Genomic DNA, 144,179 nt, shown 5'->3' on the forward strand with positions numbered 1-144,179 from the left:
AAAAAATGCTAATATGAAGAAATAAAATCAACTGCGTAATCAATATCTATTACATGAGCATATTCTCATGCGCCATGCTTGACATTACTCACTTCTTTTTTCTCAGCAGTTTTTTTTTTTTTTCGAAATATTCCAAATGCTTCATGTATATTCCAGATTGGAACATCCAACTGGGATGTTACATCCTCCTGGTCGAACAGGAGAAATTCTGTAAACTGGAAAATACCAGTTGGAAGAATTTCTTTTCTTCTTTTCCCTCTTCCGCACAAGTCTACAGAAGCTCTGATTTGATGGAACTGCATGTCTTACTTTCAATGACATTAGTCCAGTTACCATCGGTGGTCCACTGGTATACCAATTGCCTGGTATTGACCATCTATTCAGCATGAAATGCCTGTGTCTTTTCACTCGTAATCTTTGACCATGAAGCTTGGAGAGTGCATACTGATTCCTAACTTTCCACCTTTTCTTTCGTTTTCCTGAACTCATCACTCTATTCCTTTGACTTCTCCGCTTCACACAAAATTCTGTCATGTGAGATCGAAATCTCTTCCCAGAGCATGCTACGCCACTGAATCGCTTTTGTTTTCCTTTTACTAATGGATTACACCCTTCATAACCTACGTGTTCCTGCCGAGTATCAAGTTCCACATGTGATATACCTATATGACTCACATCGTGTTCGTTGTTTGTCATCATTTGATGTCCCGTCTCATGATTTGTTGAACACACTGTCTTATCAAAACACCTTACATCACTCTTTTCTATCAACCCTACAGTTTTCTTTATGTTCACACGGGATTTTATTGGTAGGTGGTATCCGCCACTGAAACCACAATATTGCTTCCCTTCGGACATATCAGAGTTTACCTTTTTCGTCTGTTTCACCGAATTGAGGGATCTGAAATGCGGAACTCGTATCTCACCCTTTCCTCTCTCTCGTAGTAAATCGTTATCTGATGTGTTGCTAATCTGTTTCATTTGTACCGTAAATACCGAATTAAGAGGTACAGAAGAGATGGAACCATCATTTCCCATTTGCGATTCACCATTTGATCCTGTTATTTCAATTTCCTTTTCCAGCCTATTATCCTGCATACACTCTATATAACAAAATCTGTCCACCCGACTACACGATAGCGAACCTGAATCAACCTCAAATACTGATCTACTACTTAGAATCCGACCTTTAGAACTCACTGATGAACGAAAATACTCCTCACTGTTATCTCTCGTGTCAGTTCCCTTTGACATCATCATTGATATGCAAACTGAAATAGAAATCGTCCCAGGATATTCCGCATCGAAACAAGTCGAAACACAATTCCATTTATCGATCTCCATTCCAGTTTTCATATCCCCAACATTTGCAGGAGTTCGAAAACATTCCTTCACGCTCGAAATTCTTTCAATGTTCGCGCACTCTATATTAGATCGCTCACTGAGTTGATCCACCTCACTTTGTGATAGATTGTCTACAGGTTGATTCACGAATGCAAACTGTGACCTTTCATGGTTGTAATTATTGCAGTTTGAATTCGTGTGCTGGCCAAAAATCCGATTGTTGAAATTAAATACACCTAGTCTATCGTTAGCTCCTTTGTAACATACCTCTGTATTATCCTGAAGGACTTTTACGCAAACTTGAGACTCGCATGTATCGTCATTTACAATACTATGATTTACATTAGAAACACTAGACATTAAAGACATGTTTCCAAATACATCTTGGTTTTTGTCCTTGTCTGGTGGTTCACAAACCACACCTCTGGTATTTAATAAACATTCAACAAGTTTCGCGAAATTTCCATCCTTATCATACTCGCTTACACATCTATCACGCTCATTCTGATTGATGTCCACTGAAAGACACACAGCATTGTCTTTGCACAAGAACCTACATTCCTCACTTCTATTATCATACTTAATTCCAGTTATTGTTACTATATTTACATCTCTTGAACCTTCACTACTGTTAACAACTAAAACATCATCTGCCACTATAGATTGCAGTGCAATATTCTTTTGAATGTTTACTACCACACCATTACCTTTGATAACTCTACGTACGCGCACCATGTTTCTTAATCTTCTGCTACACTTTTAGTTCCCAGACTACCATCTCAAATATATTCCACATACAATCACGAATACCCTCGGGATTTTGGCAATTTGTATCACAACTTCCTAATAGGCTGCTTGCTATGAGAACGGTTACGTGCTCATGGAAACCATATCCTAAGGCTGAGTCGCCAATTTTTACTTTTAAAAAAAAAAGTTAATAAATAAATAAATAAATAAAGTAAAGTAAAATGAATGAATGAATTAATTGTTGTAATTGACTATTGTGTTTTGTACGATGTTCCCTTTCCTTGAGATTACATGCTATGTTGAATGTATCACTGACTAGTGACGCCGAACCTACTGGGCCCGTATGGGCTCGTCATCAACAGTCACTGATACACTCACCAAGCCAATCATCTACGGAAAATAGAACTCAAATCCGGCCCGAAATATAAAGCTTCCAAACTCTCTTCCATCTCGACTCACAGTCCGATATCCAGGCCTGCAGTTCATCATTCACATCCCATCCGGAAATAGGTTGTGAACCACGACTACAGACACAGGACACCGACCTACGAGTGGAGCTGGCAATGAGCACAATGAAGATCTTAATGTCTGTGAAAGCCCTATCTGAATCTTAAAAAAAAAAAAAAAAAAACAACTTAAGAAGAACTCATAAGTTCAGATTTTTTTTTTTCTCCGAAGCTCCCGGAGGATGTTACCTTATGCTCAGCATAACGTAACATGGCCCGGTGCTTTTGAGCACCTTGTATATTGGAAGGGAAATTTTAAAATTTTATTTAGAATGTAAGAGAAACTTTTATTTTATAGTAGGAAAACCGTAGGTCGAAGATTTTGTGTAATTTTAGTAAAACAAATCGTTTCAATGGATATTATATGAAGATTACATGATTATTAATTATAGGTTGTATATTTTACGCATTTATCCAAGAATATATCATTATTTTAGACAAATAAGTGTATATTCCAGCTTTTTCAATGGTTTTCAGTTTATTTCTATTCATATTTCGGCATAGGGAATCTTCTCAAGAAAGCTAAAAATTTTATTTCGTAAAATCTTCTTCAAAATTCCAAATTAAGAAAGTCAGCCATAATTTCTTCTTGGTGCATCTCTTTGTTTCGAAGTAAATTATTTGATTGGATAATCCACAATCACAGCTGCGGCTGAGATTTCGGTTTTCTTTGATCTTCGCACAGAAGCCTATCATCCGATAGTTACGTCACGATTATCTTCCAATTAGGGATCATCTTCATGTAATTCTTTGTCTTACGGCGTCAGCCATTTCAGGAGACAGACGTGCAGTGTTTAGCGTCTGCAGAAATTGTGGAATAATTTGTGGTTACGTTAAACTGTGATAAATTCTTCGTTTTGGCGAATATTGGAAATTGTCAGCAGAGATAAACGTGCTGTGTTTGGTGTTTTCAACAAAATTATTAATCCAGTAATATTCCAATTGTGAAGTGATTTCGTATTTCATAAGGGATACTAGCATGGTAGATGTCTGGTGTTACGGAATGAGCTCCTTGGCAAATTTTACGCTCTCGGTCAGCCAGAGAACATAGGAGAATCCAGAGGAGACGGTGACGGAGAGGAAACATTGAGTCGTTGTGCAGGCATCGAGGAAGAAGAAGTCAAGCGACGCTCGATGGGTTTTTCCGTATAGGTGCTGCAGGAGTTGATATCCTAAACTGTTTTGAGACCACAATTTAAGAGTTTCCCAGAAAACTCAAGTGGAGAAGGCGTCAGGAATTTTTTTTATTATATCAGTTCAGTCTCTGTTTAAGAAGCGGATCCGAGTAAGTAAGAACCAGTGAAAGTGAAACTCACTCCAGGTATTTGGCATCTTTAACTTTTCCTTGTCTCGAGAAAACAGATATGTGTGAATATATTTTCTGGTGTACGTGTAAAATCCATAATATGAAGTGTTAAGTGCGTAAAGTTTCCCTCAACGCCGCACACATACAGATTCGGGCAATGTGACATCGTGATTTCATTCGATGGGGGGGGGGGGGGAAAGAAAGCTAGAATCTCAGCACAGAGCGATTGTCGTAACCTCAAGAAAATGTGTGTACCACACACACATTTTCCCCCAGTGAAGAAAAGATGTTTTAGATTCCCCAAAAATCTTGAAAGTATTCATTTTCGGTAACACTGCTCGAAATTAAGTTTTATTTATTTTGGCATGTTTTCTTTGGTTTTGAAACAAAATGATTCTAAACGTTGATTTCTTGTAAATAAGTGTCAGATTCACGGCTACTGTTAAGTGCAAGGGTACATGAATTTTGCGTACCGGTAACTGAAAACTTTCGGCAATAGGCTAAACCTTCGTAATGTTTTAAATCTGATACCCATCAAGTTTAGAAATTTCAGTTTTTTTAATAATTACTAGTAAATACCTTTTCCTTTTTTTTTAAGAAACTCAATATATTCAGAGCGACACTAATGCAAGTAACCACTGCGTCTTCGGTATGAATGTGGTAGCGAAACAGAAACAAAATATAAATGCAAAATAAGGATGGTGCTTTATGAAATATATGTGTGATTTTTTTTTATATATATATGCTTGTTTAGGTTAAGTTAGTATAGTTAGAATAGGGATTTAGGTTTAAGTATGGCAATATGTAAGTGAATGTTTACCTGTGCTAGATTGTTTAGTGGGTCCGAGCTGTAAGAGAGGTCGCGAAGAGCGTAAATCCTCTATGCCGGCCACAATCTCTATGCACAGAGAAGTTTAAGCACCAAAGTATATATATAAACAAAAGTGAAAGTAGCTAACCACAACAGTAGGCAGTGAAGTATTATTTTCAGTAGTGTATTGTATTTATATTGTGTCCTTTTATTTGTTTTTGCGTGTCGATTCAATGTAAATGTTCTGGAAGGCAAGAATATTAAATGAATGTTAAAGAATATGAATATTTTGGGAATATGAGCAAAAGTAAAGAATGTTTTGGCTCTGAAAGATATAGAAATCGATCATATTTCTTAGATGGGTATGTCAGTTTAATGTAAAGATTTTCCTGTTATCGAATATTTTGTCCAACACTACATTCATGAATATTTTAAAGAATAAAACTTACTAGCCGTGAAAACATCTTTCTTTTCGAATAAAAAAATCTAATTATCTTGTAATGTTAAGAAGTGATAGAAATATGGAGTTGATGTTTTTGGTATGCATGCGAAGCATGATCAAAGCAAAGAGCAGTACATACAGAATAAGTTTACTGGGGAAATGAAATAGCTGTGAAATTCAGGGAAGAGACTTTCCTTAGTGTGACCGAGTTGAAAACAACCGAATCTGTATAAAATTTCTCATTTTTATCAGTTTCTATCAAAATCTTAGTTTGGACTTTTTTTTTTTTAAGTTACAAAATTCTGTTTCGAGATATTTTTTTTTTTTTTTTAATTCAGATAGGGCTTTCACAGACAACATTAAGATCTTCATTGTGCTCATTGCCAGCTCCACTCGTAGGTCGGTGTCCTGTGTCTGTAGTCGTGGTTCACAACCTATTTCCGGATGGGATGTGAATGATGAACTGCAGGCCTGGATATCGGACTGTGAGTCGAGATGGAAGAGAGTTTGGAAGCTTTATATTTCGGGCCGGATTTGAGTTCTATTTTCCGTAGATGATTGGCTTGGTGAGTGTATCAGTGACTGTTGATGACGAGCCCATACGGGCCCAGTAGGTTCGGCGTCACTAGTCAGTGATACATTCAACATAGCATGTAATCTCAAGGAAAGGGAACATCGTACAAAACACAATAGTCAATTACAACAATTAATTCATTCATTCATTTTACTTTACTTTATTTATTTATTTATTTATTAACTTTTTTTTTAAAAGTTAAAAAGTACAGTAGTACGTACTATAAATGACAAAACAACCTTTGTATAGAGGAATTGTTTATTACAATGTACTAAAATTTACAATAAACGATTTTTTACATACATACAGTACCATACAAAACTTATCTTTTCAATAAGTCAGTGATTGTTTTCTGGGACATATTTTGGCTCTCTTTGATGTTGCCATACACAATACACGATGACAGACGGCTGAGCCCGAAGATTTGAATCTTAGTGGTTCAGCAACTCCCAATATGACCACACACCATCCCTTACAACAACTGTAATCTGCATTTTTAACAGCCTCGGTTAATCTAGAGTCTTGGTTAACCGAGACTCGGATAATCGTGAGTCTACTGTATCTTAAAAACGAAAGACTGTAGGTCGAAAAATGACCTGAAGTTTACTTGATTCCTTTGTCAACTGTGGGCGCCAAATGTCCAATGCGCTACGAGGAATATAACCCAATGACCAATATCGAAGCACGCCTTCCTGTACAAATTGCAAACGCTAATGAAAAAAGAGGGTTTATTTGAAAGACTGCTTTTGTTCTTTCGAGCAGCAACAAGAGTGGTGAACGTTTTCTTACGGTGAAGAAAACCATTTGTGTGTGTTTGTGTCTACAGTATAAATACTATGTTTAGGGCCATGCTTTAAACACATTACTCTAACTACACTCATAAATCTTTGGAAACATATCAAAACTGACGTGATAGTCATTAGTTGGGAATGATACGAAACGCATGATTCAAACTTGATTACCACTTCGATGTGTCCTATGACCAATGTCCTTCACATATCTAGGTAGAAGTTTGTTCAATATACAGCAAACTTTCATTAAATATGCAGTAGACTTTAAATTTCCTTTCCCACATCAGTATTATTGCATGTATCGAACTTTGAAAAACACTATTCGATAAATCACTTACAGCGACAAAATATAGACACAATGAATTATATATTTTGTCTTTGAAACATTAGTATACAAAATGTACTAGTAATGTTTGCTACGATGTAAATTTATTTCCTTAATGATTTCACGTTTTATTTCTGTTGTAGATAACATGCAAAATTATTCCATGTGAACCGTTATCACGCTAATAGGCGTGTTTTGGAAAAGGTGTGGTGATTGCTTTTTCTCATCTATCTTAACTTCATCACGAAAGGGAGAATAAATTTGTTAAGAATGATGTTAGACCTTGTTTTAAACCTCGGTTCTTATTCATTATCAACAGACTCTCTATCTAGCGTGACATTCGTATTACAAAGTTGTTTTAATTTTCGTGTTAGATTGTAGGGCTTATTTTTTATAATAGCCTAGTTATTCAATATACATATTAGGCACTTACTCTAGCTTTACACATTAATGAGTTCATATACAATAAAACAATATCCTGTATTTTAAGTATTTCGCTACAGTGTTATCAGAATAATAGAAAACAATTACTTAAATTCGAAACTAGGCACTTTACATATTAGATGAAAATTCATGACAAGAGCTTATTGTTTTAGCATGTTTAGTGAACCTGAAAACCCAAACAATAAAGTAAATGATTTTAGTTAGATAGCTAACATAGAACGAGTAGTAAAACTTCCTTTAAGAAGAAAGCAGTTAGAGAGAGTTTATTATTATTATTATTATTATTATTATTATTATTATTATTATTATTATTATTATTATTATTATTATTATTATTATTTAAATATTATTATTATTATTAGTAGTAGTAGTAGTAGTAGTAATAGTAGTAGTAGTAGTATATTCAACACCCCGAGAAACATTTACTTGTGTCTTGACGAGTACATGATATAGTGAAATTTAGGAGTAACTTGGAAATTAGTTGACAACCTGAAACCTAGCACAATCAAACACATCTCAATTGACCAATCTAATATTTTCATATTCACTGGCAGTATTAAGAAGTGTAAATATTATCATCTCCAGCCAATGTACTCCGTTTATTCCAGTTTTAAAGACATTGCAACATTTATACCTAAAAGAATCACTTACGTATACTGTCATGCAATTAAAACAAATTGATAACTTGTTTTTCTCAATGATACTATCACATTTCTCTACTATAAAGCAATTCGCCCTTCTTGCTGGTTTAGCAAAGTTTTGTTATAAGTACAGACTACATTTACAATATAGCTAATCAACAGCATCACCATTTACATCTCTATTTCTTAAATTAACCTATAACGTGCTTCTTCAATACACAGCGTTCTAAATAGAATTAGAGGATTGGTTTTATAAAAAATTGAAAAAGTCTAAATCCTAAGTTTGATTATCCATAAATCGAGAACCAAAGGCGTACACACAATAATATTTCATAAGCATACTACGCTCCTCAAGGTCTAACAACATACAACGTTTAACCCTGATCAGGTGATTTCCGTTATCCGATATGTCCATAAAGGGAACCAAAAAAGTTCTGTCGCTTTTTGTGAAAGTCTGTGTTCAATTGGCCCTCACATCGTGAGTTGACTGTGAATGAAGATAAGGCGAAGGTCAGTCGTTGGTGTGGGTGCATCCAACATACTAGCTGGTTGTGACAATTCAGGTACACAGTGAACTTTTGTAAAGACAGAGTGAACATGGGATCTCAACAGAGCGACATATGCTGTACAAGTTCAAACTGGGGTCAAACACCGCTGCAGCGGGCCGGAAGATATTCCACTTTTTGGTGAGGGTGTCGTGACTACGCGGATAGTGCAGCGGTGATTTTAACAAGTTTAAGGACGGTGACGAAACATTCAAAGACGCACCACGTGCCGGAAGATCATCACTTGTACAAATGAAGATCTTCAGCAGCAATTTAGGCGAACAGTGGCCAGACATGTCAGGAACTGGGACTACAATTCAGTTTCAGTTGAGAAACCATTCGGCAGCACCTCTATCAACTTGGGAAGCACTACAAGTTGGGTCGCTGGGTCTCATATAATTTGATTCCGGGCCAGAAGGCAACGCTTGAGACCCCTATGTTTCTGTGCTGTCTCATCTGAGGAAATAGCCATTTGTGGACAGAGTGTTGACATGTGAGGAGAAGTGGATCCTGTGCGAAGCTCCACAGCGCCGTCATCAGTGATTAGCATTCCATGAACCGATTCCAAAACAGCCAAAAATAGCACTGCATGAGAAGGTTCTCCTGTGTATTTGGTGGACTGCTCGGGGCATCGTGCAACGAGAACTGCTACCGCTGGTCAGAGCATCAATGCAACTGTCTGTTGTCAGCGGTTGAGACGTGTTCAAGAAAAACTCAAAACTCTGGAACCAGTACTTCTGAATCGCAAACGGGTCCTCCTGTTACTGGGCAATGCCAAGCCCCTCGTGGCTAGGATGACCTGGGACACCATTCTACGCCTTGTATGGGAAACAGTATGCATCCGCCATACTCCCCGGTTATTGCACCGTCCCATTATCACCTGTTCCATTCCTTGGCCAATCACTTTAGAGGACGCCAGTTCAAATCCCTGGTAGGAATGCAAAAGGCACTTGACACCTTCTTCGCTTCACGGCCCACCAAGTTCTACCGCTATGGAATCCATGGCCTTCCAGAGTGTTAGGAAAAGGTCGTAGATGACATATCGATGTTCGAAGGTGGTGGTGAAAAAGTAACAGAACTTTCTTGGTTACCTTTATATATAGTGTTCGTATTATTTTAAAGAATCCAATAAAGGGCTAAAATAGACTTTTAATTGCACTCAGGGATATTCCGAATGCGTAAAACAATAAGAAAATACCTCATCATCAAATGTTTCTGTGTTATTGCTGTACTATCACCAAATCGTTTTTACTAAAGACGAAAACAGTAACATTTTAACTACGGGGATTTCAAATGCAGTAAACAGAATAGTTATGCTAATGATAACCTAATCTACATATATTAATTTCACAATAACAATAGCTTATCACAAATATTCAAAAAGTATTGTGTCTGAAAGCAATATTTCAAGGTAAAGTTAAATAAACGCAGAAAGCAAAGAGGGTATAGTAAAATGTTGACAGAATAACTACGTAAATTATTTGAAACAAAGGTTTCGCAAAATTCCCACATATTATTATGAATTATTAAATATACAGAATCTAAAATATATTGATTTGGTAACTTTACTGCCTTCCTCAAGGTCGATTAGAGAAAGATCTCGAAATGGGGTATAGTTACGAGTCTCGGTAATCGTAAACTTATAAATCTTACGATCAATGTTGATGTTACTAAATGACCCTCTGAAGCCAACGTAAGATATCTGAAACGATGATTTGGGTATTCCATACAGAGTTAGCTGGTATTTCAAGCAATAGTACCTTTATTTGTAGATAATGTTATATCATTAGTGATACATACTGTCACAGTCAATTTCATAGCACCAGCATTACGTAGATCAGTTCCATACACTAGCTCGCTGCTGTCTATAGCAGACGTCAACTGTAACTCGAGAAAACTAAGTTTAAAAGAAGATAGGAAAAGATTCGCGAAATAGATTGTCATTGGTCTTGTAATGTAATGTATTTTTGTCAGCCTCTTTCAAAACATGCATTACGTCACTCGCTTGTTCTTACCATGTACACAAATGTTCTGGTGTTTCTGTAGTTGACAAAATAGTCCTTTCCAATCGCAATCAATGCTTTTACAAATAAAAATAGTCGTTCTTTCATCACATGTTTCCTAGTCGTGTTGTACGGGAAATCTTTGCCACAGAACTGACCGTTTTGAAGAATTTAACCGATAAACTGCTTTAAGACCAAATTTCTAAATACTTTTTTTTAAAAATGTAAATTACAAACTGGGCATTGAACACTTTCATATTTATAGTTTATGAGTGCTTGAGACAAATTATGCAGCATAAAATTGAATTCAATTTTTCTGTAAATATCAAATCATGATATACGGTATCATCAGTCTTTTGTTTCTTGCTATTAGGTTCCCCTTCATCATCTTATTCATCATCATAATAATAATGATTATCTTTATATAGCTTCAGTAAAATTCGATTTGCGTTAAAGAACTGTGGCTCTCCGTCCTGTATTATTGTACTTCAAAAATATTTTAAAGTTGTGTCTACTACGAAATCGTTTAAATCGATAATTTGAAATACTTCATTTAAGGAAACTTATTATCATAACAACGTGAAATTTCTATAGTAGCAGAAAGTTCAGTATATAATAGTAGTATTACAATTAACAAATTGTTGCCTTTGTGTAAATTTGTACTCGCGTCAAAGAATTAACAGAACCCATATGGGATTTAAGAAAATATGTGGCTGGGAATATCATTGATAAAGGTCAACTTCATAACTAAACAAAATATCCGTTCAACTGAATAATTAGATCCCTGAGATTAGTCATTGAAACAATTATGAAAAGTTGGAATGTGCTACGTGCGATAATTCTTGAAATATCCACTACCAAATGTTATATAGCTTTAGGTACTGAGAGATTCAGACCGGTCCTGATGATAGAGATTCCCTTTACATATGAAAATTTCAAGTTTGGATATCAGTAAAATGAATATAACACTTCTCTGTTGTTATAATTGTACAGATGCACCACTGCGTCTCTTAATTATACATAAAGATTCTAGTCACTCATGACACAAGAAACCTAGATGTTTATTGCAGGCGAAGCCGAAGTTACCCAGCGGATCCTTGTCACTAACAACCTAATTTAATTCAATTACCATTTTTATACCTCGAGATTCTTGGCGGTCAGCCTTATATTATTTTCCCATCTTCGTCTCTTTGCATTCAGCGGTCTCTTTTCTATAACTGTCTATCTGATGTGAATTCATATGCGATAACACATTATGAGCAGCTTCTACTGAATATGACAAAAAACATTTTTCCAATTTTAACGTCCCACAGTTATCCTCTTTATGCTGAAAGAAGTGGATGATTAATGGAAGTGATTTTTGTTTTCGTTTTCGAAAAGCAGAGGAACGATGATGATTTGTAAAACGAAGTAGTGGATAGAGAAGATCTGTTCCGGATTTACGCATAAGTTACATAAACTACAGCTTAGGGCTCCACTCTCTTGAGGATCCCCTAAAAAGTTCAAGACAAAAACACAGGATATACGTTTTTCAAAAAGCAAGATAAAGAACAAATAAAACCTTTGTTTGTGTGAACTCTTATATTGTAAGTAATGGACCTGCTCGCTATTATCGGTAATATACTTCTTCTTAATTGTATTTAAATCGACATTAATTTAATAAATAAATATTTCTTCAAGTGCAAATGGCTCTACACACCTATTAGGTTCATAAATTACTATATTGCATATATTCAGCTCAAAAAAGAAAAAAACAGCGACAGTATATCATTGACGACAGGGCTGTGCCTCGTTAGTTTCATTCGTGTCTTCCTGCTTGGAATATTTCGGATTTCTAAACGCCAAAGTTTAAGATTATGGCAGCAATAAGATGAAAATAACGTAAAACATCTTTAAAATAGTCGATATCTTCCGGTTACGTATCGTACTTCAAATTTATGGAAATTGACTAAAATTAACATTATTCTTTAATTTCTTAATATGACTTGAAAGTCTGCGACCAACACACTATAGATTGTGGTATTTATTTTATGGTTCAATAACAGTTAATGTTAAATCAATTAAAATAACGTTAATATATTAATGTTTACCTTTCATAACGTGTTCGAATAGTAGGAATTTTCAAAAGTTTTCGCAAGTTTCATCGTGCTGCTCTTCGTCCATTTTGTTATAAGTAGACAAACCAAAACACACCACGCAGAAGTAGTTGAAGAGCAAGTTCCATCCACACACTATCCAACCAACCATCCAAAGTAGAGGTATAATATTTGCATTATATTTTACTTTTATCTACACCAAATTGACGAATCTAGTGGTTCACTGTACTTCTACGGTTTCTTTCCAATATAAACAAGTTTGAAATTTGACTTTTGAGAGAAATTAACCGATCTTCATAGCAGAAGACCAGTTGTATTCATCTTTATCTTCTTGTCCAGATTCTTTAATGGATGCCTTGCTAACAGTTTGACTCTTTTTTTAGACTGCCTGGGTGTGATATGGGAATTTTGTGGAAGGGGAGGCAAAGTGGATATATGAGGCAAAGTGAATAACGCCATGCATGGATAGGATGAGATCTTACCTTTGTTATCATGTTTGAGAATTATAGTAACTACGTCGTCCGTATGCTGTAGACAGTCTTTTGTCTCATGTTGTAGTGTGGGGCAAAGAGAATAATTTTAGAAGGGACAAAGCGAATAGCGATTCACTTTGCCCCAAGTATAATGCAGTACTGTTTTAGAACATTTGTTTGACACTAAATGTGGTATTGACTGTACGTATACGTTGCAACATAGCTAAACTGAATATTGAAATTCATATTAAGGAATTTGTTCCGTTAACAATCTACGAACAAAAGCATAGTTGTAGTAATAGTAGGAGGGATGATGGTAGTCGTAGTAGAGTAGCATCAGTAGTTGTAGTAGTAAGCTGGGTTAGATAGGAGTTTAGTTAAATAATTGCAGCGGCTATTAACGCAACTTATCCTATATTAAACTATGTAATTGTATAACACTGTTAAGAAACTATTAATTTCATTTTACATCTTTTAAAATGATATTAATTAACTTCAGTTCTTTGTTTCTCTACTTTTTGCCTATTTCCATTAAATCAATTTACTTTAAATGTTCCATATGTTCAGTATTAATGACTACAGTAGCGTACGGTGAAATTTTGTTCAGGGAGGGGGATTGAGAAAAAGTATGTACTGCTTAGCCAATGAGTGACCTATAGTGTATGACAGCATATTAAATACAGACATACATAATATGATCTGATATATTTCGGGGTGGAGACACGACTCGAGAACCGCCTATACCGACGCCCATGGATACAATATATTTTCAATTCAGACACAAGCATTACACTATTTTAATAAAATGTGACTTGCCAGTTAAAATTTGGAACTATTTTTTATCCACACACACTTAACCGGTTTGCTTCAATTTACAGACATTAAATATAGAGCCATGCATTAATATACCTTCAGTTTTCAATACCAGAGTTACACAGTAAAAATTTGTGTGGTTACTTTAATAAAATTATGGTATTGCATTTTGAACCTGTTCAACTCCACCGATTTGCTTCAATTTTTACACACACATATTCAGTATCTATCGATGACTACATTCTTTGTTGTCAACTCAGAAATTAAAGTCCAAAAATTACTAAACTTTAGTTAATTTTCTCACTTTTACATGTATTCAATTCTATCCAAATATAAAGTGACTTATTTATAACTGTGTCTTTCCAGATGGTTCGCAATTATCGACGAAAAACTACGCAAGCAAACTGGTCTGATTAAATGATGAGGAATGCCATTAAAGAGGCCAGGGAGTCGTCTATTCGATCAGCGTCCTCCAAATATAATATCCCATTCGCGACCTTGTATTGACATGTAAAATCAGGTAGCACTTCAAATAAATTAGGAGGATTTCGTACGGTATTTTCTGAAGAATTAGAAAATTCTTTACTGGAATACATTCTTAAAGTTGATCAAGTGTTCTTTGGTCTAACGATGTCAGATTTATCCCAGTTAGCGTATGAATTAGCTGACAGAAACAAGCTACAATATCCTTTTAAGGCGCCTAAAGCTGGGAAAGCTTGAGTTAAAGGATTTCTTGAGAGACATCCTCCATTGTCTCTCCGCGTTCCACAATCTACCAGCATTGCTCGAGCTCGAGGTTTCACCTGGGAATCTGTCAACAGATTTTACACATTGTTAATGAACTTACTGGAAAAACACAATTTCAACCCGGCAAACATCTACAATGTCGATAAGACAGGCATTAGAACATCATCATCGAAGCCTCCAAAAGTGATAAGTGCCAAAGGAAAGCGACAGGTAGGTAGTATTAGTTCTAATGAGAAGGATCAATTAGTTACAGCCATTTGTTATTGCAGTGCTTCTGGAAATTTTCTAACACCTGGTCTAATATTTTCTCGCAAGCGTCTTCCTGAAAAAAATTGGATGGTGCTACTACGGGAACAGCCGGGTGGTGTTCAGATAGCAGTTGGACAACGAAGGAGATCTTTGTGCTGTGTTTAAAACATTTTGTTTCACACACTAGGCCAACGAAAGAAAATCCAGTTTTGATTTTACTTGATAATCATGAATCACATATTTCTTTAGAAGTCATAGAATATGCAAAACAAAACTTTGTGGTTATGCTGTCCTTTCCTCCCCACACCACACACAAGTTACAACCCTTAGATCATTCCATGCTTGGACCTCTGAGCACTTATTTTGAAATTGACGTTGACCTGTGGCAGAAGGGGCATCCAGGTAGGGCTATTATTCAGTACGAAATAGCCTCATTGTTTGGGAATGCTTATATGCGTTCATGCACATTGAAGAATGCAGTAAGCGGCTTTCAAGTTACCGCTATGATGCCCTTGAACCCTACAGTATTTGGAGACGATGATTTTGCGCCATCTGAAGCTTCAGGAATGCCTCCCATTACTGACATTGCAGAAGAGGATGACTTCACTACGATTACATCTACAGAAAACCTAGACAATACGACAAATAATGCTCAGGAGGTTGGTAGTATGAATAGTTCTCCAATTCTACCATGTGATATTCGTCCACTGCCTCAAACTGTCGTAACAAAAGTTGTCAGCAGAAGCTCGAGTTCTCTACGTGCAGAGGAACTCAAAAGTACCCCTGTCAAGAAATCTTTTAAACAGAAGAGTGAGAAGAAGTGAAGCAAGTCTACTAGGTCTACCGAACCAAGTACTAGTGCACCTTCCATAAAGGAACTACAAGGGAAAAGTAGGGAATGTACCAATCAAGTATCTCCTGCAAGAAGAAATGTTTTTGCTGCGGCTATAGATCTACCAAGTACATCTGGAATTACAAAGAAAAAAAAACATTCAAAATCATCAGAAGGAGAAGATAGTTACCAATACAAGTTCTGTCATGAATATTATTCAGATCCACCTATTGAAGACTGTGTTCAGTGTTCTATTTGTCTGTCATGATTTCACGAAAACTACATTGATTATGAGGGACAAGACATTTACATTTCTGATCTGTGCAAACCAAGCGTGTGATGTAATATTATTTTCAGCCCTAAGCCCTATTATTGTTTTCTTCAATCTCGTTGCTATTACGTAGATTGTACTCACTAGGATTACTATAGATTGAAAGAAACTAGGTACTAGATGCCTACTGGATAAGAAAGAAGACTTCTATGGACTTGTGCTTTTCAAACATATTTAGGGATCATGTGTATGCAGGCTTAGTCTAGACTTGATTCTATATTTAATTGTGTTAGGCTAATACTCACAAAATGTTAAACATTTTAATCTTCTGGTATGTAAAGCAGCTCATTTAGGTATCATTCTCTTATTATCTTAGACTGTGTATATACATATTGTTCTTCTATACAATTTCTGTTTTGCATATCTGTATTAAATCCTGACTTTTAATGTATGAGTTTTTGCTTATTCACTTTCCTCCACTATCATGATCCGCTTTGCCCGACCGGTGAGGCAAAGTGAATAAATTGCAGTAGTTCAGCAATTAAGTAATATCATTTATGTATATGCAGTTCTCGTTACTACTGTATTGTTATTTGAAAATTTATTAATCATAAAATATTTCCTCAAAACTTCGTAGTCTTAATTTTAATTGCCACTTGAGGCCCTTGAAGTTAAGTGGTCCGCTTTGTCCTCCTTTCCTCTAGATTGTGGTATTTATTTTATGGTTCAATAATAGTTAATGTTAAATCAATTAAAATAACGTTAATATATTAATGTTTACCTTTCATAACGTGTTCGAATAGTAGGAATTTTCAAAATTTTTCGCAAGTTTCACCGTGCTGATCTTCGTCCATTTTGTCATAAGTAGACAAACCAAAACAAAGACCTCCGCACGGCAGCGCTGATCGCGATCAAACGCTGGTCCAGACGCCGTTGGCAGAAGACCCGCCACCCCCAATACAAAACATTGTGGAATGCGATGACGAAACGGGTGAAGAACCGCCTCCAGCGACAGACCTACGCCGCCTGGGATGAGAAACTTCGAGCCATAGAAGCACCGTCGCGGGACTTTTGGCAACTTCTCAAGACAGTGTCACGCCCACCGGGACCTCCACGCACCCAACCACTCAGAGGTCAGCACGGACTTGTATACAACCCAGCGGATCAAGCAACCGTTCTTGCCGACCACCTGCAAGAAACGTTCCGGCTAAACCCCACTCCACCTGATCCCCCCACGGAAGCAGCAGTACAGGAAAGCCTCCGAACCCTGCAACAAGAGTACGAGTTTCCGCCAACAGCTCTGACGACACCGAGGGAACTGACAAAAATCATCAAACGGCTTCACAGCAGCAAGGCAGCAGGCTCTGACGCCATACCAACGCTCGCCCTGAAACGTGCACCTAGAAAGGCAGTGGTACTCCTGACACGAATCACCAACGGGATCATGAGGACTGGCCACTTCCCGTCATCATGGAAGGAAGCTCGTGTCATCATGATTCCCAAGGCCACGGGTCACAGGACAGAGCCGAAGAACTACAGGCCCATCAGTCTCCTCTCCCACCTCGGGAAGATAGTAGAAAGAGTCGTACACAGGAGAATGTTGGACCATGCAGAGCAGAACAACCTCATCCCGAAACATCAGTTCGGATTCAGACCGGACCACAGCACCACCCACCAGCTGGTCCGAGTTGTGGACAAGATCACATTACAGTATAATGAAGGAGGTCACACCCTGGGTCTTTTTCTGGACATTGAGAAAGCTTTTGACAGGGTGTGGCACGACGGACTTGTCCACAAACTGCTCCAGGCAGGACTCCCTCAATATCAGGTGAAACTCATACAGAGCTACCTACAAGATCGCAGCTTCAAGGTTTTCCGAGAAGGGCATCTCACGGAGAGCAGACCGATCCAGGCAGGAGTACCACAGGGATCTTGCCTTTCTCCACTTCTGTATTCACTCTACACGGCTGACATCCCGACGGACCATGGCACCTTTCTTGCTACCTACGCGGACGACACAGCTGTCTTCGCGCAGAACCGCAACGTCAGATATGTCGAAAGGGCAATGCAACGCCACATCACGAAACTGGAAGAGTGGACACACAAGTGGAAAATCAAAGTCAATCCAAACAAAACCACACTGGTCGATTTCACTTGGGCACACAGGGTCAGAGCCTACAACCTGATGATGCACGGCAACATACTCCAAGTCTCCAACGAAGCCAAGTACCTCGGAGTCATCCTGGACCACCGGCTGACCTTCCGACGCCACCTGTCAGACACAGCAACCAAAGCAACACGAAGACTCGGCGCACTGATGGCAATCCTGCTTAGTGCCAGCTTCTCACATGAAGCAAGGAGGAACATCTACACCACTTGCCTACGACCGATCCTACTATACGCACACCCGGCCTGGGAGCACGCTGCACCTTCTCATCACAAACAACTACAGATCGTCCAGAACAAAGCGGCAAGAGCTATCACTCGACACGAAATCGGCACAACAACCGCCCAAACACACGAGGACCTGGAACTCCCATTCCTTCAAGAAGTCAGGGAACAGCTCTCCGCCAGATTCTGGGCAACAGTCCACAATCACGCCAACGACGACATTGCAGCCATAGGAACAATCGCCCCCCGAAGAGCAGCATTTCGAATGCCACGACCTCCGTAGGAATGTGTTAGCCTACAACGCCACCAAGAAGGGCTCGCGACAGTCGCAGCCCCAAAAGCACAAATAGGAAGAAGAAACACAAGCCAAAAGAACACTCAACATGGAAGGCAAGAGCAAAAGCTCGAAACTTAGAAAACTAAAACCCGCCAAGAACAACTCAACTCAACTCAACTCAACCACGCGGAAGTAGTTGAAGAGCAAGTTCCATCCACACACTATCCAACCAACCATCCAAAGTAGAGGTATAATATTTGCATTATATTTATTTTTTATCTACACCAAATTGACGAATCTAGTGGTTCACTGTACTTCTACGGTTTCTTTCCAATATAAACAAGTTTGAAATTTGACTTTCGAGAGAAATTAACCGATCTTCATAGCAGAAGACCAGTTGTATTCATCTTTATCTTCTTGTCCAGATTCTTTAATGGAGGCCTTGCTAACAAGTTTGACACATTTTTAGACTGCCTGGGTGTGATATGGGAATTTTGTGAGGCCATGAAGGCCTTGTGTCGGAATTAATAATTGATTTAATATAATTATCACACCCTTTCTGTAACATTGGGGGAGGATGCAACTTACAAGTATTTCGGTAAATAAGTTCAGTGTTCCTACAGGTATATTATCTTACTTTTAAAATTCTTTTATGTTCAAACTCTTCATTATGTTCTGTAGCAACAATTTACATAGGCAATAGTACATTTTCAGGAGTACAAAAGACACAATGAGCTTAATTACTGTGTTCCAAACTTGAAGTAGGTCGTCACATAAATACTGCGATGTTTGAGTTTCTAGATAAACATGTTCAGGACAGTCAGTAAAAGATTCTCTCTTGAGTTGAGTTGATTTTGAGTTTAACGTCCCGTTCAGCCGCGAGGCTATATGAGACGTGGACCTACTGATTAACGTGGAATCCGAACCACATGAGCTCCCGCCGGGAATCGAACCCGGGTCTCCTACGCCATAGGCGCGTATGCTAACAGCTTAGCCACGAAGGAGCTCTAAGATTCTTTCTTCTTGATGTCGAACCACACATATGTTTTCAAGTTGAAGACATATATATGTTTCAAATTTTCAAAAGGATTTGGCAAATTTGTGTACAACCTAAGCATTCTATTGGTCGCAGTTACCCATCTAGAATGTGGCAGAGAGTCAGGATCTCGAATTCGCTGGACAATGTTCCAACTTTATTGCTTTGGACATGACTAATAAATACTGCTGGTCTTTGCTCAGCATATTCCTGTTTATTTATTTATTTATTTATTTAACAAGCACCATATACAGCTCAGAGGCCATTTTATACTGGATATCTAACAACAACAACAACAACAATAGAAAGGATTTGGGAAGGTGTCGGCCAGGGCGTGTTTAGTAGGTACCATCCCGGCATTTGCCTGGTAGAACTGAGGAAAACCCTGGAAAACTCCAGTCAGGATGGTCGACAGAGGGATTCGAACCCGCTACCTCCCGAATGAGAAGCCAACGCTCTACTACTTCTGGAATCAAACAATCGACAGATTCATACTTGACCATAAAGAGATTTTTGTATCCAGCAACCTCAAAATATTATTTTGGTTCTGTGGTACCACCATCTATCCGCCGAAAGGAAGTTTGCAGCAGTGCATTAGACAACGCTCTAGTTGCAATTCTAGCTGACGTATCACGGCATTCTTTTAAGCCGTGTTAGTAACAGTGCCATCAACACCAGATTAATGGTAGCTTTCCAAGCGATATTTAAAATTCTGACAGATGACAAATAATACTTCGTGTTATGTTAACTGTCAAGGTGGAGGACGGAGAAATAAGATCAATGTAAACTGATCCATTATTTTTTAATCAAAGAATAATGTTCTTCTTTTATTTTCTTCCCGAAAACTTTTGCGTTCACTCTTTCGTCAAACAAACTATCGTCATTACGCGTACATTTCGAAATAGTCCTGACACGACACTGTTTCTCTTCTGATTTTACATTTGCCAACCAAATGGGAAGAATCGGTCGGTTGTTATTCTTATGCCTTGCAGTATACTTGAAGTTATGACAGATGTCTTGCGATCGGACAATGCAAATCGATCACAGTTTACCGCTTGCGCATAGTTTAACACTGTCTCGTGATCTACACTGTTATCAAGGTACGCTAAGTTTTAACTGAAATCTACGCCGTTATGAGAAACGTTTCTGATTAATTTTTCTCAAAATTGAGACTTTAAACTTGTTCATATTGAAAAAACTGTGGAAGTAACAGTGGACCACCGAATCAACAAATTTGTTGTAAATTGTGCTAAAATGCAATGCAAATACTCGTAATACACCTCTACTTGGGATGGTTGGTTAGATGGGGTGTGGATGGAATTCGACGTTCAGCTAGGCTTATTTCATCGTAGTGAATTCTGGAGCATTTTGCTCTGACAAAACGGGCGAAGAGCTGCACTAAGAAACTTGCAAAAATTTAGAAAATTCTTCTTTCTCAAACACGTTGTGAGACTGAAAAACTTTAAAATATTAATGATGTATTAATTTCTTTTCTCTTTTAAGTTTTACGTACCACGGTTATGCCGGCTAGACTAAAAGAGGTGGTGATGATGAGAATGGAGATGGTGGAATGAAGAAAGTGGGAGGAAACGGGGAAATCCATAGAAAACCCACCATATGATGCTTGTCCACCACAAAATTCCTTGACGCGAGCTGGGACAGGAGCAAAGACCTCATGACCTGAGGTGAACGATCTGCCACTGAGTCACTGCGGACCCTATTTTTAAATTTATATGACATTACTAAACCATGAAATGGACATTACAACCTATAGTGTTCGACCTTAGAATTTCGTTTTGCGTAGTTTTCTTCTTATAAGAAGAAGCAACTCTTCCACACTATAACATTTTACAAAAATAATTTTATTTTTTCACGATTCATCCTCTTACGTACGTATATTTCTTGAATTTTTTAAACCCATGAAGCAAGCAGGACCAAACCAATATTCAAATCATAGAGAAGATTTACTACTTTTCTTTTTAATTTTTGAAATTTCTCAAATTTAAGGGGTGAATTAATGTATCCTTCCAAAATTTAATAAAGTATATAATATACTCATGCTCTATGGAAGACAATGGACTAACTGTACTCATCGATGTAATTGTATAAAGCAATAAAGCATCATCAATGAGAATGAATTACGTTATCTTCTACGTGATAACACGTATTGATCACGTATATGTTAATCAATTTTTTACCCATTGAGAAAGATCAGCAGGACTACCCAACTTACAGAAATAATATTTACGTCCCAGAAAACATTTACCAATATCGTTTCTTTTTTAGAGTTTTCAAATTTAAGGAGTGGGCCTATGCATCCCTCTCAAAATACTGAAGAGGTTTATCATTGTACCCATGTCCCATTAGAGAAAAATCGATCTCTGTACTGAACTATATACAAACATAACGTGATCAAACCACCAAAGAGAATAAGAATGGTTTAAAACCTCCCAATTTTGAATTTTTGAAAATGCTTATCTAGAAAAGGAAGCGATATGAATCAATCAAGCTTTCAGAAGTACACAGCTGGGCCATATACTACCATACCAAACTTTAGTTTTAGTAATTTCCAAAATTTTAAAGATGTGCTATGCATCTTTCCCAAAATTTTAGGATTGAGCCAAGATACTCCTGCAAAAATGAAGAGGACATTGACTCTTATAATATCATACCATATAATATGGTCACTAGATTTCTCTCAGCCAATTACAGCCGACTTTGTTAAAATCATGCACAAAGGTATAGTACTATTAGCATTCTCAGGAAATCACCCTGTATTGGCGAAATTTTCATGTGAAACAATTAAACGTGTAACATATTTTCATTTTGGTTTCTCTACACTTTAATTCATTTTGTCTGAGATAAGTACATTGTCAACATGAAATTGAAAGATAACCGTAAAAGGAAAAATCTATATTTGGTGATAATGGTTTTGGACTATGTAAATCATTTGTAGCCATTATCGTTTGACAACAGAAACAATGTGAGATAAGCTATCGTATCTCTTTCATCTTCGACGCTTTTGTTTAACACGATGGTGCTTTGAGTATCAGTTCCACTGTGTTTACAACAACAGCGAGAAACACAGGAATTGGGAACGAGGGACCGTGATGATAAATGTAAGCTTGTAGCTTTGTTGTGTTTAGGATGATTACTTGAAGTTCAGTTCCAATGTACATCTAGTTAATCGTTTTCTATGCCTCAGGACAGGTAACATACATACCTAATACTAGACATATATGTATGTATGTATGAAATATAGGTCATACGGATTGCTCCATCTGCATATGTCTAATTATATAGAATCGAAACATTGATGCAAGGCAATCCAATTACGGTAATGTAAATAGTATGACAACATACTTGGAGTTGGCAAATACTTTTTTTTTATTCCTGTTTAGCTTTTGTAGATGCAGGTTATAAAGCAGTTTAAGCAAACAACGACACTGAGTGTCTGGTAAGTTATCTTGAATACAGGAGTGCCCACAGGTGAGTTTTCGGATTCAGGTCCCGCCCATAAGATAATTTAAAGGGACATAATTTTTCATTTAAAAAATAATAAATCAAATTAGAGATTTGTAAATTTAAGGGACAGAATGATAGATTTTCGGGGCAAGAATAGAAAATTGTGAGGTGGTACCTATGCTTGAATACGTCTTGGACTTAATTCCAAAACTACTCCTCTCGTAGCTACAACAATTTCTAAAGAAGCTAAGGCCAAGACCTGCATATCGGTGTTATGAATGTTTTCCTATTTCATTTCACGTATAGTGGAACCACGAAATAACAGACATAAATGAAACATGATTATTTGTCTGTAAATGATATGTGTCTGTTACAGGGGTTTTTACAAATTTAGATTACTCATAGTTCATCTGGTAATTGTATGCAGCTATAGTATATACTACGTAAATTCGTGTCTAAAAGTTGTTCCAAATGTCGCTAGAAATGATATAAATAAGTAAAAAAATACTCTCTTTCTTGTGAGAAAATGGAGAACTAAAGAAAACACACGTTCACAAAAGAAAATCAAGAAATGGTTTAAAAACAAGAAAGTTATAACTAAACAAAAAGACATCTCAGAAATTGTCAATGCTAAATTTTGAGTTCTCGTATCATATGCGTGGCAAATATGCAGCAAAATTTACAAATAGAGAGGAAATTTCTTATTTTATTAGAAATACAACATAAATCTCTCATTGTTTCAGTTATAATCCTAGGTATTGCACATTTTACACGTAAACAAACGACTAAATAGAAATAATCCACACAATATGCGTAGCAGTTATTTATTTTCTGCCAGTGAATTCTTTATATGGATTTATCAAGTGAACAAATTTTAATTCAGCTTTCAAGTTCCATAATATCCCATAACCTACACTGTTATTTTTTCTTTTAAAAAAGAAGCTTGTTTCTGACAATTCGTTAAACAATAATCTTTTGTTTCAAAAATGCTTTTTGATATTATCCTCTTCATTCTAGTCTATTTGAATATTTGAAAATAATTCAGAATTACTCGTACGTCTTTAAAAATGTAGAAACTATCGTGAAGTTTATAAAAAGAAGAAACTTCATTTCTAATCATTGTAATACTCGGAAAGGGAAACTTTTCAATATTTGAAACTTTAATTAACATATGACCATATTTTAATGAAACATTACTAAAATAAAACATTTACTCTGAATACTCTTTGAAAGTTATGTGTAGAAAATGGATATAAATAATGAACGTAAATTATTAGTTGTCAATTAAAATCATAGTAGGAATAGTTATCAACTCAAGTAGAAAATTCAGCCTTTGCTCCATGAAAATAATAAATATGTTACAAAACCAATTACAGAAAAGTAAGTTGATAACATTTACAGAGCGAGTGTTAGTTAGTGATTAGTTTTGGTGCTTCGTAATTACGAATTCCTATGTTCGAATTTTATCCCAAGCATTCTGCTAGTTCTACCAGATGAATGCCTGGATACTTTAATATACGAACCTTGCTGCTTTGTTCTTAAATTTTCAGTGTAAATTATTGCTTGTAAATTATTGCTTTGTTCTTAGTTTTTCAGTGTAAATTATTGCTTTGTTCTTAAATTTTCAGTGTAAATTATATATATGAACACCACTGTATATAGTGTTATATATTAAGAACATTGAAGTATTTATGGTGTTACAATATTAGAATTCCGTTTATCTTAAGAGAAGCCCAGTGTAGAACTCTTACCTCTGGTGCGTGAGATCCCTTGTTCGATCCTCTGTCAAGTAAGTTTGTGGTGGACAACATTTTTTCTGTGGTTTCCTCGGCTTACTCCCGTGTCCTCCCAGAACTCATTTCGCCAATTTTTCCATCCTCATTTTATTATCCTTAATCGTCCGTCTTCCTTAGCCTAAACGGAATAATCGAGGGACGTTAAAATAAAATATATCATTTCATTTCGTTTTCCATTGCATCTAACTACTTTCTGGCACTCGAAATTGCATCACAAGCTGTGAATAAAAAGTAAAACGTACTTTGTGCTTTAAAGTAAGAGAGTTCATCGGTTTTTACCTGACAACGTTTACTCCGAGAAAACAAATCTAGCATTCCACCAAAACACTTTGAAGTAGCACAGTTAGTTCAAGGACATTATTCACTAGTTCAAGGAGAAGTAGGTTCTGCAAGACCAATCGTTTCTAGCAAAACAGTGAAAGAAGATAGACCTTCGTTCGTAGTCCAAATAAAGTCAATATATCTTCAGAACTATGAGCTTAGAATCCCGCAGACAACTGGTTGGATAATTTTGATGATGATGACAACTGCTATTATGATAGAAAAATCTCTTAATCTTTCATATTTTACGACTAAATGAAGATTTTAGTTTTCTAATCTCACCCAAGATACAATTGAGGAACTTTTCTGTTTTGTTTTTTTCTTTTTAGACAAGATTATTTTCATTTTAGTGTGACAGTTAATTGTCACGATGTCCCGGTACAGGGCACGGAAACTCCTCACGCCGGTTTCTGATGTCAACCGAATTCCACAAAAAAGAACATTTTCTGTCCAATCTCAAAAACAAAGATGGACGGAATCTTTCTCTTTGATTAGGCAACAGTAACGGGTGTGTTTTATCTGAATATATTACGGTTGTATTTACTTCTACAGTCGCAGATGGATTCTGGTAACTTCAGTTTTCTGGTGAATAGGGTTACTCACATTGCCATTTATAATTGAGTCGCTACAGGAACCGTGAACTCCCACAACGCTGGGCAGAATGAGGTACGGAGGATGACTTTGTGTTGTTTACATTTTCCGTAAAGTTCCTGACCTTACGATTTGTGGTTTCTTCCTTCCTGTGAAACATATTAAAGAGGATGTTTACCTTTCACTTCTCCTTCAGTACTAAATGAACTGAAGGACTGCGCTGCATGTGTTGTCATGACCATAATAATGTAATAACATGTGCAAACTGAACTTAGACTACCGCATAAGTGTGCCACGTAACCAAAATTTGAAACACTTTTTTGTAATTATTTATTTATTGTTCTAAATTTAATGCACTCATTCTTTGATTTAACGGACTTCGGAAGCAACTTACAAAATCTGTAGCTGCCGTCTGCCGATTCAGTCTGAAAGTCCCGCTTTTAAACTACACACATTGAATTTACTGTATTACTGTTTACGTTTACAGCATACTATGTATTTTATACTGCCAAATAGGCGGTGTACTTGATTAAAATAATGCACTATAATTTTTCTCTTTCTTTAGTAAAATGGTTGTAGGTATTAACCATTCCAGACATAGTGTCGGGATTTACGGACACCGGGCAGAATTGAAGTACTATTACTACCTTTTAGTTCGTTAAAAAGAAAGACGAATATACCTTAAAAGTCACAAATTATTAAAATCTAATAAGTTATCCAAACTAACCCTGCATTGAAAGTAAGTTAACTTTTTGTATCATGTAACCAAACGCCATTGAGACGATTTTTGAATTCTTCTATACGAAACTAGATATTTGAGTCTCATGAAGCAGGCAGTAAATTTCAATTTCCAAGCAAAACTTTCCCAATTCCTAATGCAAGTTGTTTCATAACATCTGGTAACAGAACATTCGTGCAATTGACCGAGAAGATAAATTTTACTTCTGGCTAGTTGAAATAGCATTTCTATAGCTAAACTTCATCACTAATTTATTTCTTTGCCTCTTATCTCTCTCTCTCAAATAATATATATATATATATATATATATATATATATATATATATATATATATATATATATATATATACATTTTGATTGTCCTACTACTAAGTTTTGGGAAAGACACTTCCTAGGTATTGTTTCACTTGCATTCCTTTAATTAGAGAATTAAATGAACCTGATGGATCCCCATAGTAATTTCCAAAACAGATTCTTCAGTACAGGCACTTCATCCAACAGGTGAACTATGAAACTCTGCTCATGAATTTCTCTCAGAAAAACAGTTATTTTACGTTTACACTTATGATGCATCAATGAACTCTTTACATTATTGTACTCAGTATAGTTTGTCTTTCTTTATCATGCATCTTACTCTCTATGTGTTTACCGTATTCGAACTATGGAAATATATATAACCGAATCCTCTCGTGCAAAAGAAGTACCTGTATTAGAAAATATGTTTGTTAGTTAGGAACGATCGTAACGTTGCAAGTCGGAGAACTTTGCTAATAGTGCCTACATACTGTGCGTTTTTTCCGCTTGAAGTCATAAGCACAGCGCATTAATGGTAAGTGCTGCAGGGGAAGCCCAAAGGAACAATATGGTGGTTAGGGTAGGTTAAAAGTAATTTAGGGCGGCGTAGGAAAACAGGAAAATTTTAACTAGTGTAAAATGCACTAAACCAAACAGGAAAGAATGAATTTAATGATTCAAATGCATGTAGAAAATATGCCATTAAGAATGACACTTGCATATAACTTGAAGAGAACATCAGGAAAATTTCTTGAAGAGGGCGTCGGAGATATGTGCTCCTTCTCGGCATACACATACGAGCATGTTTTGGGAAATTCGCTGGAATGCTCAGTGTATTACGTTTTGAGGAACGCCAGTGAGTCCCTCTTTAACTCTGAACGATGTTTGCAGGACATGCACTATACTTTTTGATTTCTAGATGTCCTCATAGATTTTTCACAGAGAGAAATCGCACACACTGAGTTCAGGGGATCTCGGAGGCCATAAAATGTCACTGTTCTTACACAGCAAACACCCATTCCGCATAACTTCAATACTTCATTGTTTCTAAATGACAAAGTCTTCTTAATATTATCGTTCCCTAACAAATGCCTGTCATACAGTGTTGCTAATTCTAGACTCAAAATTTCCCGTTTCCCTGCATCGCCCTGTAGAAGAACTATGATATATACAGAATATAAATTGTCTATCTTAACTAAAATTAAAGTAATGAATTAATACGGTTTAACGTTCTTTATTTTTTCACTCTATTGATAGTTAATCCATACAGTGAGTAATGTCTCACTGAAATTATATTCGTTAAAATATATATCGGAATTGCATTTCGAGAAAACAGGGGTCCAAGCTGACCTGATGGCCAACTGCAATATCATTTGCCGATACTGTCCGCTGCAAGCGGAAAATAAATGCACAGTACTATGTATTACCATTTTTAACTGACTTAAAATAAGGAGGACGTTTTCAATTCAACTCGTTCATCCCTATATTCAGGGTGTTTCAAAACAACACCGACCACGTTCGGAAAGTGATTCCTGACACCAAGATAAGCCAAAAAGTATAGACCATCCTGGCTGCACAAATGCCTCCTTTCGGAGTTATAGGCTGCCAAAAACATGAAAAAATGAATTTTAAAGGTCCATACCTCCAAAACTATGGGACCTACCGTAGTCGGATCAAGACTTTACTTAGGAACTAGTATGTGCCCTATCCAAATATCCAAGTTTCAGAATCCTTTGGTACTTCCGCAAAATTTTTTATGGAGGTAGTTGGAGAGTACTTCAAATTATATGCCAGTAGCCAAACTCCCTCTATAAAAACTGTTATGGAAGCACCTCAGGATTCTGAAACACGCATTTTTGGATAGGACACATAATAGTTTCTAAGTGAAGTCTTTACCTGACTACGGTAGGTCCCATAGTTTTGGAGCTATGAACCTTTAAAATCAATTTTTTCATTTTTTCGGCAGCCTATAACTCTGAAAGGAAGCATTTGTGTGGTCTATATTTTTTGTCTTATCTTGGTGTCAGGAGTCACCTCCCAAACGTTGTCCGTGTTGTTTTGAAACATCCTGTATATGTTGTGGTATATTCATTCATTGCTACGACAGATTCAGTGATTTTCATATTTGTTTGTTGTTTGAAAGGATGTGCCTTAACCATGCTCCCATATAAATTTCATAAGGATATAATGAAAATGTTTGGAAGTAGGCCACGGAAACCTCAACAGGTGAAGTGTGAAAACTCTAATTAACCGATTTCAATGTGTTTATGTTCACGCATAACTTTGAAACAAGTATATCAACTTTGAATGTTCTCTCTTGTTCCTGTATAAATTTCCCGTAATATTTTTCCAATGGTCCCGTATAAATTTCAAAAGGATACAATAATAATGTTTGGAACTACACTATGGAATTTCTTAATGACTAATGCTGCTAATATCTAATTGTGTGTATGGTCACGCCTAACTTTAACATAGGTGATTCAAATTTCTTAATTTATTTCTCAGGAAGTCTCAGGGGGGCGTTTACCGGTACATGTAAAAGTAGTAGAAAATGACCGATATTAGTGTCAAATCTATAGTTTTTGCGGTCGCTGAAATTAATGGTGAAACTCCGATCGCATTAAATCCCAAAGTCACGCTATTCGGCTCCGGGCTGGGGGGTCACGGGGGGGGGGGTGAGATACCACGACATATAAAGGTAATCAAAGGCAATCAAGATATTAGTGTCAAATCTATAGTTTTTGCGGTCGCTGAAATCAATGGTGACACTTCCATTAGCGAAGACTTGCAAATTTAGTTACAATTGTATGCGGGCGGGAGTCAACGGGGGCGGGGATACCAAGACATGAAAAAAATAGCCCAAAATGACCGACATTAGTATCAAATCAATAGTTTTCGCGGTCGCTGAGAATACTCTCACAGGCGTTGACTTCCAAATACAGCCCCCGTGCGAAGCATGGGTATATTCAACTAGTTTATAATAAAAATTGGCGTCTCTGGCAAGCCAAACAAATTAATGCCTAATACAAATATAAAAACAATTTGGATGGTAAAAGTTTTTAAGTCATTTTTTGCATTTCAATATTAAGAATACATATAGACCTACATTTTTTTAAATGATAACAATATATTACTTAATTTACCTTTTGGTATATGAATTAAGCTCTCTCTCAACTCGCAACTTCAATCCGATAGAAAAGAACTATCCTCGGTAATGTGTTCTGTACAATACTGTCTGATAACAGTACATCGTTTCTAGTGATGAGCAAATGCAAGACCAAGACCAAGACCGGGATGGTCTTGGTCTTGCATCCAGTCTTGGTCTTGGTCTTGCATTGGAACACTTGGTCTTGGTCTTGCACATCCAGTCTTGGTCTTGGTCTTGGTCTTGCTTGCAAGAGTCTTGCAAGTTTTGTTTTCAAAAGACCTTATACCTTTCATAGGTAAATTTTACTCTGAACATAAGGGATAATAAATTCTACAATGTGCCAGTACTAACAGAAACACAATGTATGTTTCTAAATGTAACATAGTTTACCTTTGTGTAAATATGGCGATAGTGTACGATGACTTATTTTTTTAATGGGTGTCCACGTGTCACTACTTACAAGATAAATCACAATGTTTCCTAATCTTTTTACATTTTTTAACAGATCCAACACTCCACTGGTTCCCAAACTGGGGAGTCTACCCCTGAGACACATGAACGAAAATCAAGACGTTACAGATTATTGAGATACCATGTACTGGAAAATTATTTTTACACTCTAAAGGAGTCAGATTTTTTTTCAACCACGATTAGCTAATTCTTGTATTAAACAAACTTCCAATTAAATATTGAGATTTTGTTTTACTGATTCCACTATGTACTCTATGGGGCAGAAACATGGACATTACGCAAAAGCGATGAAAAAATTGAAGACTTTCGAAACGTGAGTATGGAGAAAAAAGGAGAGAATTAGCTGTGTTGAACGGAAAACGAATGAGAAGGTGTTAGAAATATTAGCAACAGGGAAAAAAAAAGAAGAATTTTAGATATTGATAAGAGGAGAAAGAGGAACTAGTTGGGATATTGGATGAGGACGTGCTAGAGGGTATGATGGAAGGAAAGAGAGGGAAGGAACGAAAGAGACTGTAGTTGAAGGAAGGTACAGTATTAAAACAGAAAATTACTACCTTAAGACGAAGAAACAGCTGAGGACCACCGTACATCGAAGTTTCTCAGTTATAGCAAGTAACCTGCCAATAATGACAGAATAGCTATGATAATGATTATGTTTAGGAATATTCACCAAAAAAGAGAGACAAATTAAAATAATAGTTATTATAATCAAAACTCTTAATATTTTAGAATAATTTGAGTGAAAACTGAAAACGACTCAACTGTCTATGTCTTTAGTGTAAACTCAATTTATATAAATACTTTTGACCTATATTAGAAATACAAGATAACGACATCAAACTCCAAGTTATTTGAAATAACTGTACAAAATCAGCCTCATTTGTGAATATGGATTACTAGCATCAATTACCCACTTCGTTGGGTTAAATTTAAAATAAAAATAATAATATATTTCGTTAGTCAGTCACTTTTTACTATTACTAAAGCGCTCTCTGATATCGGTTATTTTCAATAAATTTATATATCTCCTCCTCCCCCATGTTGCAAGGCACGGAATCGGATGTGTCACTGTTAATCTCAATAACCTTGAAAACCATGGATACAACATTGATAATAATGGTCATTTTCGATAATTTTTAAATATCTCCTTCCTCCCCCTTCCCAGGTGGTGGTGCTGAATTTGCATTTAAAGGGGATCGGAACTATCACTCTTCACCTTAGCGACTAAAAAAATGTATGGATTCGACACTAATATTTGGTCATTTTTTGATCATTTTTATGTATCCCACCCCCCAAGTTACGGGCTGAATTTGGTCGCAAACGGTATCTGAAGTGTCAGTATTCACTCAGCGATCTCGAAGACTACCAATTCGACACTAAAGTTCGTCATTTTCGATCATTTTATATACCTCCCCTCCCCTCCGCCAAGCTATGGGGCTGAATTTGGATTTAAACAGCACCGAAAGTTTCACTATTTATCTCAGCGACCAGCAAAACTATAGATTCCACTCTAATATCGGATATTTTCGATCATTTTTAAATATCACTCCCCTCCCCCTCCGTTAAGCTGTACCGTCAAAGTGATATAACACAAACCAATTTCAGGTTTGAATCTCATCTATGTTAAAAATGTGATCGAGATTGGTTGGGTGATTCAAGAGTTATTAAGTTTTATATATTTTTGTTCACTTCTACTCCCCTCCTCTTCCTCTAAGTTCTACCGTCAAAGTAATATGACAAAAAAAAAAAAAAAAAAAAAAAAAACACCCACTGTCCGAACCTTACCTATGTTGAAAATTTGATTAAGATTGATTGGGTGGTTCAAGAGCTATTAAGTCACAAACTTAGTCACTTTTATTTTTATTTATATTGATTTTTGTGTATCACCCCTCCTCATCCTCCCATACGTTGCTCCATCAAACTGAACTGACGAATAACATTCCAGGCTTGAACCTCATCTATGTTAAAAATTTGATTGAGATTAATCGCTTAGTTCAAGAGTTATTACATTTTATTTATTATTTTATAACTTCCTCCTCCACTCCCCTAAGTTTTATCGTCAAAGTGAAATGATAAAATCACTCCCTGGCCCAAACCTCTTCTGTGTTGAAAATTTGGTCGAGATCGAGCGGGTGGTTCAAGAGATTAGGAGTCACAAACATAGTCACTTTGAATTTTATAATATAGATTTACTGTTGTAGTATAATGTTATATCGCCCAATCCTCGGTGTGCCGTATACCTAAGGAGGCTAAAAGTTATATTGATAAACAATCATTCAACGTATAAGCATCCGCCCATGAAATCAAACTTGCGGTCATACGCACTAAATTTTTTGTCAATAACATGAAAATGTTATTTCGATATTAATTTTATGAGTACACATTAAAATTTTCCAACGTATGCTTGAGTCTCGGAGCCAAGGTCATAACCTCTCACCGGAGGCCGGAGTCTCGGTACCTTTGGTGTACGGAATTACCGATGTTCAATACTACATTTCTCTTTAGTTTTGAAAGAAGAACACCACCAATATGCTTTGAAATGACTAGTTTAACGTTCCACGTTTATGCACCAAGGCTAAAGGAGACAGTGATGATGAGAAATGACTAAAATGGTGAAATAAAGAAAGTCTGAGAAAACGGAAAAACCGTGAGAAAACTCACACACACGGTGTTTGTTCACTAAAATAGCTCACATGACACAAGATGACACCTGTGTCCCTTGAAAACAAGCAATATCTACAGAAAACGCGAACAACCAACTCAGAAAACGACATGCTGTAGCTATATGCTACAAGGGCAGATTGACTTACACGGATTGCATAAACTAATAGGAACACATTCACTCCAGCGGCATTTTTACTGAAGCCAAGAATTTCAAGTGAAATATGTAATTTTTCCCTTCTTTTTTACATTCTATAAAAGAATTCATGTACTACCGGTACTTGTGCAAGACTCTTGCGCAAGAGTCTTAGTCTTGGTCTTGGTCTTGCAGGTATGGTCTTGGTCTTGGTCTTGCTCTTGCACCCCTTGGTCTTGGTCTTTGTCTTGCATCGGGATTCCTGGTCTTGGTCTTAGTCTTGGTCTTGCAAGGGAATTCCTGCTCTTGGTCTTGGTCTTGGTCTTGCACGCAAGACTCTTGCGCTCATCACTAATCGTTTCACACTTTATACATATACTAGCCTTTGGCTAGCTGGGGGCTCCGCCCCCCAGATCCCAATGTATGCTCGGATTACGGCCTCACACCTTTTCAACTCAAAATCCTCTCGAATTTTAAGTTTTTTTTTCCCTATTTAAACTATCTAAATGATAAGATTTTGTACCCACCAAAAAAACTCCCATTTAAATAGAAAGGGAATTTCATCCCCCTTTAGACCTCTTAAAAACTAAAAATATTCACTTTTGGCAATTTTCCTGTTGGTTAGTCCCGAAGGCTACAATCATACCAAATTTCATCATTCTAATCCTGCCGGAAGTGCCTAAATATTTTGGGGTGTAGAAGAAGCCCCATATAAATAGCATGGGAAAGATTTTTCAGTTCCTCACAAAACCGCTGTAAAGTTGGATATTTTTATTTTCACTTAGGTAACGCGAATGAAAACGTACAAGCATACCGAATTTTAAGTTTTTATTCCAATTTCAAGTACCTAAAATATGATATTATATTAAGACTATTCATGGCTTTGGATTGATTATTTTAACAAAATAGACACTGACCAAAGCTTAAATCCACTTTATTTTAAATTATAATTTGTAACTGTTTCGGATATCTAGCATATCCTTCTTCAGACATTATCTAAAATAAATGACATATATATAAATATTGTTATGACAAAGTTTAAATTCTTTAACCGTCATATATATAGTCATTGTTATGAAAAAGTTTAAATTCTTTTAAGAGACATATATATAATTGTTGTACTTTTTTTTTAGATTTTCTTCAGTTTATTTTTCGATTAATGATTATATACCAAAAGTCCTACTATATGCTCCTTTCTTGATATTCTATAAAATCTATTATACTTTTTTATTTTTATTTATTTATTTACTTATTTTTTCTATTTACTGAGGCCTTCAGCCAATTCCATAAGTCTTCGTGTTCACTTTCCAATTAATCACGTTCCTTCATTTTTGGTTTTTATAAGGGCCTTCTTTTTTTTAATTTTCTTTTTCTCTATGCTATTCAAACTTCCTTGCCATAATTCATTAATAGGTAAGCCCCCTGTCCAGTTCGTCAGTTTATCTCTTCCTACCTTCTTTATCCAATCTGCTTCTTTCCACTTCCTTATTATCATTCTTTTCTCCATCTCCATCGCAGTCCTCACACCATACCCTGTAGATGACTCCTTCTTCCTCTTCATCAATCTTTTTAGTCCCTTTTCTATTCTTCTTCTTAATTGATCTTAATAAAGTTTCTCCACTCTTTCTATAAGTCTTGACCCCTCCTTTCTTCAATAATTTCTTCAGTTTCTCCGTTTCTTCGCCCATACTTTTATGCGATATGTCATATATAGGAGAGACTGGAAAGAGAGTGAAAGAAAGGATAAAACAACATGAAGATGATGTTAGGAGGAAGAAAGATACCAATGCCATATACAAACATGTTAAGGAGACGAATCACGGAATTAATTGGGATAAGACGGAAGTATTGGAGATGGAGAAAAGAATGATAATAAAGAAGTGGAAAGAAGCAGATTGGATAAAGAAGGTAGGAAGAGATAAACTGATGAACTGGACAGGGGACTTACCTATTAATGAATTATGGCAAGGAAGTTTGAATAGCATAGAGAAAAAGAAAATTAAAAAAAAGAAGGCCCTTATAAAAACCAAAAATGAAGGAACGTGATTAATTGGAAAGTGAACACGAAGACTTATGGAATTGGCTGAAGGCCTTAGTAAATAGAAAAAATAAGTAAATAAATAAACAAAAATAAAAAAGTACAATGACTATATATATGTCTGTTAAAAGAATTTAAACTTTTTCATAACAATGACTATATATTTATTTATTTATTTGTTGAACAATTTCCCAGATACAGCATAACTTTGCCATTTTACACAGGGACATGCTAACAAAAGAAAGAAAAAAAAACAAGACAACAATAACAACAACATAGAAAAAAAAGAGTGTAAAAGTAAAACTATTCCGTCAAAGCTCGTTTAATTGCCCTTTCAAACACTGGGTAGCTCGAAAAAATGTCCACATCAGTTGTTACTTGATTATAACTGTTTGGTATTCTATAAAAAAGAGACCTCTGTATTCACTTTTGGCAATTTTCCTGTTGGTTAGTCCCGAAGGCTACAATCATACCAAATATATATGACGGTTAAAGAATTTAAACTTTGTCATAACAATATTTATATATATGTCTGTATTTTCATTTATTTTAGATAGTGTCTGAAGAAGGATATGCTAGATATCCGAAACAGTTACAAATTATAATTTAAAATAAAGTGGATTTAAGCTTTGGTCAGTGTCTATTTTGTTAAAATGAGATTATATGTCCTAAAAATGTTTAAATAACGTGGTGAATTTCTTCATGCCCACTTTAGACCCCCTAAAAATTAAAAATATTCACTTTTGGCAATTTTCCTATGGGTTTGTTCCAAAAAGCTGCAATCATGTCAAATTTAATCATTGTAGCCCTACAGGAAGTGCCCAATAATTTTGGGGTATAAAAGGTGTTCCATATAAATAATATGGGAAAGATTTTTCAGTTCCCCATAAAAACACTCTAAAGTTGGAAATTTTCACTTCTACTGTTTTACTTAGGTAATGCTAACTAAAACGTACAAGCATATCGAATTTCAAGTTTAAATTCTAATTCCAAGCATCTAAAACATGATATTTTAGGTCCATAAAAGACCCATTTAAATAACATGGGGGAATTTTTCATCTCCTCCTAAAAATAAAAAATATTCAGTTTTGTCAATTTTTCTGTCGGTTAGTCCCGGAAACACACAACCATGCCAAATTTGAACTTTCCACGTCAACCGGAGTACCCCTTTAATTTATGTTAGTTCAAATAGTTAGAATATATACAGTATAATCTCCCGATATACAAAATCATGTAATTGTGAATGACACGAAATAAAAACAGAGAAGATAAAGAAAAAGAAAAAGATAAAACGATAGTGCATAGAAAAGGAAGAAAGGAAAATGATACGAGAAAACAACAAATTCTGCTTAGTTATAAAAGGAAAACTTCTAATAATTTTCCAGGAGGTAATGTACCTAAAATGGAAGCCAGATAGCCTCGCTGAACTGCTATGCTGATACATTGTATCAGAAAATTAGCAGCCCGTTTGTCACCAGTAACGTCTGCAATACGTTGCCCTACTTCGTTGATGAAATTTAGAGGACCCAACTGCCGCTCGATTCAATGGCGACAGTCACAAACATGTACCTATCAAATTGTTCTTTATATTTTCTTCTTTTCTCACATCCTCTGCGGGCTCAATAGCTCATTCTCGTGATGACGAAAGAGTGAGGTTGAATGGCGCGAAAGTGCCACAGCAGGTGAAATCTCAGATGAATCTTTCCCTCCTTCCATGTACCAGCGTCATGCCATCTGGTCTTTTGCCGTCAGATCTGTTACATCCCGGAGGTTCACGAACAGATGGAACTTCCGCCCATGTGAGTGCTCTTCAGATAATGTCATTGACGTTCGAATGACTCACATGTCTTCCGGGACTACTTACGCTAGAGAGATCGTCTAGCCCTTCCTGGTTGACTGATGTACCATATTTAGAGCAGTTATATCTACCTCTAGGCGAAGTGCAACTGCAATGCAAAACTTTCATTTGAAAGATGTAGTCCTAGGTTGTGTGAAGGTAATGCCTGTATTCAAGCATCTGAAATTGGAGATGAGGAAACGAGAAGTATGGCCTTGTCCTCTTGTCTGTCTGCTTCTTGTAGTAACACTGATTGATGCAATTTGATGATTGGGTTGTTCCAAACTGATCGTGAACTTCTCCCAGTTATTTTAGGAGGACTTAAACGAACTAGTTTAGACCAGCCAGATATGCAATCTCAGACATCAAATTCTATAAGAGGCTCCTTTTTTTTATCGAGGAGTATCTCAATAGTATGTTAGGATCCATAGAACGACGATAAATATGCAAGATACACCAAATCGACAGCCCGACTAATACCAAGACCTCCAGAATCAACTGAAAGGGAGGCCTGTATCCATGTGTTACTATTTAGGTTACAGTTGAGTTGAGTTGATTTTGAGTTTAACGTCCCTTTCTGCGACGTGGCTATATGAGACGTGGACGTACTGATTAAGGTGGAATCCGAACCAAATGAGTTCCCGCCAGGAATAGGTTACAGTTGAGTAAGGATTCTAGTCCACTTTTCAGAACAGTGTCAAACTTCTCTAGCAAATCGACTTCACGCCAAGAGGAAGAACAGCGTAAAAAAATAGATTAGTCTTGGCATGGAGAACAACTCAGGAAGAAGATAAAAAGCTGAATGTGCTGAGACTAGGGCCAGACGTGACAACAAAAAATCTAACTTTTTAGTTTTCTCGACTAACAAGTTACCTGTAGCCTCAGGTGAAAGGGCTGCACCAAGAAGAAAGGCTGAAGAGGTTGTGATAAGTTATATTCCCAGTGCTGAATTGTTTAATAATTTTTACATTGTTTTGCAAATAAAGTTTAGACCTACATTGATATGTTTAAATGGATTTGTTCAAAAATGTTCCTTCAGCCATTCTGTGTTTTTCTAACAATCAGTATTCACTTTACTTTCGTGTCATTTTACCCTGCCTACGCGGGTAAAATGGATTTTCGAAACATTTTTTAAAAATGTAAAAATAAGAACTTTAACAATAAACAGTCTTACTGATCTCCACACCAATACTTAACATTCCAAAGAAACATTCACAAAAAATGGGAAAGTTTTAAACCTACTTTGAGGAAATATTCAAACATAAAGTCGATGTATGTCATTTTGGGCCGGTCTTCTCTATATCTAAAAAGCGAACATTTAAAATGGTAACTTTTCTTGAAAAGTAGTCATGACTAGAAGTAAGATGAGTGGTGCTGTTACTGTGAGTCCAAAGTACTACACCTGCTGGCATTCATAGGCAGATTGTGGAGGTGTATGGGGAGGGATCAGTTTCAAGGCAACACCTGGCGAAGTGATGTCATGCCTTCATAGAAGGATAGACTAGTATTATTAATGACAACCATCGACACAGTGGTAGACACATTACTTCAACCGCTGAATAGGTGAACTATGCTCGTGTGGAAAGAAGAACATTACGTTTAATATCAGCTCAGTGAGAATATCATATGATGTTGTGCAGAACATCGAGGTTAGTCTTTAGTATGGGGGAGAGTGTGAGAAATGAGTGGAAGCTAATATCGGGAAATTTTCTTCACCGGGTGGTGACTGGTGATGAAAAAATATTGTACCTGTTCGCTCCATCAAGGAAGCGGGCATTCAAGGAAGCCTGTATCTTCTGCACAAAAGCATAAAATTTAAAGTGGTTGCTTCGTAAAGGAAAGTTTTGTGCACTGTGTTCTGGGACGTATCAGGTGCTATTGATCGATTATTTGGAATAGGGAGAACCTGTGGATGTTGAAAGATATTGCAAAACACTTCCGAATTTGCAGTATGCCATGATACTTAAACGTTTTGGTCTCCTCCGCTGAGGTATGATTCCATTGGATAATAATGCGAAATACACATTCAGCGCAAGAACTGTTGAGCGTATTCAACATTTACGCTGGAAACGATTATAACACCCTCCCTTCATCCCTGACCTAGTCCCCAGCGACTTTTACCTTTTCCTTATTCTAAATCAGAACATTATTGGCCATTATTTGTCATGTGGCGATATCAGAACCGCTGCCTCATAGTGGCTACGAGAACTTGAACCGGATTTCTGTACAAGCTGTGTGGAAATGCTTGAAGAAAAATGTTATTATTGTATAATTAAAGAAATAATAGTGTGAGGGATCTATAATTCATGTAACACCAACAACAAGTTTGAATGTACAGCCTGAAAAGTATCAAAAGAGGAACAGTTCAATTTAGGACACTAAGAAAGAACAGTGCGAATGGAACTTGAGTCTTGACAAGCGACACGCTCTTGAACTGATTGAAGCATCACTATTGACTAAATTCAACTGATCTCTTTATTTTCGACTATCTGCAGAGTTTCCACTCAGGCTCATCAGTTCCACGTGTGTATATATGTTGGTGCTTAACTGTGAATAGCTCTACCCAAGTCAACAATACTATTCGTGTTTAGCGGGAAAATGTCCAACGATCAGTCATATACCAATCAACAAATTTCATTAAGCCGAGCAAATTGATATTGGTGAATGTAAGTTTTCATTCGCAATTTTTGAGAAAATCGAGAAAAATAAAAGCTTTTTGTATACCTAAATATTGAAGCTGCACTATAGCATGCATTAAGATAAAACTAATAGTGGAGTACACCCTCTCATGGAGCTTTTCATGATGACGCAAACAACCTGATAGTATGTAGTGACAGGCCCCTTATCCAGGGGGTTCTAAAGGGGCCGGCGCCCCCTAAATTTTTACTGGCCCCTCCTAAAATTTTCATGGTAGGCTTACAAGTGAACTATAATATAGTGATGAACTATAATGTGGTTGGATCGCCCCCCCCCAAATTTCGACTGGGCCCCCCTAAATTTTTGGTCTGGCTACGGGCCTGTGTAGTGACTGTAATAAAATTAATATTAATTTTTAGGGTTCCCTAAGATAAAACCATATACCAATCGATATATCACATCGAACTGAACAAAATACGTTTTTAAGGGTAAATACCTATGCGTAGTTTTTGAGAAACAATAATCGTTATGGTGTTACGAAATACGTCGTTCGTTGGCAATTGTGATCCAGTTAATTGTTTTTATTCTCCATTGAACTGTTAACTTATTTCTTTATGTACCGTACTCCAAATGAAAATTATAGACTGTTAAGTAATAGGTAATACCTATTGTGTGATTTCTTATAACAGTGATGCTCATACTTCTTATAGTATTTCTGGGTGTGTCTATCATGAGATCAGATAATTTTTGGTAGTTACAGATGATGCAAGAAATCTAAAATTTAGAAACTGCATATAGTAACTTCTTTTACTAAGAAACAACACTAATTGCCGAATTCTTCACTTCCAATGATCTACCATAACAAAGAAAAATGGAAGATATTTTGAAGGTTTTTGACGCAGTAAAAGCAAATAATTAACTTTACCAAATCAGCAAAATCTTCGCCCTGATACACGTTTAAGCATGGAAGTACCATTGCTGAATTTTGGAGAGTGCCGAGTGCTCAGCACAGATCAAGAGAAAAACACTGGTTCATCGGCTTCAAATTCTTGCCCGTAGGAATTTCCCATTAACACCACAATATGTTTGATGTTCGGCGTATCGTGATGCAGAGTTTCTAAACATTGAACAATAATTTAATAAAGAAAATCTACGATAGAATTTGAATACTAAATGAAAGTTGTCCCTCAAAATTGAGGGCAGTGGTGGCTCAGTGGTAGAGCGTTCACCTATGATGAATGGGGTTCTTGGTTCGATCCTAGCTCGCACCAAGTGAACTTTGTGGTGGACAAACACGGTGTATGTGGGTTTCTTCGGGGTTCTCCCGTTTCCTCCCACTTTCTCCATTCCATCATTTCACTCATTTCTCAACATCACCGTCTCCTTTAGCCTAGCCTGCATAAGCGTGTTACGTAAAAGTCAAAGCTTTTATTTCAGGTTTTGTCCCTCAAAATTGAGACGGATGCAATACTTTAAACCAAATACTATTGATTCGTCGGGAAAGCCAACACTTCTTTTTATGTAATTTCGCATTGTCAGATTGAACACAACTAGTTTACGATTAACGAGCTCCGAATGTCTCTGGATTGTGGAATGTCTCTCTTTCAAACTGTCCTTTTGCTGATAGTACATACTAAAATGAGTTTGTTAGTAAATTAGTATTTGTTTGAAAAACACATATTTCAAATCCCATCATACTGAAAGAATAACCTTCCTATTATCATATTGTGAATATTTGCTTTCTCAAGCCATTTGAGGTCGTAAATCTTCACCTGGAATCGGAACCAAGACCGTTTGCACGCTACGTTCTTTTAAATAATCAACTTCTCATCAGCATTTAGTAGTTGCTTCAAGAAAATACACTTTTCCTCATGTTTAATGAGCACATTACAGATGTTCATACACGCTATCAAATGAACTTTGAGTTGATGAAAAACCCCAAATATCGAACTTGCTTACGTATTCCAGATTCTTAAGGTAGTCTGAAACATAATTTCATAAGAAGCGCTGAAAGAATAGTTTTTATATCAAACGATCAAAAGTTTAATAATTTCCCATCGTTTATAACTGACGTGGCTAATTTGCAATCGGGGTTGCTCACTATAATCAAAGGATTCGCGTTCACTTACTTCGAAGCGATTCACGCTATCTCAGATTTACCTTCGCAAAAGCTCGGAGTTGCTATTCTCTAAAAGATTCACGCTGGTTCAAACTCACTTTCATTTACTACATTGGGCTCACGCATTAAGGGATCGGGCTTTATATCATCAACATAGCACAAACTCGCTCGTGTGTACTAACCTCTAGCTCAAACTAAGATTTTGCCTCTTATAGCGTTTGCGCTCACTAGTGCTTATCCTCAATTTTTCAGCTCGGAGCCGATTCAGCCGAGAGCCAGGCTTACGAGTTTGGACATATCCCCTTTATAGCAACACTATCTTTTAGGTCCCTTTGGTAAAGTTATAACTATGTTCTACTGTATATGTAAAAATACTTCCTTAGTTCCATATTAACATAATTTTAAAAATTAAGCAACTAAAATCGATGCTTTAATTCAATAAAAAAGATTGAAGTTGTGAAAACCTACTTAAACCCTCATGAACTACAATGCACGAAGAAGGGGATTTCCTGTAACGATTCTGTTGCGTGCTCTTAAAGAGAAAATTTATCCTTGCATTTACCTCACCGCTGACGTCGTGCTCTGAGCCTCAGAGGTACTTCCTTATGAATTAGGTGTTGCAAGGCTCTACGAGATCCCTTTCGCTTCCAAACAATCAGCAGAAAAGCTTGGGTGACTCAAGCGGCTACTGACTGACCCCGTGCTTTAAGACGGAAATTCATGCATAGATTCTATTTCTGTCTCACGCCTCTGTTGACTTATGTATAACTAATTAACGTGCGTTTTGGCTTTTGAGTCCAGGGAAGATTTGCATTTGTACGTTCATTTTCCTTAAGCTTTTCAGGCTTGCTAAATTCAAAGAGGATTTTTGTTCTAATACCATATTATGGGAAAGCAATCTAAATAAGATATTACGGGACACACAAATGCACTTATCTAAACCAATATAAATGTTTGTATTCTATCCTTGTTGTCCAATAAATCACTTCAATTTAAAGGATATTCATAAAGTGTATCTCATGTTGTTTATTACAGTGGATTGTGTCTCATTTCCATTATCTGCAATTATTCTTACTTGTGCGCATTTCACTATGAACCGACTTCTTTTTCTTTTTAATATTGGAACTGATAGGTAATAATATATATACACACGTTTTACTCTTTTGCAATGGCTTCCAGTGGCGTACACAAAGTATCTAGAACGTCATCAAAAGTAAATTCTGCTTGCATCCATTTCAATTTGTGACTCGCATGTTTCGACATTTTTTAATTTATAAAATATAAAAAAGTATTGTATATACAATAAGGTTAAAAACACTAACTTACCAAGAGTTCTATGTTTAACTCTGCTTAAGATCTCAACAACTTAGTTATATAGTTATTCTTCATACTTTATAGCTCCTTCTTGTTAGCCTAACAACCAAACTTTCCCATCTTCTGGTGCGAATACAAACCATTAAAAAGCAATTGAATTTGTAAGTATTGGTTATTTTAGTGAGCTCCTACTTAACCGAGGTGTTAGCACGAATGGCTTTGTTGTATGTGGTTCCTGCTTCTAATATTTTCTGGTGTTCATCCAGTACATGATTGAATTAGGGAGCTGCCTAAATTTCCAGAAAACCAGAAATAATAGCACACATCCTAGACGGTGATACAAGTCAACCGTGTGCGTGAGTTTTCTCGAGGTTCTTCCGTTTCCTTCCACTTTCGTGAACCCACCATTATCATCCATTTCGTCATCACCGTTTGTTTTAACCTAAGTGAACAATCGTGAATAAACGCTGTAAGTCTATTCGCTTCCAATGCTGTATATTCGGTTTTCCTCAGTGTATACTATGTATAATGGATTTTTATTTAAAATGAAAGGAGATGATATATTTCAATTTAACGTTCCATGATTATGCCCTTTAGGCTATTATTAAGGCAGGTGAGTGATGATGGAAGAATTGGTGGAATGAGAAAATGGAAGGAAACGGAAGTACACCGAGAAAACCAACGGACGAGAAAACCAACCAACCCACGAATTTTAAGTTAACCCGATAGAGCCTACGTATAAGAGAATAATACTCCAATTACTCTATATTTAACCATGTGAACATCTGGTCTGTAAAGTATAATACTGTGGCATTCAAACCCGAGGAAAAATCTTTCATTTGGCTGTTACTATATGGATTAATTTAACTTGGTGTTCCCTTTTTCTATTTGTAGATTAGACCGAAATATATAGTAATAGTAACTAGCAACGCTGTGCATTCTTCAAGCGAGCGATCCTCCCTCTCACAATTTCAACCTCAAACTATAGGAATAAATATTTGATCCCCGACAAAACACACACAATGTACTATAAAAATCTAACTATGTTTAATAAATATTCAAGAAAATATGTAAAATTCTGGACAACGCGTCCCTCCATCATTTGCCAATTTATACTTCAAGCAATTGAGACAATTAGAAATTCTCAATAAAAATAGACCATCTTCGACCAAATTGTGAAGTTTATTATAGATTTTTTACTTAAATCTTCGGGGGGCAGGGAGTTAAGTAAGTCCTGATATTTGATGGTCTTTAACTGCAAGAGTAAGGATTATGTGAAAATCTCAATAAAACTTATACATGGGTATAACCACGGGGGCAACTAGAGATCCACCCCAAATCCCCCCCCCCCTTCAAATGGATTTCGACTATTGAGTGTTTATTTAAAGAGGTTTACTAGAACAAATGATAAATGCTTATAATAGAACGAAAAGAAGTATCCATTCTTCACAAGGGTAAAGTAAAGTTTAATGAACATAGAACCAGAAACTTTAATGTTATAAAATTTGCCCTTCTTTACCATTTTAGAAGTGGAATTTTCGAAAACGTTCACGTTGAATATGTAAGCTCATAGTAAAAAATTAGTGAGTTGCAACATAAATTCACTCATTTTTTCCTATATTCCATTTCACACCTCTAACTTAAACGCGTGCTTATGTTAAACATTTTCTTGTTAAGCATAAGAATCGAAAATTTTAATACGAGAAATTATCTCCTTTAAAAGTCGAACTTCTCAAAAGACTGAAACACGTTTCAATTAAGTTTAATTAGTACTTTATGTACCAGACTTCCTAACTCCAACTTAAACGCATATACGCACACAAGTCTTCGGCTAGCTGGAAATTTCGCTCAAAAAGATCCCCATATTTACTCGGACTCCACCGCACCTCTCATAATTTAGACTTTGTTTCTGTTCTTCGCAGGGCATGAACACGTTTACGGCATTATTCTTTGCGAAAAATTTAAACCTCTTTCGGCCTTAAGTTAGAATGTGCATTTCAATCAAAGTGAAATAATAAAAACCGATTTCAACAAAGTGCTATGTTCAAAAATTTGCTTCAAATCATTCACTTGGTTCCCCTGATAATAAAACTGACAATTTCGAAGTCATTTATTATATATACTGAGGAAAAAATAGAAATTATCTCCATTCTCTCGTTAAAAACGATACTTTCGGAAACTCATCCTAAGTGATATGTAGTGATGTGAGTCGGAAAATTTTCCATTTCGGAAAATTTTCAGGAAAATTTTCCGCTATATTTTTCCGGAAAATTTTCCGTTTTAAAAAAAATATCAGTAATCAAGTAACAATTCCTCAGCAATTATGAAAATGATTGAATTCATGTATAGAAATGTTAAAAACTGAAAGATCGTTTAAAGAATCTGAAAATTTTCATGGCTCAGACAATTTTCAGTACTATGTAGGAACAAGTTAAACAATTGTTCATGAATCGAAATATTTCCTGCCTTATATGGAAAAATTGGAGAATTTTTTATGAGTCGGAAAGTTTTCATCATTTCGAAGCAAGAAGTAAAACAACTGTTTTCTGAATCGGAAAGTTTTATTGCTCTGTAGAAACAAGTGAGAGGGATTTTCATAGATCGGAAAATTTTCATCACGATGTAGAAACAAGTGGAAAACACTTTTCATAGGCCTGACAAATTTGGATATTATGTATAGTGATGTTAGGTGGAAAATTTTCCACTATATTTAACTGCACATAGAGCTACAAAATTGAATTTCAGTAGAGGAAAGTTAGTCAGCAACAAATTATAATTTTCCAATTAGCTTTCGGGAACCGGAAAATTTTGTATTTCAAGTTGGGAAATAATTGGAGTACCACAGTTTTTCTCTCTATATATAGAAGAAATTTTTCACCTCACATCAACGATGTAGGAATAAGTGGACTATTCTTTTACGAATCGGAAAATTTTCCGTTTCAAAATTTTCCGGAAAATTTTAATCACTGTACAGGACAGACAATTTTTCGATTCATGGAAAATTGTTCCACTTGTTCCTACATAGTACTGAAAATTATCTAAACCATGAACATTTTCAGATTCTTTCAACGATCTTTCACTTTCTAACATTTTATATATGAATTCAATCAATTTTATGAATACTGACGAATTGTTACTTGATCATTGATATTTGTTAAAAACGGAAAATTTTCCGGAAAAATATAGAAGAAAATTCTCCACCTCACATCACGGCTAAACAACGATGTAGGAATAAGTGGAGTATGTTTTTATGAATCGGAAAATTTTCATCACTGTACAGGACAGACAACTTTTCGATTAATGAAAAATTGTTCCACTAGTTCCTTCATCGTACTGAAAATTGTCTAAGCCATGAAAATTTTCAGATTATTTCAACAATCTTTCACTTTTTAACATTTCTATATATGAATGCAATCAATTTTATGAATACTGACGAATTGTTACTTGATCATTGATATTTGTTAAGAACGGAAAATTTTCCGGAAAAATATAGAAGAAAAATTTCCACCTCACATCTTAACTAGACAACGATGTAGGAATAAGTGGAGTATGTTTTTATAAATCGGAAAATTTTCCGGAAAATTTTCATTGTACAGGACAGACAATTTTTCGATTCATGAAAAATTGTTCCACTAGTTCCTACATCGTACTGAAAATTGTCTGAGCCATGAAAATTTTCAGATTCTTTCAACGATCTTTCACTTTTTAACGTTTCTATATATGAATTCAATCAATTTTATGAATACTGACGAATTGTTACTTGATCACTGATATTTGTTAAGAACTGAAAATTTTCCGGAAAAATATGGAAGAAAATTTTCCACCTCACATCTCGATTAAACAACGATGTAGGAATAAGTGGAGTATGCTTTTATTAATCGGAAAATTTTCCGGGAAAATTTTCATCACTGGTGATATGGCCATTTGTTTTGAATAAGAAGTTTAGGTCTATACACCAAGTTTCATATCCCTAATATATCTTTAATCTTCAGTAGTTTTGAGATATACTCATTTTATTATAACCATTTTAATGCATATCCTTTCTTCTCCCCTTGTAAAGCAAATACCAAAAATTATTGAAACATGTCTTTAATTATTTTAAAATAAATAGTTTAAAATACCAATTCTCTAACTAACTAACTCTATGGCCTATGGAACCCGGAGGTTCAATGTTGCGTTCACAAAAGCTCTCCACTGACTTCTATCCTTAGCTAATTGGATCCAGTTTCTACTTTGTATTCCTATCTCTGCGAGATCCATCTTAATATTGTCCTCCCATCTGCGCCTAGGTCTTCCTAATGGTCGTTTTCCGATTGGTCTTCCAGTCAAGACTTTGAAAGCGTTTCTACTTTCTCCCATTCTAGCTACATGACCCGCCCACCTAAGCCTTCTAGACTTGACGACCCTAACAATGTTGGGTAAATCATATAACTTATGTAGTTCCTCATTATGAAGTTTCCACCATTCCCCATTCCCGTTCCTTTTGGGTCCGAATATTCGTCTCAGGATCTTGTTCTCAAATACTTTCAGTCTATGTTCTTCCCTCAGAGTAAGTGACCATGTTTAGCAGCCATACAGAACAACAGGCATAATTATCGTTTTGTATATTTTAAGCTTCAAATTCCTCGACAGAATTCGCAACGACAAGCGATTTTGAACCGAATAGTAACACGAATTCCCTGTTTTTAGTCGACATTTAATTTCTTACATGATTTTCCTCTGTTAATATTGATCCTATATATTTGAAACTATGCACTTTATCAAAAGTATTATTTAATATTTTAACGCATCCATAATTTGCTTTATTCCGGTCCCGACGAACTTCCATGTATTTAGTTTTCTCTGCATTTACTTCTAAACCCATGTCCCTGCAAGCGTTTAATAAAATCTCTGCATTTCTTTCTATTGTTCTCCTATCATCCCCTATTAATTTTACATCATCAGCATATGCCATAACCTGGTGAATACCGTTCAACGCTAGGCCCTGGTTGCTATCTTTGATTTTCCTTATAGCGTATTCCAGAACGAAGTTAAATAATAATGGCGACAACGTATCTCCTTGTTTCAGGCCATTTTCGACGTGAAAGCTCGTGGACAAAAAATTTCCTACTCGGACTTTACTTTGGGATTCATTTAAACATATCTTAATTAAAAAATAAACAGAATCTTAGCTTTCTCGGTATTCCAAGTTCTGTAAGAACGTTGTATAATGTTTCTCTCCTAACCGAGTCGTAAGCCTTTCTAAAATCAATAAATAGTTGATGTACTGGGGTATTGTACTCCCACTTTTTTTCGAGTATTTGGCGCATGGTAAATATTTGATCGATAGTTGATCGATTTCGTCTAAATCCGCACTGATAATCTCCAATAATTTCATCTGCGTATGGGGTCAGTCTTGCTAACAGAATATTTGAAAGGATTGTATAGGATGTTGACAGAAGAGAAATGCCTCGATAATTATTACAGTCAGCTTTGTCGCCTTTCTTGTGAATTGGAACAATGATTGATTCTTTCCACTCCTGTGGCAATTCTTACTTGTTCCAGATAAGGAGAATGAGTATGTGTATCTTGTTCCACAATTTCTCGCCTCCAGCTAAAATTAACTCAGCCGGAATTTCATCTACACCCGGAGATTTGAGTTTCTTTAATTTCTTTATAGCGGTTTCTACTTCTATTCGGTTGGATTCTGGAATATACGGTTCCGCGGTGGGTATCACCTTTTCTCCACGCACACTAGTTTTTGGTTGCTTGTTAAGCAAATCGTCAGAGAAATCTTTCCATCTATTCAAGATGCTATCCGTGTCAGTGAGAACTGTACCGTCAGATTTCTTTAATATATAAGCACGAGGTTGATAGCCTTTCTTAAATTCGTTGATTCCCTTATACATGTCCCGGATGTTTTTATTTTTACTATTATCTTCAAGTTCCTTAATTTTAGCTTTCAGAAAATCGCGTTTCTTTGTTCTAAAAGTTTTGGAAGTTTCCCGCCTGATATCTGCGAAATTTTGTGTAGTTATTTCATTAGGATTTTGTAGCCAACGTAATTTTGCCTGTTTTCTCTTCTCTGCTAGTTTAATGCATTCCTGGTTGAACCATGGTTTATTCCTACGTATTTCCGCGTGTCACAATTTTTCTTTTGCTGAAATTTTAATGCTATCTCTAATTTCAATCCAGGTATCCTCAACGCTACTGCACTGCGAATCTTCTAAAGCCGAGAATCTATTCGAAACTTCAGTCTGGTATTTCTCTCTTACCTGGCTCTCTTCTAATTTCTTTAAATTGAATCACTCCGTTTTCGGACAATGAATATTACCTTTATTCAACGATAATCTCTCTCGTATTATCGCTACTACCAGGTAGTGGTCAGTGTCAGAATCAGCCCCTCTAAACGACCGGACATCAATTATGCTAGATTGCCTTCTTCTATCTACTAAAACGTGATCAATTTGCTTGTGTGTTTTTCCGTCTGGTGATGTCCAAGTGTATTTATGAACGTCGCGATGTGGGAATTTTGTACTCTTCACGATTAGGTCTTTGGATGTTGCAAAGTTCACGAGTCTAACACCGTTGTCATTACTTTCTTTATGCAGACTTTCGTTCCCTATAATCGGTTTGAAAATATCCTCCCGTCCTACCTTCGCATTGAAATCCCCTAATAGAATTTTTATATGGTATCGCGGGAGTTGGTCAAATATCCGTTCCACGTCTTCGTAAAAACTGTCTTTTATATCGTCATCCTTATCTTTAGTTGGGGCATGTACATTTAAAACAACAATATCAACCACCGTCTCTTAAGAGTGATAAAAGAAAGTCTATCAGTAACAAATTCAACCCGTTCAACTGCTGGTAATATATGTTTATGAACGAAAAACCCTGTTCCTAACTGGTGATTTTTACCCGTAAAAGAACGTAAAATTTCCGGAATTCTCAGATCCATTTCCTTCCCACCTAACTTCCTGAACTCCTACTACGTCCATCCTGTATTTTTCGCCCTAACTCACTCGTTACGGATTTTAACGCGCCTGCCCTATAAAGACTCCTAATATTCCATGTTCCAAATCTCATGTCCATTTTATTTTGCTGAAGTCGTGCCAAGTTATCAGTTCTTGTCCGAGGCTTTTGTGAATATTTCTGAACAAGTGCTTTTTTTTTTTTTTTTTAACAGGATGAGGTTGTTAGCCCTATCCAAACTCCCAAGCTGGAGGACCACTCCTAGTCGGCTGTCCGCGACTGCTTATTCAGTATATTCGCAGCTAACCTGTATATCTAGATGCCTTCTTCTCGATCCGCAACCTGAGGACGCGCCATGCCGTGGTGACAGGAACCCATGTTACACGGAATACCAATTCTCACGTCTCTAAAATAAAGAGATTTCGAGATATGGCCTTCTAACTACAATATATGCAACTCCCATTCTTTTTACTTCCCACCTGTCCTTGTCTCTTTTGGGGCAAATATTTAAAATAAAAATGTTAAAATACATCTTTAACTGTTTTAAATGAAAAGATAATAACAAAGTCCATTTCTACACCCTTAAAAGATTTCGAGATATGGTCATCCGGCAATTCCAATTATAACCCCACCCATTTTTCTTCCCTTTTTAGGGATAAACATTAAAAAACGCTTAAACACATGTTTAATTATTTTAAATAGGAAGTCCATATATCAAATTTCATGTCTCTAACCTTAAAGGATATGGCCATTTAGTTTTAACAATTGTAACCCCCTTTCTTCGTTTTCGCTATTTCTTTGCTTACAGACAAATATATATATATATATATATATATATATATATATATATATATATATATATATAGAGTTAAAAGACACTTTTAATTATTTTGAATGACAAGTCTAAATAACAAATTTCATTTCTCAAATCTTAACGCTTATCCGGGCAACCGGGGCCTAGGAAGCCCCGTATAACTTTAGTGAAATTCCTGTCAAATATTAGATCAAATTGTCACATAATTATATATTGAACACGTGACTATTGTAACCTTTAGTCGGAACAGTATGCGGCAACAGACATTGAATTTTGAGTGTTCTGCACTTAAAATATATACTGGGCCTGACAGGCCCCGGTTGCCCGTTTACGTTACAAAAATGTCTGGACCGGATTTGCTATTCTGCTTGGCTTACAAAAGCGTGACACGAAGTTTCGCTACTTGACAAAAGTATATATACCGATACATTCTAGACAAGTCTGAACAGTAAGTGACAATAGGCATTGATTTTGTGTATTCTGCACTTAAAATATATACTGGGCCTCACAGGCCCCGGTTGCCCGTTTACGTTACAAAAATGTCTTGCCCGGATAAGGGTTAAATGATTTCAAGATGTGGTCATCCTGTAATAACAATTATAACCCTACAAATATACCCTTTTCCGCCTTTTTCTTTCCCTTCTAATTGAAATATCAAGAAACAGTGAAATAACAGAATAAGCAGCTTATTTTAAATGGGAATTTCATATAGCAAATTTACTGGCTCTACCCTTCAATAGATTCGAAAATATTGCCATTTTACTGGAATAATTGCAACTTCTATTTCCTATTTCCCTTGACAAATTTTCAAAAAATCTGCTTTAGTGATACCTTACACCACAAATCCTCTACATTGTGAAAATTTAAAATGTTTAACTTAAGTGTTTCGACTGGGTGTGGATTAGTCACTCACTTACTCAGGAAGTTTTCTTTTATAAAGAGATCAAGTTATTCTGTATACAGAATCAGAAATTTGAATATTAGAGAAATTGCGCCCTTTCCCTACTACAAGCCGAATTGGATAAACATGTTTCCTATAATTTTCTATATTTTAAAAACAAATAAAGTTTAAATACAGATTTCCATCTGTTTAACTTGATGAGAAGCTCATACTACAAGTTTTGTGTTCCTAATGTGTCATTCATTCTTGGGGGGCTCAGTACTAGAGCGCCCCTCTTTGTTACTTCTTTGCGTGGGGTCCTTAGTTCGATCCCCGGCCAAATAAATTTTTGGGGACAACATCGTGTTCGTGGGTTTTCTTAAGATGTTCCCTTTTCCTCCAATTTCTCATTCCACCAATTCTTCCATCATCATTCACTTGTTTTAAACATCGACTCCCTTAGCCTAAAGGGCATAACTCTGGGACGTTAAACTTAAAGATTTCATTTCATGTTTTCCTTCGTTCTTAGATAAAAAAGATTTGAACACCCCTTAAACCCCCATTAGGATACATATTTTTTTAAAAATCCTTTTTTATTCGTTGTTTTCATGGCAAAACGAGTTTTCCTGTCATAATATTGTGTTTCTAGTAGTATGGGCTCCACATCAGGACATTATAATAATTACAAACTTCCCAAATGCAGTAATTACAGCTATACTGATAGGTGGCATAGCCAGAAACATACGTACACTCATGTCCAAAATTATTATCGCACATCTAATTGTAAGAATATAATTTGATAATGATTTTGCAGGGTACTTTTAATACTGATACTATGTGTATAATCGCGAAATGCATATTTGTAGTAAATTTCATAGGAAAAGAATTATAAATACGAAAATTAAAATGAGTAAAACAAAATGTTGCTAAATGGACAAGTAAATTTTATTTTTGTTTTATTGTTCTTATTTACTGCTCTTTTGGCATGAAATTTGTCACATACATGTCTTTGCCGATTATACACACACTAACATTATAAGAGATAACGGGCGAATTCGTTATCAAATTATATTCCTAGAAAAACATATTTATAGACATGCGACAGTAATTTTGGACATGAGTGTACATAGGATGCCAAATCTGGACTAATACTTTTATTCACTTCTATTGATGGGTACTTTCTTTTAAACAAAAATTTTTTAAAAACAGTAAATTATAAAACCAGAAATTACATAATTATGGTTTTGATTGCCAATATAACAGAAATATGAATTGTTTATGATATTGAACTTTAGATATTGCTTCTGAAAAATTTCAGTTTTGGAGTTAGGCTACTTGGCAACTAAGTGTTACATATCACAGAGGGCGCTAATAATTATTATAAAGATGTGCGCTTACACAGGCACATACCCATACACCAAGCATATGTGGAGTCGTTGGCTGATATGTCTTCTCCCATGAAGTTTAGGTCTTCTTTCAATACGCAGAGGTGAAACGAAATGCAGGCAAGACACATTCAAAAAACATTACTTTTTTTAAAAGTTTTATTTAGTTATACAGTGTTGAAATGCTGGCGAAATTTGAAAGAACTAAATTAAAATTCCTGACGTTACAGTCCATAAAAAGCTATGACCAGTCAGATGATTCACGTTCAACTGAGTGATAAATTTCCAGGTGCCCTTATTTTTTGCCATTCTAGATCAGAGTCTGCTACATCTTAATTAAGGTAGTTCACCAATCGCCTTATGATGTTCGGTTAATACCAGAAAAAAATAGTGCTCCGTTCCCAGCCAGAATAGAACCACGGGTTAGTATACCGAATTCGCGCACGCTAACAATGCGACTAAACAGGAGCGATATATTGTTAATAATAATAATAATAATAATAATAATAATAATAATAATAATAATAATAATAATAATAATAATAATAATAATAATAATAATAATAAAACACCTACTCTCTTGTTTAATGCTCTCTATTCGCACCGCAGATACTAAATTCTGATGTTCGGTAAAGAATAAGGGTTGTAAAAGACGAATAATACACTGTATAACAAATGCCTTGAAATCTTGTGTAGGGTTAAAGGTAAAGCATATGGGCACTAAGATTTTCTTTAAACATGCCTGAGTAATGCTTGTTTTTCGCGACAAGTTATATCTATAAAAGTGTCATAACATCAGAGTCACTAATGGAACACACTACATGAAAGCAGAATCCATTTCGGTATCAATGTCCTAAAGAGGAGGATGGTATGAGCGCAACTCGCGTCAAGTGAGGTTTGTGATTGACAAACACCAAGTGTGTGGGTTTTCTCGGGGTTCTCCCATTTCCTTCCACTTTCTTTATTTCACCATTTCATTCATTTCTCTTCGTCACCGTATCCTTTTGCCTAGTCGACATAATCATGAGACGTAAAACTTCAAGATTTCATTTTCTTTCATTTTTCTACCATCTCATCCTTTTCCCTAATATCACACATCATATTGAGTCTCTTAGGCAGATATTCATTACTGTCCCCTATACTTCTCAACATCTCTTACTCGTGAACACTATGTGTCATCATGAAATTCTTTCTATCGGCCCTTTAAGCCCATTCTTTATTGTCTTCTTTTCACTTGATACTGCTACACTGTGCCACCTGATTATCTAGACTTGCTCTTATAGGAAGATTACCAACCCTAGGTTCATTACCTTACAGTTTGCCATCGTTCACTGCACAGTGAAAGATTTTGTTTCTAACTAAGCTTCTTACGTTCTCATCAGCCTAGAGCAGCCCCTAGCTGAATATGTATTCATTTGTTTTACTAATGCATCCTGTGTTGTTCCATATATCGCATCTCGGTCTATCCATAATCTTCATTGTGCTCTAATTCAATCTGATAGTAAGTCACTTAAAGATATTTGGTCTAGGAATTAATTCGTGCGGTTTTTAATAAAAATTGAAGCTTTATTTCAAAAACAAAGTAAATGAATACGTTAACAAAAATATTGTCCATCGCTAGCCACTACTTTCTCCCATCTTTCAGGCAATTTACGGATTCCGTGTCGAAAGAATTCCTCATCTTTTGACGCAATCTAATCAAAGATCCATTTTTCGATATTTTCTGAAGAAGTGAACCGCTGTCCAATCAAATCGTTATTCATGCAATCGATCAAGTAGTAGTCAGACGGAGCAGTGTCTGGTGAATATCGCGGGTGGAGTAACACTTTCCATCCGACATTTTCCAAATAGGTTTTGACCGGTTTTGCGACATGTGGTCGAGCGTTATCATCTTGATAAATAAGTTTATTATGCCTGTTATTCCATTCTGGTCGTTTTCAGGCCAGAGCTTGCTTCAAACGCATTAATTGTTGTCGATAGCGGTGTCCATTAATAGTTTCACCAAGTTTCAGAACTTCATAGTACACCACACGTTTCAAATCCCACCATATATACAGCATAACCTTTGCACAATGAATATCTCGTTTCGGTTGTGAAGGACCTGGTTCACCTTGCTTCACCCAGGCCTTTTTTCGTTTAGGATTCTCGTAATGAATCCACTTCTCATCACCAGTTACAATTCGATGCAAAAATCCCTTCCTTTTCTGTCTTTGAAGCAGCAATTCGCAAACGGTTTTTCTTCTTTCAACGTCTTTCTTTTCAATTCATGTGAAACCCAATAAGACATCTTTTGAATCATTCCTATGGCTTTGAGACGTTTGGAAACTGTTGTTTGCTCAACTCCAAATGCTTCTGCAAGTTCGTCCTGCGTTTGACACGAATCCTGATCAAGCAATGCTCTCAATTCTTCATCTTCAAATTCTTTTGGCTGTCCAAATTGCTTTTGGTCTTCCAAGCTGAAATCACCACCTTTAAACCGTGCAAACCACTTCTGACACGTTCGCTCAGCTAGAGCATGGTCACCAAACACTTCCACTAAAATATGATGACTTGCGGTAGCACTTTTCTTCATGTTAAAGCAATGAAGAATAACTCCCCGCAAAAACACTTTATCAGGCACAAAATGCTCCATTTTCAGTTGAAGAAAAAATGTTGTTGTTTCCGCTTCAAGCAACTGACATATACTAAACAAGATGCTCAATGACAGTAGTTTTCAACGCATGTTTGGATCAACGAAACTATGGGACAATAAGCTAGTTACGCCATCTTTTGTAAAACCGCACGAATTAATTCCTAGACCAAATAATTAAATTTAAATCAACAATCGTACATATGTGTATGGATTTCATTCTTAATATACAATTTTTTCTCCATTTTATATGTATCATTATTTCTCCATGTTAATTTCTAATTCCACTTTGTTCTCATCTTTTGGCTTATCTTTATTAATGCATATCTTTTTGTATATTGCCAGCAGTTCTTCATTTATATTATTATATCCAAATGAAAAATCTCAATCTACCCATAATTTATAATTACGGTCGAAAAGATCACAGTGTCTTAGTTACAACTATAAATAAATAAACACCTCTTAGCTCATCACCCATTACTCTTCTACCACACTATTTCTTCAATTCTCTCACATAAAGAGGGCTTAGCCCTCTAAATGGATGCTACGCTCGGGCTAGCTAAAAATACATGCTTAAACCCCTTGTTGTTATGACTTTCGAGTCGCCCCGAAAGTATACATACCTCTGTATAATATGCGACTACCGTGCAAGCAATGTATTTAATCTTCCTTCATCATAAATATTTCATACAACCACAATTCACCCCTCATATATTCAATTTTATTTATTCATTTATTTATTATTCTATTAGGGTATATATATATATATATATATATATATATATATATATATATATATATATCGGATGTTCTAAAAATGGCGTCCACGGACCACAGAGCACTATTCTACAGGACAAAATAAAGCGAAAATGTTATATGATGGTTTGCCCTACGGGGCCTCGTTTAGCTGCTATGAGGAATCAAAATTTCACAATGTGGTGTAACTGGAGAGAGCCAAGGTGTGAAATATGAATATGTAAATACAAGGAATTTTAAATACCTTGTTAATGTATGTTAATGTATGTTATTACTGAATGCAAAGAAAATGATCTTAATTATATGCAAATTTACTAGCAAAGTCGGTAGAGCTGATTTAAATGTCGGTAGAGCAAAATAATTTAATTTTAACTGATAAATCGGTTATGTTGAACAAAGTGAATTTAAACTATATAAGAATTTTCAGCAAAGATGAGACTCTAATTTTCAAGTCTACGTGTTTTACTCCAGGTATAAAGAATCAACACTATCTCCCACTCACGCAACAACATATGGAAGTTGGTCAACCGCGTTGTACCGGACTCGGACAACTCCAGGACAGCTGGAAAGAATACATAATAATGGCACACCTTTTACATACCTTAATGGACTTTCTGTGGAGAATGATGAGCACAGATTCATTGGATGAACAAATTTAATACGGTGTAATCACACGTGTTAAATATCACTATGCACTGAATTTACAGTAAAGAGAAAAGAAAAACTTTTAAATTTAGAATTTTCAGATTGTTTCGCCGAAATGTTTGTATTACATTTTAGGCCTAATTTATTTTTATAAAGAGAATCCGTGCACGTTATGATGCATATACTGGTCCAAGTCCTGTGTGTCTCCTATGAGTCCCATGTCCTCTGCTAACGTTGGCCCCACTATCTTCCCATTTAGTGGGACATCGGTCCAACGAGGGCCTTGTTCCTCTTCCCAATGGAACAAGACATTTTCTACTGCACTTCTGCTTCGCCTACAACTTGTCAGCTCAGGGAACAATTGACAATTCCCAGTGACTGATGCCCGTAGTGAAGTCAGTTCTGGACACCGCTCGTTTCGCCTAAACTAGCGCGATCCAGCCTGTTAAGTGGCTATGGTGGGACTATCTAATTTCATCACCCTAATAGTAAAGGGAAGATGACACTGACTCGAAAGTAACTTCCGCAACAATAGCTCGAAGTTTTCTGCTCATTTCAAAACGTAACGAAAATTACTGTTCTGTACCTACGGACACAGTTGTTATGATCAACTTTTACAGAATCAAAAATGATGGAAGTTTATGTTGTTCAAACGCTGAACATTCTAAAACATAACAAATGTTTCATGTCTCTTGCAATGTCTATACCATTGCCGCTAGCACACATCACTAATATAAGCGAACAAGCACCAAAGCTGACGATGCATAGTAAATATGCTATACACACGTGAAGACTAATGTTTGTTCACCGAAGACAAGATACGAATTCTCGAAGAGCGCGAAGAGTGATTTTTCTGCTCGGACGTCAAGACACGAATTATCCTCATTCCTCCCGCCTATTCTCTTTTAACAAACCCCTCTTCTTGTCAAAAGTCTGGGCTCACTTTCTACCTATTGCAAATCTTATGTCGGGGATGAAGTGCGGTACCAGAGGGTTTCCTCCACAGGTCATTGTACCTTCTGACCTCAATTCACACTTTGCCATGTTCTCATGTTGATTACACGAAACTGATTGACACCATTTAAAATCTGATTGCTTGCATTGTCTAGTGGAAATGTTACGCTTTCGTTCAGTATATGTCACTTCACTAAAATTATCTCTATTAAATGTATAAATTAGTTTTAAACAAAATGTACATGCATTGCACTCGAGTTAACCCCTTCCGCTCACTCACTTTCACTGTGCTGCCTCCTAGCGGGATTACTTTTAGTCGGTTCACCTGCATGAGGGATTGCTATAGCTGAGATTTTCACTTATTTTCATTGTTTTTCGGTGATAGAAATGTTTGTCAGCACACAACACATTAAAATAATATACATACATTAATACACCTGACATGAACGCATTACATGCTGTCACATCGAATAAACGCAATAATTCATCATTTTGTTCGATGTAGGTGCTGTTTTTTCTCCCCAGGACGTCTGCATCGCCGACAACAACATTGTCGCTCTTATATTGATTATGCATCCTCCCAGGTTTAGATTGTTGGACTTGCCGTCCTGAACCGAAATAAACCTTTCTTTATTCAATTACTAAATCATACTATAAAGCGACTAACCTATCCTACATACTACGATATCGAAACTTCAAGAAATTTTTTACAACACTTGAAGAATTACTTGTGGAAGTAAAACTATTTACAAGGTGAAGGCTTCTACAGGGATTGCTCGTTTCCTTGATTTTGCTCCGGTGAGGTGACGGGAGCTGCAAATTGTTAGGTCTGTCTTGAGCTGGCGGAAATTTCGTTGGAGATGATGCTTCCCAAGAAAAAGGTCTGAAAACTGGTCAGATAGACAAAAGTTAACACTTCTTTGTATATGAAAATTTCGCATATACCTCTCAACTCCAGCAAGCGTTTTTAACAATGGTTGTTCTCGGCTCGGTGTCTCCAGCTGTCACCGTATCCGACTGTAGTAACATTGTCGTCGATATCTTTTATGTGCCCTTAGATACTTAAATTTCAGCCATATTCATCTACTCCATGAACAATAGAGTTAGCAACGATGTACCAGTTGCTTCAATCTCATGGGTGTTCTCTGCTTGCAGACAAAGAATCTTGTCTTCAAACTTTTCTCTCTTTTCTTTTCTATGTGCTGGGTTTCATGCGAGCTAAGTTCCAACTTCCTACGATTTCTAGAGCATCGCCTTACGATCATATATCATTTGAGATCAATATTAATTAAAATTCTCACTTATTTCGATCCTTCAAATATGACAATGATATAAAACACATATAATAATAATAATAATAATAATAATAATAATAATAATAATAATAATAATAATAATAATAATAATAATAATAATAATAATACACATAAAATTGAAATTAACTCTACACTATTACTTCCACAATTAATCCTTTACTTATTACCTAACTAAATGCAAATGATTATACGACAACAACATATTTTATACGCAAATTAGATTAAAAATAATGATATGCATAAACAAGATTAACATGATTTGCACAAGGATACTGTATGTATATTACAGTGGCAATGCCGCATATTAACTTGGAACCATTAGGATCACTTTACAAATACATCAAGGAGTTAAATTGATTGCTACACTTACAAGTGATGCTAGTATCAATCTATATCGATTTTATCTGCCATCTGGAAAGAATCAATGCAGCTATTTGATAGATTAGTAGATCTATTTTATAGTTCTTCATTTGCGACGTTGCCACATAGTGCAATTCGTGTCTCCAGACAAGGACCCGAAAGGTACATAAGTATATATATTTTTTGCTTTATTATGACTTGTAGAATAGTGCTCTGTGGTCCGTGGACGCCATTTTTAGAACACATGATATATATATTTGTTATCTTGGGAAAATAATCTTCCAATACTTAAGAAAGAATTATTGCGCCAATCACTCTCTACTTTCACTTCCAGCATGCTAGCATGAATACAGAACTCGAATGCCTTCATGTGAGGACTACCCATTGTCCTAGAAATCGTTTTCTAATATCATAAAACCTAGGTAGGAAATTCCCATTCAGTGTCAACTTTAGAATTAACACTGCCAGTGGGCATCCTTACGCAAACACTAACGTTACAAACCAATCTTATTTTACGACATACCCACCATTGCTAATGCTCCTACGCCTACAGACGTTTCCCTGCGCTGCTAGGCGAACCTTTCTTCTTTGTCCTCCTCTGTACAAGGATAGATGGAAATCTAGCCAATAGTTACTAGAAGGCATATCTTTGTTACATTATACATCGGAAAAAGACGCCAAGTGGCAATCTAATGTAAATTAATCCTCGCACTTTGACTAGTCTAATAAAAAAAAAAGTCACAAAGAATGCTTCCAAACGATTGGGAAAACTCAAAATTCTCTACAATTTATTCAAAATAATTTAATTGATGCAAACAAAGAAACTGAATTACTTTTCAATCAAAAAATATTGGTAAATTATCTTAGATGTAGCACAATTTTAGTTTCTAAAATGAGTGCTAAAGAGAACTGTAGATAATTTGTTTCATAAGTCATAGTCACTATCAGTTTCGCTTGTATCTTCATATGTGTCTTCACCATCATTGCCCTCATCAAACATGTTATATTCTTCAAACGGTGGTGTAAAGAAGACGTCTTCTCTGACATCATCAGCAAATCCAGTATCTTTCAGTGAAATGTGAGAAGGTAGTTCCTGTATTATTTTGACACCTGTGTATCTCTGTAGAAAGGTAGTCAACATCTGTGTGCTTTCAAAGATAGTGCTATTTCCCACTATAAAAACTTTCAACATGGGACGTAAAGGCAAATCGCAAAGCTCCGAAATAAAATTAGAAACTTTCACAACAACATTCTCAATACGGAATTCTTCGAGAAACGGTGCCCATAAGATTATGTTTGTCACAACTGAAGATACCACGTCACCGGAGAGAATGACGCTCCTTAGTGTATTCAGTGGTGTGTTACCCATTTTACCTTCCCATGTAATAAGACAGTGTGGAGTTAAATATAATTCACTTAAGTTTGGACACTGTTCCACAATTGAAGCTATATTGAACTTATCTTCTACGTGAAATTCCAAGTTTAGATGCTTCAACTGGTTACCAGAAGTGGTCAAAAATTTATTCAAGGACGAGTGCAAGCTTAAGCTGTTTTGTATCCTTTGGTCATGTTGCCAACAGTCGAGGTATTGTAGATCAGGAAAATCACGTATAGCATGAAATGGAGTTTCCGCAGGCAGTACGCACGATAATTTTCTTAGATATGGACACGTTTCTTTTATTGCCTGCAGCGTAGACTGTGATAACAAAACATATTGAAAACTTTTTATATTTAGTTCAGAAGTAAGCGGATGGTTCCCAGGTTTCTTCCAAAGAGTGTGCAGCTCATCAAAGAATCCAGGACTAAATCCGAAACCAATCGTTTCCAATTTGGGAACGAGCTCCATTACTCCAAATATTGCTTTAAAAGTGACGGTTGATGTGCCCCAAATATGCAGTTCCTTCAACGTATCACATAAAGGAGAGCGCTTTTGCATATAGTTATTGCTGTCTTCTATACCTCTCGCTGCCATTAATTCTGACAATGGTGGTAATAAACCTTCAAGATTCCAATATACTTTTTGTTTTAGAAGAACATTATCACTATTATTTAATTTCCAATTTTGTGCAATATTTAGTGTTAAGTAAGACAGTCCATAATCAGATATTGGAGAACAAGATACGTCAAGAATCTGCAGGCTCGGACAGTGCTGACCAATCATTCGCAAGATTTCGTCGGAACACAATTTCTTCAAATCCAAACGAACTAACATTTTAGATGACATTATCACATTTCTTACAAGGAACATATCAATTCTGATGTTAGATGTTGGCTTAAAGGGACCTACAATCTGAAGTGTTTTGAGCGCACATCCACTTCTAGAAGAAATTAAACGTAAGATACTTCTAATATAGGAGAAGTCTGGATTTTCTGGAATGCTGATTGTAAACTGATCTGTGTTTTCAGAATAAAGTAAGTTGGCAATATGCAATGTTAACTGTAAGTTGTTAACTTTTCCAGTTAACTTCTGCATCCGCTGTGTATATTGAAGGAGTGATGTACGTAGGACATCGGGAAGCTGCTTACATACGGTACTTATATCATTCTTCTCGTTGACGGTATTTGCGTCTTGGTTGGAAATACGATGTAAGAAACTTCCGACGAAATCAAATCGAAATCCTTCATTGATGCCTGCGTAATCTTCATTTTTATTCGAGTTTGGAACACTCGCCACTATTTTTTCCCAAAGTTCAGCATACAGTATTTCTTGCAGAGTCAATGGTTGTCGCACTCTATTCATTTTCAACTTCCTTTGCATATAATCTGTCAACCAATAGAATATAAATATTAATATTTAAATCTTCAGTCGACCAAGCAGTGTCAGAAAGTAAGGTCCTAAATACTAAAGATTAAAACAATAACAGTTTTCATAGAGTTAATTTCAATCGTCAGTAGCTCATTCTCTAAGTGGTGTAGGAACACAAGCAAGAATGTTGGTCAGAGTAGATCAAAATATTCATGATATGTATGACTTATATTCATTGAAGGAACCATCACCTAAGAAGATGCCCGAAAAGTTAAAAAAAAAATCTTATATTCTTTCGTTTACGAAAAGTGAGATTTGCAATCCTAGCCACAGTTGTGTATGTACACAGTCATGACATAGTTGACCAAAAATTCGTTTATTGAGAAGTTGGTGTACTATTGTAATGACTTGCTGCCACCCTTCCTAAAACATACAGAAAATGAAAGTTTGTAGTTTTAAAAGATATTAAAAATGTTTTAGAATACACTAGTTAACAAAGGTTTTGTTACATAAAAGGAAATACCTGTTCTTAAAGGAACTTTTTGCGCTGAATTCGAATATGCACTCGGTTTTTCTCCATCACGTACGATTTTCCCGTAACAGAGGGATTTTCGGGAAAATCCCTCAAAAATTTCCCTTTTCGTTTATTTTACACCCCAAGATCTTGTCCCCTTGCATATACTAACATAGAAATTATACCTAAGTATACTTTGATTCATATTTAACAAACCCTCTAAGTTTCGTAATAATCGCTTTATTCTTTCTAGAGAAATAAATATGTTTGTATGTATACTGTGTGTACTGTTTATTGCACCTTATAGTAATGCTTTCAGATCCCTTAAGTTGAGGTAAAACGTTTTGCTTTATTACCACAAACACATATATAAAATATAATACAATATAATTTACAAGTGTGACAATTTACAATAAACAATAATACAAATGTACCAAAAGGTCATGAAAAGACAATCAAAACTATCACAATATATGAAACTTCCATTGGGTTACAAAAACGTACACTACTTCCTTCTTTTGTAAGAAATGTTGCATTCTCTAACAAGACCCCAACAATAGTCCCCCATCATTGAAGGATCCCATCGTCCCTGGTACCTTTTCTCCATTGCCATTATATCTTGGTGGAATCTTTCCCCCTGTTCGTCGCTGAGAGCACCTAGGTTAGCAGGAAAGAAGCTGAGGTGGGAGTGCAAAAAGTGGATTTTTAAAGACATCCTACAACCCAACTCTTTGTATTTCTGTATCATGTCCTGTACGATTTCTGTGTAACTCTCAGCTTTGTTATTGCCCAGAAAGTTGCGCACAACACACTTAAATGCTGTCCAGGCAGCTAGCGCAGCACTGTTTAACTTGCTGTCAAAGCTATCATCAAGCATTAATTTCCTAATTTGGGGACCAATAAACACTCCCGCTGAAATCTTAGCATCACTCAGGTTAGGGAACTTATCTCGCAAATACTTGAAACCTTCACCAGATGTGTCCATGGCTTTGACAAAGTTTTTCATAAGTCCTAACTTGATATGAAGTGGTGGTAGTAATATCTTATTAGGATCTACCAAAGGAGCGTATTTGAAGTTGCATTCTCCAGGTACGTAATTCACTCTAGGTTCCCATTCCTTCACTTCATAATGTTTGTCATCAGCTCGGCTATCCCATAAACATAAAAAACATTGGTACTTCGTGTAACCGCACTGCAGTCCTAATAAAATACCAACTACCTTGAGATCACAACATATTTGCCAACAATGGTCCTTGTAATTTATAAGATTTAGCAAAATTGACATGGTGTCATCCGTGTAACGTGGGTTCCTGTCACCACGGCATGGCGCGTCCTCAGGTTGCGGATCGAGGAGAAGGCCTCTAGATATAGAGGTTAGCTGCGAATATATTGAATAAGCAGTCGCGGACAGACCACTAGGAGTGGTCCTCCAGCTTGGGGGTTTGGGTAAGGCTAACACCCTCATCCTGTAAAAAAAGGTACTTGTTCAGAAACATTCACAAAAGCCTCGGACAAGGACTGATAACTTGGCACGACATCAGCAAAAGAAAATGGACATGAGATTTGGAACATGGAATATTAGAAGTCTTTATAGGGCAGGCGCGTTGAAATCTGTAACGAGTGAGTTAGAGAAATACAGGATGGACGTAGTAGGAGTTCAGGAAGTTAGGTGGGAAGGAAATGGATCTGAGAATTCCGGAAATTTTACGTTCTTTTACGGGGAAGGAAATAAAAATCACCAGTTAGGAACAGGGTTTTTCGTTCACAAACGAATATTACCAGCAATTAAACGGGTGGAATTTGTTACTGACAGACTTTCTTTTATTACTCTTAAGGGACGGTGGTGTGATATTATTGTTTTAAATGTACATGCTCCAACTGAAGATAAGGGTGACGATATAAAAGATAGTTTTTACGAAGAAGTGGAACGGATATTTGACCAACTCCCGTGATACCATATGAAGATTCTATTAGGGGATTTCAATGCGAAGGTAGGACGAGAGGATATTTTCAAACCGATTATAGGGAACGAAAGTTTGCATAAGGAAAGTAATGACAACGGTGTTAGACTCGTGAACTTTGCAACATCCAAAAACCTAATCGTGAAGAGTACAAAATTCCCACATCGCGACGTTCATAAATACACTTGGACATCACCAGACGGAAAAACACATAATCAAATTGATCACGTTTTAGTAGATAGAAGAAGACAATCTAGCATAATTGACGTCCGGTCGTTTAGAGGGGCTGATTGTGACACTGATCACTACCTAGTAGTAGCGATAATACGGGAGAGATTATCGTTGAATAAAGGTAATATTCAATGTCCGAAAACGGAGAGATTTAATTTAAAGAAATTAGAAGAGAGCCAGGTAAGAGAGGAATACCAGATTGAAGTTTCGAATAGATTCGCGGTTTTAGAAGACTCGGAGTGCACTAGTGTTGAGGATACTTGGATTGAAATTAGAGATAGCATTAAAAGTTCAGCAATAGAAAAATTGGGACACGCGGAAATACGTAGGAACAAACCATGGTTCGACCAAGAATGCATTAAACTAGCAGAGAAGAGAAAACAGGCAAAATTACGGTGGCTACAAAATCCGAATGAAACAACTACACAAAATTTCGCAGATACCAGGCGGGAAACTTCCAAAACTTTTAGAACAAAGAAACGGGATTTTTTGAAAGCTAAAATTAAGGAACTTGAAGATAATAGTAAAAATAAAAATATTCGGGACATGTATAAGGGGATCAGCGAATTTAAGAAAGGCTATCAACCTCGTGCTTATATATTAAAGAAATCTGACGGAACAGTTCTCACCGATACGGATAGCCTCTTAAATAGATGGAAAGATTTCTTTGACGATTTGCTGAACACGCAGCCAAAAACTAATGTGCGTGGAGAAAAGGAGATACACACCACAGAACCGTATATTCCAGAACCCAATCGAATAGAAGTGGAAGCCGCTATAAAGAAATTGAAGAAACACAAATCTCCGGGTGTAGATGAAATTCCGGCTGAGTTAATTTTAGCTGGAGGCGAAAAATTGTGGAACAAGATACACAAACTCATTCTCCTTATCTGGAACAAGGAAGAATTGCCACAAGAGTGGAAAGAATCAATCATTGTTCCAATTCACAAGAAAGGCGACAAAACTGACTGTAATAATTATCGAGGCATTTCTCTTCTGTCAACATCCTATAAAATCCTTTCAAATATTCTGTTAGCAAGATTGACCCCATACGCAGATGAAATTATTGGAGATTATCAGTGCGGATTTAGACGAAATCGATCAACTATCGACCAAATATTTACCATTCGCCAAATACTCGAAAAGAAGTGGGAATACAATACCCCGGTACATCAACTATTTATTGATTTTAGAAAGGCTTACGACTCGGTTAGGAGAGAAACATTATACAACGTTCTTACAGAACTTGGAATACCGAGAAAGCTAATTAGATTAATTAAGATATGTTTAAGTGAATCCCAAAGTAAAGTCCGGGTAGGAAAATTTTTGTCCACGAGCTTCCACGTCGAAAATGGCCTGAAACAAGGAGATGCGTTGTCGCCATTATTATTTAACTTTGTGCTGGAATACGCCATAAGGAAAATCAAAGATAGCAACCAGGGCCTAGAGTTGAACGGCATTCACCAGGTTATGGCATATGCTGATGATGTAAATTTAATAGGGGATGATAGGAGAACAGTAGAAATAAATGCAGAGATCTTATTAAACGCTTGCAGGGACATGGGTTTAGAAGTAAATGCAGAGAAAACTAAATACATGGAAGTGCGTCGGGACCGTAATACGGCAAATTGTGGAGGCGTTAAAATATTAAATAATACTTTTGATAAAGTGGATACTTTCAAATATTTAGGATCAATATTAACAGACGAAAATCATATTCACGAAGAAATTAAATGTCGACTAAAAGCAGGGAATTCGTGTTACTATTCGGTTCAAAATCTCTTGTCGTCGCGAATTCTGTCGAGGAATTTGAAGCTTAAAATATATAAAACGATAATCATGCCTGTTGTTCTGTATGGTTGTGAAACATGGTCGCTTACTCTGAGGGAAGAACATGGACTGAAAGTATTTGAGAACAGGATCCTGAGAAGAATATTCGGACCCAAGAGGAACGAGAATGGGGAATGGCGGAAGCTTCATAACGAGGAACTACATAGTTTATACGGTTTACCCAACATTGTTAGGGTCGTCAAGTTTAGGAGGCTTAGGTGGGCAGGTCATGTAGCTAGAATGGAAGAAAGTAGAAACGCTTTCAAAGTCTTGACTGGTAGACCCATAGGAAAACGACCATTAGGAAGACCTAGGCGAAGATGGGAGGACAATATTAAGATGGATCTCGCAGAGATAGGAATACAAAGTAGAAACTGGATGCAATTAGCTAAGGATAGAAGTCAGTGGAGAGCTTTTGTGAACGCGGCACTGAACTTCCGGGTTCCATAGGCCATAGAGTTAGTTAGTTAGTTAGTTAGACATGGTGTCATAGGATTCCTTAATCTTCACTGAGTGCGCAAGTGGTATAGAAGGTTTTTTATTTCCATTATGTAAAAGGACAGCTTTAAGGCTGACCTTTGACGCGTCGATAAATAACCTCCATTCTTCTGGAACGTAAGGAATTCCTAGCTCCGCCATCAACCCATTTATATCCGTGCATACGCACACATTATCTTGCATTGAGAAAAGAAATATACGTTGGAAGTACATTCTATTTTTATACACGTTTCTAATTTACAGAGAGCAATACAAGTGTGTTGTTGACTATTGTAAATATTCATTTTTATGTCTGTGTTTGTAGTAATAAAGCAAATCGTTTTTACCCCAACTCAGGAGATCTGAAAGCATTACTATCAGGTGCAATAAACAGTGCACACAGTATACATACAAATATATGTATTTCTCTAGAAAGAACAAAGCGATTTTTACGAAACTTTTAGGGTTTATTAAATATAAATCAAGGTATACTTAGGTATAATTTCTATGTTACTATATGTAAGGGGACAGGAGCTAGGGGAATAAAATATCTGAAAAAGGGAAATTTTTGAGGGAATTTCCCGAAAATCCCTCTGTTACGGGAAAACAGTACGTGATGGAGAGAAACCGAGTGCATATTCGAATTCAGCGCAAAAAAGTTCCTTTAAGATCAGGTGATTTTTCTCATGTAACAAACAAAAAGTTTAAATTTGTTAACTAGTGATATCAGCACAATAGGTCATTATTCCCTAATTAGTCATTTTAATTGAGACCTACAAATACAGTAAGTCATGAGACCAAGAACATATACTTGTACAGAGAAATATGAATAATACTAATATATTAATTCCTTTAGACCAATAATTAGGTGATATCTAGGGTATTGCCTGAAAGTTAACATATTAAATTACAATAGCAAAAGGGTGTCTTATTAAAAGTAACAGATTTAATGTGCTTATAAAATACTCTATATTTACAAAATGTAAATATTTCTACATGATTACAACGGGTATTATTTCGATTTAAGAATGAAAGATGACATTCGGCATATGTCCTCTATGACTTGCTCTTCATAACTTCACTCTCAGACAAGCAGAAAAGTCTGCTGCCAGCCCTCAGCAGACTCGTGCGGGCGTCACAGATCAACCAGTTCAGACGAGCAGAAAGGTCTGCTGCGGACTCGCAATGAACTCGGGCGGGCGTTTCAGTCAAACATAGAAAATAGTTTATTCTATTTTCAGCTACAATTGTCTTCCATGTTTATTGATTTACGCAATGACAAAAGAAGTTCTTTGAATTATTTTCGCATGATCAGCACTTCGTTTGATGAACTCTTAACGATAATAAGTTAAGTGATAAAATTAAAGCAGAATGTACTATCAGTAAGACTTCTGATACCACCAATTCAAATGTTAGCTCTTATATTAAATGTAAGCTAATTATGTTAGCTAACTATCGTTTGTATGAATGCAGAAAGTAAGAAATCCGGGGACCTATTCATTTTCACTAGCGTGGTTTAATTACCGCGTGACTAATTACAATTTTTGGCATATGTTGTCAACTTTAAATTAAAAATTAGACACTTATTTGAGCGTTTCCAAATATTCCTCTCCTAAGAGGGTAAGAGAGTCATTTCAGTAACAGTAAAATTTCTATTTATTTATTCTCAAAGAGCCGAATGTGAGAATTCACTTCGGTTAGAGACGTAAAATTCGAAATATAAACCCCTAAATAAAAATAATGGAGCACAGGTTCCAGCGTTTTATATTTTTTTTTCTCTTGAAGAGGAGAAGGGAGATTTCTAAGTACTAGGGTCGCGATAGCTCAGTGGTCGTGCGTTCACCTCTGGTGCGTAGCGTCCCTGGTTCGATCCCAGTTCTCATTAAATGGGCTTTGTGATGGATACACACCGTGTGCTTGGGTTTTCTCGGGTGCTCCTGTTTCCTCCCACTTTCTTCAATCTACCATTTCATTCATTCTCATCCTCACCGTTTCCTTTAGCATACCCGGCGTAAACGTAGGACGTAAACTCAAAGATTTCATCTCATTTCTATAGTAGTGAAATTTCCCTTTATATATTGAGAAAGTGTTCAATGTGAGGATTCGCTAAAATTGGAGATGTGAAATTCCGAATGTAAACTCTTAAATAAAAGTATTGGATTTAGCGTTTCCGAATAGTCCACTTCTTAGGTGGGAAAAGGGAAATATTTTTATAATTATAACATTTCCTTTTATTTATTCACACTGTGCCGTGTGTGAAAGTCTCTTAAGTTAAAGATGTGAATTCCAAATATGAACTCTTACATAAAACAATGGAACGTTTCAAGGCTTTCGTATATTCCACTGCTAAAAGAGGAAGGGCGGTCATTTATATAATATCAAAATTTCCACTCATTTATTTACAGTCTAAGTGGATAGGGGAGTTCAAAATTTATGCCAAAAATAGAGTATATAATGGGGTTTTGTAATTACACTTTTATTGAAATGCAATCATCACAGGGAAGGTGGCTCAAATATTTTAAGAATAACTATAAAAGGATCTGAGAAAATCCCCAATATGTGTAGCACACCACAAGGAGGTAATGCAGCAACCGAAAACAGAAAAAGATGCGCTTATTATTTCGTAAGCTATATAGGTAGAGTTTCATGGCAAGGTTTTAAGTTGCTCTTTATGTCAAGAAACATTCAGTTGCTATCTCTAAAATAGCAACGAAGTGCTCAATTTTATCAATTATACGAGAACCAATAATGTTTTTCTTACGCATCCAGCACGTATTTTAAACCTCATGAATACCCTGATGTCCAACTAATTTTCGTGTTAAATCTAACATTTTTAAAATTTAATACGTTAACAATGGACAAATTGTCAGCCGAAAAACGATGTTTGTTTTCTTTCTTTTCTGTTCTCCTATTATGTTGATGTTTTTTTTTTTTTTTTTTTGGACTTGAGCGTCCATTTTCAGCACAGAGGCTATATAATACATAACCTCGGCCTGAAGTATAATGTTCTGTTACAAGTGGCCATTCATTCCGGAGTGAGTGATATAAGAAATCTCAAGGAACTGCATTAACAATAGAGGCTCGTTTTCCAAACCTATTTGTTCTCTATTATTGTTAATATCACAATAAAGTGTTCATAGCCTCGCTGCTGAAACGGGATGCTAAACGACTACATGAATTTATTATTATTATTATTATTATTATTATTATTATTATTATTATTATTATTATTATTATTATTATTATTATTACATTCGCTCAGCTGAGTAACTCTCAGCCGGTGCCTTGAACATGCAAAACTGGCTCGGTATCATCATTGGGAATGTTTATAAGTAAATGAAAAAGGGAGAAAAAAGGAAGGGAAGGTCAGAGACAACCACAGACAAGAGATTGATAAACAAAAACAAAAGAAAGCAAAAAGAAAACCAAAGAAACGAAAAACAAAACAATTAAGATTTAACGATATCTTGACTCTAGTTTTAAGGTGTTACTATGTCACTAGTAACACAACATGAATATTAGATTATCACATTAAAAAGTAATAATAATACATATCAATGTTGTTTTTTCTTCTTCTCACACATCTTGTTCCATGCCTCTTGCTTTTTATTTCTGTCTCGTTATTTTTCACACTTTAAATTCCATATCTCGGAATATATTTGTATTTCGTTAATGAATAGTTCTATGTCCAGTTCTTCACTTTCCATTTCTGCGGGCGCGGAAAAGTCTGCTCGTGTGGCTTGACTCATTGCCAGCAATAGTTTGCCGACCCGCTACATCTGTGCGGGCTCGCTACGAGCCAGCAGTCCCCGCAACTCAATTTTTGTCCGCTGCGGGTCCGCAGCAGAGTGGCGCGGGAAAGTCTGCTCGTGTGGCATGAATGCTAAGGACCAATGTATTTTTGGCTCGCGCGGGTCCGCAACAGAGTTTTCTGCTGCGGGCCCGCAGCAGACTCTTCTGCTCTTCTGAACCGAGACTATATGTATAATTACTTTTACATATACTTGTTTATTGATGTAGCTGATTGCACATTCAATTTCTCCCTCAGGTTCTTGCTCTGTTCTGGGTTTGTCTGTGTAAACGTTTGATATTTCAGAAGACCCACCGTGAAGTAAAAGCAAGAAGTAAGGTCACATGACCTAGCTGCCCAGTTCTTATCATTACTTCAGAAGACGACTCGGCCAAGGAATTTCTCACGCAACACGAAAATCGTCTCGTGGGGGATTATTTCTTCTTCTTGGAAACACTTGCGTTTCGTATCATTTTCCTTCAAATACAAAAAAAAAGTGTCTAATACGTTACTCTGTTAACTATCACGGCATTTAAATTCTCGTCTTGGTAAGAGGTAGAATGTTATCACTCGACCAGCCCAAAATCCACGCTATACAGATACTTACGCGAACACTGTTACCAACCCAATCAGAAGATATGTCGCCAGAAACAAACTTAGCTTTCTTAAACTGAACAATTCACATGTTGTAATGATGTAAAAATAATTGTGAATCTTCTTCAAAAAGGCATTTATCAACTCTATGAAAATCCTCACTATTGTTGTGTCACCCTATATAGCAAAATTTAAATATAAAATTATAATTTCAATAGCTGTGGGCCTTACAATAGTTGCAAGATAGGACGGGCTCATTTGTAGAAGCTCTCTCTTGGTAGTTATAGGTGCACCCCCTCAGACAATTCTGGATCCGGCCCTGTATATATATCAATTTTTGAAGACTACTTTTGTGTTAGTACGTCGACTACACATGAACATCCGTTTTGAAGATCTACGCTTGTATCGTTTTTACTCAATTACTAATTCATGAGGCATCCCCGAGTACAAGTTCAGAATTTACTCAATTAAGATATCTACTGCTTTTCTTTCTTATTTAATCATACGTATGAATAATACTCTGAACATTCAAACAGTTATAAAAATGTGATATAGAGTGTAATGATACAATATAAGCAGCGTGTGCCTGATGGCTTCAAAGCAGGATCCTTATAACGCACAGACACTCATACTTGCATGATTCTGTGACTATTGAAAATACTAGAAGAAACAGGAAGAAGGTTTCTTTAGAAAGCTACAGGAATTTGGTAACTGCATTTACTTTAGTATCTTCCATGGTTGAAAATAATCTTATTTTAGTCTGTTTTCAAAATAGAGAAGAGCCAAATGTAGCACAGTGAAATCCGGTGATAATAGTAGTTAGGGAACAGGAATGCTTTCCGTAGTGAAGAATTGCTGTACAATAAGTAACGTGTTTCAATGACATTGTTCTTACCACTTGTGCGGTTCCTTCCGAATACCATAGTGAGATCTTAGTAATATTTACATATATATGAAAATGACCATTAACAATATGTCTAGGTATTACAACTTACAAGATGGACCAGGGATGTAAGCATTATCATGAGTAATATAATCACAGTGCTACTATTAGTGATGGACTATTTCACTGCACTTTTTATTTTGATCTTCAACTATTTTGTATTTCCTAGAGAGAAGTTATCAGTCCCTGCATTTTATACCATAGTTTAATGGACTGAACAGATTTACAACCAATTTTAGGAAGTACAGTAGTAAGAAAATTAGAGCAAAATCAAAATAAATCATGGATAAAACTTATGACTAAAATATAATGAAATTGTTTGAAGTATCTACCTTCAAAAGTGATTGTTCATCATATAAAAATTTGTAGCATAGTATTATATCAGGATTCTCATCTTTTCTGTACCTTATAGTTAATTCCAAACTCAACTACCATTTTTTAAAATTAAAAATCCATCATGTATGACATGTACTATTCATTTGCGTTCTCAAAAGTAAATACGCTATACTTTGATTTAATAAAATATGAAAATCAGTATTTAACTTACATTTAAAAAATATTAATAACTTAATTGCTAAAATGCTAATTATCATTAGGGAAAATTTCCACTTACGTCTCCTCTTTTATTTATCCTTCACTGTAAAACTTTATTTCCGTAGAAGCAATCATCACATTGTTGGTTTAAAATATTAAACAAATATGTAATAAATACAGTTTAAATTCTCCTATATTTCGAATTTGTATTATGGAAGTAGAAAGGGCGAATACGAGAAGACGTCCACTGTAAATTACACACGGCTGAAGATAGAGCGATGAAATAAAAAATAAGATAGGGAAATGCCCTAGGGTGAATTTAATCTTTCGTATTATTTGTTACACAGCCCCCTACCATTAAGGAGCCACTCCAAAATTTTAAATAGGATTTTATACCATTTGAAGCTCAAGTAATTTTATATATGTTTAGGATATATCGCTGAAACGATCACGCTACAGCAAATAACTTCTGTAAGAAAGTTTTTGTCATGTGTGCACTGTTAACGAAATGACCACTCCATTTAAATACTTCTTGTACAATCAGATAAAACGTCCGGTGTTTATAAATTACTGGTGAATGTAAAAATATAAAACAAAAAGTGAAACAAGGAACTTTCATGGTGCGAATTGAACGGACTCTGTTGTTTATCCCACAAAGCCCCCTATCACGGAGCAACGGAGGTCACTCCAAAATTTTAAGTAAGAAGTAATCGATTTGATATATCATTGAAAAGACCACGGAAAACAAACAATTTTTGTAGGAATTTTTCCCCTGTGGAACACTGTTTAGGTAATGGCCACCATTCAAATGTAATCTCCTGAACAGTAGTTGTTAACGCATGATATAAGGGAAATATTTCATAACAAAGATTTCAAACCTCCACACTTTCTATAGGGAACCCTATGCTGCAAATAGTACAGTCCTTTAAATGCACCTTACAAGATTTCTCTATTTGGTCTAGGAATTAATTCGTGCGGTTGGTACGCACACATTGAAGCTGTAGTACAAACACAAAATACATAAATACCTTAAGAAAAATATTGTCCATCGCTAGCCACCACTTTCGCCCATCTGTCAGGCAATGTACGGATTCCGTGGCGAAAGAAGTCCTCATCCTTGGAAGCGATCCAGTCAGAGACCCATGTTTCGATATCTTCTGAAGAAGTAAACTGCTGTCCAATCAAATCGTTGTTCATGCAATCGAACAAGTAGTAGTCCGAAGGAGCAACGTCTGGTGAATACGGCGGGTGGGGTAAAACTTCCCATCCGACATTTTCTAAATAGGTTTTGACCGGTTTTGCGACATGTGGGTGAGCGTTATCATGTTGAACAATAAGTTTATCATGTCTGTTCTCCCATTCTGGTCGTGTTCTGGCCAGAGCTTGCTTCAAACGCATTAATTGTCGTTGATAACGTTCTCCATTCATAGTTTCACCCGGTTGCAGCAGCTCATAGTACACCACACCTTTCATATCCCACCATATGCACAGCATAACCTTTGCACAGTGAATATCTCGTTTTGGTTGTGATGGACCTGGTTCACCTGGTTTCACCCAGGCCTTTTTTTGTTTAGGGTTCTCGTAATGGATCCAATTCTCATCACCCGTAATAATTCGATGCAGAAACCCCTTTCTGCTCTGTCGTTGAAGCAGCAATTCGCAAATGGTTATTCGTCTTTCAACGTCTCTGTCTTTCAATTCATGTGGAACCCAATGTGACATCTTTTGAATCATTCCCATGGCTTTCAAGCGTTTGGAGACTGTTGTTTGATCAACGCCTAATGCTGCTGCAAGTTGTTCCTGCGTTTGACACGAATCCTGCTCGAGCAATGCTGTCAATTCTTCGTCTTGAAATTTTTTTGGCTGTCCAGCTCGCTCTTGGTCTGCCAAGCCGAAATCACCACTTCTAAACCGTGCAAACCACTTCTGACACGTTCGCTCAGCTAGAGCATGGTCACCATACACTTCCACCAAAATACGATGACTTTCAGTCGCACTTTTCTGCATGTTAAAGTAATGCAGCAGGACACCCCGCAAAAACACTTTATCAGGCACAAATTGCGCCATGTTCACTTAACTACAAACTGGTGTTGTTGATGCTTTAATCCACTGCCCTATACTACGAACGATACGCGATGACAGGGGTTTGCAACACATGTGTGGATACACGGAACTGTGGGACGCTCCGTTCGTTGCGCCATCTCTTGTCCACCCGCACGAATTAATTCCTAGACCAAATATATCACTTTGCTTTTTTTTGTTTGTGTTATCTGTTTCTAATTTATTAGCAATGAAACATTTTATCTGACTGGGCAATAACTCGTATTTACTAATTGGTCATTTCTCAAACGGTGCTTTACAAGAAAAACACTGCAAAAGTTGTTTGTTTGTTCTGATATTTTTAATGATACGTCAAATGATACGCCTTCACATTTAAAAGTTTCGGGTAATTACTCTCCCCACAGCGCCCCATGAAGAGAGGGGAAAATAGCATGTGCCCTATAACATTTTCCTATCTCACTTTTTGTTTGACCTCTTTATCTTTAGCTGTTTCTAATTTATAAGTATTGAACATTGTATCTGACTGTACAAGAACTCACGTTTAAACGGCTTGAAAATTTAGTTTCTCCTCAATACCTCCGCACACACACAGAAACCAATGTTACAAAAGTTGTTTTTTCTTCATGATATTTTGACTAATATATATTTTCATTTAATCTTTCGAGTGCCACTGTGAAAGAAACAGCACAGTTCATTCAATGCATCTTAAGACGTATTCCTTTCTCACTTGTCTCATTTCTTTAGCTTCAGCCGTTTGTGACCATCACAGGACGTTTGATTTAGCTGTGCAAGGATTCACATATAATTAGTGTGCATTTCGTAAACGGTTCTAAACAGAAATTTTTAACCTATAAAAGTTGTTTGTTTTTCGATGATCTTTTCAATGATATTTTAAATTACATACTTTCTCATTTAAAAATTTTGAGTCTACCCTAGTGCCTCATGATAAGGAGCCCTGTGGGGAGAACAGCATGGTCCATTTAGTTCGCCCTATCACATTTTTCTATCCGACATTTTGTTTAATCTATTTACATATCTTCAGCCATTTGTGTTTTATAAGCATTGTATGGTTTATCTAAAACACTCTGTATATGTTATTTTAAAATATTATAAGTAAAACTGATGTAGACACTTAACAATATACAAGTATCACGGATAAATCTTTAACACTATTACTTGCTTGAAAGAGACACATACTTGCTTGAATGAGATTAGACAAATTAGAAGCGAAGACATTTAATTAACTAAATCCTGAAGGTACACCACACACACCGGAAACCATTTTATACTGAAAATAGCAATTGAAAATGAATAGAACATTTTCTAGAAGAAGTTATCTGTTGCCTGAATACCAAAACATTTATCTGGTAGAAGAGAAGTAAACTTTATCACAAAGAAGTCAGGAACGCTAGTCGTCTGATTCAAATCCATGATTTCCGGATTGATGAGAAAAAACTTCACCTCTTAGTATTTATGGTGAATGGTGTGAATAGTGTAGCCTATAAAAATTCCTCTAAACCACTCATGCACTGAAAAAAAGATTTGGTCAGATTGAACAAAAAACTTTTGCTGGTGACCAAATCGTTTGGTCAATATAGCATCAACCAAACGTTTGGTCACCGGCACGAAATTATTTGGTTATGATTTGTTTGATTGCAACAACCTAGTATTTGGTTACCAGTGCCAAATATGCATTAAGTACTCCTGACCAAATATTTAGGATTTGGTAGGGAATACCAAAATATTTGGTTAAATTGATCCAGGTTTGGTTGTTGGAACTAAATAATTTTGTTGTAAATACTAAACCTGCATTTAGTGAATTCAGCCAAATGTCCTATACCAAACAAGATTTTCCAAAACATTTCGTAGCAATTACCAAATACTTTGGTTACAGGTACTAAATTGAAAATAATATGATGGTTATCCTATCTGTCATGGAAACTGTTCTAACGAAAATGTAACAAGCCAAAAATTCTTAAATATGCAAATGAAAAGTTAGTACATATGGAAATATTACTTGTAGGATGGATGAAAATTCGTATACCATAATATGAACAATTATTTTTACTAGTTTTACTCATGCAAATTTACGGCCACTAAAATAACCGATACACATTACATAATAGTAAAGTAATATACAAAAAAGTAAGTTTATCTTTAACGGGTCGATTATCTGCAGTAATTTCCATCTTAATATGTTGATTACATTCTCCGCAGCCAAACATATAGTTCTTTGTTCCTTGAGATTCTTCTACGCATATAAAACAATGTTACATTTACCCATTAACCACTAGTCCAGTTGCCACTTGATTCTCATGATTACCCAGAGTCAAGTAGATACACGTGACCTTGTAACTAAATATTTTGGTCCGGAAAACAAAATAGCTTAAGATTAGTTGGCATATCAAAATTAATCAACCAAATGTTCTGACCAAAAATATAGTGTTAATGACCAAACATATTTGGTATAAATGACCAAATTTTGGTTAAACTAAACAAATAAAGTGACCAAATGTCCTGACCGAACAAATTTGGTATTCCTGACAAGTCATTTTTTTCAGTGTAGACTTTTAATTCTGAAAACTTGGTATGAGAACTTACCATCATGAATATTACTTCGTTCAGGATTTTCTCAGCACTACGTCTTGTCATTAAAATATTTAGATTACAAGAGTACACCGCAGGTTCCATATTGGAAAGGGTTCCAGGCATAAAGAAAGGGTTAGTTTTACAAGACATCTGAAAGTTTCTTTTTTTAAAATCAGAAACGGATGACGGAAGTAAAAAGGAAAGAGCAACATTATTACGATATCTTCTAAAAGTATTTTATTTTATCAAGAAAATGTCTATATATTTGCCATGTCTGTGTGTTTGTTCGTCCAGGAAAAAGGTTTCAAGAACTAAATGATGAATCACCATCATTGTTGGTAGTGCTCTCAAACGGGTCGGGTCGGGTCAACTCAGGTCGGGTTGTCGGGTCGGGTCAGTCGGGTTAGCTCGAGACGGGTTACGGGTCGGGTCAGTCGGGTCAGATAGGGTCCTGTTGTCGGGTCGGGTTGCCGGGTTGGGTCAATCGGGTCAGCTCGGGTCGGGTTATTCGGGTCGGGTCAATTGGGTCAGCTCGGGTCGGGTCAGTAGGGTCACTCGGGTTCACTTTGATCAACTGAGTTTAGTTTGAGCTTAAACTCGGCTGGAGTCGAAAGCTGCTGTTTTTCACTAGCTGCCTAATTAAAAATAGCAATTTTCAATTGATTTTATAGAAGCCATAAATCTATTTTGAACACATGCAGCTAGTGTTTTTATGGTAAATGCTTATTTTTGTACTTGCGTGTACTTTAATTTTTAAATGTGGAAGATTGATTTTACCAATCGACTGTAATATTAATATCTACGCCAATATGGAGTCTGGATTTAGAACAAAACTAGAAGTTGTTTAAGCAAGGCCAAAAGGAAGATTGGAAATGGACGACCAAGTCCAAGCATGGCCGCGGTAGCTCAGTGGTAGAGAATTCATCTCTGATACATGGTGTCCATGGTTCGATTCCAGCTTGTGCTAAGTGGGCTTTGCGGTGGAGAAACGCCGTGTAGTAGGTTTTCTCGAGGTTCTCCTGTTTCCTCCCACTTTCTTCATTCCACCATTGCACTCATGGTCACTATATCCCTTAGCCTAGGTGCAGAATCGAGGGACTTTAAACTGAATATTTCCTTTTATTTCACCAAAGCCAAGAACATCGATGCAAGAACAAGATAAAGATTGGATATGCAAGACGAAGTGCATAGTAATCTTGCTCTTGGCCTTGTTTTGGTGATCACGAAGTAGCGATGAGCATATTTTCTTCCTTTCCGTATAGTATGAAAGACCATAATCAAAATCACACTTGGTCTTCATTTGTACCGATGAGGCGAGCATTCTTGGCTCTTGTATAGCATGAAAGACCACCAAGACTACGAAATGTAGGATCAAGACTTGACTGTGCAAGACAAATAATAAGACGCAGTATTGATGACCAAGATCCAGGGTGCGAATTGTTTGAATTTCATTTGTTGGGCTGAAAGTGATGAAATAAAATTAGTACTTTATAACTAATTATCATTCTGTATTTTTAAATTTTAAATTACAAAATTCATATTATGTATCTTCTTACTTGCAACTGTATATACTGTAAAATACGTTTTAATTACCGAGAAAGAAAAGTCAAAGTGGCGCGGGTCCTGGAATCATAAGAACCTATTATGGAATGAAAGTTGAAGGGTTGGCAAAATCACAGGTGTTCTCCAGTTTCCTCAACCCTTATCATTGTAGTAAACGATTTCTTTTTGTCTCCGCAAAGAGACTCTTGCTACTGCCTTCCGAGAAGACCCCCTGCCGTCCGAGCAGGTGAGAACACTGACCTTGAATAAAAATTTCGTCACATAGAACTAAAACAAGAAAAAAATAAATTTCTCCCACGTCGGACACTGGTATCAGTTATAAAAAAGAAATAACCGAACCTCAAAAGTGCCAAATATTCATTAAGATGGATATACAAAACCCGCGTTTGATCTAGCTAGTGGTTAACGTGTAAGACTTCGGTCACGTGGTCCGGGTTTAATTCCCAAAGGGAGTGCATTTTGGCGTTCACCCAGTGTCGTGACCATAGTGCTCTCAAACGGGTCGGGTTGTCGGGTCTGGTCAGTCGGGTCAGCTCGGGTCGGGTTGTCGGGTCAGGCTACTCGTGTCGGGTTGTCGGGTCGGATCAATCGGGTCAGCTCGGGTCGGGTTGTCGTGTCTGGTCAATCGGATCGGATCACGGGTCGAGTCACTCGGGTCGGGTTGGGTTAGTCAATTCGGGTCACGGGTCGGGTCGGGTCGGGTCGGTCTTGAACCCAACCCGCCCGAGCCGTTGAGAGCACTAATTGTTGGCTAGGCTACTTCATTGATGCAGGTGACATTCAAACCCAAAATGTTAGAGATCTTCTGGTTTTATAGTTGATAAATATAGAACAAAATGCAATATATAGTGGGGAGTAGTTTCCGGCAATAAGAGATAGCCTAAAGCGAGTTTTTGTGTTGTGTGAGGCGTTCTAAGAATAGGTGCCTTCATCTCTCTTAAAACCTCTAACAGAAATCAAATACTGATTTTAACTGATCAAATGTTGATTTTAACTTTGATAGAGCAAAATCAATAATAGATAGCGGTAATTTGTATTCTGCAGTCAATTGAGGGTCGCAAAAAGATAGCTATTCCATTTTCAATCTAATCTCTGTACTAAAGCCAGGAGTGGTTGAAATCTACTACCATTTCCGACTTCAATGTCAGATGAAAAAACATCATAAACTACTAACCAAACTACTTCACGTGGTGTACACGTGATACTACTAGTTGCTTATTTCATATATATTTTGTGGCAACTGTGATTAATTAAGTAGCTCATATATTGGAAATCATTATTGCAGTGGTATGAAGCAACCAATTTGGAAACTCGTGGAAGTTGGAATCGAAAGAAACATTTAAAACGAGAAACAAATGATGAGTCAGTATTCAATTATGTCACAATTATTGGTTACCATGCTCACCTATACGACATAATCTATCTTCGGAGCATACCACTTATTTACAGACTGGTACAAGTATAGAATAGGCGCTCCATTATAACTGCATTTGAAACGAAATTCAAATTATTGTTTCGCTTCTACGATCCTAACCGTAACTGTTATTACCACCATTAAAAATCACTACTGCTTTATGGTATAAATTTATTGTAACTACAATACTACAAACACAGGTAGCTAATTGAAACTATATTATAGAAAACACAGGAAACACTATAATATGGCTAAGTGTTAATATGGATATTATCAAATATCTAAAGCTTGATCATAATACAATCGTAATCTAGTCCATTAGTCATCATCTGCTACATGGTGTTATGAAATTTCAACTTGTCAGCTACTAGTTGTACGTTTTACGTGCTACAGGAAATCTACTCACTTGCCGTAGAGATTGGACTGCAATCTTGAGAATTCCGGTGCATATATAATATGTTATACTGTTGTATATATAGATCAGGAATGTAATATTATTGTTTTTATACTTTATTTGTAGGATTCCATTTATTTGCATACTTCATCAGCTATTATGCAAGGAACTAGGTGAAATTTATATCATGTACGTCGTCAGTTTAATGATTATCTCTGTGATTCTGAGTTGAGCTGAGTTTTGAGTTTAACATCCTTTTCAGTAGAGAGACTGTATGAGAGAGAACCTAGTGATTAACGTGGAATCCGAACCATATGAAATCCCGCCGGGAATCGAACCCTGGTCTCCCACGCCAAAGACGCATAGGCTAACCGCTTTGCCGCGAAAGAGCTCCGTAATTTTATATATGAACAAAAACACCAGAGGTGCAAAAAGTGCAGCCAAGTTCGTCAGCCTCAAAAAGTGTTGAGATGAGGATGGATGAGCCAAGTTTCTTGGCCCTGCATCTGAAACGAACACTGAAACTTGGCGCGAGGTGTCTAACAATTCGAATACATTAAGATGTCTGTTCCTAGTTTTACGGCAGGAACATTTCAGCCCTAAGACTAGTGGTGACCCCCAAATCCACCATGCTCACAAACACCATCCCTAAGGCTCGTCAACGTCATTTACCTTGACACTTCGTGGAGTAATATAAGTTTTCCTTGTCTGGGTTTCAAACCACCAATCTTACTGCAATATACTGTATATGTGGCTTAGCGCCTTAGCGAAGTTGATGTTCCTGAGGTTCTAATTCATTTATCCGAACTACAAAATCACGATCGCTAACATCTCAATTTTTATTACCTAAATATGAAGAGTATCAACAGGACCCAAAACCCTTGATGCTGAATCCTCGCTGCTACATCACTAGACATAGCTGGTGTTTCAATATACTTAATTGTTCTCTACCTTTTCACATTGCGAAATTACGGAATTCATTAAATGACGCGCATGTTGCGCAGTTTCATACTGCCTCGAGTTTTCCTTCCAATGATATACACCTTTCAAATAGCTTGTAATCTTAATTATATTTGCCACCAACATATCCTAACTGTATATAAAACTGCATGAACTGACATAAATTAAAGAGGTGCTTCCAGTTGACGTGAAAATTTGAAATGAAGAAGGGAGATGAAGAATTTCCCCATGTTATTTAAAAGGGTCATTTTTATCTATAATTTCATGTTTTAGGCACTTCGAATTGGAATAAAAACTTCAAATTCGGTATGCTTCTACGTTTTCGTTAGTATTACCTAAGTAACCAGTAAAAATAAACAATTCCAAGTTTAGAGTGGTTTTATGGGGAACAGAGGAACCTTTTTCATGCTATTTATATTGGACGTCTTCTGCACCCCAAAAAGTTTAGGCATTTCCGGCAGGATTAGAATGATGAAATTTGGCAAGATTTTAGTTTCCTTTAACTAACCTATAAGAAAATTGCTAAAAGTGAATATTTTTAATTTTTAAGGAGTCTAAAGGGAGATGAAGAAATCCCCATGTTATTTAAATAGGCGTTTTCCTGGGATACAGTTTTAGATAGTTGAAATAGGGAAAGAAATTTGAAATTCGGTAGAATTGTGAGCTTAGGAGGTGTGAGGAAGTAGGCCGAGCAAAGGCGGGCGCGTGGGGGCTAACCCCCAGGTGGGCAAATTAAGGAAATATGAAGAGCAAAGGCACGAAATTCATTGTTGATGAAAAGGCTGATACGTAAGAGATTCTCACACTGTTCACAGATAAAGACACGAAGCATCAAGAACATTTTTACATAATGACTGTGGTAACCATAATATAACTCGTGGTGCCGATATATTTACGAAATCGGTTACATTTTGTTGCTAGTCTCACATAAACTCGAACAATTAAATTTCTCATTTCTTCGGAAACTTCGTTAATTCTAAATGTCCTCACCTTTACATCCTCTTATATATCAAATTAATTTCAATATCTATTTAATACCAATGACTGCAATAAAGGAAAAATCTTCACCAAAAAAGAAAAAAATTATTGGCTTTCTTTGTCTGGGTTTCCAACCACGAAATTTACGGCAGTATAAACGTGTTTTAGCTAACGTTTTTAAACGAGGCACAGATTCTCAGAATGTGCCTCATTAACTTGCTTAACTACTTATTACTAAATATCACTTATTTTACTCGCACACTGAGAAAGATGTAAGTGTGTTACATGTGCAAATCCTGTAGTTTTTGGACTTAACGTACACTAAAAGTATAACTGAAAAAGTATATTTTAAACATACTTTCCGTATAAGTGTTTCGATAAACGTACTTTCCGCACGAAGGAAAGAACTATATGTACGCAGTCAGGATCTCACATACAGATGGCCGTTTGTAACTTATAGTTGACGTACGTAATGTACGGAAGACTGTTAGATGTCAGACATCCTGTAACGACATTGTGTAACATCTAAGCGGGAAAGAAGCCAGCACGTATGTAGCATATAGATAACGTATGTAGTATTGATTTCTGTAGTAAACATAAGGATCCCGTATATTTGTACAATATACCGCTGTCCGGATAACGGATTTTTCTCTGTGACCTTAGCTCGTTTTTCTATTAACCTAGAACGACAGGGACACGAACACAGAAACATCGAGGAGAGTTAAGATTCCAAAGCCTCTTCCACCGGGAATCGAACCCGAGACCCCATACTCCAAAGGCGCACGTGATAGCCAGCGAGGAGGGCACCAACTCGACCACTCGGACGATTGACAACATTATCACTATGCACATGATGTGTTCAATAACGGAATCGTTCCCGATTTCTTATTTAAGGACAGTTCTTTTGTCAACGAAAAGTTTTCCATAGCAAATTCCTCAAATTTCATTCTCAAGCCGTTACAGGGTGCCTTCATGGAGAAGTTCGAATCTTTTTCTCATCAAGAAGTACCTAATGGCTATGGACAGTTTCTCGCCCATGAAAATTCCCATAGTACGTTACTTAAATTTGGAACCTTTACTTACATAAGTCATTACGTAAGGTAGGTACTATTATGCTGAGTTTCAAATCTCCATCTCATTTGCAAGCACTTAATCAATGATGAGTGAGTAAATGAACCGAACTCTGTTTGAGTAAGAACAGTTTTTCGCCCATAGAAAATTCCATAGCACATTCCTTAAATTTCGGACATTTTTCATATTCAAGCCATTATAAACTACCATTGTGTAGACATTCACATCTTCATCTCATTGGGAAATACCTAATGGCTACGGACAATTTTTCGCCTATAAGAAATTTACCATAGCACATTCCTCACATTTCAGACTTTTTCCATACTCAGGTCATTATAAGATATCTTTATGCAAAGTTTCAAATCTTAGCTCATTGAGAAGTCCCAATCAATGTGATGAGTGAGTGAGTGGACCGATTTCTGCTTGACTAAGAACAGTTTTCAACCATAAAAGGTTTCCTTTAGCACATTACTTAAATTTCAGACCTTTCCCATACTCAAGTCATTATAAGGTACCAATATACACTTTTACGTCAATATTTCATAAACAAGTACTTAACCAATTTGATGAGTGAGTGAATGAATCGATTTCTGCTTTGCTAAAAAGAGTTTTTCACCCATAAAAAAATTCCCATAGCACATTCCTCATATTTCGGTGTTTTTCCACACTCTCGTCATTATAGAGTACCTTTATGCAAAGTTTCACGCTTCTATCTCATTGGGAGTTTCTAATCAATTTCATGACTGAGAGAATGAACAGATTTGTGCTTGGCTAAAAACAGTTTTTCGCCTATAAAAAAACTCCCATAGCACATTCCTCACATTTCGGACCTTTTCCATACTCAAGTCATTATAAGGTACCTTTACACAGAGTTTCATGTCTCTATCCCATTGGGAAGTACCTAATCAATTTGATGAGTGAGTGAGTGAAACGATTTCTTCCGTGGCTAAGGAGAGATTTTTGCCTATAAAAATTCCCATAGCACATTCCATATTTCTAACATTTTCCATATTCAAGTCATTATAGAGTACCTTTATGCAAAGTTTCAAGTCTCTATCTCATTAGGGAGTACCTAATCAATTATATGAGTGACTGAATGAATCGATTTTTTGCTTAGCTAAGGACAGTTTTTTGTGCATAGAAATTTCCTATTGCACATTTTTCAGATTTCGGACTTTTACCATATTCAAGTCATTATAAGGTACATTTATGCAAAGAATCACATCTCTATTTCATTGGTAAGTACCTAATCAATTTGATCAGTGAGTGAGTGAAACGATTTCTTGCTTAGCTAACGACAGTGTTTTGCCCATAAGAAATTTCCCATAGCACATTCCTCAGATTTCGGACTTTTTCCATGCTCAAGTCATTAGAGAGTACCCTTATGCAAAGCTTCATGTCTCTATCTCATTGGGGAGTACCTAATCAATTTGATGAATGAGTGAGTGAAGCGATTTCTTGCTTAGCTTAGGACAGTTTTTTGCCCATAAAAATTTCCCATAGCACATTCCTCAGATTTCGGACTTTTTCCTTACGCAAGTCATTAGAGAGTACCTTTGTGCAAAGTTTCACGTCTCTGTCTCATTGGGGAGTAACTAATGAATTTGATAAGTGAGTTTGTGAAACAATTTCTTGCTTAGCTAAGGATTTTTTTGTCCATAAAAAATTCCCATAGCACATTCCTCAGATTTCGGACCTTTTTCTTACTCAAGTCATTGTGAGGTACCTTTATGCAAAGTTTCACGTCTGTATCTCATTGGGAAGTACCTAATCAATTTAATGAGTGAGTGAGTGAAACGAGTTTTGAGTTGAGTTGATTATGAGTTTAACGTCCCGTTTAGCAGCGAGGCAATATGAGACGTGGACCTACTGATTAACGTGGAATCCGAACCACATGAGCTCCCGCTGGGAATCGAAGTGAGTGAAACGACTTCTTGCTTAGCTAAGGACAGTTTTTTGTCCATGAAAAATTTCTCATGGCAAATTCCTCAGATTTCGGACTTTTTCCATATTCAAGTCATTAGAGGGTACCTTTATGCAAAGTTTCACGTCTCTATCTCATTGGGGAGTATCTAATCAATTTGATGAGTGAGTGAGTGAAACGATTTTTTCCCTGGCTAAGACAGTTTTTCGCCCATAATTAAATTCTCATAGCACATTCTTCACATTTCTTACTTTTTCCATACTCAAGTCATTATAGAGTGCCTTTATGCAAAGTTTCACGTCTCTATCTCATTGGGAAGTATCTAATCAATTTGATGAGTGAGTCGGTGAGTCAGTGAGCCTGAAAACTGCATATTTTAGGGGTCCAGTACCCGAACATTGTTGAAGGTAGGAATGTGAGGTTAGGCATATGAGTATATATCTCGGGTATCTCCTTGAATTCTAAATTTCATGTTTCTACCCTTAATAGAACCCTTTTTACAGAGCCTCGAAATCGGCGATTTTACCGAAAACTCTTGTTCTTGTATAATATGCTTACGGCAGTGCAGGACAATTTTCATTTTCTTCGCGGAACTTGGCTGCCATGCACTGCCGTGCATGTTGATTCTGCGGTTGTTCTATACGCCATACCAACAAACAGATGTTATCATTTTCTCAGTCGCTGGATTGAGGTGGTGACCTGAGGGAAGGAAAGTTTAACTCTTTGTGTGAAGTTCAATTTCAATGTGAAGAATGCTGGATCTTAGGAAAGCTTTCGACTATTGCGCAAGAGTCTTTTCCAGGTGAACTTCTATTGTGTTATGTGAAGAATATTGACGCCTAACACCTGAGTAAGACGCAAATTGATACAAGAGGTTCCGACGGAAAGTAAATATCTATATATGTAACTCTCGTATTTTTGAGCATGTATAGTCAGATACGATCATTGAATTAGAGCACTTCAATGTAAAGTTTAAACTGTGGTCTAAAACTCTGTAATGTATTCGATGCTCTCTCACTAGGACTTCCAATTTTGTACTGGAGATTCTCTTCAGATTTTACAGAATAAATTTCCACAACTACTATTAATATTTCACTCGCATTTTTATGTACATCCAGCATGTATATCCAGTGAATGCGTGCCTTCGTAGAGTGAAGACGTGTCTGCAGCGAGCTCCGGAGTGCGACTAAGCGTAACATGGGAGATACAATAAGTGCGTGGAGGGCCAGAATAGGCCTTTTTACTGCGTTAGTGAAAAACAGTTCTGATGTACAGTGTGAAAGGGGTACCAAACGCCAAAATGCATATTTTGTATACGGTTTGGTTCTAGTTACGATGCTTATAATTGGTTGTGTGGAAAGCAATCCAGGGACCCCTCACAAATCTGAATTGGCAGATATCAAGGAAATCCTTAACAATGTTCGCAGTTCCAACGAGCAAATTGTCGTAGAAATAAAACAATTAAAAACGAGTGTATGTGAACTAACAAGCAGGTTCAACAACGTTGAATTACAGTTAAAAAACATGTCTAGTGAAGTGAGTGATTTACGAGAATATGCGAAATATTTAGAAGACAAAATCGACTATCTTGAAAACCATTCAAGAAGACAAAATTTAGTGATATATGGCATAGAAGAAAGTGTAAAAGAAACTTGGGAAGAAACCGAAACCAAAGTGAGAACAGTGATTCAGGATAGACTCCATATTGAACTACAAGACGAAGACCTACAGCGAACGCACAGAGTGGGAAGGAAAGCGCCAGGAAGAAACCGACCTATTGTGTGCAAATTTATTAGTGATAAAAAGAAGGAACTTGTGTTAAAAAATAGGAGCAAACTTCGAGGCACTAAAATATACGTCGACCAGGATTATTCAAATAAGGTGCGTGACGAACGGAAGCAACTTCAATTTTACCTAGATGAGGCTAGAAGGAAAGGAAGCTTCGCGTATATGCAATTTCGATTTTTATTCATAGATGGGAAGAGATTCACCCTTTGGGACTTGAAAGAAAGAGACCAGCAGCAAACAACAATGACTGCATTCCAAAGTGATAGTGTGCCACCTGAACAGCCCGGGGCTAAAGAAATCCAACAGCTGAGTTCCGAAGGCGCCACAAGGAGCAGGAAGAAGAGTTTATCTTCCCCCTCTTCGTCCAAGAACCAACTTATTGTGACAAACCCAGTCAAATGAAAAATGTGTATCAAGGACTCTCCATCTGTAAGTAAGATAATAGATACAAATATGCATGTACCAGAATGTTTAAAAAAGAAGGTCAGTGACACGTTAACACAAATAGGTAGAACTAACTTGCAAACATATTTCCAGAATTGTCGTAGCTTACGATGTAAAAGTGAAATATTTTATACTAATGTTTTATCTTCTAACTATGATATTATTATAGCTGTTGAAAGTTGGTTGTGTGAGGGTTACTATAATTCGGAATATTTTGATGACAGATACACGGTATTTCGTCAAGACAGGAACTTGAAACTATTTGGGACATCAAAGGGAGGGTGTAATAATAGCAATACATTCATATTTCAATGTTCAGTTTGTTAATTCATATGATGCAGGATTTGAATGTATTCTAATCAAACTTATAAACAAATCATTAGTTGTGTATATTTGTGCTTTGTATATAGGGCCAGAATCGAAAATAAGCACTTACGAAAACTTCTATCAATTCATTGAAAGTAATTGCCCAGTGGGTAGCTCTATTCTCTGTATTGGGGACTTCAACCTCCCGGAAATTAGCAATTCTATGTTTGACTTCACTCATTCCTCAACTAAATGTAAAAGCCTCCTCAATTTCCTGTCAATCTATAATTTAACTATGTATAATAATATACAAAATACCAATAACCGTACACTGGACCTAGTACTCTCGAATGCATGCGAAATTGAAGTAAACCGTGAAAATTCACCATTGGTACCTATAGACAATCACCATCCCCCCTTAATTATAGCGCTTTCAGTTAAACGTTTTCCAAAACAAAAAGTAAACAATAGATCATCTGGTTTTAATTTCAGAAAAGCCGATTATCATAAATTGTATTTAGAACTTTCAAAAGTTAATTTTAATTGCCTTTCATATTTAAATGACGTAAATAAAGCTGTAGAAACTTTTTATCAATTAATTGACGACGTATTTAAACAATGCATTCCAACTAAAAAGAATCCCAGTAATAAAATCTTTCCTGTCTGGTTTAACTCAGAAATAATTCGAAAAATCAAACAAAAATCGTACTATCACAAAAAGTGGAAGAACACAATAGACAACAATACATATTACCGTGATAAATTCTGTAGTTTAAGGACGGAGGTAAAGACAAAAATTGCGAAAGCATACAAATAATTCGTAGCTAACTCCGAGAATTGCATAGTAGATGATCCAACAAACTTTTGGAATTTTATCAAAAATAAAACAAGGCATTTGACTAATGGCCCCCTTATGTATAATGGTGAAAGTCTACAGTGTAACAGGGATATTGCGGAGGCTTTTGCACATTATTTTAAGTCTGTTTACAATCATGAACCTGTGAGTTATAACACTGATGCTCTAATGTCACACGAACCTAGAAGTATATCACTCGATATTTTCCAAATCACTGAAATAACAATATCAGAAATAGAACATGCCATTAAAAGGTTGAAATCTAGAACAGCGTGTGGCCCTGATGGTATCCCACCCTACATAATAAAGGGAACTATTGATATAAAACATCCTATACATATACTATTAAACATGTCCGTAAAATATAATGTTTTTCCAGACCGATGGAAAGAAAGCTTGATATGTCCTATTCCAAAAACTAGCAATGCTAAAAATATAGAAAGCTTTAGACCAATTGCAATTCTATCCCCATTTGCAAAAATTTATGAATATATAATACACAATCGCTTACTTAATCATGTTAGATCCAGTATCTCTGTATACCAACACGGATTTCTCAAGAATAGATCCACTTCAACTAATTTGACAATTATAACAAACTTTATAGCTTCAGAACTAGACAAAGGAGGGCAGGTGGATGTAATCTATACAGACTTTCAGAAAGCGTTCGATTTAGTTAACCACGACATTTTGCTTGAAAAACTAGCTCTTATGAATCTTTCTAAGCAAGCATTAGTACTGTTCACATCATACTTACGTGATCGTAAACAATCTGTAGCTTACAAAGGTCATATCTCCAAAAATTTTAATGCTACATCGGGAGTACCGCAAGGATCAAACCTTGGACCTTTATTATTCCTCATCACTATCAATGACATAACTAAGCACATCAAGAAATCGCATACTTTACTGTTTGCAGATGACTTAAAATTATATACTCAAATTAAATCACTTGAAGACTGTAAAAACCTCCAGGAAGACTTGGAAAATGTAAATCACTGGTGCCACGTGAATACATTTAGCCTAAACATAACTAAATGTAAAGCTATTACATTTACTAGAAAAGGAAAATACATAAATTATGATTATACTATTAACGGTATAAATCTTTGTAGGCCGGAAACTGTTAAAGACCTTGGTGTTACCTTCGACCCAAAACTGACTTTCGCAAATCACATTGAAACTATTGCAAACAATGCTTATAAGAGTCTTGGATTTGTTTGTCGTGTAAGTAGAGACTTCCGTAGCCACATGACAATTTTGAAACTATATTATTCGTATATCAGATCCCAACTGGAATACGCTTCTGTTATTTGGACTCCTCATAATGGAAAATATATCCAAATGATTGAAAGAGTGCAGTGTAAGTTTTTGAGATTACTAATGTATAAAAAAACTGGAATGTACCCAGCATACATATCATACCCAGAACTAACAAACAATTTCAATATACCGACATTAGAGCAACGTAGGTATGTTAATGATTTAGTTTTTCTACATAAAATAATGAATAATAAAATTGATTGCATTGAACTAAGTTCTAATATATTTCTGCATGTTCCGACGTCTAGAACGAGGTTAAGCAATAGTAGTACCATGTACTGTAAGAAAGCACGCACTGACATCCTGTATAAATCCCCTTTATGGAGAATGAGCTCTCACTACAATAATATTGAAGAAAAGTGTGAAATGATAGACATATTCAATATGTCTGAAAAAATGTTTAGGAACACAATTTGTAGTATGATGAGCTGAGTTAATTAATGAAACAATAAAAATTTCTGTATGTTTTTCTTCTGTAAAAATAATGATATTTTACCATATATGTAAACAAACACTGTAAATGGGCAGGACGCCTGTTGTGCTGTTGTTACAATAAATAAATAAATGACAAAGCGCAATCCCATGCCACAGGGGGAGCATATACTGCCAAGTGCTTTGAATCATCTAAGTGTACCATTTTCCAATAGGTTGATCGATTGTGGAGGACTCTTCAGCCACACTATTCACCTCACCATACACCAAAGAACTTTTACATGTTGAATTAGATTAAATATATTGTCTATAGGTGAACACACGAGAAAAACTAATTGACAGCAATCTACAGTCCTTCGTATCAAGAATTCTGAAGATGATATCCGAAAGACAGAAAGGTATTTTATTTACACATATTGCCAAATCCATTGAAGTGGGAAATTTGTTATAATATTTAACGAGAATTTTTTTTTCTTTCATTTTGGAGTGTTCCCCTCTGCTTTGACACAGTGTTACTCCTTTTCTAATGTTGCTCTCTTGATGTAATTTTGCACACTTACGTTAGTTATTTTACGATGTTGTACTTTGAGTGTTGATTTCTTGTCGTAAATTTTAGCAATATTAATGTTTCTCGCCTGAGTTTTGATGCGACAAAAGTAGAAGTTATTTTATTTTTGAGATTTTTTTAAACCAAAAAATAAAATATGGTTAAGTTAGTAGTACGTTATCTTCACTACTTTCAGATATATTTAACTTCAAAATTACATATCTGTTCCTTTAATCGATGTGTTGATATCTCCAAAACGAAAACAATTCAATCTGTAGTTTGTAGAACTTCCTTTTCGAAAATATTACTGTGGCCCTGCATAACACAATCGCTAACGCTCTCACCTTTGGAGCAAGGGGTTCCGGGTTCGATTACTGGTGGGCACACTCAGTCGAAAAATTGTAGATGTTTTTGAGGTCAGCCATTCTGAATGAGGTTTTCCTGGATTTTCTTCATTCATATCACGCAAATGCCTGATTGATACCTTACATAATAATTCCAAGCCGCTTTCTTATTTTCTTCTTTTCAAAATCACCTCTTACACATAACGGGCTAAAGTGGCCATAAAGGTAGATGCCGAAAGCTCAGAAATATAATTCCTAAGATAATCTAATCAAAATATTACTCTTTCCTCACGGAACCTCCTGTAAGTGATTTTTATTTGCAGCATTTGTCATCAGCTTGGCTAAATAGGAAAAGAGATTCAGTTTAATATGAGTTCTGAACCACTATAATATATATATATATGAGTATATATATCATTAATTTATTTGAGATTTCAAAAAACCTGTATTGAATATTGAATAACCTAATAATATATTACAATTCAATTGAAGTTAAACAAATAGTATTCAAAATGGACGGAGGAAACAGTAGTAACCAAATTTTTAGATTCAGTATCAATCATTTAATTAAATTTTATCATTTTATATTTCATAGAAAAAGAAAAAATATCACGCGCGAAAACTAAACAAATTTTGTTCCAATTCATTTATGTTTGTTTTAACCCAGACCTTTCACCTTGGGTTCAAGTGTAACCCTCTGCTCCCGGGACTATTCCTGTCTCAACTAGATCGTTCTTTCTGTCTGCCATGCGCTTTTACCGTAGACAAGTTTCCATAGCAACAAGGACGATGCGCTCCAACCGTAATTCCAGCAGCCTCGCGCGAGACGATAGGTTTCCCGCCAAAATCGACGCTCGCTCTTGACAGTCTGAAAAACGCTTAGCGTGTGAACAGTTCGGCTTCTGATGCGTTCTAAGTGCCTATTTATATATAACCAGACAAAGTTATCTCTGTTTTCTTTCTTTTACAGTGTTACATAGGTGAAAAAGATTACCAAAGTAAAGATTTCTTAGCGTCATAGAAGACGGCATAAAGGTAAGTTTTGAAGCTTATTGAGTAGCTACATTATATAATCTAATTTCAGAATGTTTATTGAACACGTTTCTGGTTTTTAAAACAGATCTTCAGAGTGGTAAAGAAAATCTTCCGTACCACTTTTCTTTTTAATGTTTAAATTCTGAATACACAAATCCTACTTGTAAGATACGATTAAATACAACCAATAAATTTCCAGCAAGTTATTGTGAAATGTAAATATTTAATAGTACCCTAGAAAAAATTATCATTTTAAAAATTTGAAATATGATTTAAACATTTATAACATCAAATGCTGTTTATATATATATAGGATAATTTCATGAATGTATAAAATTACTACTTTTTGATCTAAACATACAACAATTGTAAACTAAATAATAAGAATAACAGACTTTCGGATTGTATTTAATTATCATCATTTTAAGAAACATTTATTCGAAATTTAAATCTTACTTGAACTTACGGTCACTACCTGAAAAATAGTACCTAAACATATCTTTACAAAGAAAGCAATAACTTGTAAATTGTAGCCTAATAGTGTCTTGATACTTTATAGCATCAATAGACATAAATCCCATTTCCTTCGGTAATTTTATGTCTAATAAGAATATTACTATAGTATCAAAACTATATTATTTTTAAGGCCAAGTACGCTTTTTGTTGCAATTCAATAGAAGACACATTACAAGCGACTTTGTTTAGAGATACATTTTCTGAGTGTTATTTGGCACGTTGGCACACGTTTTAATTCCAAAAGAAGAAGCATAAAAATTAACATTTTGATTTTTGAAAAAAAAAATAGGTATATGTACTTTCTTCCAAACTTTCAAAATGAAAAAGAAATGAATGAATGGCATTCGTAATTAAGTCTTGTATTAACGATTTACATGCAATACAGTCTTCAACAAACATGTATACATCACATTCTATGTTGCTTTGCTAGTAATCTCAAAACGAAGTGTCATATTTGAGAATATATCTGAGATCCTTGGTTCGATTATCGGCTAAGTAAGTTTGTGATGGACAACGTCGTGCCTGTAAATTTTCTCGGGGTACTCCCGTTTCCACCCATTTTCTCATTTCACTAATCCTTCCATCATCATTCACTTGTTTTAATCATTGTCTCCCTTAGTCTAAAGGGCATAAACATGTGAGGTTAAACAGATATATTTCATTTTTGAGTTATATACTGTATTCGGATTAAATTGTAATAAAAAAATAACATTAGACCAATAAGTCAGTTTTAATGAGTTTGTGAACAATTTGAAAAAAAGCTGCGCTATTTAAAAAAAAAGAGGAGAGAGAACATTTATGCAAATTATTAAAGTATGCTATGTTACGGATTAAATATTAGAAGATAAAATTCTGCTTCTTATAATATACTAATTTAGCTCTTACGATCTTGTGCTTTAAAAATACTATATATATATATATATATATATATATATATATATATATATATATATATATATATACAAAAACTCGAAATGGTCAACAAAGATATTTTGAGGTAAACACATTGACTGATATTTTTTACAATTTAATCACTAGAAATACTGGCGTAGTGGGATGATTTAGAATTGTTGCGAAAGAGATTATACAGAACGGTTTCATGAAAATCGGAATGTTCTTGATGAAATCAAAGACGGATATTATTCATATTTAAAGTTACTTCTCATTTATACGTTTGGGAATTCCAAATTTTTAAAAGCACTTTTACGTGTAATTAATACTTCAACAGTTAAAATTCCAGTTCAAAGCTTATAAGTTTCATATCTTATGGGAAATTCTTTATAATGTACTAGTTTCAAGCACACTTCGTTTCTTGATCTTAATTCAAAACTTGGATAAAAAGAGAAGAAAAAGAGTGTCCTTAAAGGATGACTTTACAAGCATTACATCGATTAGCTAATTAGCCGTGCTGTTATGTACGCTGGCATAGCAAATATGTAATATTAGTTGCATACAGGCAAAACAATCTTAAAAACAACCAGAAATGTACATAAATTTTTACTTTCCACCAATCACTTTTCCAAGCTAAAAATTGAAAACGGATCTTCGTACTCCTGTTAAATTCGGTGAAAATATGTCTGTGTATAAAATTTTATGATTCTAAGCGACTCCTTTTCTATGAGAAAAGTTGATGATAACCACACACATTATTTTATTATGTGTATCATTAGTAAAATTACTAACGGTAAAGATTAGATTTAGAAATCGCCAGGACGATGAATCTTCCGGAGCTCCGAAGGGCATTGTCCCTAGAGTGAAGAAAAACCTACAGTTATTTTTTATTACATATTATACCTATTTATTTCTCTTTGATCTTCTATTCTGTCATAGGAAAGGTAGAGCATAGAATTCAAAGATACCGAGATGCTCTTTCTTCTGGAGTTACAAAGAATGCCACCCCTTGAAAATGGGCTATCTCTCACTCTTGTATAGTATACATTTCCTTGTCTCTTTAATTTTCTTCTTATTTACATTTAATTTATTGGTCTTATGTCTTACATAACTATCAACTGAGTTAATTATATAGCAATATAAGGTATTTTTAAGACTAATTTTGCATAACTATAAAATATGATTATACTATCATCACCCAGTGCATTAGAGATCCAATTGTAAAAATTAGTTTAGTTTAAAAATAAAGTATTATTCTTAATCATATTTTAAATAAATTAATAAGTTAACTAAATAAATATTTAACTCAGAGTCATAATAAATAGCATTATATTAGTACTTGAATATATATAGCTAATTAGTTGGGAACTAAATATACACTCATCGTAACAGTTAGTAATAGTTAGGGATAATTTTGGTGAAAAAACTGAATCGATAACACGCTTTCTTTAATAATGACAAAATGTAAAATATTTTCTTCAAAATGTTAAACTACAAAAAATTCATTAAGGTGATTATATAATGAATTACTTTCCAGTAATATAATTAAAGACTTTTCTGTCTTTTATTTAATTAAAATACATTATTGCCTTGCTTTTATCACCTGTATATCGAGTAATTTCGTGTATAGGTTTGGTTCCTGAGTTATTGACAATCAAATTTTGAAATGAAACTTAGTCCAATCATTTAGAACTTACAAACCTGGTTCTATCTATAATTGGAACAAACCTGGTTATCGTTAATTTGAGGTTAAAATTTGGTTGTTAAAAGTGAAGTAAATGGAATTAATTATTTTCAAGTTATCGTCTCATGGCCATGTATTTTAGGCTAATGGAGACGGTCAAGCAAATGGAGTGCATAATATAATAAAGATTTACTAAAATCATTGAAGCATACGCGGAATGATTTTTTTTCCTCAATCAGAAGACTCTTCACTAGTTTGTAAATTCTTAAGAAAAATAAACAAAACCACCTCTAAAAGTTACAGAAACTACCGTGCTTTAAGATATTATGTATGTCGTTTTCAGACATACCCGTTATTATAAATTAATATATTTTTAATGTGACTCTTCTTAAAAAATGTTTTTCAGCTATCAATAAAATAGAAATTTGAAAGTTTTGTTAAAAATTCGGCTTGATTTTTTTGCTACAACTCTCGAAAAGGTATAACACATTATTCTCTATGAAATGCATAAAGTATTCTGTTAGTTGTTGCACTAAATATTTGGCATAAACTTATTTTTTTTTTCAGATTTAAGATTAACATTTATTATACTGTTAAAAATACAACATTTTAAAGCGCTAATTCATGAATCCTCGTTTTTATAAAGTAGCTTTGACACGTTCTTTCTTAGCTGTTGCAATGTTCATTACGTGTAGTAAGCAGGAACGATACATAATGTAAATTCACTTCTAATTTTCGAAATAGAATATTAACAGCCCATAGAAGAAATTAGAGTACTGTTAGAGTTCATGTACGAGGGACCATCACTTATATCATCTTACGTTTATCTATTTAAATATTTGATGGAATCTAGATAAGAGAGTGTAATTTCCTCTTAATGTCATTTCCTCAACAGACGGTACTTGCATATACAGGCATTCACTTAACCGTTTGAAAATCAATACAAATTCCAATGAGTATGTAGTTTATCGTGTTATTTATTTATTTTTTTATGTTTTCAACTAGAATGCTTTAGTTGAGAATGCTTGGTATCTTAGATGGTTACTAGACTGTACTATTATTTAGACAACTTATCATCTGATGATTTTGATATTTGACTTACCGAAATACAGAAATATTTCTTTTAAGGATTGAAATAAAATCAGATCTGAAGAAATAAGGAAAAATTACTAGTTTTACAACCTCCAGTATAATTTATTAATGAGACTACAATATATCAACCCATGCAATCAAAAATTATGGTTGAATACCAAATAACTAATCTAATTTGTATGCACAACCATAATATCGATACTCTGCTCACTCACGTACCTTTGAAATACACTGTATATTGGAAACTTAAGGTTTTTAAATAAATTCTATTTTACCGCTTTGGATATGAATAAAAGGCTTCTGAAAGGAAATTGAAGGAGTAGAAATCATTGGATTAACTAGGATATTTTGCTAGGAGAAGTGGCTCCTTATTCTGAAATTACTATGACTACTACTTATAATAATAATAACAATAATAGAATCTGCAAAATCTCAAAAAAAAAAAAAAAATATCAAGATCTTTGGCCTGACGCTTTGTCTTCAAAGTTCATTAACAAATACTCCATAGCACAAGCGTAAGTAACAAACTGACATTTTTATTAATACTTTCCAAAAATTATTACTGAATGAATGATAAAACTTCACGGACAACGGCACATATATCCTCATTGAATAAGTGATTTTCTTTGCTCATCACATTCCTAAAATAAATGAAAATCATCCAAGTCGCAACTTTACTCTTCTCTACACCTTTGAGGTACCTCTGTTAATGTAAAAGTATATTATTAATCAACTGTTAACACCAGCACAGGAAACTCTTGATTTAAGAAAAATGTATATGAAGAAATTAAAACAATCGTATTGGGCGCAAATAAACCTCAGATCCGAATATCGTGCGACATTCGGATCGGCGAGTGCCCAGATGATTTTTATCAGGATAGACCTAAAGAGTCCATTACATTCAGAATTTTTCTACAGTCGTGCGACTACCGAACGAATCTCGGATGGTTGATCTCCCAGGTAGATGTGAAGGCACACTTAGGATCGAACAGCAGCTAAAAGAGGGTCGAGGGGTAATACAAGCTTTATTAAATAGTAACGTGTGCATGGACGTGCTTGAATCTAAAAGTTTAACGTCGTTTGGGATCAGGAGCGCAAGAATTCGTTTTTTTTCTTTTCTTTCTTTTGTTTTCTGAATGTATAGCCCAATAGTTTTTCATCTAAGAATCTTTATTATTATTATATAGCATATTCATATGTACTCAGCTAAGATGATACAATAAAAAATAAATTACCTTTCCATATACAGGGTGTCCCAAAAGTAATGGTAAAAATGAAACTACAGATTCCTGACACCAAAACAAGAAAAAAGTTTATATGATATATAGTCCGGAAGTGGACAGGGGCGGAGCTATACAGCTTCAAATGTGAGGGGAAAAGAACTTCACACCTGCCGGTGGAATAATACTGTAATAGAAGATAGGAAGGGGGTTCATAAATACATAAAGATCATTTTGACATGTTAAACACATGTTACGTAACTGCACCAGAGATTTTCCATACGTCATTTAGGATTTCACCGAATGTCTGTACGGCAGGGGTATTGAGATGGTGAAGTAAAGATGGAGACCATACAGAAAAAATGTCATCCGTGGCACGATTGCACACACATGTACAATGGGAGTCAAAGCAAAGACCACTTAGGTGTTGCATAATATTAGAGGGCAATGGAAAGTGGTATATCAGATAGAAACTGGCAGATAGAGGGTAGAAATAAGAACAAGTATAACTAGTCGTGTAATGTAATGAATTAACAGACAGAATACACAGCGACGTACTTTATTTGTAACGTAGTATCTTACACAGAATAGCACTACAAACTACTAGTCATACACGCTAACAATAAAGGTACCTACAGAAGGTGTTCAAAGTGCTGTCCTTCCATATTTATGCAACGTGCTAATCGTGAGTTTCGAATGCATTTTATCACTCCCAGTGTGTTCCGTAGCTGTTCACACGCATCTTCAATGCGGTTTTGTAAGTCGACAAGCTCCTTTCCCCAAGTGCGAAGTTCCTCTCCCCACATTCGAAGCTCTCTATCTCCGTCCATGTCCACTTCCGGACTATAGGTCATATAAACTTTTCTTATTGTTGTGGTGAGAGGAATCTGTGGTTTCATTTTTAACCATTACTTATTGGACACCCTGTATATAAACAAAATAATAGTATGCTAAATAGTAATTCACAATCAATTCTAATTGCTTGTAAAAGTACAAGACTAATAATTGCAAATAAGTTTGAGTTTAAAGTAACGCTATTAACCAATAGATGGAAACACATTTTTCCTATATTTTTAGTGTATTTTGTAAATAAGAACAGTATTATATCTAGTTCATCTAAATTCAGGAAATGAATATTCAAACTATGTCGAAAAACAAGTTGAATAAATAATCAAGGCCAATCCGTGCAGTTTTAATTATTTTCTTTTGTTCATTCTTGAGAAGACAATTTTATTCTTCAGAAACATGATTAACAATAATGAAATCCTTTCAACAAAGCAAGGAAACAAAATATTTATAAAAAGATTACATGGGATATTCCCTGGTTAACAATTCACTCTGTTTTTGGCAAAGTTTGAATTTTGATCCCTCTAATTGGATTGAATTATATTGAATATTATCGCTTCCTACACAAACAATGCATTCAAAAGATAAGGAAAATGTGTTGTACACTGTTGCCAGATCTACTGATTTTGCAGGAGATCTCCTGCTTTTTCTACGTTCTACTGATCTACTGCGAAAAAAAATGAAAAGTGAACAATCTCCTGCTTTTTCCTTACTTCAAGAAGTTAAAGAAATATATTATTATCAATATTGAATTTTCAATGTTTCCTCACATAAAAAGACGTAATTTCTCTGTTATAATACACAAAGCTCTATAGAGCATATAGTTATAGAGCTTTACTGTATATAATATGAATCCAAAGAATACAACTGTACGTCATCTTCTATATGCATTATGGTTAGCGTTTTTATGACTTTCTGGAAGATTTACAAGTAAGTGTTGTTTAGATTGGGACTTGGGTTGGAAGAGTGGCTTAGATCGTTTCTCCACGATCGTCAGCAAGAAATCGTCTTACGCCACGGTCACGTGTGACTGCACAACATAGCTACATTATCGCTACGTGCATGAAAAGACATTTTCCCACTCCCCTTCGCTCTTTCACTACGGTTTACTTCACACATGTGTGTATCAAATAATAATATAAATCGGGACTTTTCCCTTTCATTTGCTCAACGTAGTTCATCGGAAATGAATTCTGGACTGCTTGTTTTGACTACTGCCCCCTTAATAATGGCAAATTTTATCCCCCCCCGGATTTACATCCAAACGTCACTACTATATGTGTCTACTGCTTTCTCCTGCCTTTTGTCTTCGAATCTCCTGCTTTTCCAACTGGCTGGTCTGGCAACACTGGTGTTGTAACCTATTAGCGATAATAGTCGAGCCTTTACATTCATCTAAATGCAATGAAAAGTATGTAGTGCAGTTGGCGAGGTCCGTTTATTACGCACCATCTCAACGAAGTGGTACGATTTTATTACACCTAGGCATCAGTGCCAAATAGGGAAAAAATCGGAGTAGGAGACATTATAAGGTAACCATCAAATATGACAAAGCAAAATGTAACACTAAATGATTTTCCATAAAATGACTAAGTTTATTACACTATTATCATTCAGTTAAATTTTGGAGGACAAGAGCGGTATTATAGAGAATCTTAGACCCTCTAGTGACGCCTATAGCAGAAAGATTATTGAACACATTATCATCCAGTTACAGAAAACTCTACTGAATTTTTCGCAACATACTGTTTTGAAACAGTACTAGAATATTATCTATTCATATCCTGAAAGTTTCATGAATGCCAATAATGGCGAATGAGAATGTTATATTTTTCACACATACATAAGTTAATTTAAAGAATCTAATTAAATTCCGCAGGAAGTAGGGTAAATGAAAAGGCTTCAAAATCAAGAGGCAACTTACCTCACTCTTTGACTTAAGAGTTCCAAGGGTTCGTTACCTCAAAAAGAAATTGTCATATTATATCCTATTTTGTTTGAAATAATATCAGTCAGTAAGGTTGTTATTCACCTCCCTAAGATGTATTTCCTAATTTTGTTCTAAAACGAACTATTAGCCCTGACATGTCATATAACGTTTCCTCTTTTATTTGGGGACAAACTATTCACCATCCTAAAATAATGGAGCTTACTTCTTCAGGAAATGAAATACTGAATAAGTATGTGTGGAATTGCTCTATGAATAAGGCGTAGTGATACAGATATGATAGAGAAGAGGTATTTTGTCATTTACCTTACTTGTCTTGAAAAGTTACAAAGATTCACAAGATAGGTAAATTATTTTGTGTGGTATTTCAAAAAATAAGATAAATATTTGATAGAGATTCATTCATTTTACCTAGGTGTAGTCCTTATTAATTATACTTTCGTGCAGCACCATCAGGGAATGGCTCACCAAGTATTTGTCAGATTGCCTGTTGAGTCCACTCATGTGGATAAAGTAAAAAAATGTATTAATCTAGGTTTTCTTTAACACAAGGAGCATCAAAATTGCATTTATACTAGAAAAGACAGAAAAAGCAACTGGTTCAATGGTAGAGCGCTCGCATTTGATATAAAGTGTCTCTGTTTCGATCCCAAGCAATGTAACTTTGTAGTGAATAACATCGTGATTGCGAGTTCCTTCGGTCTTCTTCCATTCTCTCCCTCATCATTTTCCACCAATTCTTTTATTAATCACCCATGTGCCTTAGGATTAAGATTAGAAATTAGTTTTCCGGGCTTTCGGAATCTATGGCCATGTTAACCCGTCACGTCTGAGAGATGACATTCCTCAGCGATCCCACTACCCGAGGAAAGAGAAGGAAGGAAGGGTTGGAGAAGGAAGGAAACGACCTGAAACTGATGTGTTAGGTATCATTCCTGTGTGTGTGAATGAGAAAAACTCAGGAAAACCTCACTTAGAATGGCTGGGCTGAAACGTTCTTACTCTTTTTCGACCGAATATCAGCACTGGGAATCGAACTCGGGATCGCTCGCACAAAAGAGCCCGAATGCTTTAGCCTACAGAGCGTAATCATGGGACGTTTAGTATTGCTAAGTAATTAACATATACTATTTAGCAATATTATGTATTGTTTTTTCTATTATCATTAAGTATTATATGATAATAAGTACTTACTATTAGTTAAAACTAATATGACACGATGTACAATTTTAGTATTCGTGGTTATTATTTATATAAAACAAAAAGTTACGTAAACACTATTTATTAAAATTTTTATATGAAGTGATACGCTAACATCATTCTTTTTTATTTATTCTTAAGTGAATGAAGCCCACCTAAAATTCTAATATCTCTGATTTTGATATTTTCTGCATTTAATCCATCTATTATACTTGCATTATCTGTAGTACTATTTCTCAGTTCTTTATAAATGACGAAAAATAGGTCTTCTTTTGATAATAGTAAAAAATCGATATAATCACGTTTCGTTTTAGCCTCATTTTCATAACCACATTCCTGAGGAGAGTAAATTTCTCGCAGTTCTTCCTAAGCAATTCCTCAGCATTCAAGGTTCACTAGACTATTCGTGCAAATGTATTATTAGCAGTGTGATGTAATAATTTTTCTTAGATTGTAATATATTGTCAGCCACAGAACTATTTTTAATTTTTTTTTAAATTCAAAATTTATGTACCAAACGAAAAAAGTTCCAAGTACAAGTGAGGAAAATATCTCCTGCGATGTTTCTATGTAAAGTTCAAAATAAAGTTACGTGTTCGGTTTTATAAATGAAAAATAAATGTCCTTGAAATATTGAAATTCATAGACTTCAGTAGCAATATACACAAAGATCTGAAAATTATGACAAATTAATCTTCTATACGGGTCAAAATGACATGTTATGATGCTTGTAATTATAGTAAAATGAAATTAAAATTGACTAATCTTACAACTCTCTGGACGTGCCATTATATTGATAGAACTAGTTTCAAATTGAAAAATGAGTTCGTTTCATGATGTACTGTACTAATTAACGAAATGATAAGGATTACACAATAGTTCTGTGGAGTATGGTCTTTGTCAGCCCTAGTTGTCGTTAAAACTATGAGAAAATGAATATCTTTGGAATTCAGAATTGACAGGCCCATCACAGGATTTTGTAAACCAAACTTTAAAGAATAGGTGATGGTATCGTGACTTATCTTGCTTAATCAAATGAAATTTAACACTTTTCAAACAGAAACAGATTGTGATGTTCAAGTTGAAATAACAAGTGAGAAAGAAACGAATGTTCGTAAGGAAATAGACATGATATACATAGTACCTGTCAGACTTTAATGACTGTATTTCACGAACGATTATTTCAGTATATTGATATCCAAGTTTGGAACATAAAGTTTGGGCTATGGAGGGAAAGACCGCTTCAAACAGAACTCAGCACCGAGGCAACACAGCCAGAATAAACTTAGAGCGAGAAATGGCTTTCAATACAAATACTTCCAAAATCAAATTATAGTTGTCGTTTGTAAAATAGTATGTAACTTAAAATGTGTTACCCCATTCAACTTTGGTAAAGTCTGTGCGCCGAAGATCATGTATCACGGAGTGTACCTTCCTATATCGTAGTTGTCTTCGAACTCTTTTCTAGGAGACGTTTCCTGCCGTTTTGATCAAATGCATCGGTCATTGAATTGATGGCAGGCTGATTAAATCTTGTTCGTGTAGATCCACGTCATAAAAAGTGGTCTTATGTGTGCGGATAAAAGGAGCAATGTGTATATTTACTCATTAATAAATGCATGTAAAGAAATATTTAACACAATATAGGATTTCATTTATATGTGAGAACGGGAATGAACTGCTAGTTCTACTGAATAAAATGTAAAAGTATAAGTTAAAATCGATCAGATTTAAGATCATTTATTATCTAACACACCAAATGCATAACGTTCGTTATTTTAGAATAAATTCAGTCCAATATATCAAACATCAAATTTTTATTATTATTATTATTATTATTATTATTATTATTATTATTATTATTATTATTATTATTATTATTATTATTATTATTATTATTATTATTATTATTATTATTATTATTATTATTGTTTCACAAACTACATCATTTATCATGTTCAACACGGTATCTTTACAATTCCATGTTCCTATTTATAGAATGAATTGATGTATTTATTTCTGCTCCGTTTTGTCTACTATTTTCGAAACGGGTCTACGGTTCAATCTTTATTTAAAATCGTGACGAACAATTATCACAACTTCCAAATACCTGTCTTTATGACTTATTTTTATAGATAATCTCTTATGCGAAATATTTATAGTAGTCCTAATTATATTATTGTTATGCAGCAGCTATTTATTGATTTTAATAAAATAAAACATAGGAAGTATGTATGAAAATATACATTTATTTATTTATTTATTTATTTAATAACTAAATGCTCATACTGATTGTTCGAGGCTTTTAATGTTGACTGAGAATTGTACTTTCTCTTCGTCTTTACCTTCGTATTGTGTGTAGAATACTCCACAAGAAACTTGTATTACATATCTCAACTAACTTCATTGGTACCAAGTGACTACTCATATGATCGGCATGAAAAAATTATAAATTTTCAGTTTAACGTACATTTCAGCAGCGAGGCTATAGGAGACGAAACCTACTAATTAACGTGGAATCCGAACCACCTGAGCTCCCGCCAGGAATCGAACCCGAGACTCCCACGCCTAAGACTCATACGCTAACCGCTTAGCCACGAAGAAGCTCGAATTATAAATTTTGTCGAAAAGTCTGTGTATCTCAAGAGATCTTGAGTACGTATATTCATTTAAAATGAAAACGAAAAGATAATATATACCTAATCAAATATCTCCTCTATGTTGCAAACGATATGTATGTGATTGCAATGTAACTTTAGACACATTATCAAGTTGAATTTTCGCTTAACACGCAAAATTATTTAACCCGGATGTAATATTAAACGCATATATCATAGTCGACGTTGTTGATAGGTTACTTGCTCCAAACTGAGAAACTTCAGTGCACTATGGTCTTCTACTAACTTCTTCGTCTTCTGTTTTCCATCGTCCATCAATTGTACTCTCTCTCTCTCCCTTCCCTCTTTTTCTTCCACCGTACTTTAACACATCCTTCATGATGCAATTCCTTCTTAGCCAATGTCTCAAACAGATTATCTTTCTTTTTATATTATATTTAAATTCTTTTTCTGCTACTATTTGTAACGTTTCGTTATTCGCTTTTCGTTCGACCCAGCTAATTATCACCGTTCTTCTTCACACTCACATTTAGAAAACCAAACGTTGTACTATTCATCGCTTGTGTATAATGTCAATGTTACCACCGTGAAGAGTATAATACTCCACACGAAACTTTTTGAGAATAATTTTCTTAACTTTTTATTCAAGGATCCACAAATAGAGTTTCCTTCATTTTATATGATTCTTTCGCATCTATACGGTTGCAAAATTAACATTCTCGTAAAAAGAGAACAACTAAAAAGAGAGATTGCAATTATAGGATTATTCCGTTCTTCATTTCCTTCTCGTAAACTAAACATATGGTATTACTTTCTTTTCAAAATGTTATGCTTTCCATTACACACTTGTTGCGTCGACCATAATCATAAAAGCTTACAATAGCATTTCGCCATATAAAACGTATGGCTATAAATCGCTACTCACGTAAGAGTGTAAGACTCATACATCACAACAGCAGGTACAGGAATATAATTTGTCATTGCTGAAATATTTCTGAATGTGATGTTGATATATACATATTCTAACTGAGGCTACGTTTTGCACACCTAGATTTTGACTCTTCTTATCTGACCGAAATTACAGTATACATGCATCCCTTACTGTAAATACAATATGTCTCTTCTAATGGTTTTAAAATCGTACTCTGTGCGAGTGGTGTAAGCAAAGAGAGTGGATTCCAGGTTTGAAACCCCTTGAACAAAATGTTATGATGAAACAAAAATTTATCATATTAGGTTATATATACAGAAGCCCTTAAATGATAGAAACTTCGGTGCTTGAATCCACACTTCTATTCAGAAATTCTTCGAACTCTATTGTCTCGTGTTCGAAACCAGAGAAAAAGTTCTCCATTCCACAAAAAATCCATATACCATGTCCATTTTCACACAACAGCATTCTTCTACTTTTCTTCTATTATAGGTCTATACTTAAAATAAAATGGTTAGTGTTAATCCAAATTAAGCTGAGATTACACTCTGAAATGAAGCTAAATGGGAATGATAGTTAACACTATCGTGCTAGGATTTTAAGCACTGGGATAGGGCCTAAGTTGTAATAGTAGGTATTCAACTATCATAAGAGAATATAGACGTGGTGGTAAATGGATGAGAAAGGTGGAGTCGAAACGACAATGAAAATGTTGCCGTCACATCCAGGACAATGAAAATGTGTAAATATTCATCTGCAACTGAAATTAGTTACCCTTAGGCAAATTTACGACTTACTAATTTAGCTTGCCAAAGTAGCGAATGCACTTCCACATTTTACAAAATAAACACTTCGGGAGTAATCGATGAGCTGCTCAGAACTGTCCACTCTAAATTATCTCTCAAACAACTGTCACAATCATATACTCCTCAAAGACTCGGAGTGTCCTGAAAGACTCAGACTTGGAGTGTCCTCAGGCGCTTTTCCTATTTCAATCACCTGGGAAGACAAAAATCATATACATGGAAATCACTACTGAAAGGTGAAAGAGCCGGATGCAATATTAGGAAGATAGAGGAACGAAAGGACGTCTGTTACTCTTATTTTGAAGATATACAAAGTTAAATAAAAGAATAAAAACTAAAAGAATAAAGAATAGCTTACATATTTATACGCCTCGAGTACACATTTTAATTCGGTATCTCAAATTAGTTGTCAATATTAGAATTAACTGCATATCCGTGTCATTTTTCACAATTGTCTTTATGATATCAAGTTATACGTGTGTCAGTATTGAAGGTTTCCTCATGGGCCCTCTCTCCAAGAAGAAGCCTATAAAAGAAGACCTCAAGAAGAGAAAGGTATCAGTTTATCACTGACCACTCAAGCACCAATACCGTTTCCTGAGGCAGTCATAGGCTATGGAAAATTCCTTTGAAACCATTTCATGAGGCTATAATGAGCGAAGGAGATATCCTCTAATCATCTTTTCCCGGGGCTGCTATGAGCAAAAGAGATATTCTTTAACGAACTACTCCTGAGAGTGCAATGAGCAAAGGAGTTATCATCCATACCTGACTACAATCTAAAGACAATTGAACCTTTATTCCGAGGCCACTTTCCTGTGCCGAGAATCTTATTGAACTTTGAAAACATTTTAGAAACTTACAAGAACTTTGTAAAATTGTTATAAGACTTTATTTTTTATAATAAAAGATTATGGGTTTAAATCCTGAGTTCGTTGTATAAGACTGTACCAAAAAGAACATTGCAATATCATCTCGTTCATAGACATTAATTGTAACAGCTCTTCATATCACCATATGACACCTTAACGGGATTAACTGCCTATAGTTAATCTCTATTCTCATAACTGGATCTGGACATAACTCATTGAATAATCTTTCAAAACGTATTAAATTAACCTACGTAATAATATATATCCTAAATTTCTGCAAATTGCGTTTATGTTGAACATACTTCTCATATCAACATAATATTATACTATTTTCGTATATTGCAACATAGTATGTTGTAAAAACAAACGTTGGAACCCAAATTTTAACTTGAAAATTATATTGTAAGAGACTACTACTCTCAGTGTTCGTAAATTTACATAGTTATTGTAGTAAGATGTGACATTGATTTAATTTGATTGACTGGTGTTAAAGTTATAGTTTTGGAATCGACATCATATGCCGCTTATAGTCGGATCTAATCCACTACTAGATTTTTACCTGATGCTAGTGCTCGCATTAGATATAGAACCCAGGATCATCCTCAAAAAGCAATATAGCCCGTCCGTTATGATTTGATATTTGAAATACAGATTTAATTCTAATTTATAAGCTGATGCAGCATTGTATTGATGTCTATTTACAGCATATTAGATAGAATAAGGCATTCCTATATCGGGTGTTGCAAAATAAGTGTTAAAACTCTTGGGAGGTGACTCCAGCCACTGAGACAAGAAAAAAAAGCTCTCTTGAACTTTCGGCTATCGAACAAAGTTTCGGATCTACAAGATGCCGAAAGCGTAGGAAAATGACTTTCGGACGCCAATAGTTCGGAAACTATAAGACGTAAAGAGGGCCGGTAAAAAATTCACTGAAGAAGTCGTACCTGCTGTATTGAATTTTGCATGTTTCACAATCTTACCATGCACGCGCAAGGGATTCCCCAATGAAACGTAGGGAGTCTCGGATAATCTGCCAAATGAAAATTGGTCTAAATGGACATGAATTGATAGAGTTTCTACCAGGTAACAATAATTCGCTTGCATTAAGTCGATATCTGGAACAAATACAAAATGGCGGACACTTTCATGCCCGTTGTGTGTGGTTGCATAATCGCCAGGTGCGGATACTGGCCAACAGTGACGTTCTGAATATTAAGTGTAGCGAATTTGTACTCAAATGCTCTAGAAAAACATCTGGAGTGTCGGTAGAGCACAACAGATGAAGCAGGGTGATTCAAGTGTGTGGAAACACTTAACGAAAAATGTCCAGAAATGCATTCGTACTCAGTAAACGTGAGTTCAAAGCATCGGAAATGTGAGGATTAGCATCAAGGACATGAGAGTCATTGCCAATTCACCAATAATATTCCCTCAAACCGATGGAATATGATGCATAAAGTTGCATACCGATAACGATGCAACAACTGAGGCCAAGTTGAAATTGTGCAAGGAGACTCACAAAGAAACTGGTTAAACTAAATTAATGTCACTAGTGGGGTCGCATGATCGATATTGAAATGTGGCCAATGTGTGTGTTGATATCGATATGTAGCTAATGAACAAATGTCAACATATCCCACTACTGCTGGAACACCGTCCCACTTGCGATAAATAGGAAAATAACTACTCGGCTCTTGAATCTAAGGACGTGGGCTCCCAGTAAGATTGGAAACTGCGACCACGCAAGCGAAAGCGACTGCTCTAGCGCTGAGGTTTCGAGGGAGCCTCACTTTCTCTGTATTTATTTTTTTTTGAGGAGTACCCACTTTGTTTGACAAGCGCTCTTGTACAGCCTCCTGACATACTCGTGTGTTTCATTGTGTTATTCCTACTGCATAGTTGTAAACAATCAGAGCTTTAAGACGTTTCTTCCTATTTCTCATGTCGTTTTATTTTCCATATGTATGGTATTCCAGCAGTAGTGTTACATGTGTCAAATTGGTTCAGTTTCGTCTTTGTTTTGGCATATGCACTGTGTGTAAGATACGAATTTCTGGATGTATTTCCATATATTTCGAGTACGTCATATGTCCCAGAAGACGTGGGACATGATACAAGTTTGTTATTTTCACGCTCTATCAGAATTTGAAACATGAATTAAGAGATTTCTTTTCATATGTGTTGACTGTGGGACAATGTCCCAAACAAACAGGGACATTGATACAATCGTGTTCTAGTTACGTTCTACCAAAAAGTGCACCAGATGTAATAGCAGAATGTACAACGTTATTTTCCTAGTTTTCGCACGTGGGACAGTGTCCTAGCAGTAGTGGAATATATTGAAATTTGTCCATTAGCTACATGTTGATATGAACACACACATTGGCCACATTTCAATATCGATCATACGATCCCACTACTGACATTCCTTTAGTTTACCCAGTTTCTTTGTGAGTCCCCTTGCACAATTTCAACTTGGCCTCAGTTGTTGCATCTTTATGGGTATGCAACCGTGCAGATCATATTGCATCGGATTGATGGAATATTATTGGTGAATTGGCAATGGCTTTCATGTTCTTGATGATATTCCTTACATTTCCGATGCTTTGAACTCACGTTTACTGAGTACGAGTGCATTTCTGGACATTTTTCGTTAAGTGTTTCCACACATGTGAATCACCCTGCTTCATCTGTTGTGCTCTACCGACACTCCAGATGTCTTTCTAGAGCATTTGAGTATAAATTCGCTACACTTAATACTCAGAACGTCACTGTTGGCCAGCATCCGTACCTGGCGATTATGCAACCACACACAACGGGCATGAAAGTGTCCGCCATTTTGTATTTGTTCCAGATTTGACTTAATACAAACGAATTATTGTTACCTGGTAGAAACTCTATCAATTCATGTCCATTTAGAGCAATTTTCATTTGGCAGATTATCCGGTACTCCCTACGTTTCATTGGGGAATCCCTTGCGCGTGCATGGTAGGATTGTGAAACATGCAAAATTCAATACAGCAGGTATGAATTCTTCAGTGAATTTTTTACCCGTCCTCTTTACGTCTTACAGTTTTCGAACCATTGGCGTCCGAAAGTCATTTTCCCACGCTTCCGGCAACTTGTATTGTAGATCCGAAACTATGACCGATAATCGAAAGTTCAAGAGAACTTTTTTTCTTGTCTCAGTGGGTGGAGTCACCTCCCAAGAGTTGAAACAGTTATTTTGCAACACACGATATATCTTTCGCATTTGACAATATGAAACTTGTTATGGTATTTTAAACTATTCTCTCTTACCCCATCAGTGATCATGCAGTCGAGGGTGGATTATATGGGCGTTAACCAAATGCAGCAATATGATAATGACGTTGTGCTTTATCCTGACTAAGTTAATATTTCATTACAATTGTTTCTATTGCTGATGATACAATTCCCCTTCATGTTTTCTCGTGTTCAAAAAATGGTTCTACTTGAGTATCGTTTTCATTCACACAGGACAGTGATCGCCTAACCGTCGATCGGGAGCTACTACCAGCTCTCGGGGACATTTTCCGTAGATCGAGTTAACGCTCCGGTTGACTAACCTTGATTCCTCCACTGAGTTGACGCTAACGACAGGGAGCGCTGACGACAACTGCTTGTTTCTCCCGCGCAACTGGCATTGACAGCCTCATCTCACAGTTGATTGTATACGCGTGGGGTTGTGCATGTTATGTATTCCGTTTGTGTATTAGATATTTCCTAACTTGGGTAGTTTGATTTGATATTTACTAGAAACTAATCTTATAGGCAACAAACAAATATAAGATTTTAAAAAAGTTGGTATGGTGACTGGGAAGGTAGTGGTCACCCTTTCAGTAGTGGCCATCTAGGACAATAAATTTGAAGTATTAGCCAATAAGCTTTAGATTTTCATTTTTACTGTAGTACCTATTACCCTTTCTGTATACTGCAGCCCTAATGGATAGCATTTTCTTTAGTTAGAGTACGAGTCTAGAAGAGGTTTTTTCTGTGTAAGTGGAGAATTTTTCCAATCTCCAAATTTTGAAGGTAAGCAAACCGTTCGATTTATTCAACTAAGTCTAGTTTATTTGATGAGTATTGTGAATCTTTTTAATATGTAAGAATTCAATAATGATCAGTTATTTCAAAATATATTTACTTTTTACGCTTACATTGTTGCAGACGTGAGTTGAAGGGGTGATCACTACTAAAATATAAAAATGACTACTTTTTTTAGTAACGGTCACACTAGGTGACCATAATTGAAAGCACAATTTCAGTACTGGGCATAGAAAAAAACAAAATAAAAATTAGTGGTGAGCATAGAAACATGTTTTTCGGTTTTTAGTTTTCAAAAAATTTCAAAAAACGGGTTTTCAACCGGATCTGGTTTCGGTTTCCTTGGAAACCGGTTTCGGTTTTTTTTTCAAAATTGGTTCTACTTCTGACCAGAATATTGTTTCGTTGTTCTCCGGAAACCGACTCTGTTTCCACAGAAATAGCTTTCTGTTCACCGAAACTGCTTTCGGTGAAAACCGAAACAGGTTTTGCCGAAAATGGAGACTGGCTTCGGTGAAAAACCGAACCATTTTTTGAAGAAAACCCAAACCGGTTTCGGTGGAAAAATCGAACCAGTTTTGGAGAAAACCAAGAGCGGTTTCGGTAAAAACCGAACCGGTTGTTGGAGGAAACCCGAGAAAACCAAAACCGGTTTCAGTGATAAACGAACAGGTTTTGAAGAAAACCAAGACCGGTTTCGGTCAAAAAAAATCGAACCGGATTTTGGAGGAAACCAAAACCGGTTTCAGTTAAAAACTGAACATGTTTTTGTAGAAAACCAAAACTGGTTTCGGGGGAAACGAACCAGTTTTGGTGAAAACCGAACGGTTTTGGAGAAAACCAAGACCGGTTTCGTTGAAAACCCGAATCGGTGTTTGAGGAAAACCAGAGGAAACCGAAACAGGTTAGTGATAAAACGAACCAGTTTTGGAGAAAACCGAAACGGGTTTCGGCGAAAAACCGAATCGGTTTTTAAAGAAAACCGAAACAGGTTTCGATGGAAAAACAACCTGATTTTGGAGAAAACCAAAACCGTTTTCGGGGAGAAACGAACTGGTTTTGGAGAAAACCAAGAAAATGTAATACGAATAAACACAGTAGCCTATAATAAGTGTCACAAAATGTGTGACCACTACTGAATATAAAAGTGACCCCAACTAGAAAGAAGTGGTCACTACTAGCAAAACTGCTCTTACCAGTGAAAAAGTGGCATATTTTCTTACTGCTTCCCCTAATGAATGAAAGCTATGGTTGCATTGAAAGAGAACAAAGTTTTCCTTTAGCTGAATAAAAACCACTACTGTAACGTTAAAACACAACTGACAAAAATATCAAAATAAAAATTTCCTCAAGGGTGTCCACTACCAGCCCAGTCACCCTAGTTCTTTTGGTTGGTAGTTCACAATATTATTTAAAAACGGTATGGTAGCTCAAAAGCTTCTTTAGTTTTGCGACCCCTGGCATAGGAGAAACACATAACTTATTTCGCAATTATTACACAAAATAATGTGTTGGAGAGGTATGTACTATTGATATAAATTATACCAGAGACAGAAAAGCGAAAAGTTCCGATCTACGTAACATTGCATGTTAATTAATCTAGAAAATTCAGTAGAGTCTTTCTAGATACTAAGAGTGAACTCAGCAAAAAATTTGTGCAATCGGAAAGCTTGGAAATTATACGACGTATTTGATGTATTCGAGTGGTAAATTTCTAAACTGCTTTTAGCTCTCATGACTATACGTATAGTTTGTCAAAGTCGTTTGTCTTTAACTTAGAAAATACAATTTCAAAGTAAATACACCATTATTTTGACCGTTCAGAATAATTGATTAGCAATAGAGATATTCACCAAACAATCCCCTTTTGAGTTCATCCTTACTACTCGGTAAGTCTAAAATGTTCTCTAGTAGTATATGCGTTACTATTCTTAGTCATTGCGTCTCACTGTTAGAAATCAATGTATTCTTGTTACGAGAAATCAGACATCAATAGATGTAATCTGCCACTTAAGAATGTGTATATCTTTTCCTATACAGTACATAAATATGTTCTAGGAGGATGAAACTTACCAACTGCAACAGATTTTTCTCGAAATCTCCACATGAGAATTTAATCTTGAAAGCATATAATTTTGTTTAGCACGATATGATCTATCGATTATTATATATATCTTATCTTTGGACCATGTTATGCAAAACTTAAAGTTTAAGAGTTAATCATAATTTTAAGTTATTACTCATTAATCATGCTATATACTTCTGTCTTCCTAGTGTCATGATTATCACGTGCACCAAAGAGACCGGGGCTATTCCCTAGACCAATGGGAGGACCACTAATGTATACAGATATTCTAATGTACAGTATATCCAAGTACGAAATTCCATAATATTCATTTCTAGTGTGAGGAATATATCAGCTTTAGTGTGAGATATTCAAGAAACAGAAAATTAGAAAGAAAAGGAAAAAAGAAAGAAATCCGTCTCAGATGTTCTTTCTTTTAAAAAAAAAGAAAAAGAAAACAAAACCATCAGAATTTTTTGTACGGTAATTAGTTTGTCACCTGCTTGTGACATTTTTGTGTTCTTCATTTTAGAAGCGGATTGAACATGAGCTTTTGAAAATCTCTGTCATTTCTAATTATCTTCTTTAAATATTGAAGTTCATAACTAACACCCCAGGGACACAAAAGTAAATTACACTTCGTCGTTAGATATGTTTGGTTTAGTATTTTTAAAATTGTATTTCAAATATAGATTTCTTCTTTTACTGTGGAACAGAGGTTCCGAAACTTTCTGAGTCCAAGTTTACCTTTATATTTTACATTTCTGTATAACAACGCTATATCTAAAATCTAAAATACAGAAATTTTATTTTGTGCTGTTTATAGGCCTATAAAAGAAAATAGTAATTGACTTTTTTTTAGCTTTTGAAAAAGGCAAAATTCCTGATACCTTGCGGCGAGGCCTTGAATGGTTAGTTTTTTATAAATATCATATGAGATATTCAGAGCACATGCAAATAAAGCCCATTTACCAAGTTGAGGAAAAAAGGGACACAAAGTTAATACAGTACGCTTAAGTAAGAATATGTAAAAGTGAACACGTTTTTTTACATCATAAGGTGTTAAATATCTGAACATGGATCTTTCTAAGTTCTAAAAGGAAATTTCGATAGAGATCTTAAAAATTAAATGGTCCAAAATGAGCAAAAAGTGTACTTGGTTCCCTTTTGCATTGAACACGCTATATATGGACTTAATCCTATAGCTTATTTATAGTAGGAAAATTTTCAGTTTAATGTGTTTCAAATTAACATAACATTGTTGTCTTTTAACTCACTTGGGTAAAATTATAGCAATACGAATGCGAAATTGCAATAATGTTAATAATTACAAAATCTATTAAATGGTTTGCTTGCTAGCAATGCACAATAACGACAGCATGGGCCAAACACCATTTTGAATAGTACTGCTGCTGCTTCGCAAGTGGTTATTATGTATATACATCCACCAACATATGTATCCCCGGGATACGGACAAAATCTCGCCGGCCAAAACCTCGCGGGACAAAATCTCCCCGGGTCAAAACCTCGCCGCCCAAAACCTCGCGTGGCCAAAATCTCGCCGCCCCAAACCTCGCGGGACAAAATCTCGCCGGGCCAAAACCTCGCCGTCCAAAATCTCGCCGGGCCAAAACCTCGCCGCGAATGAAACTTTTCTTTAAAATTTACCCAATGTGTTTCTTAATATGCAATTCCACATTAGAAATAATAATAATAATAATAATAATAATAATAATAATAATAATAATAATAATAATAATAATAATAATAATAATAAGAAGAAGAAGAAGAAGAAGAAGAAGAAGAAGAAGATACAAAACATCATGTGCGTGGGCTTTCTCGGGTTATTCCCGTTTCCTCCTACTTTCTTTATTCGATTATTTCCTTCATCCTGGTCATCTACGTCTCCTTTAACCTACAGGACATAATCAAGGGACATCGTAAAAACTCATATATTATTTCATATTTTCATAGATTTTATTAGATTTTTGTTAAAATTTTAAGTTTTTGGATGTTCCAAAGTTCACGAAACTAACCTCGTTAGTTGTCATTACTTTCCTTATGCAGACTTTCCTTCCCTATAACCAGTTTAAAAACATCCTGTCGTCCTACCTTCACATTGAAATCCTCTAACACAGAAATAGAATTTTCATATGGAATCGAGGGACTTGGTCAAATACCCGTGATACTTCTTCTGAAACAGCGTCTTTTATACCGTCATCCTTATCATCTGTTGGAACATTTACATTTTGGTCAGGCGAGATTTTGGGTATGGCGATATTTTGGGGCGCGAGGTTTTGGCCCGGCGAGATTTTAGCCCGCGAGGTTTTGGGTGGCGAGGTTTTGGCCAGGCGAGGTTTTGGCCCCGCGAGATTTTGGCCCGCGAGGTTTTGGGCGGTGAGGTTTTGGCCAGGCGGGGTTTTGGTCCGGCGAGATTTTGTCCCGCGAGGTTTTGGGAGGCGAGGTTTTGGCCAGGCGAGGTTTTGGTCCGCGAGGTTCTGGCCGCGAGGTTTTGTACCCAAACCGTATCCCCCCTCCCCCGCTGAGTGCTCTAATTCCATTCTTTGGTGTTCAGATCACTTGCAGTAGTCAAAAAGCCTGGACAGATACAACCCAACTTACACGAAAGTTTTCTCGGCACTTAGAGCAGTTGGTAGCACTAATCCAGGTGTATATACAGGTAAAATTTAGAGTAGGTGACACGAAACAGTTCTCCATTCTAAAATGAACCTGTATGGTTCGGATCATGTTATCCAATGAACGCCATATCCTCCTGAAACCCGGGATCAAATGTTTCATTGTGGTTTTTATAATAATGAGGACCTACTAAAACGTAAGGTTTCAGTTTTATTGAAAAACATGTAACCGTAAGGTGAGGAGAGGTAGGTTGCTCTAGCAACCTTCAGGTCTCATTGCTACGCAACCCTTTCGAGACAGAGTCATTTTTTAGCACTTTCGTAGGTCAATGAAAGAAGGAACGTGGAAAAAGGAACAGCACCACGCTGTTTGTTCAATATCCTGTCTTGTAAGTAATACAGCAGCTCGTATGGCGATTACTAGCCACTAATGTTGATAACCAATATTGTTCGTCAACAATTAGGCAAACCTTTCATTTACTAAGAAGAATGACTCAGCAAATTTATCACAGTCGCCTCAAAATCCTGTGTGTCAGACATTATTCGCTGATATGGCATACACTGTAATTATTAGCTTGAGATATCATAAGAATCTAAGTTACTGATGTTGAAAATTTGGATTAATTTTCATTTTGCACTGTAAGCAAAACTGTCAAGTTGACAAATATTTGATCAATAGCAATAAATATCAATTGCAAATATTTTCCAAGTAACGAACAAGGTATTATACTGTAATATAATCTTTCACGAAAAATACGTTTCTCAGTATATGAATTCTGGCAAAATTGATGTTAGGAGAAATATCGAAATCTGTTTTGGATGTTTCTACACACATTCTTGGTATATATTTAAATCCACGAATAATTAAAAATAGTGCTAAACATACAAATTTGACACCGTGTCTATTTACTTTGCTGGTCTCTCCTTTCATGGCCCCATGTTCTCCTTTCATTCAGAAAGCCTGATTGATAAATCCCAGCATTATGTTCCTCTTCCTCGCGACTATATTTCGTTCTTTGTAACTGCTTATAAATAATTTATGCCACCCTTTATTATCGCTCATAACCATGGGCGGCGATTAGGGGGGCAAAGGGGGGCAGTTGCCCCCGCACTTTTTTGAAGTAACCAATTAATGTATATAGTTTCATTTGGAAATGTAACGATTTTGTATGTGTTACTGATTAATAGGAAAAAATGCTGCCATATAATATTTGCTGTTGCGTGAATACGTATTGGTTGTCTTCCCGTGGAGTAAAGAAAGCTACAGTAATTGCGTTTTAATCGCTACAGAAAATAACCCCAAAAAACAACCTATTGGAGCACAATTTCAGCATACTTTCATTTCTTCTTACAAGGGCTCGATATGTTAGTGAGCCGCTTTGAAGCTAATCGAAAGAACATTATGCAAAAAAGTAGGGCCTATTTCACAAGTTATTCTTTAATTGCACAAAAATTGACAGTTCCTAAAATGTCTTTTCGTCTTTCTAAAGTAAGGAATATCGATTAAAAAGAGCGTGATAAGAAGCAACTTCTACCTTTTCCATTTTTTTGTAGTGTAATATACGAGTGAAGTGTTGTGTTTAAGGATGTACGAGTGTATATACAATAAAATTTAGTAAATTGAACATAATTCTAGGTTTTAAGTTTATTTTGTATAACTGAAGTGTGGATTGATTCTAAGTATTGTTGTGTTTTGATGTGTTCCAAGAAAGTGAAAACTGCACCTAATGGCAACGAACATATTTCAAGAAGTTGCAAAAGTAAATATTTCTTTAAATGTCGTAGCATATGCTTGTAGTATTTACTGCCTTTCATTTTCTAAGAGTAATAACATACATTTAATAGCATGTGTGGAATTAAATATTAAGTTTTTCATTAATCCTCAGTTTCAATATAACTTTTGCAAAACAAGCATCATTATTCATTACTATGATTAATATTACCCTTTCTATTTATTTGTTTTGCAAATTTATTAAATAATCTGATCACACAATTTTCCAGACAGAATTTTAAGATGTTCATGAGCAAGGAATCAAATCTCTTCTTACACTTTCGTTGTTTAAGAGTACAAAGGGCTAGTATCTACGTGCGTTGTTCTTCTCAATTTACTTAATAAACTATTATATACGATATACGGTATTTTAACTGAAAATATAGTATCCTATTAGTTATACAACCTTTCGTCAAACAAAATGTTAGAAACAACCAGGAAAACTAACATTTATATACAAATATTCAGATCATGTCTTGCCCCCTCACTTTTAACGTCCAACCGCCGCCACTGCTCATAACAGATATTAGTTTATCTTCCCACGATTATGCATCAAAACTAAGGGAGACAAATATTTTTCTTGTAGCTGTAATAGTTGTTTGGGAGCTGTACACAAAACAAGTCCAAGTAACTATGTCAGATTGTCAATTTAACTAGTATGGTATACTACAATTTTAAGGATTACTCCAAAATACGATGGATTTGAAGTATTATCAAGCACGAGCCAAGATTAAAAGCAAACCAATGTGTTGAATTAACACACACATTAATTTCTTTCTGACAAATGAGTAGGAGAAGAACACGGGAGAATTTCGTTTCGCCATTCACCACGTAATTCGTATTTACAGTGTAAGCCAATCGGTCACGCTTTGTTTTACTCTGACAAACAGGTTTTAAATCGTTTCATCCCACAATTGACGTTCTGGTAACAATGCCAATTTGTTTAAGAGACATTTGACAAGAATATACTGTTAAACTTCTGTAGATAATACCTACCCGCAAGAGAAATCAGTTTCTAAGAAGTTTGCTATTTTTTAATTTCCGTTATAGAATAATGTAAGTATTACATATTTATTTACGTTACTCAATAATGAGAGCTAAATACACATCACATTTTATAACATTTAGTTTCAACACTACGTACAGAAGTAGATTGAAAGCCATCCCTAAATTTTCGCATTCCCAATCCGAAGTAGTAGTCGGTAGATGTTGCAAATTAGTCATTTCATGTTTTACAGAAGCAAAAGAATAAGTTGTGAGGAGGCTCCACGGGGGCTCAGCCCCTCCTACAATCTTAAATTCCCCCTGAAACTTTCATTTGTTTATATGTAAATATATAATTAAAAAGTAGGCAGTCAGAAATGCAAAGTGAACTCAAGTTAGCCTCACAAAAACTCTCTTGTTTCCTCTCCCCTTTCTTAGTGTTCTGGCTACAGCGTTTTTCTGGGAGGCAAGAGTAATAACAATATAAACGCTATTAACATACTAATTTTCTGCGTAGTGAACACATTTCTGTATTCTATAATTATTTATTTATCTCCCAAGATTTGTCCAATACGTATTTGACGTTCTGATCCTTGTCTTATATATCAAAGTAGGAAGTTTGTTAAAGATTACTTTATATCATATCTTTATTAATTTCCCAAATATATAAATCGATAGTGGAATGGAATTCGTCCCTGAATGAACCAATCAGAGCTTTCCAGTGGCAAAGTGACTGATAGAAAGAGTCAGAACACGTTCGATTGTGGTAAAACTATAAGGATCGACATTGGGCGAGCTGCAAGGCTTAATGCTTTATTATGTGTTCTAGGCTAAATTTACAGGCACTAGAACTACTGACCAATTATACAAGATTAATCGAAAAATAAACGAAAAGTGAACTTCTCTCACTATAGTTTCACATTTTCATATATAATTGCACAATTAGAGTGTAGTAGCATTATTTGCTGGTAAAGTAACAGTTTCTTTCAAATTTTTCGTTTGAGGCCTGTTTTCAACATTAACACTGATTATATATAAAACTCAATAATACATATTTTCTTCAATTAGTGCTCCCTCGTGGTTAACATACGGGTCTTCGGCGCAGGAATCCCGGATCCAATTTCCGGCAGGAGATCGTGTGGTTCGGATTTCACGTTATTCTGTAAATCTACGACTCATATAGCCCCACTGCTGAACGGGACTCCAAACTGCAATACAACTCAACCAATCAATCTAATAACTCAAGAAAATAACTACTTACGCTAACGCTGTTTTGAAAGGAAACGTCTTCCTTGTTGGTCTTCGTAACTAAGCGGTTAGCGTATGTGCCTTTGACAGGGGAGATCCGAGTTCGATTCCCGGCGGAAGCTCATGTGGTTCAGATTTCATGTTAATCAGTAGGTTCCGTCTCATATAGCCTCGCTGCTGAAACGAACGTTAAACTCAAAATCAACTCATCTTTCTTGTTGCTTCTCATTAGGTTTCTCAATTTTATTTTCACTTGCTTGCTCCAAGAGAGTAGATAAACACAACTAGAAAGTCTATTAGTCACTCGTAGCTTTATGGTTAGCATACGCGCCTTTGGTACGGGAGACGGGTTCGATTCCCGGTGAGAGCTCATGTGGTTTTCATTTCGCGTAAATCTGTAGGTCCATCTCCTATGTAGAATTGGTGCTGAAAAGAAATGCTAAAATCCCGACCAATTATACAAAAAGAAGGTACCAACGTCAGTCAGAACTCGCAGGTTTTGGCACCCGGTATGTAAGTTTCGGCTTTTGAAAAAGGTGTGTGCTCCGCGCCATTCCGTTTATTACGATTGTCTTTATTCAATTCCATTTGCTACATTTTATCTATGATGCCATTTAGGAGTTGCCATTAGCATAACATTTCACTGAAATGATATGTGTTCTCCGTAGCTATGTTACACGCAACTTTGTGCATTTCTTTAACTCGCATTTTGATGAAAAGATTAAAATGAATTTAAAATAAGGCACCTCTTAAATATACCTAAATATTATTTTTCATATTAACCCCTCACACTTGCATTTTTAATCCATACTCTCTTACCCCTGGTAAGGTACCTGGTTCGGTCCCAGCTTCCGTTAAATGAGCTTTGTGATGGACATGAACTGTGTCTCGGAGTTCTCCTGTTTCCTCTTACTTTCGTTATTCCACTATAATCAACCATCTCATCATCACCTTAGCTCGGTGAACAATCGGTAGACAACTATTAAAATGCTCGTTTTTTAATGTATATTTTTTGTTTAATCTGTGATTTTATGCCTATTACAGAATATTCTAAATCATTGTTGATAAAATTATAGTTTCTATTCTTGTGCTTAGTGTTGTAGTTGCTAAGAGCAGGAAAATTCAGTGGTGCGACTTAGGTATTATCGATAAAACGTATATAGAAAGCGCTCGTAAATAAGTATGGAGAATTGGTTTCAAAGTTCTTTCATTGCGAAATACAAAGCACATTTTCCTTACATAGACGATATTATCGATACCATCAGTTGCGATAGAAGGTGTACGGAGTATCAAAGCAAGGACAGTAATGGTAATACTATCTGGAGCTTTAAGTTCGACGAAGAAGTAGTCACAAAATATTTCATATTCACTCTGCGAGCGTACGCAGTCTTCTGGATTTCTCCACAAGAAATGTCTGTGACTGGAATACTTCCTTATGTTAGTATTCGATCTGACTTGAGATCTTTTGTTCAAATACACAGACTGGATGCCAGTGACGACTATTTCGCTTTACACTGCGATGAATCTTCGAGCTCGTTAATTACAGATGAAGCAGGTAACGAAATTGAAGAAATTGATGAATTACCGTCGAACAATACCTTCTTATACTTTCTGCATACTTCTAACTCTCTTACCACCCTTGACTCAGACGATAGCAGAACTGTAACAACTGAAGGGAGCTCTCTAGATGATATTCCAGAATCAGAACTCGACGGAATAATCTTCGACACAGATTCAGACACATCGGAAAATAAGAAGTCATGGTGGAGCTATATTTTCTGCTGCTTCAATGGCTGTTTCTAATAAAGGATTAATGTGCTTTGGAGCCTCTATTTCATCTACAGAGGTCAGTTAACAGGGAAGACTTCAGCACCTGACATCTCCAGCTGACACATTAAACTTAAAGCCCCTGAATCGGAAATACCTATATATGCCACTATTTACACATTTCGGAAAGAAGAAAAGAAGAAAATTTTAATTGTAGATGCAGTGCCTTGGCTCATATTACTGAAGATAATGTTTTGATAGAAAAATAGCTAATCTAATTTTTATATTAAACATTAAATACTACGAAATAGTGAACAAGAAACAATTGAGCTAGACAAGTTGTGAACTATGAAGATGGATCATCGACTTTCTCCAATGAAATTTTGAATCCTCAACGATTAACACTTGTTTAAGAAAAGAAGAGCTTTCCTTATGAATTTGAGTTACCACATGTGGAACAGCATGATATTCTTTCATATTATACTAATGTCGTAATATATTGTAAAGAAGCGAAGCATTGTTGCTTCTATTATTTGTATTTCAAATGTAACTTGTATGTAATGTATGTTTGAAGAGTAATTGTAAGCAAATTGTAGGGAAAAAAACATTGTAAACACATGTGACAATTCATTCGCAATGAGGAAAGCGATTTTAGTTTGGAAAAAGAAAACATTTACTTTGGGAAGTTGAGTGACGACAAGAAGATCACTGTGGAGAAACCGATAGAATTAATGGCTGCTCATGCACGGAATGAAGGTTTTCAATTTATAGTATACATCTCATCTTTAACTAGGCATGTTTGGATTTTATTGGAAAGAAAAAAGGAAATGAAAATTAATTACTGCCGTTTTCTCAAGATACGTATTTCTAAGGATAGTCCTCGAAAAATTTGTAACTTTTTGCTTTGGAATAGAAACAATAATAAATAACCATCCGTTGTCAACTTGAGTTATTATTTATATTATTATTATTTTGAAACCATGAAGATAAGACGCATATAACTTAAAGTACCGGTATATCAATAACAGTGGCTCTTAATCTCGGGTACGTGGAACACTTGGAATACGCGCCAAACCGTTCGGTTAATGTGGAAAATAATTAGTAACGAGAGAAAAAATGACAATCTTTGCTTACAGTGTAAACGATGTACACACATATATAAAAAAGCCTTAATAAAATGTACACAAGATAGGTAATAGAAGAAAGGTGTAAAATACTAACAAGGGACATCACCCAATTGTCCGGCTATGATTTCAATGAATTTTTTCTAGTTGATTTCTAGCTACGGTGGGTATGACCTTGACGGAAGCCATCTTGAAATCCGCCATTTTGAATGAAAGTGAAGTATGAAAAACAAAAACCATAGCATGTGACACCTCATTTTAATAGCAAATTTTCCCAGAAAGCCAATGGTATACTTATTTCTATTCTATATTTAACCAGTATGAATTTCGATCCTTCAAATTGGCAACCAGTAACGTCCATTATTCGATCCTTCAAATTGGCAGCACTCCTAATTTTCAACGCATGTTTTAAGATTCCAACTGGCACTTAGCAATTGTTGCCATGGCACATGTTTTCTAAAATTTATTACATTTTTTAAGAGTTACGATTTGTCAGTTCGTGAATAGTGTTGGGATAAGCATCAAGCAATCTTTCTGAATTTTGAAGACTTGCCATGTAATTATTTATTTTAAACGAGAGTACATGAAGAACCTATAGACCTATGTGACATAAAGAAATACAAATGAAATTATAACAAATTGGTGTTATACGAACACAACATTATGAGGAAATGTAGCATACAGGTTGCCCAAACGACAAAAAAATATTTTTTAATAAAAACAACTTTAAAAGAACAGTACCAATGATAGAAACTAAGGCGTGTAACTTAATTGAGTTCAAGATGAATACTGATTATAAATCTTACAAACATGAATCATCGACAACAATCGCTAGAAAATGAATGACTTTTATGTCTGAGTAGCTTAAAAATTTTATAGAAAATAAATATACAATAAAGAAATAAATATAAAACAAGACAAAAGACCCTAGATTTACACAACAATCATATTTCGTTTTCCTTTTTGAAGTGAATTATCATTTGATTTTTTGCCTCATCTACTATACAAGCTACGTCTTCGGCATTACCTGAATGCAAAGTTGGAGATCTTTCTTTGTGCGATGATTCATGTCAGTAAACGAGTTTTTGAAGGACAGATATAGGAAATAAATAATTACATGGCAAGTCTTCAAAATTCAGAAAGATTGCTTGATGCTTATCCCAACACTATTCACGAACTGACAAATCGAAACTCTTAGAAAATGTAATAAATTTTAGAAAACATGTGCCATGGCAACAATTGCTAAGTGCCAGTTGGAATCTTAAAACATGCGTTGAAAATTAGGAGTGCTGCCAATTTGAAGGATCGAATAATGGACGTTACTGGTTGCCAATTTGAAGGATCGAAATTCATACTGGTTAAATATAGAACAGAAATAAGCATACCATTGGCTTTCTGGGAAAATTTGCTATTAAAATGAGGTGTCACATGCTATGGTTTTTGTTTTTCATACTTCACTTTCATCAAAATGGCGGATTTCAAGATGGCTGCCGTCAAGGTTACCTTTACCTTATCACTTCACTCGAGGCATAATATGTATTACCGAAGCTTTTATCCACTTATTATCATTAATACGCGGGTTAGAAGCGGAGATAAGGGACTTTCGCACGTAGTAATTGAACAATTAAATGCCTGTAATTTTTGCCCGAATAGATGTATCTCAAAACTAGCTTCACCATTGTCTTCCTGATTAAATTCTAGCTCGAAATTATGTATCATATTACCCTATTCCCATTTAAAACACTTAACCTTAATTCAAGATGGCTTCCGTTAAGGTCATACCCACCGTACAACTTCCCCCTAGACCTTATATGTATCTACATGGTTGTTCTTTCATTAACGTTCCGTTTACAAAGGTTAGCAAAGGACTTCTGCAGTAATCTCTAATAACCACATCACAACTTTTAAAAATTATAAAAAAATAGAAAACCTGCACCATGGCAAAAATTTCTATCATCACAAATAATACATATACGTCCTCTATCAGCTAGAAAAAAATCATTGAAATCGGAGCCGGACAATTGGGTGATGTCCCTTGTAAGTAGGAAAGTGCTTAATCAAGTAAATAATTTGTATTCGAAGTCTACAGAATTGAAAAGAGGAAGTTCACAGTAATCAATTTCGTAAGTGAATGAATAATTACAAAAGGTTGGTCGTAATTATAATTTATTTTCCCTTTCAGCACTGAGGCTATATGAGATGTTGATCTACACCTTGATGTGGAATCCAAATAACATGAATTCTTATTGACGATCAAACCCCTATCCATCTATCCGTTTGCTAATATAACCACGAGAGAGCTCTATAATTAGAAAACAATGAATTGAGATTAAAATTTATGAAGAGATTTTTGCCTAGTTAAGCTATCCACATATCATAGAGATCTCGGGTATAGGGATATCGAGTTTGATTTTAGCATCCTGTTCATCTGCCTGAATCTATGAGACGTGAACTTATAGCTTAACGTGGAATTCGAATCACAAAAGAGTTCCCGCCCAAAATCAAACCCTAGGATCTTGGAATGTGAATGAAACTTCGCATTTTTCCCAACGGATATCTCGGGGTTACCCTCTAAGAGACTTGAAGCGAAACTACTCAAATCGCAATTTTGAGTTTCTCTTAATATTAACGTCAATGGCATAATATTGAAATAAATATTATGCTAAAGAACAAACGAAAAGCAATTTTTCCATACATTATCACGCTCACAGTAAATCCAAATGTAGTAAGTTTTATCTCCATCTGCGTAGCATTAATGGTACTACGTTTTGCAAGAACTACATTGGAGCCATATCTCTGTATTTCTTTGAGTTACGACTTAAAAGGTTTGTAACATGTAAGCGTGATATTCCTACGCTATACGCATACCAGGAATTTATTTATTTTTGTTAACTCGGAGATCTAGTATGATAATATAGCAATAACAGAATGAAATACTAAGAACAGAGCTTAAAGTTGAGAGAAATATAGTGGCAAGTCGAGGCTCGCCTTAGCAAACAGACCAAAAGAGAAGACTTTGTGCGAATGTGGCTCTAAGACATGTCACTGGTCATATGAACATTATAAAGGTAAAGGTTCTTGCCACCTATGTGGAGCGTGCAGGAAATAACTTGAAGCTTTCCCTCACTCGATCATAACAAATCAGTAAATCGCTTCTTGTGATTACACTTGATATGGGTAGGGAGTTTTGTTTTCTAAACAGGAAGAAACCTCTAAATAGCTCTGTAGGAAAGACTGTGAAATAAATAAGAATTTAGAAATATTATTTTTGCACCTGTTTTTGCGCCCAAGCGTCCGGTAGAAAAGTGTTAATTTGGACAATGCTCATGAAAATGCCTCATCAATGGAAAGTTTCATTTCTGCATTATAAAGTGATTCAGCTAACTGTGTATGAGTAACAGTGTCTGCAGTTTTAGTTCGGTGAACGTCGTCCCCGAATGAAGCGGCAAGCATACCGCTCAAAGAGAGTCGACCAGCTACTTCGGTCTAGCTTCCTATTCTCCTCCTTCACTTAAGTAATCACTTCAGTGTTTTCGATTAAAACAAGTTATTTTTGAGAGTTATTTTCGGAATTTTACTACTTTCTAACTTGGCATGGACGTATAGCAGTTGACTTGTCTTGCAACACTACACCGATGAAGTTATGTACTCAGAAGGTAGTGACAGCGTTGATCGATTCATGAGTTAAGACCAAGTTTATGTAACAATAATAGATATTTTGTTGGTAATATTCTTTTTTGTACTTTTGGTATAGTTTTAGTTTTTCCAATAAATGTTTTGTGAATTTGAATTCTTGGACTATGGTCTTTCCAGGTACGAAACACACTCTCCTAGTACAGAATAAGTATTTTCAGATCACAATTCAGTCTATGTTACACTGTTCAAGAACAGTGAACGAAGGTGTCTAGTAATAGAGAACCTGTGTCTCCGTCGCCAAACATATATAGAATCACTTGCTAATGATTTACTTGCCCAAATATCTTTGGAAATAGGACCCTCTTAGGCTCAAGATGGTTCGTAGGAGCGTAGATAAATGTCAACAAAAATGATATTTGTTAATTGAGTTAATTTTATCTAGCAATAGTAGCTCGAAGACGTAATGAACTTCGTACAAACAAGAAGAGAGCCAGAGTGTCCGGGTTATGGATATACGAAATTAACGTCTAAGGAACTGGTTCTGGGAAACCGGTGAACAGTGATTATTTATCCGTCTTTTGGAGGCATCTGCTGGGTAAACATTTGCTAGATATGGGTCAAGCTGGTCAAGAGTATATTAACAAAAGGAATGTGTTATGTTCCCTGTGTACCGCTACAAGTACGCCCTCACATATTCTGTAGTCAAAACTTGTTTAATAGCAACAAACTAAACAAAACAAGTAATGCAGCAGGACACCTCGCAAAAACACTTTATCAGGCACAAATTGCGCCATGTTCACTTAACTACAAACTGGTGTTGTTGACGCTTTAATCCACTGCCCTATACTACGAACGATACGCGATGACAGGGGTTTGCAACACATGTGTGGATACACGGAACTGTGGGACGCTCCGTTCGTTGCGCCATCTCTTGTCCACCCGCACGAATTAATTCCTAGACCAAATAGAAAATATTGCCCAATTGAAATCTCAATTTTGAACTTTTGGTGACACGTACACTTTCGGTTGGCGCCTCCTGTAATAAACACACAACGCTTTAGTAAGAGATGGCCATAGTCAGCCTTCGTCAAAGACACAGTGTTACATCACAAAACATTAAAAGGAAAAAATAATTTGTTTCCAAAATTAAAAAAGAAAAATTACAATATATTCATTTCTACCTAATAAACATTTCCTAGTCAGACATATGCACATAATATGATATAGCATCGATAGAAGGAAACAAACCAATGTATTTGTTTCGCAAACAGGATCTGTTTTCTAACACGTTGATCTTAACATTCAACCTTTCCTTCCTCGATTCTTGTGCACAGTACGATTTCCAAGCTCGAATAATTAGCCGCAAATGCTGAATAAAAGTGAATACCTCGGCACAACGCCTAGAAAAACACCTGTTCCGTTTGGAGAAAAGCATCGTAAAACATAAAATGTATTATAAAATAAAAGTTTTGAACAAGCCCCTCCCGCTAGTATCACTCTGTGTTAAATATACGAAGTTAGATGCTGTAACAGCTTTTAACTCTTCTCCGAATAAAAATAAACAATCATAAAGAAAATCTAGTGACTAGCTGCACCTTTGTTACACGGAGTCATGGGTTTGATTCCCGGTGGGAAAGCACAAACAATTTAATTTCGTAATTCTTTAGCCTAAAGAACAAAAAAATGTAACTACAAAAATGAAGTATTAAAAGTTTAGAACATACTGTTTCCTTAGTTCAGAAAGCATGTGATGAACATGTTTATAAGAACTTAACGTTACTATGTCATTTCTGAGCTGAACGTAATAGCGGATGGACATGTAGTTGTAGGTTTCAGTACTGATTTGAAATACTGCAAAATAACATAAGGAGTATTTTATCGTTGATAAAATCGTTATGCGGAATAAGAATTAGGCTAGATGTGACTTTCTGTTTCATCTAAAATGATGGATGTAACTTTTATTTGTACATAAATGACAGCTGAGAAGATATTAGATGAAATGATAATAAGGCTAAGTGGAAAAGCACCCTTCTAAGAGGAAGCTTTCTCGTGGCTATATGGTTAGTGTACGTGCCATTTGTTGGGAGACATGAGTTCGATTCTCAGTAGGACCTCATGTGGTTCGAATTCTAAATTAAGTAGTGGGTTCACGTCTCCTATAGCCTTGGGTCTGAAAAGAAATGCTAAACTTCAGACCAATTAAACAAGTTTGAAAGAGACGCTTATTCAAGTTCCCTCACCACCCTTTCAAGAGATAGTGTCACTTGTCATCTGGCAGCAGGAACTTAGGAACGAAGTTCGAAAAGTAAATTGGCCAACTCAGAGTCCTAACGTGTAGTCCCTTTTCAAAAAAATATTATCTTTGTCTTGGTGTTGTTTTAAAATCATAGGCGTTGGACCTCTTACTGACCAACACAACCAGCTACCGTTATTTGGATTTAACTCAACACCTTTGATCTCACCAGTCAAATACCGAGATTGTACAACTTGATGTATATACGTTACAGTCGATTTCTTTCTTTGAAAAACTTCTCTCCATCTTTCACACAATGTTAATTTTAGGTAAATTGGTATTCTGTTTGTATCATGAAACTTATTAATAAAATAATATACAACTAAACAACCAATGTTACGCGCATTAGTAAATAACAATCCCAAATAGCACACTACGTCCCTGGGATGTCCCAATTTGATCCCAATCATCCCATTCGGTTCCCGGGATTATCGGGACAATGAGAAGATATCCCATGGACGTCCTGCATGGGACGTCCTGAAGGATTCCCATGTAGGATATCCACGGGACGTCCCAGATGGGACAGGAGGTCCAAGGGAAAACAAATAGACATCCCTTCGTGGTCCCGTTGAATATCCCGTATCCCGGGGTATTAGCGGACATCTGGATCTCCCGCGGATATCCTGTGGATGTCTCGGGAGCACATTCGGATATCCCGAGATGTCCCGTCGTCCGTTGCGGGCTTAGTCTCGGACATCCCGTGGACGTACTTGTGCTATGTGGGAATAATACGAGTAAAGTGTGATAGAAAGTTGCATTGTAGTATTTGGCACCTCTTCCATTTTTAAAACAAAAGTTATTGTCGAGTCTAAAAGACAGTATTAAGATTCTTATTTGTGAAATATCAAATCGATATTTCTAATGTGATTGACATAATTCCTTAAATACTTTTCTTTAGTTCTTTTATCAGTGGCGATTTGTAAGGCGTGTCTATTATTCGTTCGAATTCCTCTCAATGTGTAGATATTACATGGTTTTACGTTGCGCGTCCTTACGTTCCATATCAAGCAGAAGAATTAGATATGAGGTTAGCTGTGAATACACTGAATAATTATACACGCTAAGTGGTGGTCTACTAGTGTGGGAATTTAGTGTGAAGCTAACAACCTTATACTGAAAAAAAACCTTCAGAAAATTCACGGAACCTTCGGACCTGGAGCCTCATTCTTCCATAGTGGTTTGCATGAACGGTATGGGCAAAATCTGCTTTATAGTTTGCAATAGTCTGCATAGCAGTTATAATTATTTGAAACGCTAATCGCGTTACGCTAAAATGGGCATGAAATTGGAACATAATATATAAGAAATCTTCAGAGAACAAGCGCATTAAAATCTGTAACGAGTGAGTTAGAGGAATATAGTATGGACCTAGGACAAGGTGACCAGACGTCCCGTTTTAGCCGGGACAGTCCCTTATTTTCAACCATTGTCCCGTTTTCTTCTGACTCTCAAACGGGACGCCTAAATGTCCCGTTTTTAAGCAAGCATGACCCAGGTGTCTCGTAATTATTATTCAAAATATAAATGGTTAATGCTAATTCTACACTCTTCCGTACCAACACGCATTGGGAAGCTTCAGCCGTGTCTAGAACTTCTGAATATTCAAATGAGAATTGAGTGTTGTGTGGTTCAAGTGGGAATTGAGTGGGAATTCTGAGTTAAAGTGTAGTTGGGTAGTACTTAAGTTAGAAACGCTGTGTTATCATTCTTACTTGTGTATTTTGTAAATTGAAAACACTGCTGAGTCCCAAAATGCAATGTGGAAGTCACACTCCCCCCTCCAACTCCGATTCGTATGCGTCCCGTTTTTCAAAGTAAAAGTTCTGGTCACCTTGACCTAGGAGTCCAGGAAGTTATATGGGAAAGAGCAGAATCGGTGTAAAATTTTCCGTCTTTCTAGGAAAAGAAAAGAAAAGTCAACTAGAAATAGATTTTTTTTTTCGTTCACAAACAAATAACATCACAAATTAAAAGTGTTAAATTTGGTAATAATTGGCTTTCTTTTATTACTCTTAAAGAGTTAATAGTGCAAATTATTGTTCTAAATGTGTATGTTCCAACAATAGATAAGGGTAACGATATAAACAATAGTTTTTATGACGAAGTGGAACATGTATTTGATCAGCTCTCACAATATTATATGAAATTTCTATTAAAAGATTTCAAAGCGAAGGCAGATGAGGATTTATATTCTATTGAACAAAAGACTGTGTAATTATCACCAAATCTCGCAGTTTTCAAATATGGCATTTTACAATTACATTTCATGTAATATGGTTTCCTGATCTAATTTGAAAGAATTGATAATGAGAGTTGATAAAGAGTTTATTCAAAGAAATGTTCACAGTCTCCGAGTAGATTAGGAGCAATAATAATAATAATAATAATAATAATAATAATAATAATAATAATAATAAAGACCTATTTCAGGACTTGAACACACGAGCACATGATTAACAAATTATTCAAGCCAACTACTCCACAGTTTCGTACGTTATTTTAAATTTGTTCTGTTTCAAAGTCAGATACAAAGTGGTTTTCTGTTAAGACAGAACTTGCGGCGAATAATTGGAAATTACATCTCTTGCAATGTATGAATATATATATATATATATATATATATATATATATATATATATATAGTGTTTCAAAATAACATCGACAACATTTGGGAGGTGATTCCTGACATCAAGATAAGATAAAATATATAGACTAAGCTTTGAGCAAAAATGCTTCATTTCGGAGTTATAACCTGCCGAAAACATGAAAAAATGAATATTAAAGGTTCATACCTCCAAAATTATGGAATCTGCTGTAGTCGGCTCAAGACTTCACTTAGGAACAAATATGTGTCCTATCCAAAAATCCATTTTCAGAATCCAAAGATACTCACGCAACAATTTTTATAGAGGGAGTTCGGTTACGGACACATAATTTGAAGTACTCACCAACTACCTCTATAAAAATTGTTTCAAAAATACCACAGGATTTTGAAACTTAGATATTTGGATAGGATCCATACTAGTTTCAAAATGAAGTGTTGACCAGGCTACGGTAAATCCCATAGTTTGGAGGTATGGGCCATTAAATTTCTTTTTTTTTCATGTTTTCGGCAGCCTATTATTCCGAAAGGAAGCATTTATGCACCCACGTTAGTCTATACTTTTGTTTTGACACACCCTATATATATGTACACCCTATAGATATAGATACAGATATAGATATATTAAAGGAGAATTTTCTGTTAAGATGCCAGGTAAAATACTACATACTAGGTCGTAAAGCAGAAGATCATTCTCTCAAAAGTTAAAAATTTCCAGATGCTAATTTCCGACCGTTTTTAAATTGCAGTTACATGCATTTTGTGTGGTCCAACGTAGTATACATAAAAATTTATAACATTAATAGTATGATATGAATATTATTATTTCGTTGATATAGAAAAGTTTAATCAACTATTAGGATTACTTATCATCACATTTTTTCTATATCCTCAAATTTAAATTGTGGGGTTAGAATCTATTCCAAACGGTATTGACTCTACAGAGAGTCGGTCGTACACCGTTGCAGTCCTATGTTTCGATTCTATACGTCTCTATCCTATGCCGTTTCGATCATATGACAGTTTTTCCTTATAAATCTTCAAGAAAATGATTGTTACTTAATATTGCTTGGTTATAAAATAGTGATTTGTTTATTATTTTGATTGTATGAAAGTAAGTGTTTCCAATCCTATACCTTTTTCGTCCTGTTCCGTTTAGATCCTACGCCGTTTCGGTCCTAGGCATGTAACCCCGAAAAACTCTACTAATCTGTGCTAGATTGCTAATACGTTCCAGACCAGGGCGAAGATGATGGGCATGCGCGGTAGATCGTAAATACAGTAGTATTGGCAGCACTCCAAGAGACATAGAACTACTGTTAACCACCGTAGTACGTTAAAATTGCAATGTCCTTGGACCTGAAATCGAACCTGTACCACGCCCAGCAAAGGCGCATCTAAAAACTTGGAGAGCGTTGCAAACGGTGTTGCGTGTCTAATTAAATTTGATGTAATAAGACGTATATACATTTTTGTTGCTTGATAATCGTTCCTAGTATTTCCGATTAAAATCAGTCGAGAATAATAGGGTGATTTTAACTTCCCGTTCACCGTTTCTCCTTCCTGTTTTGTAAAAGATAACTCGTAAAAATTATTCCTTTCGTTATAATATAGTGCATATACTGTTTAAGATTCTCACATAATCCTTACTCCTTACACACTTTTTACACAATCCAATAACTTGCGTTGGAGTAAATTAACCGCTTTCTCCCAATTAAAAAGAATTTGTATGTTGCAGAATAAATTTGTTTTTAAAAGAATTTGATTGATTAACAATTAGATGTGTTAATTTGGATTCAAATTGGTGAAGGGTAAGTGATAAAGGACTTTAAATGAAATTAAAAATAATAATTTTCATTTGTTTGTAGAATGCACACCTTCACAAAACAAACTACTATAGTTGACTACAGTTCACACTACGTTGCGTTGTTACTCTTATTTATACGAGGTGTGTCGAAAATCCAGGGTCATAAGCTAACTTTGTTATGAGCACAGATACATAAAAATGGGAAGAGAATAAAGTTGTTTGAAGTAGGAAGTTTTCAATCTAAAATGGTGAAATTTCTCCAATTCCACCATCCGTTTTGGTTCCACACTGGTAAGGCATCCTACATTAAATGAAAAAGTAACCTCTAGTAGCAGAGACAACTTGCAAATGACTTACTGTAAGCTTGAATTGCAAGTCGGCCGAGGTTGCACCCAGCTTTATTGGAAAATGTGGAAACAGGCCTCAAGCTGGATTCCAGTAACGAAGTTGCATGGGGACAAACTTGCATTCAGTGTCCAAGATCGAAGCAACCGGTTAACAAGTCAAGTCAAGTCAATAGCTAATGAACGGCCAGTGATGCTATGACGCTTTGCGAAGGGTCTAAAGCATCGCTTACAAGTACAACGAAAGGTAGATTGTATGAAAAATGTGTTTCAAACTCAAGCGTAGAAAGCCAAAAGCCAAGCACACGCCAACTGGCCGAAAGCTTTCTTGCTAATTGGGACGTTCCCAGTTTACCGGACTGTTCAAACGAAACTTAAGGACACGCAAAAATGAGACAGTAAAACGATTCATTGTTGTGCGAAGAACCCTGGAAAACTTCAAATCCGTTTCCCAACGATGCTATTATTATGTTGAGCGTCCAATGGAACAAACTGCTGAACAGGCAACACTGCTTTTTCATTTAACATAGAGCGCCTCATCAATGTGGAAATAACTGATTCGATTGAGAAAAAATTGCCATTTCAGGTAAAAGACCACTAATTTCGATCAACTTTTGTCTCTTCTATTATTTCATATCTTGATTCACTACGGAGATAACCTATAGCCCCGGACTTTCGTTACACCCGGTATAATATATAGGTGTATATAATTTCTCAATTTCTCGATTATATAACTGCTCTAACTTGATTTAAATATTTGTTTTGGCTTGAATCCTCAACTACATAGGACTATTAAGTCTAGTTTCTTTTCCTCTTTCTTTTGCAAAGCTCTTCGCGCTTTACGAGACACAAAACGCTGATCACTATCGGCTCACACAAGAAGTGAATCGTCTGAATAATCTTCTATTACTGGATACATTCAGACCAAACTCTGGCTTAAGTTCGTTTCATCATTCCGAAACTGTTCTCTCGTATACCCTGAATAAAATTGGTCTGTTTAATGAGCCCCAAATGTTTACAAAAGATCTTATCAGCCTTATCTGAAGGAATATAGTTCTGAAAAAGTACATCTTACGCGTTCAGCTTTCCTCGTCCCTATTCTTTCAATATCTATTTTTTTTAAAGAGATTCTAATGATTTGGTCCTTCTGAAAATGATTTTCTAAGTAATTTGTCGCGAAATATATAGCGAGAATAAGAACCCAGTGTCTTAGCTTTGAGTTTTTTATTATCCCAAGTGACAGCCTTTAGTAGGGGAGCTTAGGGGAAGTAACCTGCACTTTGTGTTAAAAAGGTGCCACTCGGATATGTTGTTCCCCTGATCCAACTAAGCAGGAATCGAAGTGGCCCCACTCCGACAGGTGGCCAGAATCCAATATGGCGGCTCTCAAAGATGGCCGCCTCTACGAATTCATAGTGTTGGTTTTAGAGGCTTATATCTCCTTAACTAATAGTCCAATCTTCACGATTCAAAAACTAAACGACGTAGAAGATAACAGGGTCTAATAAATTAGTAAAAGGGTTTACCTAACACTAAAATTAACACCTACAGAAATTATTTAATTTAAAACTTTACATTTCTTATGATGGAGTTTAATAATATTTTTAAAAATAACAAGTAAACGGCTGGGATTATCGAAAAAGATGTCGTATAACTTTTTAAATAGTGTTAAATTATCTTTCGTTTGGTGTATATTTTATTCAGATTGGTTAATAAACGACGAAGTTATGACAATTTAAAGATTCGCGTCGAGTCGATTGATTTTCCCAAATGTCGAGCGAGAGTTCATTTACCGTAATAAAACCACTGATGGATGCTGCATTGTACGAAACAAATCATTATCTTGTGATGCATTCTTCATAAGTCCCACTTTCATCAGAAGCACAAAGTAGCTTGACCAACAGGCCCGTATCCACGGAGGTCTAGGGGGGCGATCCCCCCCTAAATTTTTGCTGGCCTCTAAAATTTTCACGGTAGCTTGCTAATGAACTATAATATGGTGATGATCTATAATATGGTTGGATCGCCCCCCCCCCCCTACATTTTTTTGCTGGCTACTAGCCTGCTGACCAAGCCCGGTTATGAATCCAATATGGCGGTCATTAATTATGATTCATAAAAATTAGTTTCTTTCGAGATATTGACCCGAGTATCTAGATTTGTAAACGAATACGGACAAAGTAATATCACCTATTCTAGTACTATTCACTTTTACACATGAATCAAGTTTAAGAATATCTTAAGAAATTACGTGCGTAGCGTCACGATAGAAAAGCTTTATGGTTTCTTCTGAATTGAAAGAGAACTGCACAGGAAGACTAAGAAGTAAATTAATGTCTTTAAACCATTGACATTGGCTTTATATCCTTTACGATGTTATAAGGAAATTACATAAAGCAATATATTGTTATAAATTAGAAAGTAAATAATTTCTTTCGTATTGTAAGAACAGAAATACAACACAAACACTTGGTTTGATAATTTCAAATTCACAATATTTTGGATTTTCTATGTGTACAAAGAGTTTTATGATTTCGACGAACAGCTAATATTACTTTGTATACAAGCTATTCTATAAAGAATCACACATTTAAGTTTATCTATTTATTGGTACGTTTCCAACGTGGTGTAAATTTACTGTGGATCAACTGAATTTTCAAAAATAATGAGTGCTACTTACATGAAAGTTTTATTGGTCTAGATCTTCGTTTTCAGTTTCCATCATCTTTCCACATGTTACCCTACACATAGAACAAAAAAGCAGCACGGGACGCTTGCACTTCTACAACTTGTGGTACATGTCTTGCAAGCACATTTCAAAGAGAGTTTCCTACATGTTTCGTATAAAACTGGAATGGAAGTCCATGTTGGAGAAAGTTCACTTCCATTGTCTGTTCATCCCCAGTTTACTGGTGAGGGAATATATGCTGTCTTCTTTATTGCCTGACCCCAGATTTGTCCAGTTTGGTATGCTGCACGCTTGGTGTGAAGAAGCAAGGCATCACAAGTTGGAGGAAGCGCAGTAGGAGGTCTGCTCTTTTCCAAAAAGAATTCTCGCCGGGCTTCATTAACTTTAAATTTTTCACTTGTTTTTGAATATAATAGGACAACATATCGTTGCAGTGAATTAAAACAATCTTCGCCTATGTTGATTACAGAGTGTGAAATTGTTAGAAAAGCTGTGGTCACCTCTGGATACAAAAGCCATGTTTTGTATGCTTATAATTTTCCATGTCCGAGAAAGTATGGCACTGTATCACATCCTGTAAACGCGTGGAGGCCTTGTAACGCAGTTGATTTTTCTTTTTCTAATGCTTTTGAAATATGATGAACTGGGAGAAATCAGTGATGTTTCTTGGTGCCGAAAGATATCCATAATTCTTCTAAACCGTGTCGCTCAAAGTCGTAGAAAACCGATACAGCAAGTATTATAACATCTGTGCCTACTGTGCAGATAACTATCTTCTTGTGTCCATTTCATGCTGCATCAAAGCAATGTAACATGATCCTACTATCAGCTTCTTCTAAATGATTTCCTGATGATTTGTTTGAAAATGTTGGAAGATTTCTTGAAGTTTCTAAGTGATATCCATTGCTCGTTCCTACCTTTAAGTTACTTCATTCCTTTTCACACATATACTTCCCAAGAAAAAGGAACAGTTCTTATTTATTTTCGTCATTACGAAGGAAATCGTTTCACCTCCTAGGAATTGGTGTAGTTGATGCTACTTTTGTCTTTATTCCTACACCCCTGCTTTCTCTTGTGGAAGATTTTATGCTCTTTGAAGAGTATTTATCCCATATCAGATCCACTCGCTTTGCATGGAATGTGTCTGCTTCTCTTTGAACATATTCGAAGAAATTACACTGAAATAATCACAAAATGTTTCTACTGATGATGGTTGCAAAATGTGAACCAAAACTGCTCCATCAAATAATAAAATATCACAAGAATTAGGAAAGTGATCTTCTTTGATGTTGGCTTCACTCTCTAGAAGCATAACTAAGTCGGACTTTTTTTGAGGATTGTGAATTATGGCAGAGAGACTGTGGAAGTGGTTGACTCTCGTGCTGAAAGAATTCATCCAAGTCAAGTCGTCTTGTTTGACTGACGCGTAGTAAGCGAGAGAATAGCTCAACGTCCATGTTAAGTAATTTTATTTCATTCCTGTTTGTTTTATTCTTTTGAAGGGAAGAATGAAGCACTAGAGAAGATTTTTTCATGGGCGAAAAGAATGGCTTGGTACATTCTACTAATCTTTCTTGCACAAATTCCTTGTACATATTGGACCCTTTTTCTTCTGCTGAATATAGAGATTCAATTATATCACCGTTATAGATGATTCTGGAAGCAACATTAACAAATCCATTATTTTCTTCAAACAGATTCCCCAATTCGACGAAAACTTCTTTCATCTTTTCAAAAGACGATTTAAATCTTTCTTGCATCAACGAGTAATCTTCATGGTGCTTATTATCAGGATCATATTCATTATATGACATTTTGAATTCATTAATTAGTCTACTCATTTCTGGCCCTGCTGTCATCCGTTTGAAGAGCATTGTCATCGTGTAAGTGACCAATCGCCCCGCCATCACCTTTTATAATTTTGTTATTCTGTTCGTGAGCCTGATCTATAGCTATTGCAGAGAAAGGTTTTGATGTCTTTCTTATCACAAAGTAACCCATTTCGAAAGCATTCATAATCTCAGGATATATTTCTTCCAACTTCTTCAAATCTAAAATGCGAACGGGAAGCCAATGAGCAAAGCTAAGGTGGTCTATTGCGAAAAACAATTCTGCCATTAGTTTTGGTGTTTCAACGTAGATCTTAAAATTTCCTTGACATATGGCTCTGATGTAAATTAAGAGTAAAATCACGAGTAATATATTATCCAAAACTTAAACGTTGGACACGAAGATTCCTTTTCAGTGCACCAGTCATTGAAAAATTGCCCTGATGAAGAATTCTGATATGCATCACGCAGCAAAAGATGTAAAACTGTCAGAGTAATCTGATGAGCAAAGCAAGCTTTTGTAATGTGAGTTACCTTCAATATACTGTCAGCGGTTCCTGGTGTTGCTACATCTGACTTGTATAAAATTTCTACCCAACCACTTCCATCTAACCATTTGCCTATAAGATGCAGGAAGGCTTGTTCGATGTGTAATCCTCCCAGCATCAGAATTTGATTATCTTCGCCATATAACTCTGGCCAATTCCATTGAATTCGTTTCCCCAAGGCAAATAGTGGTTGATCCATTACAAGAAGAACTTGTCCTTTGTTGAGTTTGTCTGTAAGTTCTCGTACAACTTTCATTTAGTGCCGTATCATAGCAACAGATTTAGAGTCTTCCTTAAACAACGAAAGCAGGCAGCATTTACTTGGCATTTGCAGAGTTTCAGTTTTCGAGGCATGGTGTACAGACCAAGTGCAAGTAGTGTCATTTTTTAAGCATGCTTCAAGCCAACACTCCTAGTTTTTTTCTTCTGCGAAAAATCCAGTTCGTGAAAGAACTTTCTCTACAAACTGTGGGTTCTGTTGGGGTAAAACTGGTTCCTTATTAGTGATATAAGCAGGAGATACTAGAGCATAATTATCGGGGAGAGCAGGAACAGTTCTCATTTTTATATTCACATTATCCAATGAGACATAGTCACGTCGAATGCCAGGGTTATCCTTAGAAGGATGCTGGAAAATAGAAATGCTCGTACCGTAAAAGGAATCCTTTGATGTTGTGCTAGAAAGATTGTCGTCAATATTATCTAATGCTGCAACGGTTAAAACACCTCGACGAAGAGTGGAAGGACACACCATTTCGTCACTTTGATTTATCAAGCACTGAGAAAGACTTGAAGATATTTCCTGTACACGTGTAAACGAATTGCCTAGTGAATGCAATTCATTTATGAGAGATTTTTACGAGATTTAGCATTCACGCTCAGCCCAACATAGACAGGAAGAGGTGGCTCGCGATTGCCATTATGACTTGCTCCTTCTGTTTCAATATCACCTGCTTTCTGATGGAAGTTATAAAATATAAGTTGACTAATAGTTGAAGTTGATTGACTTGCGTTGCTATCAGGGGTGACAGATGAACCATAAAGTAACATATTAACAGCAGTTATTAGTGAAGGAGGAACAGAATCTTCCTGACAGTGATTCTCAAATTTTCCTGCAAAATGACTCTTGTGGTTTGCCATATCCTTTCGAAGCATCTTAACAACACGACTTAGTGCCATAGCATCTTCATCAATGTCTTTCTCCAGCTCACTTATTATGTCAGATCCTTCTGAAAGTAAAACATATTCCTTGCCAGACAGATGAGCTGTTAGCTCAGGCCTGTGACGAAAAATCCTTTCACGAAATATTGTACTATGAACTTCTATTTCTTCTGATTCAGGCTTCTTCATAATCGTCATTAACCGTGTTTTGTACAATTTAAGAAGACCGATTATTTTGAATCGACGACTTCTTGGTAACACAAGAATTGCGTATGGGCCTCAAACTTTGCCTTTTTGTGTTATTCCGAACTAATCCCGCCGAAACATTACACGGGATTTACGCCATTGTTACTTTCAATGGAAATACTTCGAGAATAGTGCAGTTGTTATTACTCCAAGTTTTTAAACACTCAATTCTATCCGATTCTTTTGACTTACAGTAGAGCGTCGATTATCCGAAGTAATTGGGGGACATGGGTGTTCGGAAAACTGGTTTGTTCGGATAATCGAACTGTACTGTACTGTACTGTACTGTACTGCACTGTACTGGACTGTGCTTCTACAGCCAGTGCCAAACCGACAGAAGTGTGCTGATTGTTGAAACACAGTGACTGGCTGCTTGGCCGGTCAGCAGCGCCTTATGAAGGCCCCATTAGAAGCAATGTTCCGCCAGCGGTGGCTCAGTGCGGCGACTACTGTGGGAAACTTGGTTTGGGAGTGAGGGGGATGATGGACGGTAGGATGGGAGAGTAACAGGTGCGAGCGAGTACACAGTTCGGTTAAGCGGTCGTTCGGTTGACCGACGTTCGGATAATCGACGCTCTACTGTATTTCGAAACATGATTTGAAGTTCATTCCTTTCCATACTTACTCTGTGGAGCAGATGGATGGGGGAGAGAAAAATGTTTGTTATTACTTTGTCGTACTTGTTTATAAATCTAGTGCAATAAATATTTCGAAAAAGACTTATCTTTATTGATGATAATTAATGACTGCCATATTGGATTAACATAACCGGGCTCGGTCAAGCTGTTTTGTGCTCTGGTGAAAATGGGACTTGCAGATCACATCACAAGAGATGATTTGTTCCGTATAATGCAGCATCCATCAGTGATGTTTTATTACGGTAAATGAACTCGCGTTCGAAATTTGGGAAAATCAATCGACTCAACGTGAATCTTTAAATTGTCATAACTTCGTCGTTTATTAACCAATCTGAATGAACTATACACTAAACGAAATATAATTTAACACTCTTTAAAAAGTTATACGACATCTTTTTCGATAATCCCAGCCGTTTACTTGTTATTTTTAAAAATATTATTAAACTCCATCATAAGAAATGTAAAGTTTTAAATTAAATAATTGTACAAAACTACTACTTGTACAAAACTCTTGTTTGGTTTCTGGATCCTAATGGTGTTAACATACTTCGTTATCAAATGTAGCCGCGAAAAAGAACTATATAATTCTTAATAATGCTACAAAATTTATTTGTAGTGATCATTCGTTTGTCTTAAAAATTCATCAGTACCCGAGTATTGATTTCTACTTGGAATATTTATTTATATCCTACATATCATTTTAAATTAAGAATACATTTCTGGGATAATTGTAACAAGGTTCTAGATATCTTTCTTGTTTTAGTTAAATATTCTACTTTGTAAATTTTGATCTTTCTACATATATGACAATAATTTACGCGTTCTCATAAAAAGATGCATTCCGTTACATATTTGAAAAAATGTGTCATATACAGAGATCCAAACATAAGATATGCAGATTGTAATGTTATTCCATGTATAGCAGATGTAGTGAATTTTTTAAACTACTTGTATTTTTATATACAGTAGATTCCCGAGTATCTGGTCTACTGTGGCGGAAGAGGAGGCCGGAGAACAAAAAGCCGGAGAGGCCTGAGTTCTATGAACTCATTAAGCATAACCCAAGAACAATTTACAAATACAGTACTGTACGTACTGTACAGTTGTAATCAGGAACAGCGGAAAGCGTACTCTATTGAGGTCCGTTGCACACTGATGAAACAATGAACAAAGAGTATAACGCTGCTCTTTTCCCGTCACAACATGTATTTTGCACAAGACACGTAGAAAGATCGTGGCAGACGCCCGCTTCCAATGCCTTGGCAATGTTGCCAATGCAATGCCTTGCCTTCTTCAGCTAATTACGATAAAAGAAAACCTGGCCGGATACTCTGAAGTTCACTGTAACTGGTTATCGTAGGCTTTAATTATGATTAGCTATACATAAAATGTACGTAATACCAATCATTGTAGGTAGCCGAATGTACACCTACACATATTTAATTCTGCTCTTTCATATGGTCTCTTTATTTTGACTGTAATTGTTTACCTGATGTATGTCCAACGGTAAATACTATTTCGAGCTTCATAATTCTCTTTCACTGGTACACCGAGCCATTTCCTCTCTAAATTTGTTTCGTCGCTTTCTTTAAGTTCGGTTTGTACGAAGTCTCTGTCTTCAAACTTGTTGAACAGTTTCTCGTTTTGAGATTCTCATATAATTAAAATCTTCAATACTTTTTTTTTATATGTTAGTACATTTTCCTTCGCTTATTGTTAAAGTTTTTATGAAAGTAACATTTTGGAAAATATTCAGGTAGTGCTATGTACGTATCTTACTTTAACATTAAATCCCGTTTCTCATAGCCTCCGTGTTGCATAAGTATCAAATTAAGGTGACAAATTATCTTTCAATATGTTGGATTCTGCTAAATCAATGTTATGAACGAGGGTGCAATTGAACAAGATCTTAGGTATGATGCTCCTAGTTAGGTGACTCAAAATTTCACATTCTATTCTGCCATGGACCATTTTGATACTTGAAGTTGACTCATTACATTATGACATCTCATTTAAAACATATAGTAAGGAAATTTTGGTTAAATTTTCAGGACAAGAATTTTTCTCCATCACTTTAAAAATTACACTTCATTATACTTTTAATTTAAAGTTGAACATCTCATATTTATTTGTTCAAATCTCTTCAAATGGGACCTACTCTGGTCTACTATTATATTTTCCTCTTTTCTTAGCCTGTTTGTTGCTAACATATGTAGTTAATCAAATGAATAAAAAGAATTGATTATTATTGATGTTATTATTTAATAATATAACACAACTAATTATAAACATGCCAAATGTCAACCTAAGATATGACCTCAAATATGAAATGTAATATTAGTGGTGACAGTGTATTAATTAAAAATTTAGAGACAGGAAATTCCGGAATATTAAATACTTTGGTTTCAAGTAATAATTAACAATGGTGATAAAAATTGAAAATATGTTTTTTTTAAGTCAGTATTTATCTATAATTCAATGTCATGGAATTATTTTTGGTTTCCAATTACCGACAAAATCGCTCTGTGA

Source organism: Thermobia domestica, chromosome 8 (genome assembly GCF_964235325.1).
Source record: "Thermobia domestica chromosome 8, izTheDome1.hap1.1, whole genome shotgun sequence".
NCBI classification, from domain to species: Eukaryota; Metazoa; Arthropoda; class Insecta; order Zygentoma; family Lepismatidae; genus Thermobia; species Thermobia domestica.